This window comes from Lacerta agilis, chromosome 11 (genome assembly GCF_009819535.1).
Source record: "Lacerta agilis isolate rLacAgi1 chromosome 11, rLacAgi1.pri, whole genome shotgun sequence".
Taxonomy (NCBI): Eukaryota; Metazoa; Chordata; class Lepidosauria; order Squamata; family Lacertidae; genus Lacerta; species Lacerta agilis.
The window spans coordinates 49,507,713-49,651,891 of NC_046322.1; the positions used below are offsets into that span (position 1 = coordinate 49,507,713).

Below are 144,179 nucleotides of genomic sequence, written 5' to 3' on the forward strand. Positions count from 1 at the left end.
AGAAAGTTCAGTTTATGATTTAATGGTTCTTGAAAGAAGCAGATAAATATCAACCATTATTGATAAGTAAGGGCCCACAGAGTTGGGAGTTGATAAGCAAATGTGATTATATTTATCAAGTATTAGACAGTGAATATGGGTGGCGCTGTGGGTTAAACCACAGAGCCTAGGGCTTGCTGATCAGAAGGTCGGCAGTTCGAATCCCTGCCACGGGGTGAGCTCCCGTTGCTTGGTCCCAGCTCCTGCCCACCTAGCAGTTCGAAAGCACATCAAAGTGCAAGTAGATAAATAGGGACCGCTCCAGCGGGAAGGTAGACGGCGTTTCCGTGCGCTGCTCTGGTTCACCAGAAGCAGCTTTGTCATGCTGGCCACATGACCCGGAAGCTGTCTGCGGACAAACGCCGGCTCCCTCGGCCTATAGAGCGAGATGAGCACCGCAACCCCAGAGTCGGACACGACTGGGGTTGAAGGTCAGGGGTCCCTTTACCTTTACCTATGGGTGGGTCTCATTACAAAACAATGGTTTCCCATTTGCTTACAGACTGTACTCATGATAAGTTCAATCAGGGAGTACTGTATCCTGTATTCCAGTTATCTCTGCTTCACACCCAGTTAACAGGGCATATACTTCAATGTGTATAAAAATACGCACACCTATATGTGTATATATGCATTTTAGTCTACCTCATGCATCTGGGGGAGCAGGATGCTACAATAAAGTAATTTCACTTTACTGCTAGCAAAAAGGTAAAGGACCCCTGGATGGTTAAGTCCAGTCAAAGGTGACTATGGGGTTGCAGCGCTCATCTCTCTTTCAGGCCGAGGGAGCTGGCATTTGTCCACAGACAGCTTTCCGGGTCATGTGGCCAGCATGACTAAACCACTTCTGGCGCAACGGAACACTGTGACGGAAGCCAGAGCGCACGGAAACGCCGTTTAGCTTCCCACTGCAGCGGTACCTATTTATCTACTTGCACTGGCATGCTTTCAAACTGCTAGGTTGGCAGGAGCTGGGTCAGAGCAATGGGAGCTCACCCCGTTGCAGGGATTCAAACCGCCAACCTTCCAATCGGCAAGCCCAAGAGGCTCAGTGGTTTGCAGCAAGAAGCATTTTACAAACTGGATTGCAGTTTAAATGGTTCTCCTGTTACTCCCTGGAGATTTCTACAGTTTGCAACATAAATCAGCATGTGTTTCCAGGGACTACTCCATTTTTCAAATAATTATCTAAGGGTTGCAAGTATGTTTTGCCACACAAACACTCCCTTTCATGGATGGTCAGGCAGCGATAGTCAGCACCACCAACTAGTAATAGGGTAAAGTAATTTTTCCCAAATACTACACATTCACCTGGGGGTACATGAAAGGGTTTCAAAGGGTGTGTGACAGATATTTTTTAATCATGATTTTTTTAGCTGCAGAAAACAATTCAAAGATAAAGTATTATTATTAAAACTACCCCCAAATATTCTTTGCCCAAGGCTAAACTCTCAAAATAGGTGGCACGAGTTTGGAAGCACCAGGTAAGGGATTAATAATTATGTAGCACATGCCTCTAACTATTACTGTGGTATCGCATATGAAAACCAAAGAGTGGAATATCTCCACCTCTGACAGCTTTCGAAAACCATCAGCAAATTTGCACTGCACATTCTTAAAAGACTGATCTAGGCATGAGCCACCAAGTCGTTTGAACCTTTCCTATCTGCTAGAAACGGCGGGAAATATTCCAGCACTCCCCATATCTATCCTGCAAGTTTTTGTACTTGGCCTCTTTAATAAGTAGAAGTGAGAGAGGTGGAAATGATTTCTTTCAATACGGTACTCTGAAGAGCAACAGCACAGCATTTCCTAGCCACAGAAGCAAACTAGTGAGACCTGCAACAAAATGTTGGAACAATGTGCTCTCCTGGTTAGTGCTCCAGCCAAGTCCACCCTCACATCCAGCATAATCCATCAGAGTTCTCTGCCCATTTTTCTAACAGTCAATATTTAATGCCCCTCCATTTTAGAGGGTGGGGTCTATTTAAAAATTGTACTTCTACAAACTTACTTTTTTTAATTGTACCTCTGCAAGCCTCCAAGCCTGCTTCTGTTTCCCTCTTGAGTTTCCAACTGTGCTATTGGCTACGTAAGGATCCGCACTGACAGAACTATTTCACTATTAGCCTATAGGCCTAGGAGACTGCCTGAGGCGCCATAATTCCAGCTTCAGGTAGGAAAACATCCTCACATATTTACTTTCTGGTGCTCCCTGCACCTCTAGAGGAGACACACCGAGGGTCTCCTCACTAAGCGGTTTAAGAGTGATCTCTGCTCCCTGTTTTCTAAAGGTACAACCTCACATATATATTCCTTTTTGCAAGTGTGACTAAATTTTCTATATGCACTCAGCATACATGCAGTCCCTTTCCTTGTCCCCTGTTCCCCCCCACCAGCAATTTCCTTTTTTCATACTTTTCCCAGGGTCTGTCTGAGGTAAAGTTGGTTTCCAGCCTATTTGGCTGCTGCTTAGCCTGGATGAGACTGACGCAAGATCAGCTGAGAGAGAAAAACAACTAGAGGAAATGGAGGAGGTTATAATTGCTTCCTGGACCAAGAGAATGCACCCACCTTTTGTTTCTCAGTGAATCAGCTATGCTGAATATTTAGCTTGGTGTTTGTGGCTTTTTTAAAAACAGTAAAGTCAAATTGGCGAAGCTACATTCCCTACAACAAGTGTCTTGGGGAAGAATAATAGTGTCTAAAAGCAGCAGCCCCCCCCCCAAATCCAGTTCCTTAGTGTGCATACTTAAACTCTTCCTACCCCATACCTCCTCAAAACCAATGTGTACATCTGGTAGGGATGCGGGTGGCGCTGTGGTCTAAACCACTGGGTCTCTTGGGCTTTCCGATCAGAGGGTTGGCGGTTCATATCCCTACAATGGGGTGAGCTCCCGTTGCTCTGTCCCAGCTCCTGCCAACCTAGCAGTTCAAAAGCACACCAGAGCAAGTAGATAAATAGGTGCTTTTGTGACATCACAAGAAACCCACAGCCAATGGCAACAGCCGAGGAGGCATCGTCTTCATTGCCTCACAATGGCGGTTGGACCTCTCAGTGATTGTGTGTTTGATTATATGCTCCCATTGCTCTGTCCCAGCTCCTGCCAACCTAGCAGAAACCAGAGCGCACAGAAATGCCGTTTACCTTCCCACCGCAATGGTACCTATTTATCTACTTGCACTGGTGTGCTTTCGAACTGCTAGGTTGGCAGGAACTGGGACAGAGCAACGGGAGCTCGCCCCGTCGCAGGGATTCGAACTGCCGACCTTCCGATCGGCAAGCCCAAGGGGCTCAGTGTCCACCAATGTCCCAGAGGGAAAGTAATGTGTCTTCAGAATAAATATTCAGGCTGGCGCTTCTCTTCTGCTACTTAATGTTCTGGAATTCAGTAGGTGTTTTCCATGCTCTGTTTAACATATATGAAGAAATTTAACAGTGTCTGTATTTTATGTGGCAGCAGGAGATTGTTTCCAGAACCTTTTGCAAACAGCTTCAAGGGCAACAAACAATTTACTGCAAAATGAAATCCATCTATGACCATTGAAGCCAAGACAAAAAAGGCAAGAGAACTCATTGATTGATACTAATTTGTAAGACCATGCCCCCAAATTGGAAGTACCTCTCCTCTTTGTATCTGAGTCTTGCAAAAGCGAAGGAGATTGTTATTGTTGCCCTGTTATATCTTAGCAATATTTTGCATTGCATTTCTTAAAATCTATTTGATCCTTGGGTGGGAGGGTGGATAAATTCAAATTTCCCTTGATACAATTTATTTGGCTATAAAACACTCCTTTGTCTTCACTATTAATGGCAAGTCTTTGTTCTCACAGACTGCCGGGGGAGGGAAGCGTTGAATGAACTCAGTTCATCTTGAGGTAAAAATCTCACCCAATGCTATCTCACAAAAATTGCTTAATAATAGCATTGGGGGACACACACCTCAATCCCTTATTTAGTTTTATTTGCATCAAGTGGCTATTATTTCCTTCATTTTTGTTGTTGCCCTTTCCTGTGTCAGCACCACTCTTTCACGAAAAGGCCAGAAACATTTAGAAATAGATGCTTTTTGGGGATGTTCCTCTTGTCACACTTTAACAAGAGCTGCCACTGTCATTTGACAAAGCCCTCCGTAGACAGGCAGCAGCATGTTTAATGCTTAGACATATTGCTGGGGAGGAATTTGCCCATGGGGACAGCACACTGCTCTAATCTCTTTGCGGTCCACAGCGGGGACTTCAGATCTATAAATTGCTTGCTAAAAGCTGCTGCAATCAGATGCACAGCAAAAGCATTCATAAACACACACACAGAGAGAGAGACACACAAAAAATTGTATACAGATGCTAACAGACTTGTGTTAGGAATTAATATTGGAGTATACATTTATTTTAATTTATGATAAATATTTGATTGTATCTCTTTTCCTGTGTGTGCTCCTTATTATTATTATTATTATTATTATTATTATTATTATTATTCAATCAATCAAATACCTTTATTGGCATCACAGTATAAAACGTTTCAAGTAACTGGAATAATTAAAAAGACAAGGGTGAAGCTATCAAGGGTTATAAGGTCACGCTATGGCCGTGTGCATTTCGATGTTCTGCTACGCCCTGTCTGTTTCCCGAAAGGATAGTTTGTTGGTAACCCTTTCGGGTAAAATTGTGGCTAAAAAGGAAGCTACTAAAGCAGTAATATCTTTGTCCCGATCTGCCAGGAGAAACCTTATTTGGCTTCTTCTTGGAGTTATGGGCTGGGCCGGAGGTCCAGCATTTTGCTCAGCATCAGTTGGCGAGGTCTGTTGTGTAAAGAGCAATCTAAGAGAATGTGGTCCATTATTATTATTTATTAAATTTGCATGCCGCCCTATACCCATAGAGCTCAGGGCAGTTCACAACCTAAAATCACAATATAAAAACCCCCAGAAAATACATAATAAAATAACTCAATAATCTTGGGAAGAATAGTGCATAAGGTATATTTTTAACGGTAGTTCCAAGGTATTTTTGAACCCAGATTGATTAACGTAGAGTACAGTGGTATGATAATCAAGTCAAAAATAAAATAGTATTGCCATTGGCTCTTTATCATTCACTGTGCTATTGCTACCTTGCTCAGCATACATTAACAGATTCTGGAGGAGGTCAGTTTTAATCCACCGATGGATGACAACAAGAAAAGCCTTGGCTTGGACCTGTTTGTGTGTTTAGACATTTAACCCTCCCCAAATAAATTCACACAAGAGACAGATATTTGGTTTGGTTTTTGGCCGAATTTAGGCCACAACTTTATTGATTACAACCAAGTGAGTGGTTGTATAGGTTCTGGTTTGACTATCTCCCTGCAGCCTTGCAGGCAGCGCTGTCCCAGAGCCACGTTCTAAGGACAGCCAAGGATGAACACCAGGGACAGCTGCTGGTAGGGGTACCTATCAGTTGCCCTGATGTCTCCTGGACTCAGGCACCAGCCGGACCCCTTTCAGGGAACGACAAACCAATGAGTCCCTGGATTCCTGTACTGGAATATCCTGCATTTCCATAGGTGTGGCCCCATCTCGTGTCACGCCTATCACCTGAACCAGAGCTTATCCACAACTTACAAGTTGTGACTAATTGCTACGTGGCAGGCAAAACCCAAATGGCACCAGCCAATCAGCCAAGTGGGGAAAATTCCTGCTGTGCCCCTGTCCCCACAACAGACGACACACGACAGCATAGCAAGGTCAAGAGCAAGCCCTAAATATAGGGTGAGGTGGGTGAAAGGCCCCAAAGAGGAAGCTCAGCAGCTTCACATGGGCTTAAATAGGTCCTGTGTTGCTGCATTTTATGATGGCCCATTGGTCAGATTTCACCCCAGCAACACGGGACCAACCTATCAGGGGTTGTGGCCATGATTTCCAATTACCCCCACAACACTGGGTCGCCTTCTAAATCCAGCCCGCGGACGGTCCGGGAATCAGCGTGTTTTTACATGAGTAGAATGTGTCCTTTTATTTAAAATGCATCTCTGGGTTATTTGTGGGGCCTGCCTGGTGTTTTTAAATGAGTAGAATGTGTCCTTTTATTTAAAATTAATCTATGGGTTATTTGTGGGGCATAGGAATTCATTCATTTTTTCCCCCTTTGCAAAAAAGCTGCAAAACCTTTAGCTGATCCTCAAAAAAAGGCCTTTTGCCTTTGCAAAAACAGCTGCAAAACTTTTAGCTGATCCTCAAAAAAGCCAGGGCTTTTCTCTTTGCAAAAAAGCTGCAAAACTTTTAGCTGATCCTCAAAAAACAAAAAACAAAACAAAAAAAACAGGGCTTTTAGAGGAGGAAAACCAGAAAAATGTTTTTTTTCTTGTTTCCTCCTCTAAAAATGAGGTGCGCCCTATGGTCCGGTGCGTCCTATGGAGCGAAAAATACGGTATAGTCCAGCCCCCCCCCACAAGGTCTGAGGGACAGTGGATCGGCCCCCTGCTGAAAAAGTTTGCTGACCCCTGCTCCAGACCATCTCCCATCATCCCTGACTGGGGAAGATGGAAGCTGAAGTCCAACAACATCTGGAGGGATGCAGGTCCCCCACCTCTGCTCTCAGTTCACAGCAGTAAATAAAAATATCTAAGTGGCCATGTCGAAGCATGTCTATTGGCATTATGAAAAAATATTGCTTGGTAGCACCTCTATGTGGGCATCATTGCCTCATTTTTTTTTAACATGCTCATTAAAGTTGTGCCCACACATTCTACTTGCATCAAGGGATTTTTCTTTGCAGTATTGATTATGACTCATTTTTGCAAAGATGACAGCTCTGAATACAGCTTTCATGTACCCATGAAAGGCTCCTCATCGGGTGTGTGGGTGAGTATTTCATGTAACGTTGTAATTTTTTAAGTGTGTGTTTTCACAGACTTTGTTATGAAGAGATTGAGGGCTTTGTTACAGTACAGCCGCTGATGCAGGCAGAGTCGGCAGGCTGATTCCTGCAGGATGCTTTGAAGACAAAGGGAGTTGGGGGTCCTACCAGGCAGGCTTGGTAGTGCAGCATCCACAGGTCTTTGCCCCTGTGTTAGCAGGGGTGTAGCTATTCGAGGCTACCAAACACATTGCCAAAAAGAGAGAGAGAAGAAGGATCAGATTTGTTTATTCTGGTGAATATCTAGTGGCACCCGCCCTGTGGAATGCCCTCCCACCAGATGTCAAAGAGAACAACAACTACCAGACTTTGAGAAAACATCTTAAGGCAGCCCTGTTTAGGGAAGCTTTTAATGTCTGATGAATTATTGCATTTTAATATTGTGTTGGAAGCCGCCCAGAGTGGCTGGGGAGGCCCAGCCAGATGGGCGGGGTATGTATGTATGTATGTATGTATGTATGTATGTATGTATGTATGTATAAATAAATAAATAAATATTATTATTATTATTATTATTTATCTTCAAATACCAATAGTTTAAATGGAAATGCAATACAGCCTATGAAGGACTGGCTGAACAAAATCTGGGACATGTCTCTTTGAGAATGTTTAAAAGGTAAGGTAAAGGGACCCCTGGCCATTAGGTCCAGTCGCCAGGGGCATCGCTAGGGGGGGCGGTATGCCCCGGGTGACAGGGGAGGGTGGGGGTGACAAGCAGTGGCCCCTCCCGCCACTCCCACACACCACCGCTCCCTCCGTCACCCCCGGAGCAACAGCGCACGGCCGAGCGAGCACCCCATCCGTGCAGCGCTGTGGCTCCCTCCGTCACCCTGGGAGCAGCAGCACACGGCCCGACGACGGAGTGCGCCTGCCATGAGCTGCCTTTTCGCTCTGCGGCTTAAAAGGGGGCTGCGGAAGCAGCAGCGGCGGCACTCCGTCGTGACGTCACATTGTGACGTCACGGCACCCCGCCCCCGGGGCGTTTCCTTTTGCCGCCCTGGGTAGCGTGGAGCCTTCCTCCGCCACTGCCAGTCGCGGACGACTCTGGGGTTGCGGCGCTCATCTCGCTTTATTGGCTGAGGGAGCCAGTGTCCAACTTCCATGTCATGTGGCCAGCATGACTAAGCCGCTTCTGGTGAACCAGAGCAGCGCACGGAAATGCTGTTTACCTTCCCAGCGGAGCGGTACCTATTTGTCTACTTGCACTTTGATGTGCTTTCGAATTGCTAGGTTGGCAGGAGCAGAGGCCAAGCTCACCCAGTTGCAGGGATTCGAACCGCTGACCTTCTGATCAGCAAGCCCTAGGCTCTGTGGGTTTAACCCACAGCGCCACCCGCGTCCGCTTGAGAATGTTTAGATTATCAAAATCAGGTGATGAGAAGTTTTTCTTAAAAGTTTTATCCTATTTAGACTCCTTTTCCAATCTGTGCAAATAAAATAGAAATACACTTCAACTTCCATGCAATCAGATAACTCTATGGAGGGAATATGTTCGCCAACCAGATACTTTAGGTGTTTTGGAGGGAGAACTCAACCTTTATAGATTTGGGATATTGTGAGTACATGTTCTGCTTTTTGTACTTATTGTAATTGTACATATGTTGTTGTTTTCTTGAATTTTAGTATGTTGAACACCATCCTGGGATTCCACGGGAGGATAGGTGGTATAAAAATGAAATATTAATACCTGGGAAAGGCGCCTCTAACAGAGAGCTCAATGGCACATGGTTCCTTGAGGAAGCCTAGGCCTAAACTGTAAAAGGTCCTTTGGAATGTAGTCCAAAATAACTGGAAGCTACTGAAGCAGTTTCAAAACTGCTGTAATATGATCTGTAGAACCAAATGAAAAGGAGGAAATTGAGTCAGGGGCTATCAACAGGTTCTAAATCTCCAGATGATCTCAGTTGGTGGTCTCGTACAGATGTTTAAAGGTAAGGTAGGGGGAGATCATAGAATGATTGAGTTGGAAGGGACCTAGGAATCCAGTAAAATACTATAGAACCCTAGCAGTTGCTCCCCAGGACCACCTTCTAGAACCAGCTCTCCAGATTGGCAGTCTGAGCAGCCAATCAGAAAAAATACCACAGCTGATGGTATCAAATGCTTCTGAGAGGTCCAACCAAAGAAGCAGAGTCACCCGCCCACCAACCTTGTATTTCTAGATCATCCATCAGTTGAGCAAGACTGTTTCTATGTTGAAACAGGATCTGAAGCCAAACTGAAATGGATCTACATGAGTGGTCTCATCCAACTGTGACTGAAGTTCCACAGCAGCCACCCACTCAAGTCCCTTGTCCAGGAATTGAATATTTGTGACCAGCCAATAGTTTTTGCAATCACAGGGGAACAGAGAAGGTTTCTTTGAAACCATTACGACCTCCTTCAAGACAGGAAGAATTCGTCCCTCTTGCGGAGAGTTGTTCATAACATTCTGTTCTAAACCAAGACGGGCAAGGGCTGAGCATACAGTTAACTCCCAGCAAGCACTATGACCACACCCTGTGTAACCATGAAGGGGGTGGGGCATAGCTCAGCAGTGGACCATCTGATTTGCATGCAAATGGTCCCAGGTTCAATCCTTGGAAACGCAAAGTAGGGCTAGGAATGTCACCTGTCTGCAGAGCTGGTGCCAGTCAAGAGAGATTATACTGAGCTAGATGGACCAATGCTCTTCTTTTCTTTAAGTTTTTATTAATACTTTTCAAGTTTATACATTTCATTAGTTTTACAATCTCAATTTAACATTTCAAAGTTTGACTTCCTTCCCTCTCTTTCTGCTGTTCCTTAAATTTATTTTTTTAATATCTTCTGCATATCCAAATTCATTAAATTTGCTCATTTAATTATCTGCTTTAAATACATACTCTTATGAAACTACAGGTTATTACAATAATCCTGCCACTGTTTTTATCTGTTTGCAATTTATCGGTAAATATTCAATAAACCATTTCCATTCTTTTATAAAAAGTTTGCTATCTTGATTTCTTATTCTTCAGGTAAGTTTTGCCATTTCTGCATATTCCACAGGTTTTTGTATCTATTCTTCCTTTGCTGGGACTTCTGCTTCTTTCCACTTTTGGGCAAGTAGCATTCTTGCTGCTGCTGTAGTAGCATACATAAATAAATTTATATACCATTTAGGTAGTTCTGTCCCTATAATTCCCAAAAGAAAAGCTTCTGGTTTTTTGTTTTTTTAAACAAAAGTTATTTTGAACATCCTTTTCAATTCATTGTATATCATTTCCCAATGATATACCAAGAACAATACCAAGAACAAACTTAGTTGGTCTCTAAGGTGCTACTGGAAGGAATTTTTTTTTTTTTTTACTATGGCAGACCAACACGGCTACCTACCTGTATCATTTCCCAGTAAGCTTTAACCTTACTACAAGACCACCATGTATGATAAAAAGAACCTTCTTTCTCTTTACATTTCCAACACTTGTTTGATTTAGATTTATAAATTTTTGCCAGTTTACTCAGTGTTAGATACCAATGAGATATCATTTTCATATAATTTTTTTCTTAAACCATAACATGCTGTAAATTTTATATCCATATCCATATGCGTATATGGATATATCTCCAGATATGGAGACAGAATATGGAGATGGACCAATGTTCTGACTCCATACAAGGCAGCTTCCTCTATTCCTATCAGCTACCCTTGATTTGTAAGCAACAAACCTACCCTGTGGCTTCACCGTGGGAGACAGGAGCTCAGTCTTCTAACGCTGCATGCTACAACCAACATCTGGTGCCGGAGAGAAAGCTTTGTGCTCCCACCGGAGTTATTTGATCAATGGGATAACGAAACAGGAAGTGGTTGTAAATCGCCCTTCCTCTGATCCTTGGGTGAAATTTAATAAATAATAAGAATTGTATGGCTTGCCCAAAGGATTGAACGGTAATCCACGAGCAGAGCTTATGCCAAAACCCAACATTAAGAATGGATTTTCATGCTACGGCAACAAAGGATTTCCCCAGAGGAATGCCACAATTAATATTCACTCTTCAATGTAATGATATAGAATAGTGAATATGCTTTGGTCCTATGATACAAATGTTGGAAAGCTTTAGGCATGTATGTGATTAGCTGATTAGCTTTGACTCCTCCAAGCCAAGTTTGCTCAGTCAGCAGCTTGCACAAATGATTAGCCACCGTGATCCTGGATATGGGTTTAGTTCCCCTAGGGCAGCCCTGAATGCATTCATATGATCAAACCTTATGACTGTAACATTAAAAATTGCTTTGTTAGCCTTTTTTAAAAAACTATTTCAGATTATATGTGGTGGAGAAGGTATTTTTACATAATAAACGTTTCTGGCAAATGGCGAGATGTGAGGCATACAAAAGAGACCTTATTCTTTTGACTCCATACTCGTCTGACTTGTTCAACAGCGGCTCTGACATGGATTTATTTATTTGCTTCTTTACTTTCTTCCTCAGGAAGCATCAGTCCTAGGGCCAAACTTAGACATTATATGGGAAACATGCCACCGCTATTTCCCTCTCACACAGGGTTGGGTGGCATCTGTAGGGAAGAATCAGTGGGACAGGGTGTATAAACCTTCTCCTCATCGTTTGACATTTCCTTACATTGAAATGAAAGTGAGTTATGTAAATAGTTATGTAAGTTGAGTGAGTTGCAAAACCTATGTTGAGTAGCAGACAGTGAAACAAATAATATAGTACTCAGGAGAAAGCAAACTGCAGCAGAATGGAAACAGGGCTGGTTGTGATGGATACAGGTCAGAACAGAAATCAGTGCTGCCTTACACCTCTAGTTGTAAGCTGCTGCCTCCTCCACCTGCATTCCCTTTTATCTCAGCAAATGTCTTAGAGCTACATTTGTCAAGTTAACATCCAAGTAGTGGCCTCATTCAGTGTCAGACTACAGTGGTACCTTGGGTTACAAACACCTCGGGTTACAAACACTTTGGGTTACAGACTCTGCTAACGCAGAAGCAGTACCTCAGGATATTACCTCAGGATGAGAACAGAAATCACACTGTGGCAGCAGGAGGCCCCATTAGCTAAAGTGGTACCTCAGGTTAAGAACGGTTTCAGGTTAAGAATGGACCTCCAGAACGAATTGAGTTTGTAACCAGAGGTAGCACTGTACTTCTCTGTCTCTGTCTATCTATCTATCTATCTATCTATCTATCTATCTATCTATCTATCTACCTACCTACCTACCATCTATCTATCTTTCACAGTTTTACAGCAATAGCAATATTGTTGTTTATGGGCAGAGGCACCAAGATCCACGCAACATTGGGCAGGGGCTTGTCGTGTGCCCATGATGTCACATGTGTTTTTCCTTTCAGAAGTGTGATGAAATCAAAAGTGAGAAAAATAGGTTTGACATTAGATTTGTGGGCCACCAGGTATAAGAAACCTTTGGCCCTCCACATATTGCTGAACTACAGCTCCCATCATCACTGGCCATTGGCCCCGTTTGCTGGGGTTGGTGGGAGTTACAGTTCAGCAGCCCTTAGAGGGCCTAAGGTTCCCCACACCTGCTGAATGGAAATGTGTAAGCTGGTGTAAGGTTGATAGTAGAAGGAATAGTCTTTCTTACTAGCCGTGCCCACCCAGTATAAATACATGTTTATAAATATCTGAAGAAGTGTTCATGCACATGAAAGCTCATACCAAGAACAAACTTAGTTGGTCCCTAAGGTGCTACTGGAAGGATTTTTTGATTTTATATATGTTTTGAAATAATAATAACTGTTGTAATGTGGGGATCGTGATTCAGCAAGTGATTTCAGCTCTGACAGAGCAGGCAGGAGACAGCTTCTTCATGTAACACTCTTTATTCAGACAAACAAGACTGGGGAACTGAGGAGAGGGAGATACATTTATAGGGACAGTAGAGGATACATTTTGGAGGGAACAATCTCAAGCAATCACAAAGCTGCCTTTTGGTGGGAACCAATAAGACTGAGGATCCAAATGCAGCAACTTGAATGAACCAATAGTAACTGTTCCTTCTGGAACAGGAAGGCAGTTACTTTCCCCTAATGTGAATACAGACAATAGTAATCAGATATGATAACCCTTGAATCAATACACAACAATAACCTTGGCAATTTTCTGCACAATCTCCTACTAAAAATTGCATTGAAAAGGAGGTGCAATCCACATCCATCCCATGACATAATGTCACCTATTGTTCCTATTTAGTGCTCTGAGTCCTTAACTCCTTAAAGTACAGCATAATTTCCTGTGATTGTTCTGGGCCAAAGTCCTGCGCTTTCATCCATTATCCTAGCTCTCCCTCCTTTGCTGCCTTTTAATTTATTTCTTGTGCTGTATTGCAAAAGTGACCCATTCACCAAGACACCCGTTAGTTTCTTCAGCTAATTTTGGTTCCTTTTTTTTTAAGCCAGGAGTGGGGAACTTGTGGTTGTCCAGATACAGACTTCTATCAGGCCCAGTGAGCATGGTCAATGGTTGGGGATGGTGGCAGTCATAGTCTCCATTCATGCTCCAGCCGTATCTGGAGGGTCACAGTCTCCATTCATGCTTTAAGCAGAAGCCAAACTAGGCTACATCACCATCCTGTGAACTATCTACTTCACAGACCCATTTCGGCCCCACCCCATTTGGGAGAAACTTTTTGTTGTTGTTGGCATATTGAATTTTGTTTGTTGGGACAGATCTGTAATTGCATAAATTCAATTCTCAATAAAGGAAGCACTTTTTAATAGGAAACACAAGAAGCTTACTACTGGAACAATGAGAGACAAAATGGCTGGACGCAACTAGATTGGACCTGGGAGACCCATGATCAAAATCTCCAAATAGGGCTGGGTGATATATCAATATATCATCCAAAACCAATTTGAAGTCCATATCGTGATATCGGCTTCATAATTTTGGACCTGGAAATATGTTGTGAATCATGATATGTGTGCGTGCTATGCAAAAATCACAATATGTGAAAAAGTGTGAAGCCAGCGAATACATAGCTCCATCCTTATTTCAGACATTGTGATCTATTGTTATATCGTGATGTTTAGCTGGTGATATATTGCGATGCTGACAACCAGATATCGCCCAGCCTTAGTTACAAATAGACCTGAAGTAGGTTAGGACTTTATTTATTGGTGGCAGGGAGACTTAACCATTTTTCTGATTTGAATCACTCCCCTTACTCTCAAGTTGCTCTTTCTCCCTTGGAAGGAAATATACAGGTTGGTACCATGTATGTCCAAGTATATGCAGTATAAAAAATTGCAACACACCACGCCAAGCGGTGCAAAATTCTCAGGGTTCCAGGTGCTTACCCAGGGTTCGGTTTCCTTGGAATGAGAGACAGTGGAAACACTGGTTTCTTTATGATACATGGTTTATTTAAACACATACAGCCTGAGTTTACAATAGAGGGGCTCACAGCACAGAGTCTTGCTTCTCCCATAACCACAGCCTTGGATTCCAGCAGGAATCAGGCATGACGCTGTCTCACAAGCTTCAGTCTACAACCTTGCTTCCAACTTCTAATTTATACACACCCAGGGCCGGCGCGTCCATGAAGGCGAACTAGGCAATTGCCTAGGGTGCCAAAATGGAGGGGGTGCTGGCCGGGCTTGGGCAGAGGGGCGGGGCGGGCTAGCAGCAGCTTCTCCGCTGTAGCGGAGAGGTGCTGCTTGCCCCCTACACCACCCCCGGCTCCCGCTAAAGCAGGCTTGGGCGGGAGACGGGACGGGCGAGCAGCAGTTTCTCTGCTACAGCGGAGAAACTGCTGCTTGCCTCTCCACCACCCCCACCTCCCGCTAAAGCAGGCTTTGGCGGGCGGCGGGGGGCGCCAGAAGGTGGTCTCGCCTAGGGCGCAAGAAACCCTAGCACCAGTCCTGTACACACCTCAGCTTTCAACTCTTGCCCTTGTCTTTCTAACTACTAGCAAGTTGAAGGAGGGAAGCCCACCCATTTGTCGTCTGTCACAGAGCCACTTCCTTTCCTACCTTAATGGCCCATACTTAGAGGCGCATTACTTCACCAGGAAGCTAGCCTGGCTATTCCAGGAATTGAATCCATGCCAGATCCAGGAATTAGAAAGGGGCTCAGGCATACAGCCTACCCCACCCCAAACTCTTAACAGTGTGCTTAAGTGCTTTCTTTCATTAAAACAGGTTCACGTGTCCTTTGGCAAACTCGCCGTCTGAAATCCTTGCTGCGATTAAACTCACCCACGAAAATAGCGTGCAATCAAACTTTGTGCTGGTCCTGTTACGGCAGTCATATGCTTCTGTTGCAATGAAGAGGAAATGCGCCTCAGTTGTTGATCAGTTGCACATGATAGCCGAAAGCGGTCCATGTTTATTCCAAGTGGATGCTTAATTTCCTTTCAAAGCCCTCTCTTCTACAGTTTGGGAAGTGGGAGAGCCCCGGGGTCATTGGAAAAGAAGGATGAAACAATTGACTTGTTGCCATTGCTTCGGGGAAACTTGGAGACACAAAGTATTCTGGGTAATCACATATGCAAGCCTCTCTATTGGGGTAGTTAATGTGGTGTTCAGGGCCATAGCTAGGGCGCAGGTGGTTTTTTTTGGGGGGGGGTGCAAAATTGGCTAAAAATATGTCCATAAATATAAATATTGATTGTTGCCTCATAAGAAATGGTTTTAAATAGAGGGTGAATTGAATGGAGGGGGGGGGGTGGAGGAGAGGCAGAAAGAAGAGCTAATTTGTCTTTGGCTAGGGGGCGCAATCTGGATGATTCTGCCAGGGGTGCAAGATCACCTAGCTACAGCTCTGGTGGTGTTCTCCAGATTGATTTTTTTTTATGTCATAACATTTTTATTGTAATGAAAGATTAGTTTTCATTCACATTAACTGCCCGTAGGTTTTTGAAAGTGGTAACTGGCACATATGTGACCAGTGTATATACAGTTTATTAGGTGAATCCTTTTCTTCGTTGCTTGAGAGTGGGGCCCTAAGCTATAGCTTGTTTAGCTTAAACGTAAATCCGTCACTGGGTATGGGTCACTTGCATTTGCAAGTTTCAGTTTTGTGTTTTCAGCCAGAGCAAATCCCAATATTAGCAGGTGGGGGAGGAAGGCATATATTCCAATTGTTCCAATGCCAGAGAGGTGGTCGTTGAATCTGAATTGGCATTCCCAAAGGGTGCATGAAATATGGGCCAGTTAGAGGGAGGAATCTCTAATAACACACCTGATATGAACGTCCCATCTGTCTATTCAGTCCTGCTCAGTTCAAGCATTCTATTGAAAGAACAATCCCCTTTTCACTCCACACTCATTACCTTTGATGTCTCAGACATTTCTGGACATCTTTTATGCTGTGTGAGCATGACTGAAGCTTAAAAAGAGGCACCACTTTTAAGGTTGTTAAAAAAGAAAACTATTTGTCAGCTGTCTCCTAGCACACCTGACTTGCCAGCTGCAGGTAAGCGCTAGCAAGAAACAGGAAAGATGTAGCACAGTTGCTTCTTCCTCCTTGTCAGTCTCCTTGTCAAGATACAGATGCATAGTATTCTGCAATTTATTTTTTCCATGGGCAAAGGAGGCCTGAAATGAAAGCAGGCTTTTGGAATGTACAGCCCTAAACCACCAGCAGCTTGTGGTCTTATAAAGACAGCGATCTCGCTAACACCCTCTTAGTTATTTCTCTCTCGATAGCAATATTGGCTGTAAATCAAGTCTATACCAGGATTTGCAGCTTGCTCACTGATACAATAAAGGGAGTGCAGTAAAAACAAAAGTGAATTTTCAAAATTAAATTTGCAGCCATGCTCACATAACCTGGAAGCTGTGGGAATTACAGTCATTTATTTCATATATTCTATATGTAGCTGATTAAAAACTCTTCCTCCTCCCCTACTTCTTTTTTACTATGTGCACCCCAAACCCAGTCATGGGAAAGGCTTCAGTCCTAAACCCACTTAGGTGGATGCAAATAAGCATCAAAGTTGGTTAGAATGTGGTGTTGATAATGCCAAGGTTGCAGGTTCGATCCCTATATAGGACAGCTGCATATTCCCGCATTGGTTGGACTAGATGATTCTCAGTGTTCCTTCCAACTCTCCAGTTCTATGATTTAAAACAAAAGTGTGTAAGGCTGCAATTTTATACACACTTATCTGGGAGTAACTGAAATCCATACAACCTTCTTCTTCTTCTTCTTCTTCTTCTTCTTCTTCTTCTTCTTCTTCTTTTTCTTCTATAATAATTTTTATTAGTTTTCAGTTACAACAATCCAATAAAAGCCTCATTGTAACAATGCCAAATTATAATACAATTAATATTACCAATCATTGAGATGCCAAATTATACAATTTAGGTGCACACACACACCCCGCATGCTACAATTGATGCTTTGATGCTTAAATTTATTTCTGCATTCCAAAAACTTTTAAATTTCAATTACATTCCAGTCAAAATAGCAATCCCTTATATTGCAACTGCAGTTTTAATGACATCCATTCATATGGACACATTAAATGATTTATACATCTACAGGTGAAGTATTCAAACTATATCCTTGTTCTTCCTGTGTGTGGCAATTATTCTGTCCATAATACACCTACTTCTAGGATTGCATCTCTTAATCAGAATATAGCATCCCAATCATATACATGTTTATTCAAAACATGGAAGCAAAGATCTTGCTTTCAACAGAACTTTTTTTAAAGGGCAGAACTACACTCATTCTCAAAGTCAACTTTGCATAGTAATGGTTGGGAAGCATTTGCATGTGGGCAGAAGGGGATGTTTTAACTTCCTCCCTGCATGCTACTTTCCCTTCCATCTTCGCCCTGGCTACATTTCGTTGCTTGACCAGAAAATAAATGCTAGCATTTGCTAGCTGAAAAGGAAGAGTTACAGAAGAAAAGCAACTAATGCAAAAAATTACTCTCCCTGTCTCTCTCACTCACTTCCCTCCTACAAATTCAAGGGGAAATCTGTGGTAGAGCATGGTTGTTGCATGCAGATGTTTCAAGGTCCAGTCTCCAGCATCTCAAGGTAGGCTAGGAATGTCCCCCATCTGAAACACTGGAGAGACACCGCCAGCCAGTGTAGATAAAACATCAAAACTAGGTGGACCAATTAAGTCAGTGACTCAATATAAGGCAGCTTCGTAGCCCTCTCTACCTTGCAACAAGTTGGTTGGCAATACCATGATTTCTACCAAACGTGTTGTTCCACCAAAAGAAAGCATGTTGTTTGAGACATGGTCTTTGTAGAGTGTTTAGCAACTCTCCATACCAGGCTACCCAACATGTTGTTCATTTGCAAGCAATTGTGGTTGGACGCACAACTCTTTCCAAAGCATATGGCAACTTTTTGCATAAGGCTGAATGTAGTTGTTTCGTTCCATCTGAGTTAACTGGAAATGTGTGTGTGTGTGTCATTATTACATAACTGGAAAGGTTTGCTTCTCTTCCTCTTTCCTTCTCCCATTTTCCATTTGAATAATGTCTTCACAGATAATAAGACAGAAGAAAGCCTAGGGCCTGTTATGTATTTATTTATGTATTTATGCATTTATTTATTTATTAAATAAAAATGTCCTTTACAGCACCTAGACAACGAAAGGCACTTTATAAACTGTCACGGCAACCTTGCCTTTGGTGTTGCGGTGAGATAACACCCGGCTCGTTTCTCGCTTTTGAAAGCATTTTATTGTCCTTACTAATTACAGAGCTATAATTCACGTCTACACTCCATTAAAACAAACATCCTAACTGCTATCTTCCGTTACGCGCCTTTTCCAACACAATAACCCCTTGGTGCTCCGGAAGTGACGCGTGAATCTCTTCTTCCCGCTTTTGTTCCCCTCCCCCTGTTTATTACTGACATCAGCACTCCCCCTTTCTTCTGGCGATACCTCTAAGAGATTGCTGTCCTCATCGTCGGACGTATCTGTTGAGATTAATGGGCCCGGTTCTCGATACCTCGCCCCCTCCCCCTGCCTGTCTGTTTTGCTGCTTTCCCTCACTGATCCTCCTCCCACGCTCCTCTCCCTATCCAGGCTTGTCTCCCTGACATCCACTCCCTCCTCCAAGCCCCCTTCCTCCCCGGAGTCGCTGGACTCAAGCGGATGGTGTATGATCGTGCTAACATTCTCCACTTCCCCGTTCCCATGCTGCCACTGTTCCGTGCGCGGTGGAGTGACAAACCCCAGGAAGTCTGTGTCCTCATTTTCATCCGACTCAAACACCGTCTTCCACTGTTCCGTCGTAAAGGGTGCGAATGACACTACCTCGTCCACCTCCTCCTCTGACCAGTCTGGATGGGGTTCCTCTGCCTCCTCCGCTCCTCTGGACCCTTGGTCCCCCATGCCCTCCTCCTGATGTCCCTGCCAACATTCATACCCCGGTGGGGCTGGCTTTTGTGGGTATAACGCATGGAATTCAGCCTTGATGTATTCCTCCTGAATATTATCATGGCGCATCCATGTGTTGTTCTCGGGGTCCTCCCCTTCCCAGGCTACCAAGTATTCCACCTGCCCCTCCCTCCACCGGGAATCGAGGATCTCAGTGGCCTCATTGCCTGCCCCCACTTCCTCCACTGAAGGCCCTGTTGTCACCCCCCCTTCCCCTTGATAAGGGTGCCCTTCCCTGTATGGTGTTAACAGCGCTCTGTGAAACACGGGGTGAATTCTCATGTCCTCAGGCAACCTCAGCTTGAAGGCTACGGGATTGACCTGGCCCACTACCTGGAAGGGTCCCAAACGTCTGTGCTCTAACTTCCTGCACCTGCTTCTGGTGGGCAGCCCCCTGGAGGACAACCACACCCTGTCCCCCACCCTGATGGCCTCCCCCTCCCTCCGATGCTGATCCGAAGCCCTCTTATAGGCTTCTTTGGCCCTGTCCAGCGTGCTCTTGAGTTGCTCGTGCAGTTGGAGCATCTCCTCCGCAAAATTTTCTGCTGCTGGCACACTCGGGCCCCGATCCTCTCCCCTCGGGAACGACTTCGGATGTCCTCCATAGTTCGCAAGAAAGGGTGTCATCCCTGTGGAAACATTAACTGAGTTATTATAGGCAAATTCCGCTAAAGCTAGGAACTTTGGCCAGTCCGTCTGTCGTCGGCTAACGTAGCAACGTAGGTACTGCTGCAGTATAGCATTGGCCCTCTCTGCCTGTCCATTCGTTTGCGGGTGCCTGGCCGTCGACAAGTTGAGTTCCACACCCAAGAGCTCCATGAGCTTGCGCCAGAACCGCGACGTAAATTGGCGGCCTCTGTCGCTCACGACCCTCGATGGTACTCCATGCAGCTTGAAAACGTTGTCTACAAACAACCTGGCTGTCTCCTCTGCCGACACCGCCCTGGGACAAGCCACAAAATGGCACATCTTGGTGAGCATGTCCACTACGATTAACACTGCCGTCTTGCCCTTCGACGCCGGCAGATCTGTCAGGAAGTCAATGGACACCATCTCCCATGGCCTCCCCGGGGTGGGCATGGGATGCAACAGTCCGGCAGGGGGTCTATTGTCACTTTTGACCCGTTGACACAAATCACAAGCTTGCACGTAGCCTTTGACGTCCTCCTGCACCCCTGGCCACCAGAAATCCCTGGTGACCAACTGCAAGGTCTTTTGCTGTCCCGGGTGCCCTGCCGAAGGGCTATCGTGCAGTTGCTTGAGAACCTTAGCCCTCAAGTGATCGCCCGGAACATATAATGCTCCCTTGTAGAACAACAGTTCATCCTTGGCTACGAAGCCGTCTTCCACCCCTGTACCTTGTTGAAGGTCTTTGAATTTCTGCTGCGCAAACGCATCTTCCCTAGTTAGACGTCGTATGAGAGACTCTTGATCCCTGGCTCCAGCGCACTGCCATCGGCTGGGTGGCATCACATGTCTCTCCTCCGGCACTCCCTCATCCTCTAGGTACTGCGGCTTGCGAGACAAGGCGTCCGCCCTCGCATTCTTGTCCCCCGGGACATAATGGATCCTGAAATCAAAGTCGGCAAAAAATTCCGCCCATCTGAGCTGTCTCTGGTTGAGCACTCTGGCTGTTCTCCAGTACTCCAGATTCTTGTGATCCGTGTAGATCTGGATCTGATGGCGGGCTCCGATAAGGAAATGCCTCCATTTTTTGAGCGCCGCTACAATGGCCAACAGCTCCTTATCCCAGATGGTGTAGTTGCGTTCCGATTTGCTGAGTTTTCTTGAGAAAAACGCACAAGGTCTCCAGTCGCCTGCTGCATCCTGTTGCAGCAGTACCGCTCCTACCGCCCTGTCCGACGCATCAGTTTCCATGCGTATGGGCCGCTCCGCGTCGAGGTGCAGCAGCTGTTCCTCTGAGGCGAATACCTTGCGTAACTGCTCAAACGCCTCCTGCGCCTCTGGAGTCCACTGAAACTTCTTCTTAGTACTCAACGTGTCGGTTATTGGGCTAGTGAGCTGCGCAAAATTCCTGATGAACTTGCGGTAGAAATTGCTGAACCCAATGAAGCGTTGTACATCTTTTCTGGTCTTGGGTGTTTTCCAATCCAACACTGCCTTTACCTTCTCCCCGTCCATTGCCAGACCTTTGTCCGACACCCTGTACCCCAGAAAGTCCACTTGCCGCACATGAAATTGGCATTTCTCCAGCTTCGCATACAGTTGATGCTGTTTCAACTTCTGCAACACCTGTCTCACATGCTGCTCATGCTGCTTCTCATTTTCCGAATAAACCAAGATATCGTCCAAGAAACATACACAGCTCCGGTACAACAAGGGACCCAGCACATGGTGCATAAAGGCTTGAAAGGTGTGTGAGCCCGCCTGGAGGCCAAAAGGCATCACTGTGTATTCGTAGGTGCCAAACGGGGTAAACATAGCTGTTTTCCACTCATCTCCTTCTCTGATCCTTATGAGGTTGTAAGCTCCTCGTAAGTCCAACTTCGTGAAAATCTTCCCTTTTCGCACTGCCGCCAACAAGTCGTCGATCCTGGGCATCGGAAAGGCGGTCGGTTTCGTTCGCGAGTTTAAGATCCTGTAGTCACAAATAAGGCGTTTTTGTGCCGTATTTTTCTTGTCCACGAAAAAAATCGGACTTCCTCCCACCGCTTTCGATTCGCGAATGAATCCCCTTTCCAAGTTCAGTGTGAGGAATTCCTTCAGCTCCTGCAACTCCTGCTCCGACATAGAATACAACTTTCCTGCAGGCAACTTTGCCCCCGGCAGCAACTCAATTTGACAATCATACGGCCTATGGGGGGGCAGTCTGTTGGCTTCCTTTTCACTGAACACTTCCTTGAAATCTTCATACTGTGGTGGAATTCCCCTGGAGTCTTCCAACCGTACCGTGGCGATCCTCCCCTCCGTCTCCGACGTTTCCACCTCCATCAGGCAATTCTCCGTGCAATGCGAAGATCCGAAGGTGAGCGACCTCTGGTGCCAGGCAACGACCGGATCGTGAAGATCTAACCAGCTCATGCCCAATATGATTGGCGCTCCGGACAGGTGTGTGACATTGAAAGCAATCACTTCCTGATGCCTCGAGACGCTCATCCTCATGGGCGGTGTCTGATGTCTCACTTGGCCCCCCAGCAGCTCTCTCCCATCAATTGTGGTCACCACCAGGGGAAAATCCAAAGGCAGTAAATGGATCTGGTGGGCCTTGGCGAAGCTTTCGGACATGAAAGAGGCTGAGCTGCCCGAATCTAGTAGAGCTTCTACCTCTAGGGGGTACCCGTTTGGCAATTCCAGCCGTACCATCAGCACAATTCCCGGCCTGGGCTCCCTTGGAGTCACTGCACTCTGCTGTTGTGGGGGGTTTACTTGCGTGCCGCCTGGTCGGTCTGCTCCTCTCTTTTTTCCAACCAGGCGTTTGGCGTCTCCCTGCTCCTGTGCTTCCCCACTCGCCTCCTGCCCCGCAGCCGCTGCCATCCCTTGCCACACTCGCTTCTGCGAACAATTACGGGCTAGGTGTCCCGTCCTGTCACACACAAAGCATTTGCGCGTCTCCTTCTCCCCCTTGCTTAGCAGCTCCCTGCGAGGTTTCTCTTTGAGGCTTTCTCTTGTGTCCCAACGACCGATTTCCATTGGCTCTTCGGGGGGCAGATGCTGCCTGTTTCCCTGAACCGGCTGAACACCCTGGGAAGGCCTCCTGTAAGCATGGAATGTCTTACTGCCCGGTACATTTCGCCCTTCCCATTCCCTTAGTTCCTGCCGAACCCCCACTTGCAGGGCCAGTTTGATATAAGCATCCGTATCCTTGGGTTTCGGTCCCCTGCTTATTTCATCCAAAATTTCCGGGTTCAGCCCCTGCTGAAAGAACGCTTCAGTTTGTGGGGCTAAAATCTCCCATCCCAGCCTATGGCAGAGAAGGGTAAATTTAGCCACATAATCTCTCATTGTCCCTTTCCCTTGTCTGAGACTCATGAGTTCCTGCTTTGTTATCTCTTGATCAATGTCAATTGTGTAATGAGCCGCCATGGCATCCAAGAAATCCTGGAGATTCCCAAGCGCTGGGTTGTTACTTGCCAAAAGTGGGCGTACCCATTCTCTCGCTGACCCCGTCATGTGTGAAATAATAAAGGCTACCTTCTCAGCATCAGTCTCAAAGTCTCTCCCTCTCACCCTCAGGGCATAATCAACCTCAGTCCTGAACCCCAAATATCCCCTGGGGTCCCCATCAAACTTACTCACTGATGCCAGCTGTTGCCTCTGAGTCACCACTGCTGTGGCTCCTCCTCCACCGGTCTTGCGAGCCTCATCAAGCCTAATTTGAAGATCTCGTAAATCTTCCTCCAGTTTGGCAACCCGAAGCTCAGAACGCTTATTTATCTCTTCCAAATCATCAGCTCTGGCTTCTTCTTCCTGCCGAACTTTCAAAATTGCTTCCTTGGCTTGAATCTCCCAGCTGGCCCTCTCAGCTTTCAGCTTCTCTTCGACCCCTTCCATCTCTCCTTTCCAACAGTCCCACAGCAACGCAGTAGAGTTAGGATGTGTTGTCACGGCAACCTTGCCTTTGGTGTTGCGGTGAGATAACACCCGGCTCGTTTCTCGCTTTTGAAAGCATTTTATTGTCCTTACTAATTACAGAGCTATAATTCACGTCTACACTCCATTAAAACAAACATCCTAACTGCTATCTTCCGTTACGCGCCTTTTCCAACACAATAACCCCTTGGTGCTCCGGAAGTGACGCGTGAATCTCTTCTTCCCGCTTTTGTTCCCCTCCCCCTGTTTATTACTGACATCAGCACTCCCCCTTTCTTCTGGCGATACCTCTAAGAGATTGCTGTCCTCATCGTCGGACGTATCTGTTGAGATTAATGGGCCCGGTTCTCGATACCTCGCCCCCTCCCCCTGCCTGTCTGTTTTGCTGCTTTCCCTCACTGATCCTCCTCCCACGCTCCTCTCCCTATCCAGGCTTGTCTCCGTGACATAAACCATCACCGAAGCACAGAGCATATATGTAATTAAAAGAAGATTTTCAGGTATTGAGAAAAAAATATTATTTAAAAGTGAAATTTATACATTGTTTCAATCAATCCAAAGGTGATTTTCATTTCAGATTGTGCTCTTCTTGCTTGAATGTTTAAAACACTTAATAAACTTTAAAGCTGTATTTCCATAGATTCAAACTTGTATGAGGGGCTTCACCTGTGTTGCAGTGACTGGGCTGCTGTGGGGGCCTGAGGTCTGAGCATCACTGGTAAGCATTGCTTGGGGGAAAGAATATAGAAAGTTCATCCAGACACATATTCAGGTAATAAGATTGCGCTTCCAAAGGCCATACCCTTTCCAGGTCAGACAGCATTGGTGTTTTGAAGCTTCATTTCTATATAGTGATATATTGTTTTAGGGGAGGGGCTACTACTGACTTGTGAATATTGCTGCAAGCTATCGAGTTACACCCTAGAATGAACTTTGCCCCGTGTCAAAGCAGCTGCCGTATAAAATGTGTTTATCGCTTGTTGGCTGAAGTGATTCACCGTGTTCTCAACACAGTGTTCCTATAAGCGAAAGCAACGTATAGTTCAAGCTCTGGGCTTGTTAGTTCCCTAAGCAGAAAGAGAGTTTGCAAAGGGTGCAGATTCTGCTATTTTGGAGGAGCTGTAAAAAAAACAAAAACAAAAACAAACAAAATAGGAGTTCGATTAATCTGGCCTAGAAAAATGATAGTAGGGAGGAAGAGGGGTTTTCATGTGTGATAGCTGATAAGAGAGCCATGCCCTGCCCCATTGGCTGGGTTGTAATGAGGAGCTGTTGTAATGAGGAACTACTAAAGGGGGTGGGAGGCAAGCTCTTCCACCTGGGCCCCATATAAGGAAGAGCTGTTTCCTATATATTTACTCTTGCTTTCTCTTGCACTTTTGCAGGGGCTGCCCTTTGCCTTTCTTGGCAGGAACATCAATGCATTTGGTTGGCTGTTGTTTTTTTTAAGTTAACATTCTGCTATCTTGAATTTTTGTAAGTCTTATGGGTGCATGTGAATTTTGCATTTGAGCATCATTCTGCAGGAACCACCTTGGGCGCCCTTTTTTTGGCCGAAAGGCACAAATAAACAACAAGATAAATATATTCTAAATTCTAGAATATGTTATTTGTTTTGGAAAGGGCTACTATATCGCCCTCTCATAAAATATCAAACTGGCCTACAGCAATATATAAAAAACCCAGTACAAAACAATCATTAAAATGACTGGCAACTCAATGACATTTCAAACAACTGCAAAGGCCTGTGGGCATTTTTTAAAAAAAAACACCTCTTCAAGATACACCTGAAAGTCAAAAGTAAGGTACGCCCATGCCATGCACACATGTGAATCTGCCACTTCAGTCTCTGGTATTGCCACTGAATATTCTGATGCCATCTCCCTCTGAGCCTTTGCACCAATGTAACACCCCTGCTGCTAAAAATGAGGAAAGTTGTTTCCCACCACAGCCACATGCCATCTGTTGAACATCCAGGATATATTGTTTCAACTGATAGCCAAAGCATCATGGGTAGAAATGCAATATGGCAGCCTGGCCCAGCATTTGCCTTGGGTGACACTGATATTGCTGATATAGCACATCAACAGTTATTTTCCCATATATGCAGGGCCGTATTTAGGTTTGATGAGGCCCTAAGCTACTGAAGGTAATGGGGGCCCTTTATATGTCCAGCTGTCCTTTGTCAACAACAAATTGCCGCTGTTTTTTTGTGTTGAGTATATGCTTTATGGTCATTTGTGGACCTAAAAGGTATCTAAAGCCATTTGCGCATGTTGCCATGGAACCAGTCCATGCGGAATGTAGGCACCCTAAATATCAGGCAAGTCCAAAGTCCAACCCTGGGGCCTAATCCGGCCCACAGGTTGGTTTAATCCAGCCCCTGCTGCAGTTTATTTCCTGGGGTAAAATGCTAAAAGGTGGTCAACAACTTCAATCCCTCACGCATGTTCACTTCATCAAATGTGGACCTCTTTGTTTGGACACCCCTGCTATATATAGAAATGAGCAAACCAGTGATATTTTAGGGAGCAGGCTAGCAGGCAGGGCCCATTACTTAGATCATAGGAGCCTACACAACACAAAACACTGTTGCTGTATGTAGGTTTTATTTTATTTGTTTTTTTATCTTATATTTTGGAAGTATACATCCAGGTTTTTTTCCTTTATATTTTTTGGGGGGTGGGGCAAAGTGAGGAGCCAGTGCAGTGTAGTGGTTAAGAGCGGTAGACTCATAATCTGGGGAACCTGGTTCGCGTCTCCGCTCCTCCACATGCAGCTGCTGGGTGACCTTGGGCTAGTCACACTTCTCTGAAGTCTCTCAGCCCCACTCACCTCACAGAGTGTTTGTTGTGGGGGAAGAAGGGAAAGGAGAGTGTTAGCCACTTTGAGACTCCTTTGGGTAGTGATAAAGCGGGATACCAAATCCAAACTCCTCCTCCTCCTCCTCCTCCTCCTCCTCCTCCTCTTCTTCTTCTTCTTCTTCTTCTTCTTCTTCTTCTTCTTCTTCTTCTTCTTCTATAGCTTGCTTAGTTTATATGTAAATTCAGCACTGCATATATGTCTCTGTCTCCCTTTTTTTTAAGTTTTGTTTGTTCAGAAGAGAAACCATCACATTTGTTAGCTTGGGGAGGGGGGAGTATCAAAATTAGCCAGAAAATTGGCTGCAAATCAAAAATGTCAGCAATGCCTGAGTCACCATAAACTGTCAACGCAAGTAGCAGTCCAATAATTAAGGAATGGGATAACAGATTGCCTTCGCCAGGGCCAAAATATATTTCCCAGCCGGCTTGCAGTGCCACATATCCATTAGGTAAATTTAGTTTTGTTTGCGGGTCTATAAATTAAATATCTAGTTGAATCAGTTGGATCAAGTACAGCTCCAAGGGTGAATGGAAGAATGGAGAAAGCCAGTCCTGTGTAAGGGTTGGAGAGTGGGGGCTGGACGGGGGCTCACATTTTGCTGGCCATAAAGCTCCCTGGGTGAACTTGGGCCAACCATGCACCTTCCTTCTTACCTGCTTACCCGGGGGTAAGCCCCACTGAAGACAACGGGATTTAGTTTTAAGTAGATGTGCACATGTTTGTGCTGCCAGATGCCCCCTTTTTTTTTAGCACCCCCTGTGAAAACTATCTACGTATCAGAAAGTGCTGGTCTCTGGATCAAACAGGTTGTTAAGCTTACAGTGGTATCTTGGTTCTCAAACTTAATCTGTTCCAGAAGTCCGTTCCAAAACCAAAATGTTCCACAACCGAGGCGCACTTTCCCATGGAAAGTAATGCAAAACGGATCAATCCGTTCCAGGCTTTTAAAAACAACCCCTAAAACAACAATTTAACATGAATTTTACTATCTAACTGAGACCATTGATCCATAAAATGAAAGCAATAATCAATGTTCTGTACTATAAAATAAATAAGACGGTATTGTAGATGGTAAAAATTAAAATTATTATTTTTTCTTACCTGCACTGATGATAGTCATTGTTTGGATGGGGCGGGGGGCTTTTATCAATTTCCAAAGTCACACAATCAATCAATCAATCAGAAATGGAAGGCTTTAATTAGGATTGGGGAGGGGACTTTAATTTGCTGCTTAAGGGTAAAAACGGGAGCAAATAAGTCTTAATTACAGCGGGGGACTCAAATTTGCTGCAAAAACGGTCGCTCATTCAGCTTCCGGAGCAAAGTTCGAAAACCGGAACTCCTACTTCCAGGTTTTCAGCATTCGGGTTCCAAGTTGTTTGGGAACTAAGCTGTTCTAAAACCGAGGTACCACTGTACTAAGGCAAATTTATACGGGTAGTAAAATCAGATGAAAGATTGGTTAAACATTTACCATGCTTTAGTAAAGCAGATTGTCCATTTTTTTTGTATACAATGGGTGTTAACAAGCAATCCCCTCCCCCGCCTACCGCTTTCCCAAAATATTAATCACTGTTGATTCTATACTATTTAGTGGAACTAGAAGAGCTCAAGAAACGGAATGCAGTGATTTTTATAATATATCTGTCTGTTAGTAATAGTCAATGACACCTAAGAAGTGGATGCAAAGATCTTAGTTTATTCCCACCAGGGATTTGAAAATGTCTTGGGCTACAAAGGCTCAAAAGTTTGTGAAAATATACCCAGAAACTTTGCATTGTAAAACTAGGATTGGGTTTTCATTTGAATAGATGCCAGAAGTATTATAAATACGTTAAACATCAACCAACTTGATGGCTGTTTCTTATCTTAGAGGGTTAATTCTGCTTTAGAGGTCATGAATATCAAACAATTACATATTTTTATATTAATTTACCCAGAATAAGAAGTAATATTTCTAGACCATTTCCCTGAGTAGGAAGGTTTGGGGAAGTTGCATAGGTAAAAAACAGATTGCTGTGGAGTCATTAAATTGGCCCCGATTCAAAATAACTTACTGTGCTACATGCTGCATGTCTCTTCAGAAGCAAGTCCCGTTACGTTCAGCGAGGTTTACTCGGAGATATATGTGACAGTTCCACTGAACTTCAAGAGTATGTACTTCTGAGAAGACAGATAGAACTGCTTTATTATTTATAGTTTTTCTACCCACTTTAAACTACCATTTTCTCATTATTTATTTTACTTTAATAGTTTATGTTTGCAGCAAGGGGGAGCAAAATGCATCAGTGATTGTTAGCACAAAGCTAGATGGTTCTGCTATATTATTCATTTTCTCACATTTATATCCCACCTTTTTCTTCTCCTGTGGAATCTGGCAGGCATTCATGTGGTTCCCAATAGGTCTCCTATTCAGACACTGACCATATGCAGACTTGCTTTGCTTCAGTAAGGTGATGTGGTTTCATGTGCCTTCAAACCCCAACCTGCTGTTTTGGGTGGTAGGTGGGAATCCCATTCATAAACATCGAGTGCTTTTCTGCTCATTGAAATTCTCTGAAACCACTCCAATGATTTGCAACACCAACGAAGTGTCAAGTTAGAAGAAGAGGAGGAGGAGGAGGAGGAGGAGGAGGAGGAGGAGGAAGAAGAAGAAGGAGGAGGAGTTTGGATTTGATATCCCGCTTTATCACTACCCGAAGGAGTCCCAAAGCGGCTAACATTCTCCTTTCCCTTCCTCCCCCACAACAAACACTCTGTGAGGTGAGTGAGGCTGAGAGACTTCAAAGAAGTGTGACTAGCCCAAGGTCACCCAACAGCTGCATATGGAGGAGCGGAGACGCGAACCCGGTTCCCCAGATTACGAGTCTACCGCTCTACGCCAGGGGTAGGCAACCGAAGGCGCATTACATGAGTAGAATGTGTCCTTTTATTTAAAATGCACCTCTGGGTTATTTGTGGGGCCTGCCTGGTGTTTTTACATGTGTAGAATGTGTGTTTTTATTTAAAATGCATCTCTGGGTTATTTGTGGGGCTTTGGAATTTGTTCATCCCCCCCCCCCTTCAAAATATAGTCTGCCCCACCACATGGTCTGAGGGACCGTGGACCGGCCCATGGCTGAAAAAGGTTGCTGACCCCTGCTCTACACCTCTGTGATGTTGGGGGGGGGGCGTTGCATGTGTGTGACATCACAGGGGTGCCTGTTGCATTGGGAACAGGCCAATAGTGGGAGGAGGCATACAACAAATCGTAGTGGCAATGACTGGGTCTGCACAACACAATCTTCTCAATAATGTCATCATTTGTAGCATAGGAAGGGGGCTTTCAAGGGTTCAAAGGACCACCACTTTCTCAAATATCTGCAAGCCGTTCTAAATGTTGCTGAAATGACCCTTCCACACAAAACTCAAAAACACACTCAGGAAAATGAAACACAAACCTTTTGGACTGCTAAATAGTGAGCCTGAGAGCCATAAACCTGGCCAGAAGCAGCATGGAAGAGGCACGTCCCATGCATCCCTCACCATGCACTTGCGGAAGAACCCCAGGCTGCCAAGGTAACAGACTCCCTATGGGTCTGCTGACCAAAACACCCCTTCAGACCCCTTAGCATGATGCCCATGCCCAGCTCTGTGCAAAAGAGAAAGTGCAGTTCAAAGCATTTGAGAAAGAGCTGGAGAGAGCGCCCACTCTGGGGAGTTTGCACTTCCATGTGCCACAGGTGGGCACTTGGAGGCAGCACCAGTGTCAGATTATTTTGTGCCATAGGCAAGACTAACTACTTGCACCCCACCCCAAATGGCTAACTTCAATTGTCCACAACTGTCATTTCATTAAAAAAATAATGATGAAATGCCCCAAACTTGAAACCGCTAGATTTATTTTAAATTGCAAGAATAAGTAACACAAGAATCTTTGATTATCTTTCTCAAATACAAAACAACATGCTTTAGCACACAAGCCATTTTGAATAATATTGTGAATTGTGATGTTAAAATTTAAGTCTCCTAAGTTTCAACTTCAGGCACATCAAAATCTCACTTTGCATGCCTTTTGCTTTGCAAATGTTGTCACCAACTCCCGCAGTTCAAGTGCTGATGCTTGGGGCATGTTCAGTTGATATACAGTATTTGCCAAGCGAACTAGTCTCTTTTGCAACATTGTTGAGCGTATGCAAGTTTTTATAAGTTTGAGCTTTGACAAACTGTGTTTACCACTTGCCACTGAAACAGTATCTTCTTTTGCAGACTTAGTAGTTCTTTCACTTTTCTTGACATCCTCTTTTTCCCCTCTGTGTGTTTTCCAGAAATATTTCCAATCTGTGAAATTTCTGCCTAAGAATTTATATCTGTAGTAGGAGCGCCACATTCAGAGCCAAGAGGTTAGATGAACAAAGGAAGTCCACCACAGAAGGTTCATCTAGGGGCCTTCCCTGAAAGGCTTCCAATTATTTCTCTCTCTGTGGTTCTATGCATTGCACAGTGTCACCCATAGCTGTGTTTTCAAAGTGGGCATGTGAATATTATAGTCAAATGCATTGATTGGTTTGATCTTCAGTCAATTTTCAGACGCTTCTTCCTTTCTAGCCTTTGCTTTGCTCAATCCACCAACTCCCAGGAAAACTCTCCTTTGACATATTTCTATTTGACCTCCATGTAGCACCTATTTTAACTTACATGGATAACTATATAGCATTGTGTTTGTGGCACTGAAGTCTCAAACACCTTCTTTTTCTTCTTCTTTGGCGATCACTCGTAGCTGAGTAAGATTGTCTTCCATGAACATGGTCTTAACAGTGAATCTGTAAGTGACTGTGGATGTTAATTATGGATCCACACGTCCTTTCACAGTGGGGACAGAGGTTTCTGGGTGAGAGTTTTCACAGTCCTGCCCCCATTACCAATTGGCATGGAACTTTTTTGAGGTTTGGGTTTGGGATGGGTTTTTGGAAGACGCCTGTGAGTGAATTTGTTTTATGTGTGTAGATCAGTGCACACTGAACAACACACAGTCTTCGCAGTAAGACACCAACTGGCTGGTCTGTGTGGTGGGACAGAATGTTCATAGAATCATAGTTGGAAGGTACCCAAAGGTCATCTAGTCCAGCCCCCTGCAATGCAGGAATCTCAGCTAAAGCATCCATGACAGATGGCCATCCAACTTCTGCTTAAAAACCTCCAAGGAAGGAGAATCCTTAAAATGTCTTCAGCTCAACTTCTGTGCGAAAAGGAAAAGCTGACTGGTTGGTATCCAAATCTCAAATGGGGGCAGGCAAACGGAGGATTAGGGAGATATCCTAGTGTGGCTGAGTGGGGAGCCAGGTTAAAAAAGAAAGGATAAGTTGCTTGAAGAAAGGGGCAGATGGGACAGGGATGTAAACAGAGAGAGAATTGTGGGGTGGGGTGCGAAGGGGAACAATTCTAGCTATCAAGGGCGAATGAATGGTATGGAGCATAGGGCTGGGCAATATATCAATATATCATCCACAACCACTTTGAAGTCTATATCGTGATACTGATTTCATCGTTTTTGACCTGGCAATATATCATGAGTCACGATGTGCATGTGTGATGCAAAAAGCAGAATGTGGGAAAAACCATGAAGCCACTCATTGCCTCTGCATAGCTCCATCCTATTTTCACCAGACATCGTGATATATTGGCATATTGAGATGTGGAGCTGGTGATATAACACAATGTCAAAACCAGATATCACCCAGTCCTAATGGAGGGTAGAGCTGAAAGACATGCCAGGGAGGCTGGTCAACAGTCAGGATGGCTTAAGGAAGGGGTTGCCCTGCGTGTAGACCAGATGGCAGAAATGTTGCCAGTTGCGGCTTCTGCTATCACTGTGGCATCTTTACCTGACAACCTAGAAGGCACTAAGTAAAGGGAGGACCAGGGCCATACAGGTTGAATTTCATCTATTGATTTAAAGTGATGCAGGTGGCGCTGTGGTCTAAACCACTGAGCCTCTTGGGCTTGCCAATCAGAAGGTTGGCAGTTCGAATCCCCATGACAGGGTGAGTTCCCTTGGTTGCTCTGTCCCAGTTCCTGCCAACCTAGCAGTTTGAAAGCACACCAGTGCAAGTAGATAAACAGGTACCGCTCTGGCAGGAAGGTAAAAGGCGTTTCCCTGCGCTGCTCTGGTTTCCGTCACAGTGTTCTGTTGCACCAGAAGCAGTTTAGTTATGCTGGCTACATGACCCAGAAAAGGCGAGATGAGCGCCACAACCCCATAGTCGCCTTTGACTGGACCTAACCGTCCAGTGGTCCTTTACCTTCTTTTACCTTTACCTATTGATTTAAACTAAAGCACCAGCTCGAGTGATATATCCAAAACGGCGGAGGGTAGGCTGTGACTGGCAACACAAGAAACCGGTTTGGACCTTTCTGAAAGCACGCCCGCCCACCCAAACCAGCTGCTACATTGCGTTTCCTGAGAGAACCCTTCCCCCCCCCCAAACTACAATTCCCAGAGTCCTTTGGTGTGCGTGTGAGGGGGAAAGGCGAGGTTACGACAAGCATAAAGCCGTTTCAGTTCGTGGTGCAGACGCCTCTTGCTGGTCGTTGGACAGCACCTCGCCTCCCCTCGTAGGCAGCCAGCCAGCCAGCCAGCCGGCCGGTGTTCCCCCGTCTTGCCCCTGCTTTGGCGCGCCTCTTCCCCGCCTCGGGTCCCCCCAGGCCGCTCATGCGCGGTCCTCCTCGCAGTCCGCCGAAGCGCCTTCGCAGCCCCTCCGAGGCGCGTCTCTCGACCGGCACTCGCTCCGTGTCAGCGGGCTGGGGAAGAGGAGGAGGAGGAGGAGGAGGAGGTCCCACCCATCTACTCTCCCGCTTGCCGGGGCTGGGGGAGAGAGTGAGCAGGAGCCGCCGTTGCCGCTTCATCCCTCCGCCACCCGGGCTGCTGCCGCTGCTGCTGCTCCGCCTGCGCGGGATTCGCCCCTCAAGGCAGACCGAGGCCGAGCCGAGGGCGCAAAACGAAAGGAAGCGAGCGGAGGGGCGGCGGAGACGGCGACGCCTCCTTTCCCCCGGCCGCCTGCCTCTTCGCCCGCGTCGGCTTCAGAGCAGCTTCCTCTCCGCCATCCCCGGAGCTGCGGGGAGGGGAGCCGAGACGAAAAGCCACAGGACGCCGGTGCAGAAAGGGAGCTAGACAAAGGAGAGCCAGAGGCTGCCGGCGGGGGAGAGGTGAGTGGCAGGCGGAGAGAGCGAGACGCCTTGTTAGGGACGCTTCCCCCTCCCTCCCCCGCAAAGGCGGGCGTTCCATTGCTTAGGAGGGTGGTGTCGGAGAGACCAGGTAAGCCCCCCCCCCTTCCCCGCGATTCCTCCCCTCCCCTCCCCCGCAATCGCATCCCGCCTATCAAGCCTGCAGCAGCGAGAAGGCACTGATGGAGCGGCGCGCGCGGGCTGCGTAAAGGTGGCGGTGGCGCTGGGCAAGGATCGTGGCTGCAAGAATGCTCAGCCCTTGGCGAAATAAGGTGCTCTTCTTGGGAAGCTGGGAGAGGGACGGGGGTGGGGGTGGGTGGGTGCCGTCTTTTCCACCTTTGCATCTCCCCGGCGGTGTGGAGACCGAGGCCTCCCCATTCCCTGGCACCCTCGGCTGCAGCCCTATGATCCATACTGGGGGGTGGGGGGGTGGGGGGGTGAAAGTCTGGGTGTTTTGTTTTTCTAATCCGTCCTCAGCTCCATGGCGCTGCCCTTTCCTTCCAAGGGAAAGGAGGAGTGCCGAATGGGAAATAACATGGCAAGAGGGTGAATTCTCACATACCGAACACACGCACACCCCGACAACAGTTCAGAGGCAATAGGGGGAAGCGTCAGAAAAAGGAAAACGTTGGCTGATTTTTGTGTGCTTTCTGGGGATGGAGCTAGCCAGCCATGCTGCCGGGAGCTGGGTAGGTCTCGCAGTGCCATACCAGTCTGCACCTCTGCCATTTTCAGGAAATGATACCCTATCGAGTCTTCTTCGTATATGCAGAGCTTTGAAAGAAAATGATGGTTTTCTGTTTCCTCTGAATTCTGCCATTGATTGGCTCAGTAAGTAAAGGGGCGAGAGAGTCTTTTCCTTCGCTCATTCCTCTCCCACTCAAATAGCAGAGCAGAATATGAACAGAATTTATGCGTTGCGTTTTCCTTATGGGGTTAAAGCGACAGAAGGTGCAAGGCACCCCCACCCACCCACCCACCCACCCTTTCCTTCTCTCCCTCCCATTTATTTACAACGTCTCAAGATGCCAGATTTGTTCTTGCAATAATTGCTGCCTGGAAAATCGGAAGCGTGTGGTCTTTTAGTAGCCAGCCTGCACTTGATGGAAGTGGGCAACATCAACAGTTGCAAATTTTTTATTTGTTGGTTCTGGGTGAAGGTAGTAGTCACAAGGGAGAAGGTGGCGTGTACAGGTTGTTCAGCAGCAGTATTTCCTGGACTCAAGGACAAATGGAGGCTTCTTTAATTCTGTAGTTTGTTTGGTGTGTGTGTTTTTCCTTGGGAGAGAGGGTGTGGTGTTCATGTCTCTGTAATGCAGCTCTGCTAAGCAGCACATGGAAGCAGGAGAATGCTGCTTGTGAATGTGTAGTAGAAACAGATCTTGCAGGGTGTAGGGAAGAGATGTTACCTTAGGCTTAATTTCTGAAGCTCCCGCTGTCAAAACCATATACGTTTCTAAGATAAAGGCTTAGAAGAGAGGAAGCTAGCTAACAGTATGTACCAAACCTCCCCATAAAAATAGATTTGATTCCATATATATATATTCAGTGAAATTCAACTAAGTTTTACCCATTGCAATTAATTGACCTAAGTTAGCCATGTTCATTAATTTCTATGAGCATTTTTACCAGTTGGCTTAAAACTCTCGAAATTCAGCAACAGCTCAGACCCATGCATATTTACTCGGAAGATATCTCTGTCTGAGGTTCATGAGGCTTCATTCCAGATAAGGCTGTAAGTCATCTATCCATTTACCTGGAAGTAATCTCCACTAACTCACTGGGGCTTGCTTTTCAGCAGACACAGAGGTGTCTTTAGGATTTTGGCCTAAATTTATTGAGACTCCTTTTGTATGATGGGTTTCCCCGACCACAGTGGATTTCTCCAAGCTGCTGCAAAATGCATGGATCCTGGCTCCAGAGTGGCCAATTCGATGCAAATTAAAGGGCGGTGCATGCTTTGAATTGAATATGCTTTCAAATCAAATCTTGCCTTTTCTTAAAGAGATGCAGTTTAAATACAATGACAGGCATATCTACAGATAATTGAAATATACCTGTTACTCTGACCTGAAACCTAGAAGCAGTGACTGTGATAATGCTAAGCTAGATATTTCTAAATGATGAGTTCATGTTTTAAGGATACTTTTTTTTAAAAAATATGAAGGAAACTAGGTAGTTTGGAATATTTTGATTATACTCATTTTCAAGATTCATTCCTAGATAATGTTTATATATGGATTCATATTGTTTATGACATGGGTATATTTGGACATAAACACAACTGTGCAAGTGTGTGTTCTTCTTTCTCTCTTTGTCCAGTATACTCATTATTTATTATTTATTGTGCTTAAGCTGCATTCTTCCCCTCCGCCAAGGAATTCAAAGCAGCAGGCATGCTTCTCTCCTGTCTCATTCAGTCCCCATGTGTAACAACCCTATTAGATTAGTTAGGATGAGCAGCAGTTAATGACCCAGGTTTACCCAGTGAGCATCATGTCTGAGCGAGGATTTGAACCCACGTCTCCTAGGTCCTAGTCTGACACGCTAACCATTATACCGCATTGGTTCCCATTGAGTAGCCATTTCCAGCACTTGTATCGGGCACAATGAAGGGAATACGCTAGTGTGGCCATTCTCATATTATACATATTTGACCTGGGCAAAAAGAAAACCTGGGGATCACTTTGGTTTTTGGTAACTCATTGGCTGGCAACAGTGTTATGTTGGAGTTGTAACAGGGCACTTATGGACACTGGTACCAGAGCCTGCAATAAACCCAGATGCCAACTTTGCTGCCACATACACCCAGACTACACCATTACTGGCCCCAACAACATCAAACATACCATCTCAGGACTATTTAATTGCTCATCTTGTAACAATTGTGTATGCCATCAAATGCCAACTGTGCCCTTCAGCTCTCCATATTGGACAAACAGGCCAAACCCTTCGCCAAAGGATAAATGGACATAAATCTGACATCAGGAATCACAAGACAGAGAAACCAGTAGGAGAACACTTCAATCTCCCAGGACATTCTATACAAGATCTCAAAGTACAGTAGCTGTCTTATTACAAAAGAATTTCAGAAATAGACTGGAAAGAGATGTTGCTGAGTTGCAACTAATTATCCAAACTTAAAACCATGGAGAGACCTGGTCTGAATAGAGACATTGGATTCTTATCTCATTATACATGATAAAGCTATTTTAAGCCACCTCACGCCTTGCTGTTTCCTGTAAGACCAATTGCAGTCATTAACAGTTGTCAACAGGTTTACCACACCTATCAGCCAATCACCCATTCCCACCACCCTTCTGAGTAATACCCCCCCTCACTATATATAAGGGTCTGGTGACTTCTGTTTCAGTGTATCTGAAGAAGTGTGCATGCACACGAAAGCTCATACCAAGAACAAACTTAGTTGGTCTTTAAGGTGCTACTGGAAGGATTTTTTTTATTTTATTTTGTTTCGATTCTAGCTACATTGTGATGGCTGTTAAAGTTTGCTCTTGCCTGTGGTGAGACATAGATCCTCAGGGGAGAAAAAGGAAGGACACCAGAGAGCCAGTGTGGTGTAGTGGTTAAGAACGATGGACTCATAATCTGGTGAACTGGGTTCGCTTCCCCGCTCCTCCACAAGCAGCTGCTGGGTGACCTTGGGCTAGTCACACTTCTTTGAAGTCTCTCAGCCCCACTCACCTTACAGAGTGTTTGTTGTGGGGGAGGAGGGGAAAGGAGAGTGTTAGCCACTTTGAGACTCCTTCGGGTAGTGATAAAGCAGGATATCAAATCCAAACTCTTCTTCCCTGTCTAATTTTTTTTTATAAAAAAAGCAAACAACAACTTGATTTTAAATATTATGTATTTTTGTTGTTCTTATGCAAGTGACTCTGTCAGGTCTTCAGCTTGCCATTTTGGTGAGTCATTTCCAGTTGTGTCCTCTTTTCACCTCCCTGGCCCCATGCTTTGTATAAAACTGCTACTCTGCATCTGTTGCTGACATGGAAATATAAACTTGTGCTTTTTTTCTGGCGGTGTTGCATCCTGGTTTCTCTCGCGAAAGGGCAAATCTGGCCCCTACCCTAGCTATGATGCTGCATTGATTTAGGAGTCACGCCCCCGTCCTAAATGTCTGTTTTGTCAACATGCTGTCTTTCAGTAGCTCAGGTGATATAGTGGAGGAGAACAGGATATTAATCACTAACCATAGGTTCTGGTTTGATTTCTGCTCCGAAGACAAGATGTTTTGTCCTCCTGTTTTCACACAGCCCTCTCACCTCTAGGCAGAGCTTTCCCAACAAAATAGAATCATAGAATTGGAGAGTTGGAAGGGAACCTGACAGTCATCTAGACCAACCCCCTGCAATGCAGGAAACTTTTGCCCAATGTGGGGCTTAAACCCACAACCCTGAGTTTACCTCTCTAGTCATTCAGGCAACATTAAAATCCCAGGCTATCCTTAAATCACTACACTGGTTTGCTATATATGGGCATCCGTAGCCCCTCTGAAAGAACCATAACCTCCAGATTGCCAGCTTTCACCTTTTTAAAAAGGGTATGTTTTTAAGGATTTGTGGAATCAGTAGATTTGAAGAGCCTGAGATGTAGGGCAAAATGTACACGTACTATTTTTCTCACTTTGGTGCATGAGAAACTACGTTGCCTGCCTCTGTAGAAAAATCCCCAGGAATGCCCTTGTTTCTATTTGTCCTGGATGCAGCATAAAATTTATGCCATAAGCTCTGCATCCTAGCCCTTAAACAGTTCTCTTGCCTTGTGCCTCTTAGTACTCTGCCCATATCTCAAAATATTCCTGCCCCGTGACTTTCACTTCTCCAGATCCACCACCCTCGTCTGCCCAAAGATCTCCAGCTCCCTTAAATATTTTTTACCCTTTCCCCACCACTTCCCCTTAAATGTGGACCCCTCTTGCAGAGCACTTATACGGTACTACCTCTCCTTAAAGCTACCTTTTCTGTGAAGCCTTTGGCATGACCTCTTAGTCATCTCCTAGTGAAAGTAAACATAAATACATGTACTAGAAATGGGGAAATGTGGCAATTTCGTTTCTTGTTTCGTTTTTCCAATCTTAAATCAGTTCTCCACATATCTGTTTACAATTCTTTCTTTTTTAAAAATTCCTCATAAAAATCAACCAGCATCTTACTGTGAATTTTGCCTAATACACCTGTTTTTGTGTGCAGTTTCCCTAATGTGCATGTTTTTGCAAAGGCAGTGTCCCTTAGCACAATGCATTTTGTATATTGTTTTCACTCATATATTCCTTCTACACCCACCTTGCCCTAATATGTGCATTTTTTGTAAGCACATTACATGGCTGGAGAACTACACTGCAAAATTGAAAGTGTGCATTTCAAGGAATGGTTGTGTTTCAGTTCACGTATTGCTTTGGAAAGTGGACATTTTATGCTCTGAACTGCCCTGAGATTTACAAATTAAACAAATAAACAGATAAATAAATTATTTGGTAGGTTCAGATCCAACCCCAACCCCCACTTTCTACACATGTAACTAAAAATGCATTTTTCATTTTCATTCATTGCTTACTTTCCATTCCCTCCATTACTCACCTGTAGCAAACCTTAGATTGGAAGCTCCTTGGGTCAGGGACCTTTCTTTTGGCTCTTGTTTTGCAAAGTGCCATGCACATTGATGGCATAGTATACTAATACTATTAACAGGATGAGGCCATATAGTTTCTTCTTGGACAATTTTGCCCATTGAATTTCCATTCACTTAATGGAGCTATGTAGGCTGATCAATATTTGATAACTGCCCATATATCCATAATGTCTTGTTTAATTTTTTATTATGTGAACCCTTTTTGTTTGTTTGTTAGAGTCACCTTATTTTCAGCTGTACTCTTTCAGTGCAGTTCTAACCATGCCTTCTCAAAAGTACCGGTAAGTTTTTCTGACTTTGTTAGAACTGACTCCAAAGTAAGTGGGTTTAGGATCGTGGCCTTAGCTGTTATTGAAAGCCCCTCTGATACTGTATTTTCCCCATGGCTCAATTATTTTAGAGCCTTGCACTTTTGCTCAGTGTCTTGCTCTGTGTCTTGACATTTCCTCTTTTGCCTATGCATGCTGTGTTAGAGATAAGTATTGGGAAGGTGATAAGGCCTTAGGTCATTAAATCCTTCCACAACTGAGTAGTCTTATCAATTTTCCTAGTCAGTTCAGTCATTTTATGTGGTCCTTGGATGAAGGGTGGTATATAAATTTAATTATTATTAATAATAATATTTTTTGCTACAATTTAAAGTATGTAAAGAAATACTTTTGGGACTGGGTCCTTATATACGTACTGTATATCCGTAGGTTGTCTCCTTGACTGACTAGCATTAGCTTCTCTGCTGGCAGCAATTACATGTGTTGACTTTTTTTTTTTTTTGGAAAAGCAAATAATTTTAATTTTACGTTCTGAAAATGTCAGGTTATGATAAATAATAATAAATAAATAAATAATAATGTTGCTATATAATATAACTCAAAGTACTTGGCAATCATTTTTAATGATTTCTGTGCAGTTTTACACACATTTTACTTACCAAGCAAAACTAAATTATATTAATTAAACTAAAATACCTTTTGAATTCCCAGGTCACGTTGCAACTTTTTAGCACCCCTCATTTTTATTTTTATTTAATTTTTATTAAAGATTTTCTTGATTTACAACAGTAATGCAATGTCTCTCTCGTATTTTTCCATATAACATTTTTACAAATCAGTTGTTGTTAGGTAAACATTAGGGAAAGAAGGGGGAGAGAGGTGGGTGGGATGGGTGGGGTAGGGTGACAATGTTTCTGTTTTACTTAATATGTGTAGGGTTTGGTGTCAGCGTTGTCTGTGCAGGTTCTCTGTTGTTCGCTTGTGCTCCTTTAGTGGTGAGAGAGGTTGGGGTTGGCGTGGGGCATGATTGTTCTTTTGCGGTTGGCTGTGGTGTTCTTTGGTCTCCTGTGTGTGTGTTGACTTTAATATCAGAGTGGGGACGCCACTGTCCTCCAGATATTGCTAAACTAAAACTTCAGTAATCTCTGACCATTGCCCATGCTAACTTGGACTGATGGGAGTTATAGTCCAGTAGCACTGGGCTCCCCACTTTTGAGAGCCATGGATTCCCCACTCTTTCTTTGCCCTCATAAAACTTTCTTACAGTATAGCATAATCCTATGCATGTTTGCTCAGAGGTGGGCCCTGCCGGGTTCAGTGAGGCTTACTTACGAGTGGATATGCTTAGGATTGCAGCCTTCAAGCCCCTTTGCAGTTAGACAACTCTGCCCTCTTCATAACTGGCCTGCAGCTTGAACTGCTTCTAATTCTGGTTTCAGAAATTCCCAGTAGTAGTTCCGTGGTGGTAATTTGCATTGCCCTTACCGAATGCAGCAACTTCCGTATTGTTGTTGAAAGGGAGTAGAGAACAGCCAATTCTTAGCATAGAAAGAGAGAAAATGGAGTAAATAGATAATAATTTCATCTGGAAAAGTTTACCTGTGGGAAGAGAATCTGTCTGCTCTCAAAACAAAACTAAATGTGAATGCACCTTCTGAAATCCTGGCCCTTTGCTAAGAAATAACTTTGTCAACTTCACAAGGTTTTTGTTGCAACCAGTGCTTGGCAATCCCTTATGCCCAGTGCTTTTTTTCTTTTTTTAAAAAAAATGTTTATGGGTACTCTCAATTTGACTCAAGAAAATCACCATTTTATAGTTCAAATTGGGGAAAAACAAATGGACAAAAGTACAAAGATTGACAAAATGTTTAGGGGTATGTGTACCTCTGTGTCCCCCCAGAAGAGAAACACTGTTTATGCCAAAAGCAGGGGGGGGGGGGGGTCCTATTTGTGTGGCAAGAAAACCCAAATGCTCAGAAATAAGATGTGGCATTTTGCATAGCTTCTTAGTTTGCCTGAGCTGTTTGCAACACAATACCAATATTGAATTCTGCTGCAAGGATTTGTGAGGACAGAAATATGTGCTTGTCCAGGAAGTCTATCTCCCTTTTCCCCCCTCTTAAAAACTTGGGTCAAACTTTCTTTTCGGTTTCTCGGGCTTCTGTGGATATTGTCTACATCAGTGTTTTTCAACCTTTTTTGGGCAAAGGCACACTTGTTTCATGAAAAAAATCACGAGGCACACCACCATTAGAAAATGTTAAAAAAATTAACTCTGTGCCTATATTAACTATATATAAAGTAATTTTTCAATTTTTCCCACGGAACACCAGGCAACATCTCAGGGCACACTAGTGTGCCGCGGAACAGTGGTTGAAAAACACTGGTCTACATACCCTCAAACTTCTCTTCACAGCCAAGATGGTCTAGAAACTCAGGGTATGGATCTGGCAACAGTTGCCTATTTTGGTAGATTTAATCAGCATGAGTAGCTCTGCACAGGATTTCTGCCTTTAAAAGGAAAACAAATAGAACTGGGGTTCTTGGGTCACTGCACATCCATATCAGATGTCCGAAATCCAGTGCAAGCAACTTTGCTCTGGTACAAAGACTTATAAGCAATTCCATACCAAATCCCTGCAGCAAGATAAAGCAATCTGCCTAGTGCAGCCTGCTTCACTTGGAACTGCCATTATATGAGCAAAGGCTCCTCATGTCTTGTCAGGAGAGAAAGACAGCAGGAGTTTTCTCAACATCTTGTCATGGTATTCCTTGCCTGTGACAAGGGGCGGGGGAACTTGACTGAATTCAGCAGAGAGGGAAGGCAAATGCAGCAACAGTGTCCAGACTTTGAGTGGTATTCAGTGCTCAGAGGCCTACTCAGAGTAGCACTATTTCAGGTTCATTCACTTCAGTGGGTTCTGCTTTGAGTTGGGCTTAGCCAAACGCAACCCAGTGTTGCAATCAGAGTAGACCTATTAAAATCAGTGCTGTCTGTTTCCCTGTTTTGCTGTTGTATCTCTTCAGGGTGGCGTGCATTCTTTCTTACTGCACAATTTTTTAAATAGAAATGGTTTTGCAGTAAAGTGTAAGAAAAATAACATGTTGGCGTGGTACAAATTGATGTAATTAGCATTTTCATGAGTGAATGCCATATTGTCCCCTAGAAGCATGTAATGGAAAATGGATTGCGGACATAAAATCAATTAACCTCTGCCTTGTAAATAAACCACTAATTGTGACCGAGGCTACTGGTTGTCACTCTTGCTGATAGTGTTTGGCTTTATTTATTTTTTAAAAAAATATATGATTTCCACCCTGCTTCACCCTTCCCTTCCTTGGTTTGCTGTTGTTTGAATCCCAAATCAAGGATGACTTTATTTAATTGTCTGGAAGCTGGATCAATAATGTGGCGTCTTTACAACTCTATTAAGCTTATTTGTATTAGAATTTTAAATGAGATTTGCATTGACATTTTAAGCGGTAATGGTCTCCTTTCTTTAGAGGTGATTAACACATCAGGGTTAGAAATGAAGTATGAGGTTGATCCATTACTGATACACAAATGAAATGATCACTTGGATGTTGGTGTGCCCTAGAGTTTTGGTTGTTCAATGGTAGCTTACTACTTCAATTTGTGCCATATTTATTTTGAGATGGATTTGGGACCACCATGGTGGATAATAATAATAATAATAAATTTATATGCCACCCATCTGACTGTGTTGCTCCAGCCACTCAACCAAAGTGGTTTGTGATAGAGAGAATGTATACAAATTGAATACTGGCTGTTTGCCAGATATAAAACATACAATGTCTGGACCACTTCTGAAGTAGGCTCCCAGTTTCATGCTGAATCTGTGTAGCAGGAGGAAAACTTTCCTTACAGGGCTTGTTCAGGGCTTTGAATAAGTGGCCACATCCCTATTTACATCTGTTGTTCGCTGGAAAATGTGCATCCTGCCACCAAGTAATTGTGAATGTGCCTGTGTTTCTTCCATGCAGCTGAATCCTCAGACTGCTCCATGCAGACAGACTTTCAGATGTGTGGACCGGTCCAGAGTCATGCTAGTTAAATGAAGACTTAGAAGGGTAGTTGATGGTATAGGGGGATTTAGAATCTGAATTAATTCATTAATTGCATCATGCTGGTCAGCTTTACATTGTGTGTACATAGCCACTGCATCCATGTGACACTCTGTGCTCTGGCAAGTGGGTTATGTTATCTTAAACTTCCACTTTTAAAATTTGATTTGTCATAGGCTGCCCAGGTTGACGTGGGTGGCACTGTGGTCTAAACCACTGAGCCTCTTGGGCAGGGGTCAGCAAACTTTCTCAGCAGGGGATCGGTCCACTGTCCCTCAGACCTTGTGGGGGCTTGACTATATATTTTTTGGGGGGGGGAACGAATGAATTCCTATGCCCCACAAATAACCTAGAGATGCATTTTAAATAAAAAGGACACATTCTACTCATGTAAAAACACACTGATTCCCAGACCATCTGCGGGCTGTATTTAGAAGCCGATTGGGCTGGATCAGGCCCCTGGGCCTTAGTTTGCCTACCCATGCTCTTGGGCTTGCCGATCAGAAGGTCGGCGGTTTGAATTCACGAGCCAGAGTGAACTCCCGTTGCTGTCCCAGCTCCTGCCAACCTCGCAGTTTGAAAGCATACCAGTGCAAGTAGATAAATCGGTACTGCTGTAGTGGAAAGGTAAACAGCATTTCCATGCGCTCTGGTTTCCATCACGGTGTCGCATTGCACCAGAAGTGGTTTAGTCCTGCTGGCCGCATGACCCAGAAAGCTGTCTGTTGACAAACGCCGATTCCCCCGGCCTGAAGGCAGGATGAGCACCACAACCCCATGGTCTCCTTTGACTGGACTTAACCATCCAGGGGTCCTTTACCTTTTACCTTTATGCCTATGATCTTGTCTGTCTGCTTAACGCATCTGATGAAGTAAGCTATTGACCAGCAAAAACTCAGCCCACATATAAACCAGTTAGCCTCAAAGGTGCCACAACATTTTAATTATGTATTTGTCATCTTGCTTCTACAGACTTAATGTGGTTCTTTTTCTTTTTTCTTAGCTTAAGTGGTTCCTTAGACGTCAAGATGATTGATTTTTGCTTTCTCCAAATCTTATCTAATGTATCTTCACAGTAGAGTACTTGTACAATAGTAGTACTTTACGACACAAGTAGGGATAAAATATTTAATTCTCTGCAACTATTTTAGGGCAGAACAATGAGCCATTTGTTCTCTCTCTGTATAAAACAGGATCCAGAGACAGCAAGCCATTTGTTTGCAGAATAACTGGAGGTCACACGTGGCGTCTAAACATACTAATGTATTATAAGGTTATAATTAATTGTATAATTCTTGCTTGCAGATGAATTTCTCTCTTCCACTCTTTCTCTCAGGTTCAGTTTTCATAGCAACTCAAATCTGTACACAATTCTTCAGATAGGGAGATTGTGGTGCTAGGCAGGTGGTATTTCGTATACGTGAAACTCAAAAAATTAGAATATTGTGGAAAAGTCCATTTATGTAAGCAATTGTTTTCATTAGCTACTGGAGTTTAATATATGATATAGACTCATGACATGCAAAGCAAGATATGTCAAGCCTTTGTTTGTTATAATTGTGATGATTATGGCATACAGCTGATGAAAACCCCAAAGCTGAAATTGTTAATTTGGGGTTCTCATCAGCTGTACGCCATAATCATCACAATTATAACAAATAAAGGCTTGACATATCTCGCTTTGCTTGTCATGAGTCTATCTCATATATTAGTTTCACCTTTTAAGTTGAATTACTGAAAGAAATGAACCTTTCCACAATATTCCAATTTTTCGAGTTTCACCTGTACTTCTGCATCCATTTTAATATAGGTATATGCCATGGCATATGTATATATTGAATGAAATAAGAAAATATTTAGCAAAACCCTTCCACCAATGTTTAGAAAACTGTTGTATAAAACAAACTATTGCGTGTGTGTTTTGATTTTTCTTTCTTTCAATCGAGCACAATAATCTTTTGTACTTGTTTAGAGAGCTTATGAAAACTAGCTTGCTCATAAGAATGTTGATGTTGTCGCTCTTCATTAGTTGCAGAACGTTTTACTTTTTGTTTTGCGGAAGGGAAGACATTATCTGACCCATAAGCCTTTGTCCCCTGTATTACCCAGCACCTTATATATGATTGATTTATATATAGCCTTTACATTAGTGACAACCAGGAATGGTCAGGACGGTAGATTGAGATCTGCTGCTAGATCTCTTGGTGTGTTGCAATAGATCTGCAAAGGCTTCTGTCCCCCGATACTTAACCAGTGCTAAGTGAACTTAAAAAAATAAAAATAAACCCCTGAATAGACTGACCTTCTGCTAATCACTTCTTTCAGCTTTCACATTCCTCACCTAAAATAGAAGTATTAGTCTGATGCCTTTTGCTTAGTTAAGGAAAACTGTTGACTAAATAATCACTTTGCTCCTTTTCCTCCAAAATATATTTACAGTACTGTAGACTTGAAGCTAAAATGGCTAAATCTTAAGAGTGCTTTATTCTGTCTCATTTTAAAAAGTTTGTTCCATCACTGAATTCGGATTCCCAGAAGTTAGAATGCAGTTACTAACGCTCTGAAAAGAACTTGATATTAAGTTGTTTACTAGGTGGTATGTTTGTGAGAATTGTGTAGTTCACATTCCCCTTTTTGTGTCTAAGGAGATTTCATGATCCCTGATGCCGGAAGGAATTTTGGTGCAACAGTGGCAATTTGTCTAACCTCTGTGATTGTAGATGCTTATGCAAAACACAGTGGTCAGAGACTTTCATTTCTTCCATGCCTTATGCTTGGCAATGCATTAAGTACTGTGCATTAATCATATCAAGTGATGATCTCCCCCTAGTTCCTTTGCATTCTTTTGTGTGCCTCCCTTCATCTCCATACTGTGGTTCAAATAATTATTCTTCGCTGTTACAAATTGTTTGCAGAACCAGTTGACCATGTGGTCATTCAAAAATATAGCAAGGCAACTTTTGAAAGATACAACTAACCTTCAAAAACCACCTGCAGATTTCTTTTTCTCTGGTGAATAAGAGATTTGTCCCAGGAGGAAGCATACTCAGGTGTTATGCTTAGTAGATCTTGTGGGAATGCTCGAGGACAGAACAGTAGAGACATTGACATTTAAGACTAGAATGGAAAGTTTAAACATAATTATTTGTTTAGGTTGCCTAATGTAAGTTATGTAATTGCATGTAGGTACAATGTTTGGAAAACTACTAGTTGCGTTACTCAAAGCACTCATTATTCTCTCTGCCCAGTACAGTACTTTGAAATTAAAGATCTCTATAGAGAAGACATCAAGTCTCCTACACCCAAAATATAATGTTGCTGGGCAAAGGACCTCTTTAACCGCATGTACTGGAATGTTGTAACTTCTAGGGCAACATCTCCATTAGTATCAAAAATAATTATGTGCTACTGCAAAAGTTCAGGGGATGCACACCTGACCTTACTTTGTGTCTGGCCTGGAATACTTTGTTGTGTCTGTTGTATATTATTTTAACAAGCTGTGGGTTTTTTAAATAAAAAATATGCCCCTTGTCCTGTCTGAAATAACGGACCTTTCCCGAACCCCCATGCATGACTTCCCCCCACCATAATTCAAGGTAAGGGTGGTATTGCGGGCAGTGCATTCTGGGGAAGGGAACTGCAACTTATTTTTCAAGTATTTCCTCCCCCTTGCTCCTGCTCTCAAGTTAGGGAGTATGTGCCAGGGAGAGTGGTCCATTGGAAAAGAGAATTGTTAGAAGGACTGGATTCAAGTTCCACTTGCGATATTAATTCATTGTGTGGGCAAGTCGCTCTCTCTGAGTTTCAATTCCCCACAAACAAAATGATGTCCTCATTGTGATGCTGCGAGGGCTAAGTACAATAAAGGCTGTGAGGTCCTTTGCAAAAATAAAATTTCTGTGTATATTGGGGGGGGGGAGGTAAAGAACACCTGGACAGTTAAGTTATTAAAAAGCAATGTCCTAGCTCAATACTTTCTACAGTACTTAGACTGACAGCGATGTCACAATGTCTTCAGCAAAGGCCTTTCTCAGCTTACCTCCTTCAGATTATTTGAACCAGGGATGCCACAAATAGACATTATTGCTAAGCTTCTTCTCCTCTTGCTCTTTGTGCTTTGGTAAAAGGTAAAGGACCCCTGGATGGTTAAGTCCAGTCAAAATCGACTATGTGGTCTGGCACTCATCTCCGTTTTCAGGCCAAGGGAGCCGGAGTTTGTCTACAGACAGTTTTCCGGGTCATGTGGCCAGCAGGACTAAACCGCTTCTGGAACAATGGAACACTGTGACGGAAACCAGAGCACACAGAAACACCGTTTACCTTCCCACCAAAGCGGTACCCATTTATCTACTTCACAAACTGCTAGGTTGGCAGGAGCTGGGACAGAGCAACGGGAGCTCACCCAATCATGGGGATTCGAACTGCTGACCTTCTGATCGGCAAGCCCAAGAGGCTCAGTGCTTTAGTCCACAGCGCCACCCGCTTCCTGAATAAACAAGCACACAATCACTGATAGCTCCACCCGCCATTGTGAGTCTCAAAGCAATGAAGATGATGCCTCCCCAGCTGTTGCCATTGGCTGTGGGTTTCTTGTGATGTCACAAAAGCACCTGGCAACGGAGTGGATATACAGTAAAGGCAGGCCAGGGGGAAAGGCCTTTTTTATTTCCAACAAGACACATCTGGCAATGGATGTGACATTCAGCACTGCCCAGGTTTCTTCCACTTGCAGGAGGCAAAGTGGTGAATGGAAGGCGGCAATCCTCTGGCAGTCGGATGCTATGGAGTGATGATAAGGCAAGTTTGCTTGCTTGAAGGCTGCTGGTATCTGTGATTAGAAGCTGGCGGACATCTCTTGGGAATGCAAGAAGCTTAAAGAATATTGGGAAATGATATATAATGAATTGAAAAAAAATGTTGAAAAAAACCTTTGTTAAAAAAATCAGAATCTTTCCTGCTCGGAATTTTAGATTATGATATAAGAGAGGGAAACTGGAGACTGTTTATGTATGCGACAACAGCAGCAAGAATTTTATTGCCACAAGTATGGAAAACGCCAACAGAGGAGGAATGACAAGCCAAGCTTATGGACTACGTGGAACTGGCTAAGCTGACAGAGAGGATACATGAGAGAGACAACCTTGATTTAAAAAAGGAGTGGGAACCATTTATAAACTATATAAAAAGACAGTATAAAGATTTGGACTCATTGGCAGGTTTTGACTAAACTTTCACAACTATATAAGAGGTAAAACCAGCAGGTTATAGAAATTGTTTAATAAATCAATACGGGGGAAGCCAAAGAGAGGGGAGGGGAGAAATATGGATGTATAAATTGTTTAATTAAGATTTGTGGAAAATTCATTATAATTTGAAAATTCAATAAAAATTATTATTATTTTTAAAAAGAAGAAGCTGGCGGACGTCTCATGATGGACCTAACAGTAGCTTCTGGCACAATGGAACACCCTGACGGAAACCAGAGTGCACAGAAACACAGTTTCCCTTCCCGCCACAGTGGTACCTATTTATCTACTCAGACGGGGAACCACTGCAGAAAAGGCCCTGCTTTCGTGTTGCCACCTTCTGGACCTCTTGAGGAGGAGGCACATGAAGAAGGGCCTCAGAAGATGATCTCAGCTGCTGTGCAGAGGACAAAAACAGCTCCAGTTGGCAGTCATTGATTGCTGCCAAAAAGATACGGTGGCTTGCAATTGTCTTTGAGAGCAGGTGCTTTGGCTGCTCTCAGTAATAATTGTGATAGATCATCTCTCTTTAGAAGTCAACCACAGAAATTGCATCACGTGGAAGCAAAGACACAGTCTTCTTGTGAACATGGGTCATAAGAAGCAGTTTTGGGGTGCCGTTCGGACAGTAAAATATCCCAGGACCAGAGCAGACACAGCAGACAGCTCTGAACTATATGGTCAGTGCAAAAATGAATGAAGTCTCTCTAGCAGAAAGCTCCAAGCATTTTACACCTGTTGCTCAAGATTTGGAACACGGCCTCTTCATAATAGCCAAAATTGCAGTGCTCAGCAAACATGCGGTCATTTCTGTTCCTGAACCAGCTTCTGGGGAGAAGAAGTGAGACTTACAGTGACAGTCATGGTTATTTCTGCATGCAAAATGCAGCTGTGTTTACAACTGTTTGATTACCCAGGTAGAGGGCTAAATTGCAAGCCAATTACAGTAATAAATACAAAGTGTTATAAATTGCATTTGGATAGCACAGCTCTTCTGTGTCTCAGATATGGACTAGGTTTGTGGGTGTGTTTTAAAAATCTCATTTTATAAAAAAAGGGCACTTAATTTTGTGACTGAAAAGCATCTGCAGCTTTTCTCATCAATAAGGAAAGTGTTAGTTTGTGAATGCCATTTCCTATTTACTTAAGCAATGTATCTGATACCGGATGTATCTGAATTTTGTGTGTACAGTATGTGTGAAACTTAAAAATAGCATCTAGAAGATATTGCTTGTACCTTTTTAGTTGCAATGTGAATTAACTGAGTTTCATTCATGCCATGGGGAGAGGCATAACTCTTAAGGGACTTCTATAATTCTCACTCCTGCCTGTTTTCATAACACTCATAAGCTAGTCAGAATAGTTATCTCAGCCCATGGAATTTGTAGAAGTCACTTTCATTTAGATAATGTGCTGTTTGATTTTTTTTAAAATTTAATTTGGCACTTCTTGTCAAAGCAATTCTGAGCCCATGTGGGACACTTAAGTTTAATAGCACTTCTCATAATATATGTTCTGGCAAAGTTTAGTTTAAAACCTGCAATTCATCACTTGCAAATTATTCTTACACTGACTTTGGAAAGCAAAGGTCAGCTTCGTGCATTATTTTTATCCACAAGCACAGTTCTGCATTATGAGGACTCCAGGGGGGACGTTACTGTGTTTGTCTTTAGGTGCCACAGGCCTCACGTACGCTCACCTCAATTGACCTCTCATCTATTCCTCCTACTCAAAAAATAAAAATAAAAATTGAACAATGTGACAGATTAGATATGCCTAGCCCGTACTCGTGTATGGGAAGCAATGTAAGTTTTATCTAAGCTTTTCATTGAGACTGGAAAGTGTCTTCGAGAAAAATAAGCGTCTTTCCCAAACTTGCATCTCCAGCTGCTTTTGGACTACAATTCCCATCATTTCTGGCCACTAGTCTTGCTAGCTAGGGGTGATGGGAGTCGTAGTCCAAAAACAACTTGGAGTCCCAAGTTTGGGAAACACTGTGTCTGAGGCAATCCACAAGGTGAATTGGGGGAGCCAGCTGTGGAGATAGCACAGCCCACACAAGCAGTAACTGAAATTGTAGACATCTCTTGGTTGTGGTGGCAAAAAAATTCAAAAGTTAATGAGGGCGGGAGGAGTCCTAGGTATCACAAGGTATGAGGGAGGCCTCCCTAGGAATGTTTTGGGGGTTGTTAGGGTATGTGTAAGATAACAAAATCTTGACATAGCGTGAATGATAAGAACAAATGCATACTTTGTGTTCAATGGCTGTAAATGAGAGTGGTGGATTTACCAAGGATCAGTTATCTCTCTTGTTAATTAACTGCCATCTTTGGAAACAAACAAACAAACAAACAAAAATCACCATTTGACTGTAATAAAGCACCAAAGCGGTTCACCAAAAGAGCAAAACAACCAAATTATTGGTAAAGAACAGTTAAAACAACTATTATGAAACATTAAATGATAATACAATTATTTATAATTGAAGAATTACTATACATCATCGGAGAAGACTTGCTCCTGTGTCTGAAAGAAAGCTTCATTTTTGCAGAACCACAAGCCTTATTCTACCATTGTTAGTATCCATCCAAGTTCGTCTTTAATTCTGACATTTTCAGAATTACTCATACCACTGTTTGAAAACCTTCCTTTTTCACACATACTTGGATGAAAACACCCATTTGTCCTTGCATACAGTTCATCCCCTTCAACAAATAGACCCCTTTGTTAAAAGATACAGCCCATTTATCTAAGCTCTAGCTGAGCTAATACTGCTGTTATTTCTTACCGGAGAATAAATTTGATAGGAAACAGCTATGGGTGGGCTTATCTCATGCAACCAGGTTGTAGTCCTGAGAGAGGTAGTGACAGTGGGAACCTTTGTAAGGTCCTGATTTATTAAACACTCCGTAATCGACTTGTTGAGGTACGAGACTGCTTTGCTAACATTTGAAATGTTTGCCAAGACTTTTTAAAGGACATTTAAAACTTCAAAGCTTTTGTGGTGTCAGCTTTGAATAATAGGACACTCTGCTAAGTCAAGGCTCTCACTTGCCCCAAATATGTGGGGAATGCTTGCCCCCAACTACGCTACTCCAGTTTGAACATGTACAGAATCTGTGATAGGAATTGAGCAGAGAGCCTTGTTTTGAGAAGTGCTCAGTTTTTCGGAGAAGGGCTCCTACTCATGACACTAAAGCTTTCCCCCACAAGCCTTGATAAACTGTATTTTATGAATTGCTGCTTGTGGGCATGGTCAGGCCGAGAGTATCTACCAGCTATGAGTTGCTGCGCTGCATAAACCAAGAGGGTCACTCAAGATTTTTTTTAGTGTTGTAGGGCAGTGTTTTTCAACCTTTTTTGGGCAAGGGCACTCTTGTTTTATGAAAAAAATCACGAGGCACACCACCATTAGAAAATGTTAAAAAATTTAACTCTGTGCCTATATTGACTATATATAAAGTAATTCTCTTGAATAGGAATCAAATAAACACAATTTTTCCCACGGCACACCAGGCAACATCTCGCGGCACACTAGTTGAAAAACACTGTTGTAGGGGATGCTGAGATGAAAAATCCCCCATCATGCTCACTTACCCACAATGCAGCATTTCTGACTCAGCATCCTTTGTGGCATTAAACAGGACCTGTAGGTGGACCTCTCAGACTGCACACTCCTTCACTCGTGTCGTAAAAGTTGCTCTCTTAAAGCAACTAGGTTCCATGCACTGTTGGGCCAGCACTGGATAAGGAAGAAGGATCCACTCTGTCTATGTTTGGTGGTGCTGGGTTGGGTCCTGGCTAAGTTAGTTGTGCTTAGTTCCTATCAAAATCACCAGGCCGTAAATTAAGCCTGTTGAAGGAAATTGATAAATTGGTTAATTCTCCATGAGTCAGCAGAGACGACTCATTCCCTACAAGGCAGCTGCAGACATCTTTTAAATGCCTTATCGGTATTGCTGGGCAGAATTGGTGCATGAGTCTAGGTAGATAAGGTGCTCAGGCTACAGCATTTATTGTGGTAGGACATTGGGAGAATCTATGTGAGACTGCATGGAACAGAAAAGGGAAGAGGAAGAATTGGGATTCTGGGCAAGACTGAAGAGTTGCAGGACTTTGAAGGCAGCTGAATTTAGGACTTGGCGGCAAGGACTTTGAAGCAAGGAACCCTCTCTGGGCTCAGAGAGAGAAGACTATAGCATCTATAAATAGTGTGTGTATGCATAGTGGTGTATGTTGGTAGTAAAGACAACTCTGCTAAATGGCTGTTTTATGCAGTGAGTTTGACTGAACTCCCATGGTACATACACCCAAGCCCAAACTCTCTGCTATCTAGATTCTTTTGGCAAAACTTTTCGCAAGTCACTACCTGCTTCTTTTCAGTCTCATCAGATGCACGTGATGTGTAAGATGACAGGGAAGGTATCTTCTGATTCTGTACATGCACACTATAGCATTGTTTGTCGAGTGGTGGGTCAATCCAGGCTTCCTCAAAGTCGGCCCTCCAGATGTTTTGAGGCTACAATTCCCATCATCCTTGACCACTGGTCCTGCTAGCTAAGGATCATGGGAGTTGTAGGCCAAAAACATCTGAAGGGCCGAGTTTGAGGAAGCCTGGCCTAATCCAAGGTGGGTCACAACAGGAGCACTACTTTGATACAAATGATTTAGGTAAAAAGGGAAGCCTGCTTAGAACTTGTCAGCCTGTGTTTTGGGATGTTTTCTTCAAGTAGCAAACTGTGTTTCTGAACTTAAATACTGAAATCACTGACAGAGCTGCTCATATGGGTAGTTTGCAGAGATTACAGTGTGTCAGTGCAAAGTTCCTATTTCCAGTTCTCTAAATCACTTTCTGCTGCTGCAGCATACCACAAACTGGCAAATTGTTGCAACCCTTTAAGGGAATCTGTGACTTCCCATTTAGTTTCTACCACCTCTGGAGCATAACAGCCTTGTTCACATATTAAATGGTGCTTTTATTGCATATTTATAAAGTAGTGTTTCTTTTATGTGTTTATAATCCGTTACACACACCAACATTTTGGGGGGTGGGGGTGGGGCTTAGGGGTGACTTGAGTGAAATGTTGTAAACAGTTGTCATTGCCAATACAGATGCAGCTCCACTGAGATTAGGAACCATGTTGCTTCTGGAAGCTTAAATTGCTTTCACTTTTGAAGGAATAAGGCAGGGGTCAGCAAACTTTTTCAGCAGGGGCCCGGTCCACTGTCCCTCAGACCTTGTGGGGGGCCGGACTATATTTTGGAAAAAAAATACGAATGAATTCCTATGCCCCACAAATAACTCAGAGATGCATTTTAAATAAAAGTACACATTCTACTCATGTAAAAAACGCTGATTCCCGGACCGTCCGCAGGCCTCATTTAGAAGGCGATTGGCCCACCTCCGGCCCCTGGGCCTTAGTTTGGGGATCCCTGGAATAAAGAAATACAATGGTACCTCAGGTTAAGTACTCTTCAGGTTACATACGCTTCAGGTTACAGACTCCGCTAACCCAGAAATAACGCTTCAGGTTAAGAACTTTGCTTCAGGATAAGAACAGAAATCGTGCTCTGGCGGTGCAGCGGCAGCAGGAGGTCCCATTAGCTAAAGTGGTGCTTCAGGTTAAGAACAGTTTCAGGTTAAGAACGGACCTCCGGAATGAATTAAGTTCTTAACCTGAGGTACCACTGTACTGCAGTTAGGAAGATAAGGAAGGGCCATTATCCAAAGAGTCCTTTTTGTGGCATGGGCACAAGAGCTGGGGGTTGAAGAGTAACCACAGGATTAAGCAAGTTGTTTAACTGCAGAAAGAACAACCTCAAGCTACATGCCATTTTTAATGTGTTGTGCATTTGTACGTGTGTGTTTGAAAAGCATCACAGGGGACTCCTGGAGTCGCTCAGTGGTAGAGCATCTGTTTTGTATGCAAAAATAAAAATAAAAATCCCTGGTTCAATCCCTAGCATCTCCAAGTAGGTCTGGTAAAAGATTCCTGCCTGAAACCCTGGGGAGCCGATAGCAGTCAGTGTAAACAATAGTGAGCTAAATCAGGGGTCAGCAAACTTTTTCAGTAGGGGGCCGGTCCACTGTCACTCAGTCCTTGTGGGGGAGGGAGCGGACTATATTTTGAAAAATAATAATGAACGAATTCCTATGCACCACAAACACCCCAGAGATGAATTTTAAATAAAAGGACACATTCTAATCATGTAAAAATATGCTGATTCCCGGACCGTCTGCATGCAGGATTTAGAAGGCAATTGGGCCAGATCTGGCCCCCAAGCCTTAGTTTGCCTACCCATGAGCTAGATGGTAAAGGTAAAGGACCCCTGGATGGTAAAGTCCAGCCAAAGGTGACTGTGGTTGTGGTGCTTATCTTGCTTTCTGGCCGAGGGAGCTGGCATTTGTCTGCAGACAGGTTTCCTGGTCATGTGGTCAGCATGACTAAACGGCATCTGGCACAACGGGACACCGTGACAAGTGTCAGACTGCACAGAAATGCTGTTAACCTTCCCACCACAGCAGTACCCATTTATCTACTTGCACTGGTGTGCTTTTGGACTGCTAGGTTGGCAGGAGCTGGGACAGAACAATGGGAGCTCACCCCGTCACTGGGATTTGAACTGCTGACCTTCTGATTGGCTAGCCCAAGAGGCTCAGTGGTTTAGACCACAGTGCCACCCGCATCCCATATGTGCTAGATGTACTAATGGTATAACTATGGTTGGACTAGATGACCCTTGGGGTCCCTTCCAACTCTACAATTCTACAACTCAGGAAAAAGTAGGCAATTTTCCTATATTCCTATGATTGGGAGTGGAGTGGTGGAGGAGGCAGTCTGAAACTCCTCCCCTCCAGCACTGTGGTCCTGATCAATATTCCCACTTCCTGAAACCACTGTTTGTGCTCAGAGGAAAGCTGCCAGCAGTTCAAGGTTCCCCCTTTCCCCCTCCCCAACTTTAATCCTCACATTCCTGTATGACAAATTAGATTGAAAGTTACCCACAGAGTTTCGTAGCCAAGCGGGGTTTCTCCTTGGTTTCTTAAGACCAACACGATCCTGTCATGCTGGCTCCAGGACTGAGCCAGACAGCTGACTTGAGTATATTTTGCTGATATGTCTGATATAAGTACTTGGACTTGCTGTGAAGTAACATAGAGGAACTTTACTTCCAAGTAATGCTGTTTCAGTGAAGATGGCAACCTTAGAACAACAATTCCTTTTTTGGGGTATAATTTTAATTACGGTTTTCTGTTTTACCTTGTAGAATATTAATTTTAAAAACCTTAAAATATCAATGATTTCCTGTCTTCTCTTTCCATGGTTCATTTTGCATAACGTAAATCCCTGCATATTTTACATAAACTAAACCATTCAGTAATCCATTACTACATCCATCAAAACTTATTTACACTGTTGTATTTACCTTAATGCTGCCAACGTTTTCAAGTGTACACAATTCCCCCCCCATATTTTCAATAAGCATTTCCCAATCTTCTTTAAACATATGTTCTTCTTGCTCTCTTATTCTATATGTTAAGCCTGCAATCTGCACATATTCCATCAGTTTAATTTGCCATTCTTCTTTAGTATAACAACAATTCCTTGGTCCCATGCTCATATTCTCTCACGGAGAGTCACTTTTGTCAATAACATAGCTACAGAGACAATGTGGGAACCCATTCCTTTACCACTCCTTTAAAGAACTGTGATTGGATTAAAAGAAGGTAGTTAAATTAATCTAGACTGAGAAAAGCTTAGCCACTTTATCTTAATCCCTTTCAGGGTGGTTAGAGTGACAAAGGGGTAGACTGCGAACTGCAGCCAGAGGATGAGAGGCAGAAAGGTATCTACTCTGTGACGTTCAGTCTGTCATGCAAGATGTGAGTGGAATAAGGGTCTCTGCGCGCACTAGTAAAGGGGCAGATACCAGTATTTTCACTACTGTGAGTACCAAAGCTTCCTGGAATGGAATGGTGGGAATGAAACTGAAACAGGGCCGGCAGGAAAGTAGGCATCTGATTAACATAATCCACTTTGAGTGGTCTCAAATATGCGCTCCAAGGGTGGTGCCAAATGGCTCCTTCCTGCTGCGATGGAGGGATGTTTTATGTTGCCAAGTGCTGTGCTGCATCTGCAACAGGCAGGAATCTCTTCCTCAAATGGGATAGAATCATAGAATCATAGAGTTGGAAGAGACCACAAGGGCCATCCAGTCCAACCCCCTGCCAAGCAGGAAACACCATCAAAGCATTCTTGACAGATGGCTGTCATGGAATATAAGGCCGTAGAACTCAGGGCAGTTCACAACATAAAAATACAAGATAAAACCACAAAATATGTAATAAAGAGAGCAACAACAACGAAACCAATAAAACCCACCTCCCCACCCCCCACCCCATCCCAGAAGCACATTTTAAAGGGTACATGCATGTGCAGGATTCTGGAGAGGGGCACATATCTACTGTAGTCATTCCTGTGTATTTTTACTGCTATGCCATGCGAACTGGGACTTGTGGCTCAACTGTCTCCTCACTGGCTATAAGCTGTAGGCAAGGTTTGTTCTTAACCATGAGTCCCAGTTTAGCCAAACCTTTGTTTAGCTCAGGGTAGAAACAAAAAGGACCAGGGAGGATCAAAGTGCCCCTCTCCAGCAACCCACATGTACATGTGACCCCTGTAAGCCATAGTTTGTATTGCTTGTGTGGTTCCAGTAAGCTACAGAACCAAGCCATTTGTGTTTCATGCATGTTGTATCAGAACTGGCCAAAGATCTGTGTTTCAAACACTTTCAGACTAAACTGCTTGGCATAGGGGTTTTTCCACCCCTTTGAATATTTCTGGGTGTAATTGCCAGACAATTGCAAGAACCAAATAACCAAAGACTGTTTTTTTAAACAATGTGCTACTTACCAGTAATAATTTTGTTGTGTGTGTGTGTTGTGTGTTGATTTTCTTAAGCCCCTTGAGTAACGGCTCTCTTTGAACAACTGTAGACTGATTCTAATTGGAGATGAAAACTAGATGTTCCTATGTATCTGTGTAGTCTGTTTTGATTTCCCCCTTGTATGTGCTCACAAAGAGTCAAAGCAGCTATGAATACATTATGTCTCCTTATTTTTGCATGCTACAGATGTCAACCTAAAGGGCAATGTTTCTGAAATGAGCACATTTTCTCCTGCACCAGCTGTAGCCTTGGAGACTCAGGACAACCTTTATTTGCCATCAAGCTCAGTAATGCACTGATTTTTTTAATTTTTTAATATTTTCAAATTATTGTGCATGTTACATATATTTTTTATTAAAGGTTTTTTTAATTAAAAACATACAAAGAAAAAAAGAACACAACTACATTAATAACAAACATAACAAACATAACACAAATAACAACTTATACAATTATTAAAGCTAATATTCCTTCCTCACATCATATTGGGACTTCCTCTTGTCTCCTCCTCTTGCGTTCCTTGTAAATACCTTTTTTGTAACTTCCAAAATTTCCTAAAATTCTATTCTATTCTCCAATAACACAAATCATGAATATTTTATCTCTCTTAATCTATATTATACCGTTGCCGAAATAATTCCTCATATATCCTATCTCAATCCTAATCATCCTCTATCTTACTCATTTATCTTCTATTCTACAACCTAATTTATACTCAAATTATATCTAACTTTCAATCATACAATGATTTTTTAAATACAGTTTACAATTTTTCCATTCTTTTTCCACTGCGTCATCCCTCTGGTCACGGAGTTTCCCGGTCATTTCCGCGAGTTCCATGTGCACATTACATAAATGCACGGTTGTCTTTTCTGCGTAACTGGTGCAAATTCTGCCTTCTGTTTCAGATTCTCTTAGGAAGGTTTGTATGCATGCGATTTCTCTTTCCGGATTTGCTTTTTGCCTGAGATCTTACCCCTTCAGGGGTTTATCAGTACCATGCTATACAGTTGGCTTGGATTCAGTTTACATCACAGTAATCCAACTGTGAGGTTAGCAATGCATGCATAATTCCAGCTGTCAAACTACCCAATGCAGGAATGGCCCATAGTCTTACCAACCGGAATTGGTAACGGGCACGTCTAGCGACGGAGGGGATCACAAATTAAGGGAGGCGAGTAGCCTTGGAGGTGTTTGCTGACATTGACAATTTGCCAGAATTATGTTTAAACACTTAACCCATATCTAATTCTTGTTTTGGTACTGCATGATCTTGCTGACCCCCATCCTGCTGATAAAGGTAAAATAAAGCCATACTGACAGTCCATAATTTAACACAGCATGATTTAAAATAAAAAACACTGTACTTGTTTTGCAGTGAATGTGGTTGTGAGCTACCAGAATTCAGCATCTCATTTGCATGCCCCTCCCCCTTTCCCTTTCTGCTGCCTCTGCCATTAAAGACCTTGAGGCATATCTCCATAAATCAATTTAGTGCTGAGACAATTTAGTGCTGAGACAAACATGCATTAGAGTTGGAAAGGATCTAGCCAGCGTGCAATTTAGCCCAACTCTCTTCTTGGAAGATGATACGTTCTGTACCTAAAGGCACTCTCAGCAAAAGCCAGTTCATCCATGAAAACTTCTGTGGCAGAAACAGAGAGCATCGTAATGTGAAAATTAGGATTTTAGTTTTCACTTTTCGTATTTTGCCCACCAGAAAAAGCTCTGTATAAAAAGCAATCTCTCTCTCTCTCTCTCTCTCTCTCTCTCTCTCTCTCTCTCTCTCTCTCTCTGTGTGTGTGTGTGATCTGAGCTGGTGACTTCACGTCTAAAAAGCTTAAGATTTGCTCACATTTTCTGAACATTACGTTTTTTCTTTCTTTTTTATAATTTTTATTGGTTTTACATAAATTTTTACACAATAACTGTAACCATTCCAAAACACAAAAAGGTTATTTTGAATCTGCAGACCCCCTCCCCTCCCTCCATGGGTCCCATTTACAAAGATTTTATCTTTTTTTGGCATCTTTTACTGTTATCCATCTGTTACATAATCATAGTAACCAAAATTCATTTCACATTGCAAGTGTCATTGTCTCCCTGCCCATGATTTTAACTGTCTACAGATACCTTTTAAGTATGTTAAAAAGTTATTTCAATCTTTTAGGAATACTGTACTTGATCTTCCTGGTTTCTGATCTTTCCCGTCAGCCTTGCCACTTCTGCATATTCCATCAGCTTGGTCTGCCATTCCTCTCTGGTCGGCACTTCTCCTTCCTTCCATTTCTGGGCTAGAAGCATTCTCGCTGCCATCGTTGCATACATAGTCTTTTATTTTCTTTTGATAGTTCCTCAGAACATTTTTTTTTTTCAAACCTAGCCCTGGTGTTTGCGGATTTTATCCTATTCTCTGTGGATATAGGAGTATAGGCAACCAATATCCTTGCTTCTATTACCCTTTTAAAGTACAGTGGTACCTCTGGTTAAGTACTTAATTCGTTCCGGAGGTCCGTTCTTAAGTTGAAACTGTTCTTAACCTGAGGTACCTTTAGCTAATGGGGTCGCTCCACCGGCACACAATTTCTGTTCTCATCCTGAAGCAAAGTTCTTAACCCAAGGTACTATTTCTGGGTTAGCAGAGTCTGTAACCTGAAGCGTCTGTAACCTGAGGTACCACTGAGGTATTTGAAAAATTTGGAAATACATATAGTTAATGAGTGTGAACTGGGAGCCATATGGTTTGAGGCTGGAACTTAACCTAGTGAATTTCTTGGCTCTGAGCATGCACAGGATTTGGTGCCCTCTTAGGGACAGGTCAGAATAGAGATGTGAAAGAATAGCACCTTATGTTTGGCACGGGTGGCGCTGTGGTCTAAACCACCAGGCCTCTTGGTCTTGCTGATCGGAAGGTCGGCGGTTCGAATCCCTGCGACGGGGTGAGCTGCTCTGTCCCAGCTCCTGCCAACCTAGCAGTTTGAAAGCTCTCCAGTGCAAGTAGATAAATAGGTACTGCAGCAGTGGGAAGCTAAACAGCGTTTCCGTGTGCTCTGGCACTCGTCAAGGTCTTCCGTGCGCCAGTAGCAGTTTAGTCATGCTGGCCACATGACCCAGAAAAATGTCTGTAGAAATGCCGGCTCCCTCAGCCTGAAAGTGAGATGAGCGCCGCAACCCCATAGTCACCTTTGACTTTTCCTTTTACCTTATGTTTGGCAGACCTGGTATGAACAGGAATGCCCTCCTAATCTTGCCTGGTCAATAAAGAAGTGAATTCTGCATGCCATTCTGCATTTCTTTAACTTCAGCAACTGAGCGTGAGACAAGCTCAGCCCTGTATTTGGGTAAAGCCATGGGGACTTCAACCCTGTGCTGATGTTTCCAACCACATTCCCCTCCCCCCCATTTTTCTCCTCTTGTAACTCTACAGCTGTGGTCTTGCTAGTGCTGATTCATTATGCTAGCTTGTTTTTTTCTGCAGCACTCCTTCAGAGTAGCCTCTGCAATGAAGAAGAAGAAGAAGAATCATTTCCATTTACTAAACACTGCTGCCTGTATTGGGTGTTTGAGGTGCAAGAGAGCCTGGTTATGAAACCAGGCAATCAGAAATCTATCTGTTTGCTTTTAACCCTCCAAATGGTTAGGCTAAATAGCAAGAACAGATGGGAGAAGCAAATTCATCATGGTACTGTGCCCAGCAAAGCATGACAGGGCATTTAACCTTAAATAGATTTGATCTGGTTTCATGGCGTTCTTTCATGAATTTCTAAACAGCATTTGAAGTACCTCTCTGGTAATGAGCCTCTGAAGAGCAGTACATTGGAATTATGATATGCAAATATCTTTTGTTTCCACAATAGAAACAGACTTATTAATATTCATATGTAATACAAACTAACTTTGACAAAAGGTGCCAGTGCTTTATGACCCTCAGTTAATTGAGTGAATTATTTTTGACAGTAATTATTTCTCCTGTTGCCCCTGCTGGAATTAGTAGTGTTTATGGCATCAAGTCTACCTTTAATTTAGAAGTAGACTGATTTTCTGCTTCTTGCTTTTCTGGCACGGGAGGAACAATTCACTAGTCAAGATGAGGATGGAGGCCATTGTTCTCATCAAAATTAAAGGGGAATTGTTCCATTGGAAAAAACACACGTTGAAACAAGTTAGATGTTTGCAATGGACAAAATGTCTAGGTTATTCTAGGTTAGAACTTTTATTGTATCGTAGAACATGATCTTCTAGAATATTTTTTATTCCCGCAATATGCTACATTTCTGTCATTTTGTAAGCTTCTTTTAAGAACAGGCACCTGTGATTGGCAATTATGTTTGAGTCTTCTTTTATGAATGCTGCTTAAGCATTTATTCCCCCTAGCTCTTAATATGTCACACTAGGATTAAATTCAATGTGCATAGTTTGCTTGAGCTTCAAGGAGGTGGTGGCTGAAGAATTATGCCCATGTTTTAAATTCAATTAAGACCACTAAGAGTGCTATTTTCAATCAATCCAGAATCCCCGCCCCCCAGTGAAACATGACTTCATATATAAGGCTACAGATTTTTGTTAGATTTTCCCTACAGCACAAATAGCCAGAGGTGCCTCCATTCACCCATTGAAGTTCTTAGTTTTTCCTTTCTTAAAGTCTCTAGCCCTCATTGTTAGGAAATATGAGAGGAAATATGTGAGCACATTTCCTAATATGAATGCGTGAAGTAGACCCTAATTCCACCTAAGGGTTGGAATAAAATTTGCATGTAAATGCATCTTTCATTATCTCTTGTTCATGTGTCTTAAGTCCAAGATGCAAATACAATAGTGTTTACAAACACCATTGGGTTTTAGTTGCATACTTTTATACGCTGGTGTAATGCTGGGTTATTTTCCTACACCATTTGGAATGTGTAGCACTCCTCTAAGGCTTTGTACTTAACCACATAGTTTGGCACACAGTGGGATTTAACTTTCACATAAATTGGTTTAGGGCTTGGGTGTAAGGTCACACAGTTGCCCAAGGGGCCAGGAAAAAGAACTAACACTCTTAAGGGGTAAGGTTTAAAGCAGGCATCAGCAAACATTTTCAGCAGGGGGCTGGTCCACTGTCCCTCAGACCTTGTGGGGGGCCGGACTATATTTTGGGAAAAAATAATAATGAGCAAATTCTTATGCCTCACAAATAACCCAGAGTTGCATTTTAAATAAAAGCACACATTCTACTCATGTAAAAACACCAACCAGGCCCCACAAATAACCCAGAGATGCCTTTTAAATAAAAGGACACATTCTACTCTTGTAAAAACACGCTGATTCCCGGACCGTTCGCAGGCCGGATTTAGAAGGTGATTGGACCGGATCCAGCCCCTGGGCTTTGGTTTGCCTACCCATGGTTTAAAGCAACAAATATGTTTTCAGAGAATTTCAGATATGTGCACGCAATTAGATTGGTTAAGGTAGAAAGTCCATTTAGCTCAGCTCTGTTTAATGGTGGTTGTTTGATCAGCTAATTGATTTTTTAAGGTCCATTAGATTGCTAATAACTTGCAACATCTGTAACACAATCCATAGAGATGTTTATTTACAACCATCTTTGCACATGTTTTTAGCAGGACTGTTGCACCTACTAATCAGTCATTCATTCATTATTTATAGGGTTCAATATTTTACCTTTCGTGCCAAAAGAAAGTGATAAAAATAAATTGCCTGTACAGTTACTTACATTTAGTACCCTATGCATATACAACAAGGTGACTTTTGTTTTATTTTTAAACTGTAATTCTGTTAAAACATATTGTAGCACGTTCTTTTTATAGTTATTGGAAGCATGTCAAACTCTGCTGACCCTTTGATTCCCTTGGGTGTGTCGTAAATAGTGCTCATAATGAAACAGAAATTTCTCAGAGGTTTTCTGGTTTTGATGTGCTGCTGAATAATATTCATTGGTCCTTTATACACATCTCTGTGTCACTCTTCTTCCAACCAAAGTTTGTTTTTGACAGAGCCAAATATTAAATACATATGTATGGTAGAAGCACAGATAATCTTTATGCTGATAGCTGTCCTGAAAACCAATGATGATTTAATCTTTTGACGACTGTGGGATTGCTGCTACAGGTCACCTTTGAAAGAAGGCACTGTGGACCTTGGTCTATCATTTGTTGCTGCAGCATTTAAGCTCATATTGTTAGTGCTTCCACAATGCCAAATTGCAACATGTTTCAAAACTAGTAGCTTAAATCCAACTCAATTGTTTAAGTGAGCTGAATTTTAATGGTAGACGTGGTCTTCTTGAGCAACTTTGGTTTCTGGACTTTCCCTATTCTTGAAGAAGTTCTTTGTTGAAGTTCTCACTTTATCCTGGTTTAAAATGACAGAAAAACTTAGACAGATTAGAAGAAATTGTATTCTACTCTTCTAAGGGTCATTTCCTTAGTTTCAGTTAGCTTTTATAATGACACTTCAGATAATAATAATAATTGAAAGGTTTAGAAGTTGTCACACCTAACTGGATACTTGCTTTGAACCAACTATAGCCAAAGGTGACCGTCTTGTTGTCTGTAACGGTTCTGGGTTAATACAGCTGCAAGATGCAGTCATTTGTTCCAGTAAAGAAATATGGTCCTATCAAGCATTTAAGATTATATCAGCACGACAATGAACCATTGTTACACGGTACTAAATGAATTAATATGAGATCTATGTTTTCACAGTTGAGTATTCTACCAATCTATGCTGCTTTGCCATCACCCAACCCCAGAGTTGGACACGACTGGACCTAACAGTCAGGGGTCCCTTTACCTTTACCTTTTAGTTGCCTTTTATACCTTTTGTTACTACATTTAAAAGTTTGCTCGCACTACTGTAGTCTAGTTCAGATGTTCAGTTCCTGGTAGAAAACATTATTCTGTTTCCTTTTGATTGTGTTTTGACACGAAGGCAAAATTTTGCAGGGGACTCAGTTAAACCAACCAGTACAGTACTCTTGTGAAAGTCCGTGATTTTGTTTCCCAGGACTGAATTCCCAGATCATTCCATTTCATTGTCTCCTGTTATATTCCACAAATGACATTTTCTGATGCAGTGTTTTCACACGTATACCATTTTGCCAACTATTTTGCCTTGTTGGGTGAAGAACACTGCAGTTCTCAGGCCTTCAAATCCCAAGATGTGGTTTTTAAAAGTTACAGTGTGTGTGTGTGTGTGTGTGTTAATAAAAATAATAATCATATGCCTAATTTGATTATTTAGAGTAAAGCCATTTTAAAAATGTTACTGGATTCCAAATAAATGGTCTTGAAGAGCGTTTTGCTTTCTCGGAACAACTTCTGGCAGACACATGTCACTTGTGAAACTTGGGCCGTATTCCTTGCATGACTCTTCATATGTAAATAGCCATGATTGAGTGGCTGGGATTGTTCAAGTGGGAGGGGACAGCAAGGGCTCTATTCTCTCTGTGTTTGTGCACTGAAAAAAAGATAATGAAGCCCTTTGTACCCCCTCCAAAGACCTGCATTTCAGCAGGAATTGGCTGTGCAGCTGCAACCCTGGCAACAAGACCTAGCAGAAAAGAATTAGGGCAGTCTTCCAAAATGCAAGGCAGAGAGAGAGAGTGAGTGTGTGACCACATTTGGAGTTGCATGAAATGCCAAGCTTCTACGATAAACAACAGCAGCACCTTCCTGAGGCATAAGGGTAGATTTTTGTTTTCTTTGTTTGTTTTGAAACAGCTAAATAGCAACTTCCAGACTGCTGCTGTTACCTGTGTGATTTACTTATAAAATATGGTGAGCTGGAGCCTCAGAACCTGTATGATGGCATGAAGAGGATTTGCATGCATGCGAAACTTTTAAAAACCTCAGCCAATTTCAGATTCCCCCTTTATCACCCTCCATTTCGCTAGGTAGCCTAAAACATCCATGTATTATTTGTGTGTGCGTGTGTGTGCGTGCGTGTGTGTCAGGGCCGGATTTAGGTTTGATGAGGCCCCAAGCTGCTGAAGGTAATGGAACCCTTTATATGTCCAGCTGTCCTTTGTCAACAACAAATTCTCAGTTTTTTTGTGTTGAATATATGCTATATGATAATTTATGGACCCAATAGGTATCTAAACCCATTTGCACATGCAGAATGTAGGCACCCTATATATAGAAATGAGCAAACCAGTGATATTTTAGGGAGCAGGCTAGCAGGCGGGGCCCATTACTTACATCATAGGAGCCCACACAGCACAAAACACTGTTGCTGTATGTAGGTTTTATTTTATTTGATTTTTATCTTATATTTTAGAAATGTACATCCAGTTTCCCCCCCTTTAAATTGTTTGGGGCCCCCCAAGAATGTGGGGCCCTAAGCTATAGCTTGTTTAGCTTATGCGTAAATCCGGCACTGGTGTGTGTGTGTGTGTGTGTGTGTGAGAGAGAGAGAGAGAGAGAGAGAGAGAGAGACATACATGCACTGATTAAAAAACACAACCTTCACTCTTGATACTTTAAAATCTCAGTGTAATACTTTTAATTTCTCTTTCTATCCCATCTGTCTGTTGATGTAACTTTTAGAAGGTTAGGGGTAGATGGGTATTAACTCTTGCTGGTGAGCAGCACCTATTGTAGAACAATCCTTTGACGGCATTAACTGGAAATCTTTCATTGGGAATAAGATATATGTGTCTTCAGCCATGTGATTTGCTGTTTGCGTAAGCACGGGTTTAATAAGGATAACAGTGCTGATGTGAATACAATAGGCTTCATTAATTACCCAGCTGTTTGATGTGATTCAATGAGCAGAGTTGCACTACTGGCTTTTGGCAGGAGATGGGAGTGCGACTTCCCCCAAAAAGCAAGTCAAGTAGTGATTCTTTGTGCCAAATGATCTGAGTCTGAGCAGCACAGAAATAAGAGTTTGGGTGAGCTACCCCCTGGTTGTTCATGGAAGGGTAGAATGAATCTCTAGAGCAGGGGCGTAGCAAGGCAAATTGGTACCCGGGGGCAATTTTTTTTTGTCAAACCCCCCCCCCCCCGAGGCATGGGAAGGTCAGGTGGTGCCCGGTGCGGAAAATTTCTTGTCAACCCCCCATTTATCCCCCCCCCCCACAAAAATGGTTTTACGTTATTTCATATTTTCTTACAAAGGAATAATAACAAGTAATAATAATAAAAAAACGTTTATTTATATCCCGCCCTCCCCGGCCGAAGTCGGACTCAGGGTGACTAACATCAGATACATAACATTGGTGTAAAGTCAAACAATAATTAAATTACCTCCTAAAAACATCTCAAAATCAAATCAAAGTCTAATTAGATGGCTTTCCACAGGGTTAGGGTTGGGAACAGTAAGTGTTCTCTGAACTGAAATTTCAGCCTTCAGGACATAGGAAAACAGCCAAGTGAATAGCTATTTTGGTGGAGGAGAGTCAAGATATTAACCAATATGCATGAAATTTCATATATAGCTATATAATCCCTAGTACAGTAAGATAAGACCTTCTAAAAAAAATCTAAAACAAATTTTCCAAATTTTTTGTTCCTTGATAATTTGTCACCCCCTCCATTATGGAAACTGGGGTGGCCCGCCCCCACCCCCCCTGCTACGCCCCTGCTCTAGAGTACAAGGCATGACTTTACCCTTCTTAGTGACAAACAGGGAGTTATGAATCTGGCTATGAAGCCACGAGAAGCAAAAATACCACTCATGCAGAAATAAACATAGCCTTGTGCAACCTATGGGTACGATTGACTGAGGCTTCTGTTAGCAAAGGAGTTTGTCAAGATGCAGCTTTATTTCCCCCCTGCAAGCAACACAGTTTGGAACTTGATTTTGCATATAGGAAGACTCCTGCCTAAAATCTTGTCCAGTTAGGTACTGTCCGTCTGTTTCAACAGCACTGTGCTTGATGAACAGTGATCTGATCTTGTATAAGACAGCATTTCTCTTTCTTTTAGCTTACTAGTTGGTGCACCTGTGTGCAGTGCTGATAAACAGCAGCCCATGTCCTTTACACGTCACTTGCAGATGTAACAAGTCTGATTCTTGGAGTTTTTGACGGGGCCCCTTCAGCCAATGCCTGCCCACAACGTCATCCCATTTGCCTTTTATCTCTTGTCGACTCACACCAGGCCGGGGCTCTTGCAGAAGCCCACTTGAACAGTACAGTCTGCAAAAGGGAATGTGTGCTTTTGAGTCCACGATAAGAGACCTGCCTTTGAATGGCATCTATTCAGCTTCCTTTACACATCTCTTTATCTTAAAGAAGCTGTTATCTGAACACACTCCTGCAGCCTTCCATATGCATAACATTCTAGCTAGTACAACTCCCCTTTCAGCAGCTGTAATGTGATTTTACATGTAACAGAGGCGAGGCAAGACACAGCCTCCCCACAAGGGTATAGTTGTTCTTCTGTTGCTGTTCACACTGTGTAAAACCTGACTAAAATGTGTGCTTTAATGCAGATTGGACAAAGCTGCTGTAAGTGAGCCAACAGTAGTAGTAGTAGTTCTTGTTGTTATTTTATTGAATTTATATACCGCCTTATATGGGACGCAGGTGGTGCTGTGGTCTAAACCACTGAACCTAGGGCTTGCCGATCGGAAGGTCGGCAGTTTGAATCCCCGCGACGGGGTGAGCTCCCATTGCTCGGTCCCAGCTCCTGCCAACCTAGCAGTTCAAAAGCACGCCAATGCAAGTAGATAAATAGGTACCGCTCCAGCGGGAAGGTAAACGGCGTTTTTGTGTACTGCTCTGGTTTCGCCAAAAGCAGCTTAGTCATGCTGGCCACATGACACGGGAAAACTGTCTGCGGACAAACTGCAGCTCCCTCGGCCAGTAAAGCGAGATGAGCGCCGCAACCCCCAAGTCGTCCGCGACTGGACTTAACTGTCAGGGGTCCTTTACCTTATTTACTGCCCTATACCCAGAGGTCTCAGGGCAGTTCACAGAATAAAATCAAGACATAAAACCACAAAATACATAATAAATAATAAACACGACAACCCAATAACTCCCTGCCACAAAAAACACATTTTTAAAGGGAATAGGATGTCGAATCAAATCAACCTGGTTGATTTGGCCTGGTTAAAAAGGAACGTTTTTGCTTGGCGCCTAAAGGAGAGCATTCCATAGATGGGGAGCCACTGCAGAGAAGGTCATGTTCTTGTGTTGCCACCCTCCAGACCTCTAGAGGAGGAGGCACACGAAAAAGGGCCTCAGAAGATGATCTTAGGGTCTGGGTAGGTTCCAAAGAACATTCACAGACCGGAACACTCACTTCTGAGTTTGCAGCGTTTGGGAGCCAAAATGTTTGACTCGCAAGGCGTTCGGGATCCAAGGTACGACTGTATTGGTAAACGGATGAATGTTTTCAATTCATCTCTTCTGGTAACATGATGAACGTCAAAAAACCAGCTTCAACCCTCATTACTTTTCAGAATGCACATTTTAAAGTTGCCAAAATTATCCAGCATTCTTCAGAGTGATGCTGCCCATGTATCTGAATACATATTATGGACAGCTCGAACTGAAAAGCTTAAACTTCAGCTGGCCACTCTTTTTGAAGGTCATCTGAGTGCCTGGCTAAGAGGATTCCCCCCTCCTTTTATTTATAAAATGGTTGACGTTATCGTAGCATTTTACGAAAACACCTGCGTGCTGCTGCTGCTTCGTGTAGGCCAGGAATAATTTTGTCGGAAGCCATGCCAACAGGTGCTGATCTCACTGAGATCAGATTACTTTATATCTGTTCAGCTACAATCATGGACATTATAGCCCTAATGGATGTATTGAGTGATTGGTACCCAGATATATATATATATGCTGACAAAGCACCAGGATCTATACTTAGAATGTTATATATATTTAATATATTAGCTCAACTTGAGGAACAGGACGGGAGTTATAATATGAGCTGCTTGGTTAACAAGCAAATTGTGGAGTTACAGTAGAGGCAATAAAAATGTCATGTTTAAATCTTCTTTACTGCCCTCATACATGCACACACAGCAGATTTACAATGGTACTGTGCCCCCCACTCCCCGGAGAATGGTTTGTGGTGTATGGTGCTGAATTCTTATATGTAATGTCAGCCAATTCTCATAGCAATATTTATCTCATGTCCTCCAGAACTGGGAAACAGTAGGAGCATTGTTGGGTCTGCTCTCCAGGCCCACAGCATGGTGAGATACTAGCTTTCTTTTCAACATGAGGTAAGCAAATGAAGTGTTATTTTCCTTAGATGTAGATCTAGTTGTAAACAACATCCCCCCCCCCCAATTAGACAAGAATCAAAAGCTTAAGCATGCCAGTTATTGTTTGTTTTGAAGGGTATTGCAGGCTGGATTTAGTTGTGCTATTGTCCAGCTTTGATAGGCATTCTGAACTTCCTGTGCTATTTCTGCAGTTTACTAAGACTGTTCTTTTGGTTACAAGTAACATGCAAGCCTTAAAAACAAATTTGCAGGTGACATGAAGCTCGGAGGGATAGCTAACACTATGGAAGACTCAAGATTCAATCGATCTAGACCAGGGTTTCCCAAACTTGGGTCTCCAGCTGTTTTTGGACTACAACTTCCATCATCTCTAGCTGGCAGGAGCAGGAGTCAGGGATGATGATGGGAACTGTAGTCCAAAAACAGCTGAAGACCCAAGTTTGAGAAACTCTGATCTAGACAGATTTGGAACACTGGGCCAAAACCAATAGGATGATATTCACGAGAGATAAATGATAAAACCCTGCATAGGTGCAAAAAAAAGCAAACACACTTTCGGAATGAGGGTTATCTGGTTTGGTAGCAGCACATGTGAAAAGGATTGCAAGCTGAACATAAACATATACCGTATTCAGCTGCTTAAAAAAGCTATCAAGGCAGTTCCACATCATCATCATCATCATTTATTTATATCCCACCTTTCCCCCTATTTACACCAGCTGTTTACAACATATTTGCAATCTCCCAGGGCAGGGTATAAATATAATTTATTATTATTATTATTATTATTATTATTATTCGTAGATAAACCAGCACTCAGTATAGGTCTACCACTCTCAGCTGCTGAATTTTTTTCTTGTTTTGTAAAGCAGATTATGTTTCTTGGGAACTGAATTTTTGTGTGCATAATGAACTCAAATGACTGAGTTTTGACAATAATGCTCACTTACAACACAAAGAACTCATAACCCACCTACCCTCAGCAGCCAGAAACATCATAACCAGACACTGGAAAGACCTGTCAGGAGTAAAGTAGTACCAAGTAGTATGGGAAACAGCCCTACTAGAAAAACTAACCAGTAACGTAAAACTGACATGGGGACAAACAGAAGAAGACACCTTCACCCCGGTATGGTTCCCCTTCATCACACACACAGCCCAACAAGACAATGACAAAAATCTACCGACAGCATACAAATCAATATGGCTAACCTGATCCAAAACACCCACCAACCCCACTCACACAGGAAACCAAAGATCTCCACAGCCAACCACAAATGGACAATCACACCCTACACCAATCCCGACCTCTCCCTTCGCCAAAGAAACACAAGTGAACAGCAGAGAACCTACACAATCATTGCTGACACCAAACCCTACATATATTAAGGAAAATAGAAACATCGTCACCCCACCTCCTTTCTCCCTAATGTCTCAACAAGCAAATCTGATTTGCAAAAATGTTACATGGCAAGGGGGGGGGGGAAATACGAGAGAGACATTGCACTCACTTTTGTAAATGAAGAAAATCTTTAATAAGAATAAGAATAAGAATAAGAATAAGAATAAGAAATGACTGAGTTTTGTCAACAGTCCTGTGCTTGGAAAGGGGATTTGTGCATGCACTTCTTTACTAGATTGCAGCAATTTTTTGTGTTAGAATTTTGGTTATTGTTCCCTTAGCAGACTGTCTCTCGTGATAAGAGCAGTGGAGCAAAAAATCTTTGCAAAATGGTGGGTGCCAGACATATTGCTGGTATGTTTTGCTCTCTTTCTTTCAGCTTTTCTTTGGAGCAGTACTTAACTGAGAAGGGCTGGGTTTCATCCCTACCTGGAATTTGTGCTGACTGACTTGGATCCCCTTCCTCTGATGAGTGGCTGATGTATGAGATTAGAGACCATGAGAATAAGTAAATAAAGGAGTCCTGCACATTTTATTTATGGTGATCAGAGCATATGGGGAGGGACATAAAATTGGCTTTCCTGGTCTCTTAAATGGTTGTCCCACTCCTCAAACAATACAAATTTGATCATATAGTTGACTTGTTGCCTCTCACCTAAGTGTTAACTTCATTCTCAAATGAATATTGTGGTTATTATTTGGCAAGTCAGGTGTAGGTTTGTCATGTGCTGGACTGCTTGGGTAAACAAAGCTCCGGAGGTGGGACTGATATGTATTATCTCTAATCCAAGTAAGCTATGCATAATAACCAGTGAGGGAAACTTATTTTAAGAAAATTATAGGGTAGAGATGAAAAATTCAGAGTTATAAATTCAGCTCAGATTAATGAATGTCTGTTTCCAAAGTATTCACATTTTCTTTAATTACTTCACTGGTGCTATCTGTTGTGTTGAGACATAAATGGCTTGCATCATTTTCAAGCTGGGCAAAAGACCAGAAGGATGGAGAAGACTTAACATCTCTTCCAGGTTCTGCAGATCCGGCACAAATCTCCTTCTAGTCAAGCTTTGTCTAGTACTGTAACGCTCACAAAGCAGCGAAAATCCAAAAATAACCACATTACTTACAAGACCTTAAATAGTCATAGGCCCCCGTTAGCTGCAAGAGGAAGTGGTGTGGGAGTAACTGCAACATGATGTACTGTGTGAAAGAGAATGGTAATGCATAACTTTAAAATACACAGACTTTTAGATTATGATTAATGTGGGGAAGACATGCATTCATTTTGCTTTCAAGTGCAGGGGCCAATCTAATTCAGGCATTAGTGACAAACCAGCAGTGCAATATAGTTTTAATATCTGGCTGTGCACAGAACTCTTTATAGCCTGTTTTATACTAAAGAATGGTGTGTGTGGGGGGGAGAGAAATGTAGGAGAGTTTCTATGCCAGTGTTTTTCAACCTTTTTTGGGCAAAGGCACACTTGTTTCATGAAAAAAATCACGAGGCACACCACCATTAGAAAATGTTAAAAAAAATTAACTCTGTGCCTATATTGACTATATATAAAGTAATTTTTCAATTTTTCCCACGGCACACCAGGCAACATCTCGCGGCACACTAGTGTGCCGCGGAACAGTGGTTGAAAAACACTGTTCTATGCTACCCACATCCATAACCAGCAAGGATAGGATAATTCTTCAGAGGTCTTTGGCACTTTGTGTGCAGCTTATGAATGTGGTGGATGGAGGGGCAAATGTAATCTGCAAAGCCATGCACCATAGTTTGCCAGGTACTTGACGAACCTCCTGTTTTTTACCACACTGTGTAACCTAATTGGGGGGAAATGATCGAGGGAAGGCCCTGGCAAAAATATAAGAATATCACATACATTATGGAGTTCCGTTGTATCTTCTCACATTGCTGTGATAACATCTAGAAATGGCTGAAGTGAATTACATGACTCCCACACTAAGGTAAAGTTAAAGGACCCATGGATGGTTAAGTCCAGTCAAAGGCGACTATGGAGTTGCGGCACTCATCTCACTTTCAGGCTGAGGGAACCAGTGTTTGTCCACAGGCAGCTTTCCGGGTCATATGGCTAGCATGACTAAACTGCTTCTGGCACAATGGGCCACCGTGATGGAAACCAGAGCGCATGGAAACACCGTTTACCTTCCCGCTGGGGTTGCGGCGCTCATTTCGCTTTATTGCCTGAGGGAGCCGGCGTACAGCTTCTTGGTCATGTGGCCAGCATGACTAAGCCGCTTCTGGCGAACCAGAGCAGCGCACAGAAATGCCGTTTACCTTCCCGCCAGAGCGGTACCTATTTATCTACTTGCACTTTGACGTGCTTTCGAACTGCTAGGTTGGCAAGAGCTGGGACCGAGCAACGGGAGCTCACCCTGTCGCGGGGATTCGATCCGCCGACCTTCTGATCGGCAAGCCCAAGAGGCTCAGTGAAGCGTCACCCGCTTCATTTCAGCTAGAAATGGACTCCCACACTAGCATCTTTTGGTCCCTTGGGAAAATAATACTGTTGTAGAAGATATTTTTTGACGTTAGAGTTTTCTGATGGAGCTGTCAGGCCCCGTGAAGTCCAGAAGCAAGGGTCCAGTACCAAAGCTATATCCCTCCATTCTTACTATTCCTGCACCACTGAGTAATGTCTGTGCATGATCTTGGAACTCATTCCAGGCTACAACTGTGCCATGGTCGAAAAGCAAAACAAAAACAAAAAACTTCCTTGCAAAGCAGGTAGCTAAAGGAAGCCCACCGAGTTGCAGACCTCCCAGTAAGGGGGCACACATGCCCCATATGATCAGAAGAGTTAAGCACATAGGAAACATTTGAAGTCCCATTTGCCCGTTTTTGACACCAGACACATAATGCTCATACACCCGTCCATTCAAATACAGTGGTACCTCTGGTTATGAACGGGATTCGTTCCAGAGCCCCGTTCGTAACCCGTGGCGTGCATAACCTGAAGTGCCGATTTGGCACTTCTGCACATGTGTGTGATGTCATTTGACGCGCCTGCGCATGTGTGAACCGCCGAACCTGGAAGTAACGCGTTCTGTTATTTCCGGGTTCAGCGCGTTCGTAACCCGTGTTGTACGCATCCTGAAGCATTTGTGACATGAGGTACGACTGTACAAGAAGTAGAAATAGTCATTCCGTTCACTGGCAGACAAGAAACAGAAATAGTCCATTGTACACACAACTCAAGACATTGGTGGCCCTGGACTGTGACTTGTTATTTCCATTACTACCAGAGCATGGCATCAAGGCAGGCGCAGGGTTCCGCTAGCTAACAGGGTTCCGCTAGCTAACAGACCCTGAACTACTAACAACAGCTACTAACAGCTACTAACAACCCCAACAGCTCTGCCTCCACCCTAGTGGGGTTGTTGTTGTTGTTAAGTCGTTCAGTCGTGTCCGACTCTTCGTGACCCCATGGACCAGAGCATGCCAGGCACACCTATCTTTCACTGCCTCCAGCAGTTTGGCCAAACTCGTGCTAGTTGCTTCAAGAACACTGTCCTACTAGTGGGGTAGGAGAGCTGAAATAGAATCGGATCTGGCAACCAATGCACCCCTTGGGTTTCAGATAGTAGGTGTGTAGATGAGTCCAGCATCGAGGGCCTTCTGGCGTCTCTCACTGCGAGAAGCAAAGCTATAGGGAACCAGGCAGAGGGCCTTCTCAGTAGTGGCGCCCGCCCTGTGGAACGCCCTCCCTTCAGATGTCAAAGAGATAAACAACTACCTGACATTTAGAAGACATCAGAAGGCAGCCCTGTTTAGGGAAGTTTTTAATGTGTGACATTTTAATGTATTTTTAATCTTTGTTGGAAGCCTCCCAGAATGGCTGGGGGAACCCAGCCAGATGGGTGGGGTACAAATAATAAATAATTATTATCATTATTAAGAAGGCCCTCTAATGGCTATGGTGGCTCATTTGCCAGACGTAAAATATTTAGCGTAACTCTGGAAGTGTTTACTTGATGCTGACCAAACTAAGCCTCCTAGAGCAAAGGCCTGGGACAGAGGTCAGCAAACTTTTTCAGCAGGGGGCTGGTTCACTGTCCCTCAGACCTTGGGGCGGGGGCAGACGGTATTTTTGGGGAGAAAATGAATGAATTCCTATGCCCCACAAATAACCCAGAGATGCATTTTAAATAAAAGCACACATTCTACTCATGTAAAAACACGCTGATTCCAGTCTGGATTTAGAAGGCGACTGGGCCGGATCTTGCCTACTCATGGCCTATGAAGAACTCAGTATACACTTATATAAACTAAGCCTAGGAGGCTTAGTTTGGTCAGAATCGACCATAATCCAGTTGGCAATCTTGCACATACTGCCACTTCTCCACACACACACACACACACAGAGAGAGAGAGAGAGAGAGAGAGAGAGAGAGAGAGTATTTGAAGCCCAGACAAGAGATACTCAGGAGACAAAACCCTCATGATGCGTTAACACCTGCAGTCGTACTTCTTCCTCTGGTTTTCTGTGCTCTTTATCTCTTCCTCCCAATACTGAAGCAGCTGCATTACCACATTTCCTGTCTGAAGTTGCAGCAAAGAAGCAAGGCAGCCAGAAAGCAAGATAAGAAGGGTTGATCCTTAAAAGTGAGCCTCTTAAACATTTAAAAATTGTGCGAGGGGGTCTCTGCTCTTGAATGGTAATAACTTAGCAATTTCATTTGGGTGTTGCCTTTATATTCAGATAGAGGAAGAGGGGTCTGCAGCCTGACAAAAGCCATGTTTTTTTTTTTCTTGCGTCGTGTTATGAGAGTTTATTAACATTAAACTTCTGCTGCCGCTCTGAAATCATCCTTCCAGTCCATTCACTCTGAGCAATGCTTTTACTTTTCTCTGCTTCAGATTTACAACTATGTAACCTCCCCACTCTCAGTTAGTAACTTCACGTTCTCCGTTGTTACTCATTAAGAGGTTTGATTAAGGACTGAAAGAATGCTGCTTTGGAGAGAGAGACAAGATCCCCCTCGTTCATTAGAACGATGAGGGCACATGCAGTTCGAAAGTGTTTTTTTTGGAATTATTAGGCATATTTGCTGCCAGCATCTTGGCAGGCTTTGAGATGCAGCCAAGTAGGGACTGTATAGAGATGCTGTTAGTCTTTGGGGCCGTATATGCAGTGAGTGGGATTTGCATGCACAATGGCAGCGCTTTGCAAAGCCATCATGACTGCAGAAATTGCAATGGCCACGAAGGTAGCCACCATAAGGAGGCACCATTTCAAAGATACAAGGGCCTGTTGCAAATTGGACAGCGACCCTTTGTGCCCCGATACACTCCCCTATGGGCTGCAAGCATGAATTGGCACTTTTATACATTATAGTACAGTGGTACCTCGGATTAAGAACTTAATTTGTTCCGGAGGTCCGTTCTTAACCTGAAACTGTTCTTAACCTGAAGCACCACTTTAGCTAATGGGGCCTGCCGCTGCGCCTCCAGAGCACAATTTCTGTTCTTATCCTGAAGCAAAGTTCTTAACCTGAAGCGTTATTTCTGGGTTAGCGGAGTATGTAGCCTGAAGCGTATGTAACCTGAGGTACCACTGTAAAGGGAAAGGGACCCCTGACCGTTAGGTCCAGTCACGGACAACTCTGGGGTTGCGGCGCTCATTTCGCTTTATTGGCCGAGGGAGCCGGCGTACAGCTTCCGGGTCATGTGGCCAGCATGACTAAGCCGCTTCTGGCGAACCAGAGCAGCGCACAGAAATGCCATTTACCTTCCCGCCGGAGCGGTACCTATTTATCTACTTGCACTTTGACATGCTTTCGAACTGCTAGGTGGGCAGGAGCAGGGCCCGAGCAACGGGAGCTCACCCCGTCGCGGGGATTCGAACCGCCGACCTTCTGATTGGCAAGCCCAAGAGGCTCAGTGGTTTAGACCACAGCACCACCCGTGTATAGTCCCTGCTAATACCATAACCCTGCCCATGAATTAAAAGGGGTTGGAGAGGCACCCAAGCTCAGTTAGTTGATATCTACCGGTATCTCCTCCTTTATATGTGTCCATTGCCTTGTGAAGCATTCTTTATTTTGTTGAGAATTGGCCCTGCTGGCACATGCTCAAATATAATTTCTGACGGAGGTCTTTATTTGCTGCCCTGGTGGCATTATGGGTTTAAGGTTGCTTGGTTTCTTTTTTATTTCTATAAGCTTGTATTGGATCTGGCTATTTATTTATTTATTTATTTATATCCCGCCCATCTAGCTGGGTTTGCCCAGCCACTCTGGGCAGCTCCCAGCAGAATATTAAAAACATGATAAAACATCAAACATAAAAAATCTTCCCTAAACAGGGCTGCCTTCAGATGTCTTCTAAAAGTCAGATAGTTGTTTATTTCCTTGACATCTGATAGGAGGGCGTTCCACAGGGTGGGTGCTACCACTGAGAAGGCCCTCTGCTTGGTTCCCTGTGACCTCAATTCTCGCTGTGAGTGAACCGTCAAAAGGCCCTCGGAGCTTGACCTCAATGTCCGGGCAGTATGATGGGGGTGGGGACGCTCCTTCAGGTATACTAGGCCAAGACCGTTTAGGGATTTAAATGTCAGCACAAACACATTGAATTGTGCTTAGAAACGTTGGTTGTGCTTATTTTCATTGAAATAAATGAGAAGTAAGTCAATAACTTGATTGGACCTAAGTACAGCTAGCATGCCTGTTACCTTGGTTGTGGTTTTATTATGTGTACTAGTAATATTATTAGTCTCCTTAACGTAACAACTTTTGCCTGTAGTTCCATGCCTTGTTTCCCACACTCAACAAATAGATTCCTTTAGGAAGCCTACAAACATGAGGGCAATGTCCCTCCCCTTCTGTTGTTCCTCGCAACTGGTATTCAGAGACATGCTACCTGTGATCCTGAAGCTAGAATACAGCCATAGTGACTAGTAGCCATTCTTAGCCATTGATAGCCTTATCCTCCAACAATTTGTCAAAATCACTTTAAGTTGGTGGCCATCAAAAGGGTTGGGTGATATCTGGTTTTCAACATCATGATATATCACCAGCTAAGCATCACAATACAGTGGTACCTCTGGTTAAGAACTTAATTCATTCTGTAGGTCCATTCTTAACCTGAAACTGTTCTTAACCTGAGGTACCACTTTAGCTAATGGGGCCTCCCGCTGCTGCTGCGCCGCTGCCACGCGATTTCTGTTCTCATCCTGAAGTAAAGTTCTTAACCTGAGGTACTATTTCTGGGTTAGCGGAGTCTGTAACCTGAAGCATCTGTAAACGGAAGCGTCTGTAACCCAAGGTTGTTGTTGTTGTTCAGTCGTTCAGTCGTGTCCGACTCTTCGTGACCCCATGGACCAGAGCACGCCAGGCACCCCTATCCTCCACTGCCTCCCGCAGTTTGGCCAAACTCATGCTAGTCGCTTGGAGAACACTGTCCAACCATCTCATCCTCTGTCGTCCCCTTCTCCTTGTGCCCTCCATCTTTCCGAACATCAGGGTCTTTTCCAGGGAGTCTTCTCTTCTCATGAGGTGCCCAAAGTATTGGAGCCTCAACCCAGGGTACCACTGTATATTAATATATCACAATGTCTGAAATAAGCTTGGAACTATGTAGAGGTGAACAGTAGGGCTGGGTGATACCTGGTTTTCAATATGATGATATATCACCAGCTCAACATCACGATATAGTACAGATATATCATGATGTCTGAAATATGGATGGAGCTATGTAGAGGCATTGGATGGCCTCAAGTTTTTCCCCACATTGTGATTTTTGCATCACACACACACACACACACACACACACACGATTTGTGATATACTGCCAGGTTAAAATTTATGAAACTGATATCACTATGTGGAGTTCAAACTGGTTTTGGACAATATATTGTCCAGCCTTAACACATTTCATGATTTGTGATATATTGCCAGGTTAAAAATTATGAAACCGATATCACCAGTTTTGGACAATATATTGATATATCACCCGGCCCTAGCTTTCACTACATCTTGTGGTAGTGAACTCCGGAGGGTTGTGTGAAGAAATATGTAAGTAATGGGTGTCAAAAGCCTCAGTCCGAAAGCATAGGCGTATTTGACTTAGGTACCCATGTAAAGTTAATAAACCTGGGGTTAGGTCCTTACATATTGCCTTACAGAGGAAAAGGTTTTGGAAGTTCCCCTCTGAAAACCTCTCTCCTCTTTCACCTGTAAGTTTACAGGAACCAGGTGATGTTGTTAAAGGAAGGCAGTAACCCAGTTTCAGTGGGGAAAACAGCAAGCACTTCAGCCTTGGTTAGCCATCTATGAAACGAGAATAATGGTCCTGTTTCTCAAACCAAATATACCAGTAGTTGTGGGTGAAGAAGATGGGGAAGCCTCTCCACTTCTGAGCTTCAGTGCTAGCTGTAAATCTAAGTACCTAATAAATTCATCACTCTAGCTAATAAGATTAGGGATATAAAGTGATTAGGAGTGCATTGCAGGAGTCTCCTTTACCTAGCATGTCGTTGCTGAATTATGCAACGCTACAATTTTAGCCAATTAAAAATATTGGTTGTCTGCAACTATACTTCAATCTTGTTTAAGAGGATAATCTCATGGGCCTTCATTAATCTGAGAAACCTACACAGACAAGAACTGTACTACTACATGTAATAATTTGGTTTGTCTCTCAGAGTGCAGCATTTAGGTCCTGAACTTTCCTCACATTTCCCAAAGATCAGTATTAATCATTTTTTTATTTAGAAATGCTTGGCATCTTATTATACTTATGCACAGATAAATGTATTTTTTCAGTGTTATATAATCCCCTGGGGTGGCCACATATTCAGTTTTACAGAGGACAGTCCTCTGTTTGAAGGGCTTTCTGGTCCAAGTGTCGTTTAAAGATAATGAACATCAGGAAGAAGGGAGAGCAGCAGGCCCCTTGAAGTAATTGTTTATTATTATTATTATTATTATTATTATTATTATTATTATTATTAATTTATATACCACTCTTTATCAGAAGATCCCAGGGCGGTGTACAAAATTTCAGAACATCAATGATAAAAATGAAATAAAAACTTAATAAAAAGCATACTGACAGACAGCCTAATAATAAAATATTCATCATAATAACAGTCCTTTCCCCCAAACTTTCACAGGCCATAGATTATGTAATAGCCATAGGGCTGGATAAAGAGGAATGTTTTTGCCTGGTGACTAAAGACGTGTAGTGATGACGCCAGGCAAGCCTCTCTGGGGAGAGAATTCCACAATCGGGGAGCAATATTATCAATTTACAGTGGGGTGGAAGGTTCACAGGCTATGAAGGACTTGTTCACAATTTTTTTGACAGCTGCACACATTATTATAGCTAGGAAGTGGAAGGGGCAAGTAGAATATAAAATGGAAGAATCGTATAGCTATTAATGATAAATTAACGTGCCATTAAGGTAAGGCGGGGAATATGCTGGAGAAATGATTTTGAGGAGATACGGAGGGTGTTTGTAGAATTTGTACGGTTAAAACAGAAAGGGGTCAAGCCATTGCAAGAGATACAGGTGGGTAGCCGTGTTGGTCTGCCACAGTCAAAACAAAATAAAAAATAAAAAATAAATCCTTCCAGTAGCACCTTAGAGACCAACTAAGTTTGTTCTTGGTATGAGCTTTCGTGTGCATGCACACTTCTTCAGATACAAGAGATGTTGAAATTTTGGGAGGTTGGATAGTTACAATGGGATGGTCTCGGTGGTGGGGTGCACATTTTTTATTCTTATTTATTTATGGTTATTACTTTGTCAAAATAAAATAAAATATTAAAAGGAGGGGGGAGGGAGAAAAATAGAAAGGCTGTGAACTCGATTCAGCTCTGGTACTCCAAATAAATTATCGTGCTCAACGTTAAATAATAAATAAATAATCAGGGAGCCACCACAGAAAAGGCTCGTTCTCTTGATGCTCATAAACAGTTAGCACCTGGATAATACACAGGCACACTGTCTTCCCCACTATGTTTTTGAGCAATGCAAAGTTTGTCCCGAATGTTTGAAGCCCCTTCTCCTCCATACCCCACCCAAGAGTGTAGCCACCATCATTTCACTTTCTCAGAAACAGAATGTTTCAAACTACTTTTTCCTCCCTCACGAACAGCTTGATAACTCCATTTCCCCCCCAAAAAACCAAACACATTAAATGCTAATTTTTACCTAGAGGAACTAGTTGTACTGTCACAAAATTCCTTGCTTAAAAATCCAGTAATAATGATATGCCTGACTTAGCTTAATTATACTTCATGTAATAAACCTGTGCTTTTATGGCAGTGTTTATACAGGAAGTTCTAGGAATTAACTGGAGTGCCTGATCTGCAGGTGTTGGAAGCAGCAGATGGAAACACACATTTATAGGTAGATTTTTCCGTCTCTCGCATGAGTCTTCGAAAGCTTTGATCCATTCACCAGACGCAAAATGCAATCTGGGCCAAGAAGGAAAATTAGCTGGCCACACATTCAGCAGTTGTGTGAGTTGGCCCTCAGCCTCCCAAACTGTGACTGGCAAACTGGCTCAGGCTTTCTCTATAGCACCTGGTGTCAACAGACTGGGCCTGGTTCTTGCAGCCATGGAGGAAAGAAAGAAGCACAGTCTTTTCTTAAGGTAAAGGTAAAGGGACCCCTGACAATTAAGTCCAGTCGCGAATGACTCTGGGGTCGCGGCGCTCATTTCGCTTTATTGCCCAAGGGAGCCAGCGTACAGCTTCCGGGTCATGTGGCCAGCATGACTAAGCCGCTTCTGGCGAAACCAGAGCAGTACACGGAAACACTGTTTACCTTCCCGCCAGAGCGGTACCTATTTATCTACTTGCACTTTGATGTGCTTTCGAACTGCTAGGTGGGCAGGAGCAGGGACCGAGCAACGGGAGCTCACCACGTCGCGAGGATTTGAACCGCCGACCTTCCGATCGGCAAGCCCAAGCGGCACAGTGGTTTAACCACAAATTGCCCCCTGCCTTCCTTAAACTATGGAGGGCAACACTACTACTCCTGCTACAGGTCACCGGCACCCCATTTGACCAAACAATCCTTTGCGGTCACTATCAATCTTATGCCTTCTGAAAAAGAATCAAGGAGAAAAGAACCAGCTAGATCCAAAATCTTAGTCGAGATCACATTCTAGATCTAGATCAAAGTCTAAATCCAGGTCATGGGCTAGTTCCAAGTCCAGGGACCACTAACAATGGACCTTGTTTTTTAGGTCTGTATCAGTGTGGTGTGCCAGTGTGGTGTAGTAGTTAAGAGCTAGACTCGTAATCTGGTGAATCGGGTTCGCATCTCCGCTCCTCCACATGCAGCTGCTGGGTGACCTTGGGCTAGTCACACTTCTTTGAAGTCTCTCAGCCCCACTCACCTCAGAGAGTGTTTGTTGTGGGGGAGGAAGGGAAAGGAGTTTGTTAGCTGCTTTGAGGTTCCTTAGGGTAGTGATAAAGTGGGATATCAAATCCAAACTCTTCATCTTCTTCTTCTTCTTATCATCCAGTCACACAGTTGAGTTATAATGTTTCAACATTGCTTAAAATAACTTTTGTCTGTTATTCTGTCAGCAGACAAAACTATTAAAAGACGGTATTGAGAATCTTCTACAAAAGAGTCCATTTTGTTAAATGTCATGGGCGGCTACTGAGGTCCTTGTGGTGTTTCTGTGTATATTTGTTTTGTAAATGACTTGCATTTTTATGCTTCAAATATCAATGGTAGACTGATTATGACAGTAGTTTACAGCTTGTCCTAATGAACTCGCCCACAAGAGAGATTACACTTGTCCTTACTTTTAACACCAGAATTCAAGAGGAGACCCCCCCCCAACAAAATGATGTTTATCTCAATCTCTAGTAGGAGCCTTGCAGCACTATTTAGATCAGGGGTCCCCAAACTAAGGCCTGGGGGCCAGATGTGGCCCAGTCACCTTCTAAATCCAGCCCACTGACGGTCTGGGAATCAGCGTGTTTTTACATGAGTAGAATGTGTCCTTTTATTTAAAATGCATCTCTGGGTTATTTGTGGGGCCTGCCTGGTGTTTTTACATGAGTAGAATGTGTGCTTTTATTTAAAATGCATTTCTGGGTTATTTGTGGGACATAGGAATTCGTTCATTCCCCCCCCCCCAAAAAAAAATATAGTCCGGCCCCCCACAAGATCTGAGCGACAGTGGACCCGCCCCCTGCTGAAAAAGTTTGCTGACCCCTGATTTAGATGCTTAGGGAAGATGGGAGAGAGGTTTTGGAAGTGGGGGGGGGGAGAGATAATTTTTTCGTTCTTTCCCACCATCCTGAAACTTTCCACCACTGTGCTATATAATGCTAAAGGAATAATTGCCACAAAATTTCATAGCAGGTGCTGGAAGGCAATGAACATAGGTCTTGATCTGGCTATTCCCCCCCCCCCTTTCTTACATTTTTAATTTGCAAACTAATATACTTCTGCATACCTGGGGAGCTCACTTTGTATGCAGAATGGGTTATCTCTGTTTTTTTTATGGCCCATTTGGTTCCAAACTGATAAGTATAGGACCACCCAAATTCAGCATTAAGAGGAAGCACGAGATTATATGAATTTCACAAAGGGCTCACAATGGTGCAATCGGCGTTCTCTATCTTCTGCGTAATATATTTTGACCTTGATATACAAGGTAAGGCTGGGAAAATAGGTAGCATGCCAAATGACCAAAGTAAGAGCACTAGCATAATGCTTCATTGCCCTTTCAAAGTATAACAGCTATATAGTTCCAGGTTAGAGATTAACTAGCTCTTCAGTTTCACAAAAGAATGGGTGGAATTTTGTGCGTCTCAGTTTTTCCGCTCCAGGAGCTTAAAACCTTTTAAGGTAACAGCGCATACTTCAAATATTATTTTCCATTCTGGGAAAAAACACTATTACTTAAAGCAGCAGGATAGCAGTAGTAAATTACGCGCTTCTGGCAGCATGCGGACACCAACCAGGTTGTTGAAACACACTTAAACAAGGCTGGGTTATTTAATGAGCTTGCGGTATGAACAAACAATGGTGGTGTGGAGGGGGAACTCTGTCAGTACCTTAATTGTGTTAAGAAAAAAGGAATATTTTTAAAGCTGGAGGAGGACTTCATTTCCCTTGTCACAATGCAATACAATTCATATGGAATATTTCTGTGGGTTCGGGTGGCGGCGGCGACAGGGGAGGTACTGTTAAGCCCTTAATACTTATGGGAGGGGAAGAAAGGTAATATAGTGTTCGTACTCTGGTTCTCTGTATTTTGAGATTTATTTTGTGGATTCTTTTTCATATTGAATTGTGTCTGGTGTATCATGTTGTAGAACCTAGAAAGTTCTCGAACCCAATAGGTTCTAAGTACCAAGCAACAGGTGTTAAACCAGTTGTTTTAGAAACCATGTAACAAGAACTGTGTATTTTATTTTTACTTTTTCTTTTCCCAGGTTACCATTTGGAAGCTGGAGTAGAACATCGTTTTCTGTAATGCCGGGCCCAATATCTTGAGAGGGAAAAGAAAGAGAAAGCAGCTACTCTGGTGCCAACTCGAACTGCAGGGGAAAGTTTAAAAGACGGATTTTTATTTACCCTCTGTGGGAACTGTGCACATTGACTAAGTACTAAGAGGAGATACCATCTCACAGATTTGGAGCTTTATCTCTTGCTCCTAACCTCTGTATTTGCACTTTGAACTGGTAGCAAAAATGAGTGAGTTCTGGTTGTGTTTCAACTGCTGTATTGCAGAACAGCCGCAGCCTGTAAGTATGAATTTTTCATTGCTTTTCATGGTTCGGTAATGTTGGTTCCATTCACTTTTTCTTGTGCATTTTCGTATGTGGGCTCTCCAGAGGTCTCTGCTGCATTGTAGAAGCATCTACTCAAATGCAGTGGTTTGTTTTGGTCACCATTGTAGAAGCAGTCAAACTTGTTGACTTTTGTCCAATATAGCGTTGACAACGGCTATTCCTAAGATCCATTGATGCATCTTGTTGGACTCAAATCAGTCTCTGATGTGACAAGTGACAAACGTACAGCAGCCACACCTTTTCCCACTCATACTGTAGTTCTGATTTGAAAATATCGTTTAGTGCAGGGGTCCCCAAACTAAGGCCCGGGGGCCGGATGCGGCCCAATCGCCTTTTCAATACGGCTCGGGAATCAGCATGTTTTTACATTAGTAGAATGTGTCCCTTTATTTAAAATGCATCTCTGGGTTATTTGTGGTACATAGGAATTTGTTCATTTTTTTAAAAAAAAATATAGTCTGGCCCACCACATGGTCTGAGGGACAGTGGACCGGCATCCCTGCTGAAAAAGTTTGCTGACCCTTGGTTTAGTGCATGTAGATAACCCCCCCACACACCCCATATATAATCTGAATGTTATATATAAACAAGTACAGTCGTACCTTGGGTTACGTACACTCCGGGTTGCGTAATTTTTGGTTGCATGCAGAGAGCGTTTTTTTCGGGGGGTTTCGGTCTGCGCATGCACAAAACGAATTGTTCAGGTTACGTCCTTTTCGGGTTACGTGCTGTAACACGAAATGGATTACATACGTAACCTGGGGTACCACTGTACCCTTCAACTTTACCTATTTTCCCTTTATGCCTCCTAGATGCTGGCTTATAATAATTTGTATTTAAGAAAAGGAGCACATATTACAAATATGCCTCTCAGGCAAAGGCATGTTTCATCTCTTGCTCTAATGCCAGATACGAAGTTCTAAATACTATTATATTACAGTATATATACCAGATTTGCATAGTGCATATTGTGCTGTTAAACTAGTCCATATCAAGCTTGACAGTGGCTGAATACTCATCTGACATAGCAACCGGGGGGGGGGGGAGAGAAACATACAGGCTTACATATCTTAATGCCAGAACAGAGGTGCTTGCTATGTGATTCACAAACTAAATGTTATTTCTAGTATTTATACTTTGCTCTTTAAAAGACACACAGAGTTCCCTTGGAAGAAAGTTAAAATACATGGGCTGAGTGCAACTAAGTTGTTACATAGACAGAACAACTTCTGTGAGCACAGTCGAATATCTTTTCATCCTGTGGGCCCCCAAATCTTCCCCAATCCTCTGCAACAGATTGGGGGATAGGGCGGGGTAAGGATAGGGAGCAGCAGTTCTGTTGCGCATGGGGAATTTGTTCTGCTTGCACAGCTGAATTACAACCCCATGACAATCAGGCAATAAAATAATAAACGTGAATGAAAAATGCAGCAAACAACACTTATCAGCAAGGAGCAGAGTTAAAATCAACTGATTTTAAAGGTGTGGTAGAAATGAAAAATGTTTTTTTAAAAAAATAAAAATAATCAGTGCTTTTTTCCTGGGGTGGTGCAGGGGTACGCATACCCCTAAACATTTTGTGAATCTTTTTTATTTTTGTCCATTTACTGTATTTATTTTTCCCAATTTGAACTATAAAATAGTGATTTTCTTGAGTCAAAATGAGAGCACCCCTAAACTTTTTTTTTAGGGGAAAAAAGCACTGAAAACAATACAATACATAAAGAAAACAGCAGTAACAATCAATGTATTGAATTAATTCATTCCCTTAAAAGTGTGTTTTTTATCGTGTTTTTAATATTCTGGTCGGAGCTGCATAGAGTGGCTGGGGAAACCCAGCCAGATGGACGGGGTATAAATAATAAACTACTACCACTTCTTCTTCTTCTTCTTCTTCTTCTTCTTCTTCTTCTTCTTCTTCTTCTTCTTTCTTCTTCTTTGTTCATCTGGAGCTGAAAAGATGCCAGACCACATCTGGCAAATGGCCTGAGGAGAGAGACTGAGGAGCATGGTGCCACCACTAAAAAGGCTGTCTCTCCAGCTACCACCTTCCTCTGGCAGTGGGACCAGTGAAGGTCTCTGAGGGTTCAACTGCATCTCTGTTTGCCTCACCCCCCCCCCTGAGAAAACCCACAGTTTACCACTGAATCAGGCCAAACAGCAGCTGGCTTTTCCGCAGATTGCTGTTTGTTCCGATTCAGCAGTAAAGCAGGAGTTTTCCAGGGGGGAAACTGCAGGGCAAATGTAAGACCCTCAGACCCAGGCCTAAAAAGCATGGCAGAAAATAGCTTTCTAGGCATGGGAGAAGCGGGATGAGCTCTGAGGCAGATTTTAATACATAGGAAGGATGATGTAACCCTTAGCTGCCATGTCCCCTCATTGAATGTGCAGGTTAAATAGTAGTAGTAGTAATTAATAATAATAATAAATTTATACCCAGCCCATCTGGTGGGTTTCCCCAACCACTCTGGGCGGCTTCCAACAGAATATTAAACAGAATAAAACTTCAAACATTAAAAACTTCCCTAAGCAGGGCTGCCTTCAGATGTCTTCTAAAAGTCAGATAGTTGTTTGTTTCCTTGACATCCAATGGGAGGGCGTTTCACAGGGCAGGCACCACCACCAAGAAGGCCCTCTGCCAGGTTCCCTGTAACCTTCCTTCATGCAGGGAGGGAACCACCAGAAGGCCCTCGGAGCTGGATCTCAGTGGCTGGGCAGAACGATGGGGGGGTGGAGATGCTCCTTTAGGAAACTTAGATGTGTGGGTACTATGCCTTGGATGAAAACATACAGAAGGCAAAATAGGGACTGTAAAGTACTTGAAATCATAATGTGAATGGTTACATTCAGACACTAGCTAGACCAGCCTTTCTCAACCTTGGGTCCCCAGATGTTTTTGGCCTACAACTCCCATCATCCCTAGGTAGCAGGGTCGGTGTCAGAGATGATGGGCGTTGTAGGCCAAAAACATCTGGGGATCCAAGGTTGAGAAAAGCCGGTCTAGACGGACTTCAGTTTTTTTTGAAAATTTCAAACCTTTGCAAAAACGGAAACCTCAGCTACACTGCTGCTGCAACTGTCAGAGAATGCAATTTTGAGGATCATGACAAAGGAATATTCTGATAAATGATGCTAATATTTGACTGTGAGCAAGTTACTCCTCCACAGTTCACACTATAAAAATGACCAAATGCCAGCTTTAATGAACAGAATTTTGGGAGCACTTCATTCCTTAGATGCCAGAATGGGGAGTTACTAGATCATTAAAAGTTAAGTGACAATTTTGAACTCTTTGGGCTGATTTAAATGTGCTGTCCTTCTAGGGCTTTATTACTTGATAATGCTTTCGGACAGCCACGTAACTGAACACAAACAGATCCGCAACATAAAAATTCTGGAGGTGTTGTGTTCCATAAGAGCTGGGCAAACTACTTCTTTCCTTGCTTGTTTCAGGAAAGTGCAGATTAATTCTTAGGCTCATTGTCTTCTATTAACTTCTAAAGTTTCAAAACAGAGGGCTTGAATATGAGTAAATGTGCATATGTAATTTACGAAAGCTTTCTGAGAAAAAAATCCAAAAACATTTTCCACATTTTTATTTTATTTTGGGAGCTACAAAAATATTGAAAGTCATTTTCCTTCTTTTTAGTATTTTTTTAATTAGTTTTCAATAACAATAATCCAATATACGCCTCATTGTATCAATACCAAATTATAGTATCACTTCCAATATCAATCAATGAAACACCCAGTTACATAATTTAGGTGCCCCCCTCCCTGCATGCTAGAATTGAAGGTTTGATAATTTACTTTAATTCTGCTTCCAAACTCTTATTTAATTTAATTACATTCCAATTGTAATAATAATCTCTTCTACAACAGCTGCAATATTTTCAACTTCTATTCGTGTTAACACATTTAAAAATTTATAAGTCTGCCAGTGAAGATCAGTATTTTTATTTTCCTGTGTGTGGTATTTATTCTGTCCTTATTTTCTTCTTGTCCTTGTCGGATTTTATGTCTATTTTGGTTGTTGCTGCTCTCCATCATGGAAAGTTATTTTCTTTCTTGGGCTACGTATAACTTAACGAGACAAAGGTCTTGGTTGGCAACGCGAGAATTGTAATTGTTGTGAAATCGATATTATACAGAATGGCAGCATTTTTTTTCGGAACAGAGGTGATGATGCAAAAGAGACTATACTGTATGTGGACAGTAAGAAAGCTTCTTCACCTGTTCACCGCCCATCTTCTAGGAAGAAATAAACAGCAGACTGGGATTTTGGTGCCCCTGGAGCAGATAATGGGGCAGGGTGGTAGGATCCTGCTCTCCTGTTCTACGCTTGCATCTTCCTCTCCTAATTTAATTACTCAGGGCAGTGAGCATTATTCAGCTATCTTGTTGGCAGAAGCAGATTTAAGGCAATGCACACAGTGCACTGGGTGATCAGCTGAGTAGGCGCTTGGCCAGCTTTGGCAAGGAGGTGTGAGGACTTTGACAGGTCCTCCTTCCCAGAGCCAGGGAACTGCTTTTTGGAAGGAGATAGGATGGCCAGCAGCATAGGTAGCTACTGTGGTGTGTCATGCACGTTGGTTGGGGCTCAACTTTGTTCTGGGGCATTGGCGGGAGCTCCAAACCTTTGCAGCCCCTCCCACCTGGCCACACCCCCTGTAGCGGCTGCTCTCAAGGTTGCAGGGAGCCCAGGATAAGGAGAAGGAGGAGGTGAGCAGAAGAGGGAGAGCCACACACAACCCTTACCGCAATTGACTGGGAGGGGCGGGTGCCCTCTGACTTCTCTCCTCCAGCAAACCAGACGGGGCGTGCTGCAGAGAAAAGAGGGGGTGGGATGGGCAAGGGGAGAGAAGATCAAAGAGATGTGGGATGGGGAGCGTCGAAGGGGGTGGGGAGAAATAAAAGGAAGGGGGACGACTAGGGGGAAGATGGAAGCAACGTGAAGACGGGAGGCGGGCAAGAGGGAGGGATAAAGGGGGATGAAGTCAGAGAAAGACGAGCCACCCATGGGGGCGGGGTGAGCCAAGGCAAGGGCTCTGCATTGAGCCTCTCCGCAGCCTCTCCCTCAGCTGTAGGACGGTTGAGGGAAAGGCAGTGGGCAGGCGCCTAGCACCAGCCATGTTACGTTAAGTTTCTGGACTGAACTAAAACGTTTCATGAGCCCAATTTTTTAAAGCTCATATTTTTGCCATTTTGTCACCTCCCTCACTGATGACACCTGGGGCGAACCGCACCCCCACCCCTTCCTACACCCCTGAGGATGGCTCTAGGACCCTGCTAGAGCCCTGCACCTTCTTCCCAAAGCCCAGCTTAAGCAGCCTTAGGGGAGGGTATCAAATGGCCTTGCACAGGGTGGTATATTACCAAGGTCTGCCCCTGTTGTTAGATGGCCAGAGGACTGGAAAGGGACAGGTGGACTGAATCTGGTCGTTATTTTTTGTCTTTTCCCTGCCAAGTGCTGGGCACTTTCAAAGCTGACAGCATTAGCAATGTCTTGGCAATACACGTGCCCATACAGGATATACCCATTTTTATGAGAGATCAGCAAGGAGCATCACCCTTGCTGAACTGAACATACATTTTGTGTTCGCCTTTGTGTGTGTTTACAGCTTAGCATTTATAGAACTCTATAGAGTGTTCAAAGCACACAGGCTAAGGATCATTCTGCTAAATCTTGGCAGAGACAGATTTTGAACTAGGGACTTCCTGATTGTAAGTCACTGCAATATACTCCACACCAGTTCTGATTTCATCTTCCCAATGAAATATGTGTAATGTATCCTTGTACAGTCATACTTTGGTTCTCAAACGCCTTGGTACTCGTACATTTTGGCTCCCGAATGCCGCAAACCCAGAAGTGAGTGTTCCGGTTTACAAACTTTTTTTGGAAGCCTAACGTCCAACGCTTTGTCCAATGGCTTCAAATTTAGTGCAGGAAGCTTCTGCAGCCAATCAGAAGTCGCGCCTTGGTTTTCATATGTTTTTAGAAGTTGAACGAACTTCCAGAATGGATTACGCTTGAGAACCAAGGTATGACTGTACCTATAGAATATTTGACACTAGCCAGCTTGGACACACTAAAGTTAAAATGCCTCACATTTATTTTAGAAACATCTAGTGCAGCCAGGTCCAAAGTCCATTTTGGGGGCCTAATCCGGTCCATTGGTCATTTTAATCTGGCCCCTGTGGCAGTTTATTTCCCGGGGTAAAATCCTAAAAAAAAAAAAACCTCAACAACTTCAGTCCTAAAAAAAGGTCAATGACCCTTCACTTCATCAAATTTGGCCCTCTTTGAAAAAAGTTTGGACAGCACTGATCTAGTGGGTGTGTGGGTGTTTGTACGTATGCACACACAGAGAGACACATGCATATTTTCAATCTTTTTACTTAAAATTGCATTGGCAGTTAATGAAATGACATTAAGATCATATATCGACCGCTGTGTGTTTGTGATAAATGGAAACTTTGGGGGAAAGGATTGGGCTGCTACTTAGACAAAAAACATTCATGGAATATTTTAATGTATGTAATACATCTGTAGCACAAGTGGCCATTGTTCCCTTTTGGATACACTTCCAGAGCTTGAGTTTTCTATAGCAATTGAAGCTCTCTCTCAAAAAGTGGGCTACTGTGATTTATTTCTAAGTGATTTGCTTGGACTTAGGATATACTTTATGCACTTGTAAATTAAACACTGCAGAATGTTATCTGTTGTTGGTACCGTGCATCAATTCTAAGAATTTTTGTGAAAAATATGTGAAGTAGTTGCTGCCCCTGAGAATAAGTCAATTCCACTTGCAATGAAGAATAACCAATTCGATTGGTAGCTATATCTTGCACAGTGGTCAGATGTAGCATAAAACTCTGAACTTGTCAGTACTATATTTTGGAATTCTTTACTTTTAAAAAAATTCTGTGTCATCGGCAAATGCATACTTTAATTGAAAGGTGAGCTATATAAAAATATTTGCAAATAATATTAATAAGCTCTCTCGGCCAGACATCTTTCTCAGATGGTTTATAGAACTTTTTCCTGTCTAAAGCTTGCAGTATTTCAGTTTAGCTAATGATTCACTTTGTTTCTAACATTTAAAACATTTGAAAGCATGTACTCTGTGACCATGTGTGGGCACTGGAATTTAGTATACACAGAGCTCAGATGGAAATGGCTCCCTACTCAGATGGATAGGACAAAACTATGCCTGCAGCATTCTCTCCCTGTTATTTACAAGTTTCGAAGCATTCTCCACAATACAATTCAGAGAACTGTGTCAGTACAGTTGTACCTTGGTTCCCGAACGCCTTGGGAGTTGAATGTTCTGGCTCCTGAACCATCAAAAACAGTGACTGTTCCAGTTTTTGAATGTTCTTTTGGAAGCTGAATGTCTAACAGGGCTTCCGCAACTTCTGATTGGCTGCAGGAGCTTCCTGCAGCCAACCAGAAGCTGCACTTTGAAAGTCGAACGTTTCGGAAGTCGAATGGACTTCCGGAACGGATTCTGTTCGACTTCCGAGGTACGACTGTACCGCAGTCCAGCATTTAGGACCAAACTGGATATGATGTTAACTGTATGTCCATTATTTATGAGTCTATTTATTTTTAAATGGCAATAGTAGCTGCAGGGAGGATATTGGGATTGGGAATATGGCTTAATCTCCGCAACCATAGTCCCAATGAAAATCATGCCTGTCCCAAAACTAATATTCACCTAGTGACAGAAATTTGCATTGGTGTGTATCCTGGTTTGCCTCTACCTCCCCTGCAGTTCTAATTAGAATTTAAAACTGTATATGTCAATTGCAGTTAAGGGCACTGACTGGTTAATTTATTTCAAAACTCAGATGTGGCTTCTGAGGCTAATGTCTCCTTCCTAATCTCCCCACATGAATTCTGCTGTATTATCTCTCTTTAAAGCAGTGTTTCCCAAACTTGGGTCTCTAGCAGTTTTTGGACTACAATTTCCATCATCCCTAGCTAACAGGACCAGCAGTCAGGGATGATGGGAGTTGTAGTCCAGGAAACAGGTAGAGACCCAAGTTTGGGAAACACTGGTTTAAAGGGCCGCATACTTTTTTTTTTTTTTTTAATGCTCTGAGATTACTTCAGCCAGTAAAAGCTCCACTTCCAGTGATTCAAACTTGGCTGTTCAGCGAGATCACCAAAGGGGCATGTTTGTGCATGTAGCGTCACTACTTTCGAACTGTGATCTTATTCAGCGTGGTATTGGTATAAACACAGCCAGCATTAGATGCCATTGGTGGGACTGCCAACTGATTAAAGGTGTTTGATTGCTCAAATATCTTACATTCTAGCAAATTATTAATGGATGAATGCTGACCAGCATGTAAATACAAATGGAATCTATGGTTTTCTTCTCCCCCCCCCCACCTCCGCCATTGAAACAAAGCAAGTTTGTCTTGGTTTTAATTTAACTATTAAAATGTTGTGCGTACAAAATTATCTTTAAATGCATGGTCTCAATAAATATTTCAGTACACTATTTTTGCAGTCTTCAAAATCTCCATACAATTGAGGGTTGCTGACTTCTTAAAATAATCTGCTTGAAAAGCAAGGGGGGCTTGCTTTTTTTTTTAAAAAAAACAAAAACCTCCACTTAACCAGTCTCTAATTGTTGTTGTTGTTCAGTCGTTCAGTCGTGTCCGACTCTTCGTGACCCCATGGACCAGAGCACGCCAGGCACGCCTATCCTTCACTGCCTCCCGCAGTTTGGCCAAACTCATGTTAGTAGCTTCGAGAACACTGTCCAACCATCTCATCCTCTGTCGTCCCCTTCTCCTTGTGCCCTCCATCTTTCCCAACATCAGGGTCTTTTCTAGGGATTCTTCTCTTCTCATGAGGTGGCCAAAGTACTGGAGCCTCAACTTCAGGATCTGTCCTTCTAGTGAGTACTCAGGGCTGATTTCTTTGAGAATGGATAGGTTTGATCTTCTTGCAGTCCATGGGACTCTCAAGAGTCTCCTCCAGCACCATAATTCAAAAGCATCAATTCTACGGCGATCAGCCTTCTTGATGGTCCAGCTCTCACTTCCGTACATTACTACTGGGAAAACCATAGCTTTAACTATACGGACCTTTGTCGGCAAGGTGATGTCTTTGCTTTTTACGATGCTGTCTAGGTTTGTCATTGCTTTTCTCCCAAGAAGCAGGCGTCTTCTAATTTTGTGACTGCTGTCACCATCTGCAGTGATCATGGAACCCAAGAAAGTGAAATCTCTCACTGCCTCCATTTCTTCCCCTTCTAGTCTCTAATTACCCAAAGTATTTCTAAGTGTCATACCAATGGGATCTCCCGAAAGGCTACATGGTACGTCCCATCCAGAGCCATCTTTCCCATAGAGCTTAGTGGTGCATCACGCCAGGGCACCAGCCTCTCAGGGGCACCCCAGCAAGTGGGGGAGCTGCGTGGCTTTGCCAGTGGTCTCCCCTTTCCCTGCATGCCTTCCAGCTGCACCCCACCAACCATAAGGCTGGCGGGCATGCAGCTTCCCTCCCAAGCCTCCTCGGGAGGAGAGCGATCCCCGCAGAGGCTTAGGATGGAAGCTGCACCCCGCCAACCATATGGCTGGCGGGTGCGCAGCTTCCCTCCCAAGCCTCCCAAGCCTTTGCGGGGATCGCTCTCCTCACGAGGAGGCTTGGGAAAGAAGCTGAGCTCTCCTCCCAAGGAGGCTTGGCAGGGGCGCAACTTCACTCCCAAGTCGCTGCAGGGATCGCTCTCCCAAAGTGGCATGGGGAGAGTTGCGCCACCCCCCCCCCCCCCGATGGCTGGCAGTGCGCAGCTACGGCCACCCCAACACATGGTAATTTGGGGGCGCTGGGCGGATATTTGCACCCAGGCGCCGCATCTGTTAAAGACGGCCTTGGTCCCACCCATCCCAGAGTAAAAAATGCCATGGCATAGTGATTTGGTGCCACTGATGCCAACATAAGAACATCTTGATACACATCCTCTGAGACTGCAAAGGCTGCCACAGGACTCAGCAGGGAGAGAACCTGTGCTCACTTTGGCAGCACATATAATACTACTGAAACAGGGTGAGAAACCCATAGGAGGAAGGGACACTGGCAATATTAGCATATAAGCCAATGCAACCCCAGCCACTTGCTAGCAGGATATCCAGTTTCCATAGGAGCAGCTGGGAATGGGGAATGCCCAAAATTCTATTATTATGACAGCCGGAGTGTGGGAGACTCTTTCCACTTTCTCCACGTGAACTTTTATACATTCCCATCATGCACTTCCAGTGCTGTAAGCCTCTGATCATCTTGGCTGTATTTTCTGCTCATCCTAAGATAAGAGCACTTCATTTTCTGATTAGTTTGGCATCATCCAAGGTTTTAACAAATTGTGGGGGGGGGGACCATTCACAATGATAATGGAGTAATATGAGGATTTTAATTGGACTCTGATTGCACTGGAGATAAGCAGTATTGTAGTATGATCATTATAGATAGCATCATTGCAGTCTCTGTTAAGTCAGTGGAAATCAGGATGGTTAGGGATGAAGTTCCTTGCTTAGCCAAAAATATTTCACTTGAGAGCAAAACAAGAGAACTGATAGAAGACCACATATTATTTCTGAATTCAGCATGCTCTGTTCGAAGTGTTTCTTCTGCAGAAACGACCACCAGGAAAAGCCTATGGTTGCTTAAAAGGACCAGTTGCTTAAATGGGTGAGGACCATCTTCAGGGTGTGTCTACTTAGGTAGTACAAAATGTTGTGAGTACAAAATGATATGCAGACAAATTCCATTAGAATTTGTCTGCATATCAACAGTATGGATATCTCTTGCCCAGGACAAGTTTCCAGTTGCAACTAGAATTGCTGTTTTGTATATACCTTGCTGTGGTTGGGAAAAGCAATAGCACTTCCCTGCCTTAGACTCAGATGCTACACTTCGGATTTCTTGGTGTTCTTTAGACAGTAATATGTACCAGTGATGGCACTAGCACTTGAAGACCTCTAGATAGGTTCTTCAAGGACCGCAGATGTTTGAAAGCTTGAGAGCAACATGTAGGTCAAAGATTCTCTTGGCTCTCATTGTATCTGCACACTTTGCCATTTAGAGTCCATTCCCCTCGATGTTTAAAAGACAAACTCACAACAGACTCAATTGCTGTAGAGACCCAGGGGCGGGCCCCACCCCCACGATCGAGCGCGGCAACTTTTAAAAGGCTGCAACGCGCGAACAGCAGCATAGCGTCTGTGCTGCTGTTCATGCGCTGCAGCCTTAAAGGTTGCCGCACCGCATGGAAGGGCGCTGCTGTTCACCCGCTGCAGCCTTAAAACGCAGTGTGGCGCGGCCCGGTGCCGGTCAGAAGCGGTGCCGGTGATCGCGCCCGCCATCTTGGGTGGACTGCGCATGTCCACACATGCGCAGTCCACCCAGGAGGCTGCACGCACGTTGTGACATCATGACGCATGCGCGGGGGGGTGCCTTTCAAGTTTGCCGCCCCGGGCGGCAGATTGGCTCCCTCCGCCCCTGCAGAGACCAGAGCGATGTGACTTTGTGCAAGCAAAGCCAATGCCCAGATGTGATTGTTGCTGCACCATGTCTTACAAAGCTGTTCTTTCTGACTCGCAGCCTTTCCCTGGGGTTGGTGGGGGGAAGGGGGAGATACTTCTGCAAAGTGAACAGTGTTTTCATAGCCCTTCTGTAAAATTGAAATGGACAAGTAGATGTCATTTGGCTAGTCGCTCTGAACAAATCTTGTTCTGAATGTGTTGCACCCCCTTCGTAGTGAATTAAAGCAATTCAGTTCCTTGTCTGCTAAAACGAGTGATCAACCAGTTCTAAAGTGGGGCATTAAATTCCCTTTAGGCACACACAGCAAAACAAATCTGTAAGAGTGCTCTAGATATGCTACACTTTCTGAGTCTGACTGAGCTGCTGACACCAGTACATGGGCATTCTCCTAGCATTGAATAAATATATGTATGTTTCTCTGCTATGTATCTTTTTCATATATTCATCTAGTTGCATGCCCACAGGAGATGTTCATCTAAAATGAGTCATGTTCCCATCAGTGTTAGAATGCATTTGTGCTGGAACACCTCAATGTTTGAACTGGACACCCACAGCTTGAATCAGATCTTACACGGTGCCTTTCACTCCAAAGAACCATGAGCAGAATTAATAAGATCTATTTTGAACTGTTCCACAAACTCAGGGGCAAGCTAGTGCAACACTTATTGCCATGCAATGTCACCATGTATGACAGTATGAGAAGCCTAGTGAATAAGTAAGATGCAAGCTTTATAATACAAGGTGTGACTGGAAAGTTTGATGAATGGTCACAGAAATCGGACAGCGAGACATATTCGGACATACAATCGGCATCGGAAACCCACGAAATGCTCACAAATTGTGTACTGAGATGAAGCTGTAACATGAAAGACAGTGTATGAGTGGTTTAAGCCTCTGTGAAGGGTGGCAAACCATCAAAGATGACACTCGGTCTGGATGAGCAGAACAGCAGCAAATGGTAGCAGAGTTGGTGAGTTATTGATGCGGGATCAGCGTTTGTCCGTCCGTATGATGGTGGAAGAATTGCATATTCCATGTGAAATCGTTACTGAGGTTACTGAGTTGTCCCACCCTCCATATTCTCCCGATCTGGCCCCACCAGATTTCTTTCTGTTTCCAAAACTGAAATCTGCACTGAAAGGGCACAGATTTCCCAACATTTCACAGGTCGCAAGCTGCTGTGACGAGGGGACTGAAAGCAATACGAAAAGAGGACTTTTCCAGAAGTTTCCAACAGTTCTACAAATGTTGTCAACGGTGCATTGTCTCAGAGGGGGCCTGCTTTGAAGGCCTGTAAGATATGTATGTACTGTACAAATATTTCTGTCTGATGATTTCTGTGACCATTCACCGAACTTTCCGGTCACACCTTGTAAAAGCTCTCGCAGACTATGAAAGACTCTTTCAAGAAAGACAATGTGCAGAAATTGACAGATTTCCCTAGATTTGGGACTACTTTTATTACTTTTCTGCTAGGCTGGGATTAGACTTTCCATGAGTGGAAGAGGCTCTCCAGTACTGGAATGACACTACTGGACCCACGTGTAAGTCTTTCAAAATGATAGCTATTAAGATTTCAGAGTCACTTCAGAACATGCAAAATGTCTCTGCTTGGCCTGAATTACAGCACAATCCACATCACCGATATTCTGTGCTGGGCAGGGTAGATGAGGCAGAAGTCTCCCTGCACCCAGCCTAGAACAGCCCCAACAGCCTCTGCTAGCATCATTCTACTGGTGAGTCCTGTCTGCTCTGCAAAAGGGCAGGCAGTTTGAAGTACCCTGAGCAGGCTTCCCAACAGCCACAACCGCCTACAAAAACCCTTAAATGAGGTATTGCAGGGGGAGACCAGTGTGGTTTGTGTGTACATCCTGACATCCTTCCTTTAAGGAGCATGCTGCATTTTTTGAAATTATTTTGCTGATTTTTGAAATGGGATAGATGCTTAAAGTGGTGTACTCCACATACGTGTCTGATTTTCATAACCTGCCTACAGCGGCTGAATAATTGCAAGATTGCAAAATGGCCACCTCCTCCAGATGAAAAGTGAACAACATCTGGATAAGTTACAGGTGGGTAGCCGTGTTGGTCTGCCATAGTCGAAACAAAATAAAAAATTCTTTCCAGTAGCACCTTAGAGACCAACTGAGTTTGTTCTTGGTATGAGCTTTCGTGTGCATGCACACTTCTTCAGATACACTGAAACAGAAGTCACCAGACCCTCACTCTCTCACTATATATAAGGATCTGGTGACTTCTGTTTCAGTGTATCTGAAGAAGTGTGCATGCACACGAAAGCTCATACCAAGAACAAACTCAGTTGGTCTCTAAGGTGCTACTGTAAAGATTTTTTTTATTTTGTTTCAACATCTGGATAAGTTATTTTGCCTTCGGGCAGATATTTGAAGCTTTGTGCGTGAATGGGTACTGAGATGGAAACGAAATGAGTGGTAGAAATAGTGAGCAGGGCAGAGGGGAAAGGTGTTGTCACAAAGTTAGGTTCCTGGGCAATTTCTAGTCCACTTGTATGCCTTCACCTGCAGCCATGAATAGTGGCAGTGAAGACCAATTTCAGGACTATAAGAGATTGGATACAAGTCCATCTCCTCAAGCCAGCATGAGCTAAGGAGCCATGCACAGTTGCTAAGGAGCAAGGTTAGCCTGAATGATAGGCAGAGTGAGTTGTCTAGCTAAGGCAGCAGATGCTGCAGAGTAGGAAATGTTGGCAAGGAGTTGGAGAACAGAGCTGTGGGTACCAGCTGTGGGTACCAGAACAGAGCTGTGGGTACCAGCATTGAAATAAGGTTCAGCTGCCAGCCCTGTGGACTGTTCTGCCTGGCAGTAAATTCCCTTGAGCTGGCCCTGGTGAGGAGGAAGAGATGTGTCTCTTACTGCAATGGATTGTTAAGGCCTGAGAGAGAACACTCTCCGGGGAACTGTTACATAAGGGAAAAACTGACAGATAAACCGAGAAAGGAGCCTAGGACAGAGAGAGCCATCCAGAAGGAAACTGTCAAGTGGATCAACAATGGTTCAGATCTGATTCACCTTTATTCAGTCTGCAACTTGGCAGGAGTTCAACAGCTGTAGTTCAAGTGACTGAAACCTAGAGGCCTGCAATTTAGGAGGTCATGAATTGAGCTTTAAGAGAGAAGAGTTTAAGAGTTTAAAATGAAATCTGAAATAACGTTAAACAAAAAAAACCCCTCTCCAAGCTGTGTATGCACATCTATATATATAAAATGCAAGTGTCTCTGCGTCCAGTCCGTGTGTCTCTGGGTTTGCGCAACTGAGCATGTGCCCCAGGGACACAGGGATTGGAGCAGAGAGACATCGGGCCACGAGCAGCGTCGGCAGTTCAAGCGGGGCGGTTTAAATGGAATGCCGGCACTGCAGAGGACGAGGGGAAGCCGAAGAGGGAGGTCACGCTGCTGCTCCCGCCGCTACAAGGAGAGCCTGTTGCTGCTGACCCCCTCCTGCCCCGTTGGCCTGCATGGCGCTGCTGGCTCTCCTCCACCCTCCCCCCCACCCGCTAAAACAGGCTCTGGCAGGCGGGTGGGGGGCGGGGGGGCAAGCAGGGCTTCTCCGTTAAAGCGGAGAAAGCCCTGCTTGCCTCTCCTCCACCCCCCGACCACCCGCTAAAGCAGGCTTTGGCAGGCGGGCGGGGGCGGGGGCGGGGGGGCAAGCAGGGCTTCTCCGTTAAAGCGGAGAAGCCCTGCTTGCCCCTCCTCCACCCCCCGACCACCCGCTAAAGCAGGCTTTGGCAGGCGGGCGGGGGGCGGGGGGCAAGCAGGGCTTCTCCGTTAAAGCGGAGAAAGCCCTGCTTGCCTCTCCTCCACCCCCCGACCACCCGCTAAAGCAGGCTTTGGCAGGGGGTGGGGGTGGGGCGCCAGCCCCCTCCACATATATTCTAGCGCCCGTTTTTTTAACGGGCTTAAACCACTAGTATGGATACAAACAGCTAAAATCCACAAACCAATTAGAAAACAAATATACATAAATCCATCCCCATAAAATATAAAAAACCTTATAAAACAGATATAGGCAACTAAATTATATGTCCTGGTACATATGTGTGTGTAACTCATTACGCAGTAAATTTCCAGCCAATTAACCTATTGCTGTTTGGAGCTCCCATCATTTTATGAGATCATCACGGTCATGAACTCTTAATTTTTCTTGGTTTGGTTTGTTGCTGGATACAAGACTGAATACTGCTTACAAACAGCTGCTTCCATTTCACTTATTTTGGGTCATAAGTGGCTTGAATGTGTGTACATAAATATATATAGATTGCCTGTTTAACTTCCCAGATCATTGTGTCCTGGACAACAGAATTATGTAAATATTAGTAGCTTCAAACACAGTGAGGTTGTTTCCCTCCGCTCGCCTTTCAACTCACGATCTTACATTGCTGTCCACCGAGCCTCTTGGGCTTGCTTAACGGAAGGTTGGCAGTTCAAATCTCCTGCTGCTCTGTCCCAGCTCCTGCCAACCTAGCAGTTCGAAAGTACGCCAGTGCAAGTAGATAAATAGGTACATTTCCGGTGGGAAGGTAAATGGCATTTCTGTGCGCTCTGGTTTCCATCATGGTGTCCCGTTCTGCCAGAAGCTAATGCTAGGACTATCATGAGATGTCCACCAGCTTCCAACCATGGATACCAGCAGCCTTCAAGCAAGCAAACTTGCCTTCTCATCACTCCATAGCATCCCGCTGCCAGAGGATGCATCCCGCTGCCTCCTTCCATTCACCAGTTTGCCTCCTCCAAGTGGAAGAAACCTGGGCAGTGCTGAATGTCACATCCATTGCCAGGTGTGTTCTGCTGGAAATGGAAAAGGGCTTTCCCTTTGGCCTGACTTTATATCCACTCAGTTGCCAAGTGCTTTTGTGACATCACAAGAAACCCATAGCCAATGGCAACAGCTGGGGAGGCATCATCTTCATTGCTTTGAGCCTCACAGTGGCTGGTGGACCTATCGGTGATTGTTGTGGGGAATGACATGTGAAGATCCATTTTAGGATGGATTTGCAAATATCAGTAACTTACCATATCTTCCAGCAGCATAATTATGGTGCTGAAGGACACTCTTGAGAGTCCCATGGACTGCAAGAAGATCAAACCTATCCTTGGAGGGACAGGTCCTGAAGTTGAGGCTCCAATACTTTGGCCAACTCATGAGAAGAGAAGACTCCCTGGAAAAGACCCTGATGTTGGGAAAGATTGAGGGCACAAGGAGAAGGGGACAACAGAGGACGAGATGGTTGGACAATGTTATTGAATCTACCTACAAGAGTCTGAACAAACTGCGGGAGGTAGTGGAAGACAGGAGTGCCTGGTGTGCTCTGGTTCATGGGGTCACGAAGAGTCGGACATGACTAAACGACTAAACAACAACAACACCATATCTTATGGACTTCTTTCTTCTTCTGTGGAGTTCACACTAAAAGTCACATGCATTTTTCTGGGGAAATTTGTGGATACTAGAGTGCCTCAAAGCTGGGGGTGGGTGGGCAGCGGAGGAGGACGGGGAAAACCTGTAGAGGCTTTGTTGTGGTCCAGGAAAAGCAGCTCTTTCTAAAAACCACTTTTCCACTTTTAAGTACTGTAACTTGTTTCTCTCCCCCCCCCCCAGTGCTTCAATCAGATGAAACAGCCACAATAACTTGTGAAGTCTCAGATCACAGTAAAAAAAAAAATGACTGTGGTTGTCTGTCTGCAAAAAAATAAAAAAAATTATTTTGATTGTTTGAAGGAGAAACACATCTGTTTTCATAGCTGTTACGTGAGGCTATTAGGGAATCATCCGTTTTCCCTAGTAAATCTGTTGCCTAGTATCTTCCTGTGAAATATGACCTGCAGCCAATCAGAGGCCGCGCTTTGGTTTCTGAACATTTTGGAAGTCAAACGGACTCCCAGAACGGATTCCGTTTGACTTCCAAGTTACGACTGTAATGCCGTTTGCAGTATCTGGAGAGTACCTCGTTGGCTACCCCTGCATGTGTCGATAACAGCCTAGGAGTTCACTGTAAGTACCGATTCTGGTCACAACCCACCTCCCCATTTGGAGGGCTCCAGGAAGGAGAGTCAGAGCCCTCCTGCTCTATCTCACTGGGCTCTCCTGCTTTAAGCAGGTTTCTCCGAGGTAGATTGCCATGCTAATTTCACTTCCCAAGCATTCACTTCATGTAAAAACAGACCTTCCACTCCAACTGTATTATATATAAATAGGCATGAATAAAAGCCATTGGGCCTGAGCACCACATCTAGTGTGTCCCTAAAATGTCTGTTTTCTTTTTTAAGAAGTACTGTACAATACAAAATATATTTGATTACATTTTGAGTATTTGCCTGCTAATGGGTACACCCCCATATTCTCCACATCTGTATTTGACGGCTGAATTATTCTTACTTTAAAGAGCACCTGAGTTGTCTATAAATCAACTGAAATACAAGATGAAAGAAAATGACATGAAAACTAGAAGGAAGTTTATTCTCTTTAGTAAGCTGTGGGTTCCTGCAGAGATACTTGTTCTCTAGACCCCACCCCCCATGAACGCCAACTCTCTGCTTTTTTCCTTCTCAATTGGAAGTGACATTTATTTGGTTGAATAGGAAGGGTTTTCATGTTGTAACTACTGAAACACATCCTGTCGTGAAGCTGTAGCGTTTCATCATGTTGGTTGACCTCTCTCCAAATATTTCCTGTGCAAGTTTCAAGAGGCTCAGCAAGTGAAAAATAGACCTCCCCCCTCCCTTTTTACTTTATTCCTTGCTGCTACTCTTTGTTTATAAGCAGCTATCACTTTAGCCACTGCCAGTGTACTCTTTACTTACTATATTTTATTTTCAGAATTCTTTTTTAAAAGTAGATATTAGGCATGTTCTTTTAGCCACAGTGACTTGGCTCCTGAGAGCCTACTTGGGTTGAGGGCAGACCTAAGGCTTTTTCTGCCAAGTTCTTGCAAGACCCTACATTCAAATAAACACAGGATCTTGAAATTCAGCTGTTAGATCCTTCCTTACAGAATCAGAAGAATCTTTATTTGCATCAGCACTAGCCATAGCAATAAAATAAAATAAAATAAAATAAAATAAACTGTACTGAAGATAGATGTAAAAACAGCTATAGAAAATACATTTTGGGGGTTTACATCAAAAATCAAATAATAGATCTTATTCTAATGGTCCCTGCTAAAAAATACCTTGCAGTTTTTGCTGTCACCTGATCATCTTGATCTACTAAAAGAAAGGACACAGTAGCAATGGTTGAGCAACCTGGCATGGACAATAGTAGATGGGTAAAAACCTCACTCCTCAAATCTTTATAAAGAGTGCAAACCAGAAGCACATGAGCCACTGACTCAATACTGCCATCTCCACAGGGACATAACCGTTTTTCCAGCAGAATTTTTTGAAATCGACCCTCAAGTACAGCCGAAGGCAGTATATTCTATCTTGTGACAGTGAAAGCGCGTCTGTATTTTGGAATTGTTAAATTTTGCAAATACAGTCGTACGTTGGTTTTCAAACGCCTTGGGAGTCAAATGTTTTGGCTCCTGAACGATCAAAAACCAGAAGTGATTGTTCCGGTTTTCGAACGTTCTTTGGAACCTGAATGTCTGACACGACTTCTGCAGCTTTTGATTGGCCGCAGGAGCTTCCTTCAGCCAATTGGAAGCTGCGCCTTGGTTCCTGAACATTTTGGAAGTCGAACAGACTTCCAGAACAGATTCTGTTCGACTTCCCAGGTACCAGTGTAGATCCTTCCTTTGGTGATGGAAGGGAGGAGTGACCTGGGCCCAGTAACAACGGAAGGGGCCCTCATTCAATTAACTCTGTTCTGCATTATCATATTACATGTATTTTTATCCCAGGAATAGGCTATAGAAAAACTATGCCGTGTGCTAAGATAAGTTTTTAAAATAAACAAATAAAGCCAGCCTTCAGCCTCCATTTTCGCCATGATAATAAATTGCTAGGGAGCCCAAAGTATTCAGAAAGCTTAGCATACCCTCCCCACTGGAAACAGTTCCCAGGTTATGGTCTAGTAGGACAGTCAGTTTGGAAGGAAATCTGCAACACAAATATCATTGAGCCCTTTTAATTCTTTCTTCAGCTGGCCAGTGTTTTCAGTATGGCAACTCCGCCCCCCCCCAGCTAGACACTTTGTATGTGGAGTGGAATTGCAGCCTTAAAAGCTTGCTTTCAGAAATAAAAATTGGTGCCTCCTCTGAACTCTGTGTTACTGTGTTCATAAACCAAAATTAGTTTGACGTACTGTAGTTTATTTATATTTACGATTTAAAGAAATGCCTATTTTCATTTGATTAAACAATTGCCCATAGATTCAGTTTTTTTTTTACAAATGACACAGATTATCGCATGTACAGTTGACCTTGGGCAAAGAGATCTTAAAAAAAATATTCTGCTTCCCCATTCTATAAGAAATCAATTCAACATTAAGTGTAGAAAGTACACAGGAACTTCTTTTCCGAAGGGCAATTGCTGCATGCGGAAGCTAAATTTTGTGCAAATCGCAGCTAGTTACAGAAAGGTTAAAAACCCATTCTCAGGACTACTTAGGTCCTGATTAAAATCTGGGTTTCGGTATTAACCCCCCCCCCAAAAAAAAGAGATGACAACATTGCATGCCACACATTTAATGTAATGTATAGTTAGGCCCTTAGAATTGCAGAAAACCATTAGTTGTTTTTTTTTTTTTAATGGAACTGAGTTATTAACAGTAACTTTTTGTTGCATGAGGATCTGATAAATTGAAGCTCTAGTTTGCCTTCCTGTTGCAAAGCACTTTTATATTCATGTTCGTTTTATCAAAAGTAAAAGACTTGTATTAAAGGACATTATTTACCGAATATACTTAACGGAGCTTGAGCAGAGCTTTAGAATGACAGATGAATTCTTTCCCCCTGCCATCCAGTCTAAACATGCTTCTTGAAAGAACTATTATTTTTCAGGAATCATCTGACAAATGTTTCTTGTTTGTTTAAGAAGCATGCCCCAAAATTGCTAGTTTATCATGTGATGACTAAGACCACCGCAACATAATGGCATAGCGGGTAAACAGTTTAGAAGCTGCATTCTTCACTTTTAAAAGATTGCTAAGGTGGCGGTGTGCTGAGACAGCTAAAAAGAAAAAAGGAACTTTGTGATTCAGCAGAGCAACCTCAGTGTGTGAGGTCTTCGCTTCCAAAGTACGATGATTAGTTTTGTACAAAATCAGGATCTGTTTAAAGAATGACAACAAAATCCCCAACAAAAACCCCAGACATCTGGCTCTAAAAGACTAGACTGCAGTTTGACAATTATTTAGAGCAAGAGAAATACAAAGAGATTTCCCCCTCACCTTTAGTCTGGTGGGTCAGTGACGTATTTGATCTTTGATGCTTAAAAATGTAATGCTAGTAATAAAAATGATACTCCCCAAAACCACACTTTCCTTTCTATGTTCCCTTTGAACCACGCTGGACCTTGTGCATTCATTGTCATATTACTCAGGTTCCTCTGTTGCTAACTACCCTTCCTTTTTTCCTTCCATTTTCTTTTGGCGACTGGCTGCTTCTCGGTTTTTCTGCCTCTTTTATAAGTGGGTTGGGCATGTAATTTTTTTGTAACTTGTTTTTCAACAAAGTCATTTTCTTTATCCCTGCTCAAAGTTCTCCTGACATAACTAAACTTCCCCCCACCCACGGCCTGTGTGAGTGAAATTATATAGGATGACAAATTTAAACTGAAGTGTGAAATCAGCATAGCTGCCATCTTAACTGGGAGTGATCCCCCACTGAATTCAACAGAACTTACATGCTTAGGTTTAAAGACATACATGGCTTTGTGCTGGGTCCTTACTTAGTCAAAAAAAGGGTAAAGGACCCCTGAATGGTTAAGTCCAGTCAAAGGCGACTATGGGGTTGTGGCACTCATCTCGCTTTCAGGCCAAGGGAGTTGGTGTTTGTCCACAGACAGCTTTCCGGGTCATGTGGCCAGAATGACTAAACCGCTTCTGGTGCAACGGAACGCCATGACAGAAGCCACAGCACATGGAAACCCCGTTTACCATTTAAAAGGGACAAAGGTGGCATTGGGGTCTAAAACACTGAGTCTCTTGGGCTTTCCGATCAGAAGGTCAGCAGTTCAAATCCCCGTGACGGAGTGAGCTCCCATTGCTCTGTCCCAGCTCCTGCCAACCTAGCAATTTGGAAGCACACCAGTGGGTTTGAGCCCCACATTTGGCAAAAGATTCCTGCATTCTAAGGGGTTGGGCTAGATGACCCTCATGGTTCCTCCCAAACTCGATTCTCTGATTCCATGAAACAAATATCCACCCTCCCATGGGTTCAAACTATTCATGAATATCTACCTTTCACCCATCACATTTGTGCACATGCAAACACCATTCCGCTTCAATCACATTTGAAACCTCCCATTTACTCACACAAACATATAACAGCCGACATCAAAAAACATGGCATCCATTCACGTTCGTGCCCTGGCTTCAATCCACAAATATCCACTGGGTTCTGTTGACTGTCTTCCAAAGGTGAACTGACATCCACAAACATCAGTCTGCTTTAGCCTTGTAGCATCCACCAACTTCCGAATCAAAATGCCACTGGCTTCCATCCACCAACATCTGCCAGCTTCTCTAAGGTTCATCATGAGACATCCACCAGCTTCCAACCACAGATACCAGCAGCCTTCAAACAAGAGAAGTTGCCTTATTATCGCTCCCTAGCATCCGACTGCCAGAGGATTGCCTCCTTCCATTCACCAGTTTGCCTGCTGCAAGTGGAAGAAACTTGGGCAGTGCTGAATGTCACATCCATTGCCAGGTGTGTCCTGCTGGAAACAGAAAAGGGCTTTCCCCCTGGCCTACCTTTATATCCACTCAGTTGCCAAGTGCTTTTGTGACATCACAAGAAACCCACAGCCAATGGCAACAGCTGGGGAAGCATCATCTTCATTGCTTTGAGCCTCACAATGGCGGGTGGACCTATCAGTGATTGTGTGCTTGTTTATTCAGGATGCAGGTGGCGCTTTGGTCTAAAGCACTGAGCCTCTTGGGCTTGCCAATCAGAAGGTCTGCAGTTCTCTATCCCAGCTCCTGCTAAGCTAGCACTTTGAAATGGGTACCACTGTGGTGGAAAGGTAAATGGCGTTTCCGTGTGCTCTGGTTTCTGTCACGGTGTTCCATTGCCCCAGAAGCAGTTTAGTCATGCTGGCCACATGACCTGGAAAGCTGTCTGTGGACCAACGCCAACTCCCTTGGCCTGAAAACAAGATGAGCGCCGCAAAGCCATAGTCTCCTTTGACTGGACTTAACCGTCCAGTGGTCCTTTACCTTTACCTTTTACTTAGTCACTTCATTGACTTTGTCTGATGGTTTTTCAAGACTCTTCATTGCAAAAGAGTTACCCTCTGTAAATTCATTATCTTTGAAATGGAACATGCAGGGAATGTAACAGATTTCTAAATATCTGTTGATGGCTGAGATATGCACATCTTTTGTGTGCTGGGTAAAGTATATCTTCGCATCAGTGGATATGAAAATGGACTGCGATCAACTGCAGTGGACCATCAAAGTGCCAGTGAATATTGAAACAGAAGGTGACATGGTTTATGCATCCCATTCCTATACCTGTTTGATTATTATACCTTTCTTCAAAGAATCCTGAAACATGGTTTGGTGACCTCAGTTAGATTTCCTAATTCTCCAACCTAAAGCTCCCAGGGTTCCCCATGGAAGCAGGAATGGCTATTAAACTAGTTTGTCTGTAGCATAAAATGCTCTAAGCATGGTATAGAAAGGACGAGTGCAGTGCATGTGTTCTCTGCAGAAGTTATTTTCCACCTGAATACCTCTGCTTAATGTGCTTCACCTAGCGGGTCATTGGCATCAGTTTTCTTGGTAGCGATTACACTGTTGATGCTCATGCACTTTATCCTTTGGCAGCAGATAAGGGAGGTAAACTGGAAATGTTATAAGAAGAGTTGCCTGCTGAAATATGCAGAAATAACTGAGAAATAGAAAAAGGGTTGATTCAAATAAGCGGGGCAAGTAGAAGCATGAAGAAAAGTTCATGCTGAGGTTATACAGAAGATTTGATACTGCTAATTAGATAAATAATCCATAATCCTTTGAAAGTTAGATGCATCTATAATTGAACCATGTCTGTATTTGCAGCAGTCAGTGATTAAAATGCTGAAAACAAGCTTTCCAATCCTTCATGGCTGTTTTCCCCATTGGAAGAAAGGACAGGGGTGGGAGAGATGTAGCTTTGACAGGACAGTGTTTACTTGGCTCAAGCGATGGACTGTAAAACATATTTTATTTTTCGTCAAAGCTGCAAATTGGCAAGTCGATGGCTTAGCGGTGGGGTTTCCCTGCAGACTTTCTCAGACTGACTTAGTATTTGAAATGTTAAAAATCTATAAAGGGGGGGGGTGGGGAGGTTCAGCAGGTAAGTACAGGTAGGTAAGTAAGAGCTGTTCCTCACATATTGAATTTCCTACATGGGTACAGTATTGCTTGTGGGTAGAAAACATGGTGCTGTGCATGTATTGCCCTTGTAAATTCCCACAGAGGAAAAAGGTCTTGTTTTAAGTGACGCTGGATGAGAAGGGAAAGAGTGGGAGTGAAAAGGATACAGAAGCACATTTGATATACTGTATAATGTATATATACAGAGAGAGAGAGAGACTAGATCCTATGCATATTCTAGCAGTGCTCTGTGAGGGTGTGACGTTTGTGTTTAGCAGCTTTAAAACAGGAATGATTTCAACTAGTGCCTTGGTTGCCATAGTAACTGGGGCCTGTAGTTTCAAAGGTTCACCCCATGTATGGGTAGAGAAATTGTAAAAGAAGAAGAAGAAGACTTGCAATATGGCATTACTCCATGTTTTGAAAAGAAATTGCACTGGGAAGACATCTCACCTCCCACCTCCAATTTTGATCCCAAACAACTTTCTGAATTAACAGTTTTTGCACGGGATCATGCAGGTTGGGTTTACACAGTATGGCAAGTTGCCCCCCCCCCCAAAGAGGACATGCATCACACACATACATAAAAGGGAATTGAAGAGAACACCGATTTTTATTTTTATTTTTGCAAGTGGTGGTAGCTATAAACCACAGGATCATGTAGAGCTAATAACAGGAATCGGTTCTCACATTAAGCCCACTAGGTTCTGTAGCATCTGGACTCAGAACTTGGTTGAAGGCCATAGCTCAGTGGCCCAAGTTGAGCCCTTGATGTCTTCAAGTTGAGCTGGGAAAGACTGCTGCTGCAAACCGTCGAAAACCAGTCAGTGTACAATACTGAACTTGATGGTCTGACTTGATATAAGCAGCTTCCTGTTTTCATAATATAGCCAGTGGGGGGGGGGGAGGTTATGAAACCCTTATTTCCAAGATGATTGTTGGCAGGGGAATGCCCAGGGAATTCTTATTTGGCGATAACTCTTAGCTGAGTAAGATTGTCTTCCATGAACACGGTCTTAGCAGTGAGTCCGTAAGTGACTGTGGAGGCCAATTCTGAATCCACATGTCCTTCCACAGTGGGGACATAGGTTTCCGAGTGGGAGTCAATCATGGTGAGGGTTTGCCAAGCATGCCTTCCTCTTAGCACGTTTCTCATCCTGAGTTTGAACCTCTTCAAAGCCCATGACACCTTTGGTTAAGGCTGTTCTCCAACTGGAGTGCTCACAGGCCAGTGTTTCCCAGTTGTCGGTGTTTTTAAGATTTGCCTTGAGAGAGTCTTTAAACCTCTTTTGTTAAGCTCCAGCATTACACTTTCCATTTTAAAGTTTCGAATACGGTAGTTGCTTTGGAAGACAATAATCAGGCACACGAACAACATGACTAGACCAACAAAGTTGATATTGAAGAATCGTTGCTTTGACACTAGCGGTCTTTGCTTCTTCAGTGTCTATGGCACAGACCAAACTTCAGTTCAGAGAACTGTCTGCTTTTGTGATCTCATTGCTCATGTGGATCTTAGCCAAAAGCACACAAAAACCTCTGAATGATACATCCGTGTGGATCCTTAAATGCCTTTAGTGGTGAGAAACATATGCAGCTTCGATAACAATCCTACTGTCAGGCTGCGTTGGGGAAGTCTCTTGAATCTGACTCACTGGTGTAGACTGAGGGCAGATGGGAGAGGGGGTTGTAAGTGACTGTGAAGGCCAATTCTGGATCCACATGTCCTTCCATGGTGACCCAGGGGATTATGACTGTCCTATCTAGAGCATAAGTATACATTCTATGTCAACCTTTCCCCTTTTTTGCGGGAAATTCCTTTATTATAGCATTGGGAAACAGCAGGGAGGGTTGACAGCTATGTTACGCTAGCAAGATAATTGTGTTTCTGAAATCCGCCCCCATGAGAGAGTGATGGCTACTAGTCAGTCACAGGAGCACAGAGTGTTCTTGGGCTTCCTGTTCTACTTCTTGGCTTCCTGTGGGCATCTGGTTGGTCAGTGTGGCAACAGGATGCTGGACTAATTGGGCTTTGGCCTAATCCAGGAGGATCCTTTGGTTATCTGAGCCTCTTGGGCTTACTGATCAGAAGGTCGGCGGTTCAAATCCCCGCGACGGGGTGAGCTCCTGTTGTTCGATCCCAGCTCCTGCCAACCTAGCAGTTCAAAAGCACGTCAAAGTGCAAGTAGATAAATAGGCACCGCTTGGGCAGGAAGGTAAATGGCGTTTCCGTGCGCTGCTCTGGTTTGCCAGAAGTGGCTTAGTCATGCTGGCCACATGACCCGGAAGCTGCCTGTGGACAAACACCGGCTCCCTTGGCCTGTAAACCGAGATGAGCGCCGCAACCCCAGAGTCATCCGCGACTGGACCTAACAGTCAGGGGTACCCTTACCTTTAGGCTGATTTTCCTCTGGGTCAGCAAGGGAAAATGTCTGGAAGACCCCTCTAAGCTGTGTGCTAGAAGTACTCTCTTGACATTAGAGCTGGGCAATATCTGGTTTTCAGCCAAACATGATGATATATTGATATCTGAATGTAGAGGCATTGGCCGGATTCATGGTTTTTCCAGCATTGCAGTTTTTGCACACGCACACAAAATAGTGATTCACAATATATTGCCAGGTCAAAAATTATGAAACTGATATCACAATAGGAGCTTGAAAACGGTTTTGGATGATATATTGATATATCGCCCAACCCTACTTGGCATTAGCTTCAATAGCGTAATATTGTGTGGATTGGTATTTTTTTAAGCCGCTGTCCTTTGTCCTCTCCCATTTGATAGGTTTCTTGATAACATTCTCTTGAAGTGGCTAAAGTGGAGAATAGGATGGGGGTGCAATCTTAAGCCCCGAAAAAAGTAATTTCCATTGAAATTGATGGGGTCTGCATACAAGTACATGTGTTTAGGATTATAGGGCCAGCAGTTTTGTTCTTGTTTTGTAGATCTGGCATGCTTTGAGATGCTTAACATTCATGTAAAGGAGTCCAGAAATCCTGGTGTGTTAGTTATCCAGAAAAAGTGGGGGGCCTAGGAGAAGGGCATGTGTGTTGTGGGCTCGAGTTCATTCCAAACATATTTTGCTTTTATGGGCTATGGCCAAATGATGTATTCTCAGCTGTGGCTTTGATTTGCAATGACTCAAGTGGGGCAGTGTTTGGACAGCAAAAAAATCCCGCTGATGAGACGTGTAAACTCCCACCCAGAGCTCTAGGTGGTCTTGCCATCTCATCACATACCAAGAGTAGGAGGATACTGACCCCTTTAAATATGTGATGGAGAGCAGGTTTACAGGGCCAGCAGTGAAGGGGTCAAGAAAACTCTTCAGGGCAATTGCATAATGTTTAATTATTTTGGCTCTTAAAAAAAGAAATGCATGCCTAGAGTTGTGTTGTTCAGATGAGACATTACCTATTTGATTCTGCTTCACTGATAGATATCAGAATATTTTGTATTAGATGTTGGAATGAAGATTGCTAAACCGAGATTTCAATTCCATCTTGCTAAACAGATTTCAAGAGAGGGAATTAAAACAAAAACAAAACCAAGAGGGGAAATCCAGTGTTGAGTTGCTAGAAATCAACTTAATTCTGTGCTAATACTGTAGGGCGACCTCATCACACAGCACAAGAGTGCTGCATTTGCTGGTTGATATTAGAAATGACATGAGATTTGGCTCCATCTTAGAAAAAATGAAAGTCACAGGAGATTAAAGTTTAATATGCTATGCTTTCTCATAGAGAGCAAGCTGTTCAAATAGGTGTGTTGAGTGGTAATTAAACCAAGAAATTAGCTGTGGTCCTTCAGTTAAAGAAAGGATGATGAGGTACCAGTACTCTTACCTTGATAAAAGTTACAGGTAGGTAGCCGTGTTGGTCTGCCATAGTCAAAACAAAATAAAATAAAAAATTCCTTCCAGTAGCACCTTAGAGACCAACTAAGTTTGTTCTTGGTATGAGCTTTCGTGTGCATGCACACTTCTTCTTCAGAGTGTATCTGAAAAAGTGTGCATCAGGTATCTGAAGAAGTGTGTATCAGGTAACTGAAGAAGTGCTTCAGGTATCTGAAGAAGTGTGCATGCACACGAAAGCTCACACCAAGAACAAACTTAGTTGGTCTCTAAGGTGCTACTGGAAGGAATTTTTTATTTTATTTTGTCTTGATAAAAGTGCCATGGGTGCAAACATAAAATGACTACCAATGGTAGCAGCAAAAACAACAACAACACCAAACTACTCCATACCAGTGAGTGCAATCACAAAAGTACTGGTAAATATCACATTCAGACAAAGAATTATCATGCATCAAGTAAAAGCAAATTAAACACATACATACAACAGGTTTTTTTTCCAGACACATGATGATGATTTATTTGTACCCCACCCATCTGATTGGGTTGCCCCAGCCACTCTGGGTGGCTTCCAACATATATAAAAACATAGGTAAAGGTAAAGGGACCCCTGACCAGTCACAAGTGACTCTGGGGTTATGGCACTCATCCCACTTTATTGGCCGAGGGCGCCGGCGTACAGTTTCTGGGTCATGTGGCCAGCATGACTAAGCCACTTCTGGCGAACCAGAGCAGTGCACGGAAATGCCGTTTACCTTCCTGCCACAATGGTACCTATTTATCTACTTGCACTGGTGTGCTTTCGAACTTCTAGGTTGGCAGAACTGCCAACCTTCTGAACAGCAAGCCCAAGAGGCTCAGTGGTTTAGAGTAGACCACAGCGCCACATAATAATAAAACATTAAATCTTAAAAAGCAGAAGATTCATGTTTTTCTTTTTAAACTCTCCTCTGTGCTCATCAGCTAAGGACCTCTTTTCGTCAGCCCTTTTGCAAATTACAGACTTGTATAGAATATGTATAGAAGGAGAAAGGAAAGGACTCAGGCACACGAGGAACATTTGATCTAGATGATAAACAGAGTTAGAATTGACTCCTCCTTGATAAACCTTTGCTGACTCCTGTCTTGCACACGCATCTTATACTTGCACTTATAAACAATTACGAAGAAATTAAGTTATGAAATACGGACCATGGAGAAGTCAGCTACCCAAATGTGATACAAAGAATGAGGACACCAGGAGTGTGCCTCGTCTTTGGAAAAGTATATGAACTGACCAACCTAGATGGCAGATAGAGGTAATGTGAGCCTTTTGGAAACACATCATGGATTGTGCTTTCAAGCAAGAAGATGAGTTCTGAACTAAAATGCATTAAACTCTCTGCAAGCAATTAAAAGCAGTGCTTTTTTTGGGGGGGGACGCAGGGGTACACATACACCTAAACATTTTGTGAATCTTTGTACTTTTGTCCATTTACTGTATTTATTTTTCCCGATTTGAACTTTAAAAGGGTGATTTTCTTGAGTCAAAATGAGAGTACCCCTAAACATTTTTTTAGGGGGGGAGAAGCACTGGTTAAATGTAAGTTTCCAGTTGCATTTATTATTTGGTTCATGCTTCATATTTAAACCTTATTTCCCTTTGAATCAAACCAGTGTCTTCTTTCTCCCCTTTCAGAAAAGACGGCGGCGAATCGATCGGAGTATGATTGGTGAGCCAACAAACTTTGTTCACACAGCTCATGTAGGTTCAGGAGATCTCTTTAGTGGAATGAATTCGGTAAGTTTTTGCCAGGAATCCTGCAGCATTTTATTTTACTTTTCCAGCTTTTTCCTGTTCTTTATATTTTATACATTTATTTAAATTTTATACATTTTTTTGACAAAGTAGTAATCATAAATAAATAAAGTATAAAAATATGCACCCCACCACCAAGACCATTCCAACCTCCCAAAATTTCAACACCTCTTGCGATGGTTTGACCCTTTTACCTTTTAACAGTAGAAATTCTACAAACACCCTCCATATCTCCTCAAAATAATTTCTCCTGCATATTCCACATCTTACCTTAATGGCACATGTTAATTTATCATTAATAGCTATATCCCACATCTCTTTATACCATTCTTCCATTTTATATTCTGCTTCCGCCTTCCACTTCCTAGCTATAATAATGTGTGCAGCTGTCAATAAATTTGTGAGCAAGTCCTTCATAGCCTGTGAACCTTCCACCCCATCCCTGCAGCATTTAAGACTGTATCCTTGAATATGTATATATTCTTTTTTTTATATAATTGCTTTATTGAGTTTAGAAAGGTATAACAAGCAAATACAGTCATACCTCGTGTTATGTTTGCTTCACGTTTCAGATTTTCAGGTTACGAACGCGGCAAACCTGGAAATGTTTACTTCCGGGTTCACCGCACGTGCAGAAGCAATTTGCGCGCTTCACACATGCACAGAAGCACTCTATCACGCTTTGTGCATGTGCAGTAGCAGCGCTCTACTTACGGCTTTTCGGGGTGCGAACGGCACCCCAAAACGGATCGCGTTCGTAAGTAGAGGTACCACTGTATATATATATAATCATTACATTCTTCTTTTGTTCCCAATGACTTCCCGCCAAGTCAACCCATCATGTATTTACTGCTTAGTATATGTAGGGACCCAGGTGGTTCGAATCCCTGCGACGGGGTGAGCTCCCGTTGCTCAGTCCCTGCTCCTGCCAACCTAGCAGTTCAAAAGCACGTCAAAGTGCAAGTAGATAAATAGGTACCGCTCCGGCAGGAAGGTAAACGGTGTTTCCGTGCGCTGCTCTGGTTTGCCAGAAGCGGCTTGTCATGCTGGCCACATGACCCAGAAGCTGTACGCCAGCTCCCTCGGCCAATAAAGCGAGATGAGCGCCGCAACCCCAAAGTCGGACACGACTGGAGCTAATGGCCAGGGGTCCCTTTACCTTTACCTATATCTAGTGCACTATTAATCTCCATCTTCTCTTTAGTCGTCTATATTACGTTCACATATTTATCCATTGTATCACAGAAGTCATGCAAGTCCTGCCACTGACTTCATATTACTACAGTAATTTTTAAGATATTGTTTATACATGTCCCATTTCCGAAAAAATGTCTGTTCGGTATTACCTCTCAGTTTTTCTGTCATTTTGGCCAACTCGGTGAACTTCATCAATTTACTTTGCCGCTCCAGCTTTGTTGGGATTTTCTCTCCTTTCCAATTCATTGCGATTAATAACTTGTGGCTGCAGTAGCATACAAGAATATTTCTCTCGCAATTTTAGGTACGTCTGGGCCAAGTATACCTAGGGAATATGTATATATTCTAAAACATTAAACAATTTAGATTTGTAGTCCATCCAATCCTAAAGATTAGAGATGTGACATAAATTTATTGCTGGTGTATGCTGTTAAGAAAATTATGGATTCGTTTATACCTTTAACACAGTGTTTTTCAACCACTGTTCCGTGGCACACTAGTGTGCCGCGAGATGTTGCCTGGTGTGCCGTGGGAAAAATTAATTCAAGAGAATTACTTTATATATAGTCAATATAGGCACAGAGTTAATTTTTTTAACATTTTCTAATGGTGGTGTGCCTCGTGATTTTTTTCATGAAACAAGTGTGCCTTTGCCCAAAAAAGGTTGAAAAACACTGCTTTAACACACCAGCATATCAAATATAAGAGTATTGTAGCTGATTCACCCAAATGAATAGTATCAGAAAGCCCATAACATGGACAACCCAAATGGCATATTATAGATTGTTTCAAAGTAAGGGGGGAAACAGTGTTAGAAGCATAGTATTATTTCTCTTTTCAGAACATTTGTTCTGTTGTCTAGTGAACAGAAAATGTTGCATTTTCTCCCCAAGAAGATGTCAGTCTGTTAATAAAAAAATGCATGTTGGAACACAGAGAGCTCCAGCTTTCATCTTGCAATCCAAAATGCTATTTCCTATATCCCTTTTATTGTACAAGAAACTCTTCTTATCATTTTTTTTAATAGGCTCAAATCTGCCATGTAAAAATGTATGCTAACTAGTTTCTTCAAAGGAAACGCTGAAACTTTTTCCTGAAAGGCCAAAATGTGTGTTTGCCTGTAGCCATCTATCTAACTGTACAAGAAAAAAACCTAGCAGCTGCTAACGAAGGAAAATAACACACACCACTGATAAAATTAACAAATCAGCTGTTCTAGAATGCTTTGATTGGCATGACCTTCGAAATATCCTGGAGAAAACTTGGATAGCCTTAAGTAGAAATCCCTAAAGTCACACATTCCTATGTTAACATAGTTCACTAGATGCAAGAATAAAAAGAACTCACATCTTCACTGAGGAGGGCAGAGGTAGTGTTTGCAAACCTAGAACTGAGATGAATAATTGAGGTTTAGGCTGCACATATTGCCTGTTAACTTGCTGCACAAGCACAGACGGAACAAACTCCCTGCACTTTTTGTTCCACCACCACAGCATTGTATTTAAAATGCATTAAAGGTGTTTACAAGGTTGGAGAAATCCCTGTCCATTCCTTAGATGGATTTTGAGTTTCTGCGAAGGCTGGGGAATGAGCTGCATTGAAGTTACAGATCCAAATGCCTTTAAATCAGTATTCTCTTTATCATCTACTCATTTCATGCTGCTTGGGAATCTGAGCTCCCAGAATACATATTTCAATTTTTAAAATTGCAAAAATAAACAGAATTTTAAATTTCACCTTACAAAAAAGGGGCATACTAATATCTGATTTTAAAATCTGAATAGCATTCTTGCATTTTTAAAATAAATTATGCATGTACAATATTTTTATTGTTGTAGCAAAGTGACTTCATGCTTAGCTGTTTTGCAGATTTATTGCACAAATAACTTTTTTTCCAATTTTCTCAAGTAAGTTTGTTCTCCCTAAAGGCTGTTTTGATTCATGGCTTACAAATCACAGTAATAAATGCAATTTTCTTACATTTTTGTCTCCGTCTATTTCGTCCTAGAATAATTTATTTCATCTAACAGAATTGATATGTTAACATTCCACTTAAATAAATCTCCTGTTAAGAGATTAAGAGATGAATCAGTTGTAAGAAAACATGGATCTTTTTTGCATAGCTATGTAGACATCTATTTTTAAGACATCTTTTGCAATGCATACACCCTGTGTAAGAAATTTTGAACTCTTGTATGATATAAACGATTTTATTTCTCTCTCCTACATTTTCTGTTTCCAAGCTTATAACTCAAGATCACACTTCTGTTTATAACTCAAGATCACACATGTATATCAGCTGCAACTTCAAACGAAGTACAAAGCAATAATCCCATGCTGCAGCTACAAGGGACCAAAGATCATATGTTACTCCCACAAAGTGGTGATCATGTGATCACACAGCTCCCCCTGGCCCTGATGTCCAGGCTTTAGGCATGAGAATACCCACGACGGAGTGAGCTCCCTTTTCACTGTCCCAGCCCCTGCCAACCTAGCAGTTCGAAAGCATACCAGTGCAAGTAGATAAATAGGTACCGCTGCGGCGGGAAGGTAAACGGCGTTTCTGTGCACTCTGGTTTCTGTCACGGTGTTCCATTGCGCCAGAAGCGGTTTAGTCATGCTGACCACATGACCTGGAAAGCTGTCTGTGGACAAATGCCAGCTCCCTCGGCCTGAAAGCAAGATGAGCGCCGCAACCCCACAGTTGCCTTTGACTGGACTTAACCGCCCAGGGGTCCTTTAGGGACAGCATTGGTTTAGTAAAGAGATGTTATTCTCCTTATGGAAACTGAACAACTAGGAAAAGTGCTATCCATGTCAAATGTGTTAAAAGGAATGAAACTGTGCTAATGTAATGAACTTGAGAGGCCACCAGTTCATGGCTGACTGTGCCCCTTTCTTTCCTACCCTTTTCCTGTATGTCTAGGTGAGTTCAATTCAGAACCAAATGCAGTCCAAAGGAGGCTATGGAGGAGGAATGTCTGCAAATGTTCAAATGCAGCTTGTAGATACAAAGGCAGGATAACCGTGGGACATACTTTGAGTGAGTATTGCAGAATTTTCAAGCGCTGTTGCCGACTTTTCTCTGCTAGTAACAGAAAACAAGCTGCTGTACTCCTTTTAAGCGATTCTCTGTAAATAGCTTGTTCATGATATCTGCCGCTAGCCCAGGAGCCGAATGCAAGAAATATGTGCATGCAAATGTCTGTTATGTATTATGCAGTGAGCGATAAGATCAAGTACTTCCAGTACCAATTATAAGAAAGAGATTTTGTTCAACTGATTTCGCACACTCGTCTGTCAGGAATGAGCTTTAGGCCTTTGGCGCTCATCTTTGTAGGAAATGTTTGCCCCTGAAGTTCTCAGTGGTACCAAAGTGAGAACAGTTAAATTTCAGAGAAAGGGGAACATCACAGTTAAAGCATGATTGCATAGGCAGAGCATGCAAGCTTTTTTTTTAATTTCTGATAGCAATAGGTGGTTTCATCAAACAATCACTTAAGGGTGGGTGTTCCTTAGTTCCCTGTTCCTACACATGGTTTACTGCTGCTGCTGGAGGTTAGGAAACACACATTGTAATGATGTCTCGACGTGACATGAAATTTGCGCTACGTGTCACAGTTTGAGAGAACACAGCCTATAGCTGCCATGCTCAGTAGCAGCTGCTTGCAATCTGAATTTCTTTCTTTCCCCACTTGTTATTCATTCTTTTATTTATATTTTATACATTTATTTACATTTTATACATTCCTTTTTTTAACAAAGTAATAAGAATAAATAAATAAGAATAAAAATGTGCACCCCACCACCAAGACCATTCCAACCTCCCAAAATTTCAACACCTCTTGCGATGGTTGGACCCCTTTACCTTTTAACAGTAGAGATTCTACAAACACCCTCCATATCTCCTCAAAATCATTTCTCCTGTATATTCCCCATCTTACCTTAATGGCACATGTTAATTTATCATTAATAGCTATATCCCACACCTCTTTATACCATTCTTCCATTTTATATTCTGTTTGCCCCTTCCGCTTCCTAGCTGTCATCATTCACGTGAGCAAGTCCTTCATAGCCTGCGAACTTTCTACCCTATCGTAGATTGATAATAATGCTGCTTCTGGACTTTTGGTCAGTTTTAACCCAGTGATTTCTGTTATCTCCTTAATTTTTTACACCCCCACCACATGTGAACATAATTCCGCAAGCTACATTTCTGCCCTCGTTCTGAGAATGTCTTATTTGTCTTCTTACTCATTCATTGCTATGGTGTTTTTTTCACAGATCCTTGTGAATATCTGTACCTTCTTTCCTGTGTTCCTCTATGCCTTGGTGACTGCTTCCTGTGCTCATGAGAGAAGTTGATGGTTCATCACCCACCCCTTGTGATTACGCCGTGGAAACATTCCTTTTTCTGCTGTGAGGGTGACATTTATCAGACTGGTCTTGTCATGCTTTTCAAGTGGCAAGCTTACATCTCACTGCTACCAAAACATCTGTGGACATGTATTGGTTGGTTGAGTTGTTCTTTGGGGGACATTTTTAGTTTATTCTCAGCATTTTAAAACAACATTTTTCAGCAATCTAAACATGTAGTTTGGTGTTGGGTTGAACTTTTTATTTGTACTTCCTCTGCAAGGCTTCGTTTACGGCATTCTCATCTGTTGGTTTTTTAAAAAAATCCTTATTTCCTTTTCCGTGATTAGAAGCAAGCAAGTTCCTATTAATATGTTGAACCTGTCATTGTTAATATAATTTTATTATTTTTTAGGGGAAAGGTCTGGGACCTGCAAGCACAATGATCATTTCACACAGTCAGAAATCAGCAGAGTATATGAGCGCATGCTTTGTGAATTTGCTTGGTATGGTGGGCCTGTTGGGTGCCAAAAACATTTATTTTAAAATGCTTGTTCTTGCAGATGGATGATAATATTGCTGATTAAAAAGTTTTGCAATGGCACCAGATCATGCTAATCTCTCTGGGGGAAAAGGTCTTGTATCTTTTAGCTGCTTTGGAAATACATCGTCTTAGGTTTTGATCCAACTGATCTTGAAATAATAAAGAGAGCTTGCATTCATAAGGCATTTTGTTGTAAATGTTCAGTATATTTATTTGAAAGAGCTGACCTCAAGATTGTAACCCGGTGTAGTAACGTACATACTAAATGTTGTGGTTGCGCTTTTGTCTGGTTAAAGAGGCATTGTTATGTTGGCTGCTTTTTATTTTCTCTCTCCCCACACTTTTTTTTTAAAAAAAAAATGCTTAATTTTAGGCCATTCCGGCATTGCCAGTAGCAGCATGTTGAACTGCCTGCAATATTATAGCTGGAATTTAGTTGACCTCTCTAAGTAGTTGGCAGTTTCTGCGTACTAAATATTTAGGGGCCATGTAAGTTGCTGAAAGCAACATAGTAACCTGGCAGAAACTGGTGCCAGCGAAAACAACATACAGGGTGGCTTTCTGCTATATTGGTCAGGAAGCCTTTTGCTCAGGTTCCAAAGCATGTTCCTCTTTCACAAAGTGTGAAAATTGTGTTTTTTAATATTGCACTGTTCTTGAAATATTTCTGTAAGTGGTCCTCTCTTTTCTTTTCTTTTTTCATCTTCCCCACCCTCGTGCCCCCTTGGTCACAAGAAGCTGAAGTCAGTTGACTAAACACTAGCAAAATATTTTTTTTAAAACCACATTTAGAATGCTCCTCATACGTTTTTAACATCTTAACTGGCAAGTGGCATTACTGAGCCTAATTGGAAAAGTTCTTGAAAGTGACAAGCACAGATAGACACAACACAAGAGAGTGAGAGAGAGCAAGAAAAGAGAATTTGCGGCATAAAATCCATTCATTTCCACATGGTTCATGCAGAAACGTCATGAGACTAGCATTGCTTTGTAGTTAATGCCCAAATATTTCTCTCTGCTCCCATCGATAATTTGCAATGGGAAGACACTAGAATGAAAGGTAATTAAAAAAAAACAATTTTAAAATTTTTTTCCTGGTACTACTGAAAGTATTAATATTTTTTCAAAAGCTAATAAAACAACATCCATTGGATAGTGATCCCAAGACCACTGCTGGATGCCCAATCTACCAAGGAAGTCATATGTTTAAACATCTCCAAAATGAGTAGAAGCTGTGGCTGAGCACATCTGCACAAGGTATTGCTCCGCATTCATTTCAATGAGCTAAGTCCAGAAGATGTTCCTGTTGCATTGATCCCATAGACTTCCTGAGGACAGCAAAGTTATAGAACCGTAATACGATTTTGTGGGGCAAAGATCCGATTTAGATGTCCCATCCAATAATCTTCACTGACTGGAGGTGCTGATTTATGAGGTTCCACCTCTCTTTGGCTGTTTGGGCCAAAGAAATGGCAACTTAATGATAGTTATCTTACCGGTAGTTCAATTGTGTACATTCTCAAAAATTCTCTTCAAAATATAGGGTTTCAGAATTATTTTCACTTTTGTCCTTGCTGACTGAAAATAAATTTTTTGGAGCATTTGTTTTGTCTGGGGGGAAAAAAGTAATAATTTTCAGCTCAGTTGCCAGAAAAGAGAGACATATTTTTATAACAAACATACTTTTTTTTGTACATTATGTTCATTCTTAAATAATGTAAGTTCAATGTTGTCTTGTAGATATTAAAAGGAGAATATTGACTTTTGATTCAATAAATGTTTTCTTTCAGCTGCTGGTTTACCTATTTCTTTATCATAACCACTACCTATTGGTTTGGAAGCATCAGAGCCTGCCGGCCTTCAAAACACTGTTTCATCTTTTCAGTTTTAGTGCTTTACTGGAAGGTAAAGGTTGAGACCATATGGAAGCAGCTTTGTAGATTCTCTTTTAAATCATCACCATTTAACAAAATGTTGAAGCCCGGAGCATTGCTATGGAAGATTTCACCCACTTTTCTCAAATCAGATACTGTAGAAATAATTATATATACACCCTGCCCATCTGGCTGGGTTTCCACAGCCACTCTGGGTGGCTCCCAACAGAACACCAATAACAATAATAAAAAAGCAACAACATCAAACGTTAAAAACTTCCCTAAACAGATGTCTTCTAAAAGCCTGGTAGTTGTTTATTTCCTTGACATCTGATGGGAGGGCGTTCCACAGGGAGAGTGCCACTACCAAGAAGGCCCTCTGCTTGGTTCCCTGTAGCTTCACTTCTCGCAGTGAGGGAAACGCCAGAAGGCCCTCGGAGCTGGACCTCAATGTCCGGGTTGAACGATGGGGGGTGGAGACGCTCCTTCAGGTATACTGGGCCAAAGCCGTTTAGGTCAGTATTGGGATGGGGATGGCATGGAAGAATTGTACACCAATGGAAGCATGTGAGTAGTTCCATATATTTATGTTAGCCTCTGAGTGTCATTGCTTATGTAGTCCAAATGGCTCCCAAGAGTGAGGTATCTACAGGCTCAGGGGAGGGAAATCTAAGGAGGGAAGGAGCCCCCCAAAACAACCCAATGCAAACAGAGCTTGCTAAGTGGCCATGGGATGTTGACTGAGTGTTGGGGGTGGAGGGATGGAAAACTGGGTGGTGCTTGCAGCTGCTGTTGAAGTTGTAAAACAATGAACGGGGTGGAGCAATGGAGAACTTCAGAAACAACAATGGGGTATTAGCTCCGCCCAAAGCATGATGGAGAGCAGCAACAGCTGGGAAAAGATAGACGTAACATTTGAAAAGGACAGGAAGGAACACTACGGACAGAATAATCGTCACACACAGAAGGAATAAGGATATAGTTTGAACGCTTCACCTATAGCTTTGTAAATCATTTAATGTGTCAAGACAAATGAATGTCGTCAATATTGCAGTTGTCGTATAAGGGGTTGCTATTTTGACTGGAGTGTAATTGAAATTAATAAGATTTTGGGTCGCAGAAACAAAGTAAGCCATCAAACCATCAATTCTAGCACGCGTGAGGCCACCTAAATTATAAAATTTGGCATCTGAATGATTGGGATGAGTAGTTGTATTATGATTTGGCATTGTTATAATGAGGCTGCCATTGGATTATTGTAATTGAAAACTAATAAAAATTATTGTAAAATTGAAAAAGGAAAACTGAGCGAGGGGAGTAACAATAGAATCCCCTCCAGGGCTGTCAGATCAACCCAAGGGTTACCAATAAATGGACTCTGTTGGGAAGATGGGTGGGATATAAATCTAATAAATAAAATTGGTCCTCAAAATGTTGCAGAAGATGCTGGTTAATTGATTCAATATGGGCTGCATCTTCCTTGACTTTTTCCAATAATTCTCCAAAGCTTGGGGAGACCAACCCCAGGAGAACTTCTCCATCACAAGCAACCTTCTGACCAGTATCCCTGCTTTTAATGCTTACCTCATTATTTATATGGCCTTTATTATTTCTCTCTTCTATTTGATATGTCTCAGCTAAGCAGCTAGAATAAATAAAAAGTTTTAAAATTAACCAAAGAAAAAGAACCAAAACACAAGTAGTTTTTAAATTAATATTTAATTTGGAATTCTTGTTGATAATTCCATGTCAGGATCTTTTTGATATATTTAAAGGTAAAGGTAAAGGGACCCCTGACCATCAGGTCCAGTCGTGTCCGACTCTGGGGTTGCGGCGCTCATCTCGCTCTATAGGCCGAGGGAGCCTGCGTTTGTCCGCAGACAGCTTCCGGGTCATGTGGCCAGCATGACAAAGCCGCTTCTGGCTAACCAGAGCAGCGCACGGAAACGCCGTTTACCTTCCCGCTGGAGCGGTCCCTATTTATCTACTTGCACTTTGACGTGCTTTCGAACTGCTAGGTGGGCAGGAGCTAGGACCGAACAACAGGAGCTCACCCCGTCGCAGGGATTCAAACCGCCGACCTTCTGATCGGCAAGCCCTGGACTCTGTGGTTTAACCCACAGCGCCACCTGGGTCCTTTTTTATATATATATTTAACACTGTATAAAACACATTCTCAGCCTAGTTATGTAATGTAATGTGTAATTCATCTGTATCTCTGTAAGCTTCTTAGCATTTTTTCCTCTCCCCCTTTCCTCCCATTTTTTTTGTTTGCTTGAAAAGTCTCCTAACTTAACCTGACAGTTTCAATCTCTTGTCTCACTATCTGCTGACAGTCAAACATTTGTCTTCTATTGTACTTTGCACAAGTGTCAAACTTGGGAGGAGAGCATTCCTAATTCAAACAAAAATGTGCTCCAAGAACTTAAACTTGTTAAACATTAACAGCCAAGTTGTGAAACTTGCTCTGCTGGAAAAAAAAACGAAAGCTCAGTTTACAGATAGTATTTAACTCCGAGTAGACTTGCTAAGATTTATAAGACTGAATCAGATAAGTGCTGGAGATGCAATGAGGTTGTGGGTATGTTCTTTCATATGTGGTGGACCTATAAAAGGGTAAAAAGAGTATTGGGAAATAATTCATAATGAATTGAAAAAAGTGTTTAAAAGCACTTCCCCAAAAAAACCTGAGTCCTTTTTGTTGGGGATAATTCAGATGGAAATTCCCAGGTGTCAAAAAAGGTCATTTATGTATGCCACTACTGCCACCCGTGTTTCGTTAGCGAGGTCCCAACCAAAGAAGAATGGCAACTTAAACTGATGGAATATGCACAGCTTGCGGACCTAACATATAGAATAAGAGAACAAGAAGAACATGTGTTTAAAGAAGATTGGAAAATGTTGTGGTCATGTGGCCAGCAGGACAAAACCACTTCTGGAGCAACGGAACATCGTGATAGAAATCAGAGCTCACGGAAATGCTGCTTACCTTCCCACCACAGCGGTACCCATTTTGAAGTGCTAGGTTGGCAGGAGCTGAGACAGAGCACGAAGAAACGCCGTTTACCTTCCTGCCGCAGTGGTACCTATTTATCTACTTGCAGTGGCGTGCTTTCGAATTGCTAGGTTGGCAGGAGCTGGGACAGTGCAACGGGAGCTCACCCCGTCACGGGAATTCGAACTGCAGACCTTCTGATTGGCAAGACCAAGAGGCTCAGTGCTTTAGACCAGAGCGCCACCCGCATCCTGAATAAACAAGCACACAATCACTGATAGGTCCACCCGCCATTGTGAGGCTCAAAGCAATGATGATGATGCCTCCCCAGCTGTTGCCATTGGCTGTGGGTTTCTTGTGATGTCACAAAAGCACTTGGCAACTGAGTAAAGGCAGGCCAATGGGGAAGCCCTTTTCTGTTTCCAGCAGGACACACCTGGCAATGGATGTGACATTCAGCACTGCCCAGGTTTCTTCCACTTGGAGGAGGCAAAGTGGTAAATGGAAGGAGGCAATCCTTTGCCAGTGAGATGCTAGGGAGTGATGATAAGGCAACTTTGTTTGCTTGAAGGCTGCTGGTATTCATGGTTGGAAGCTGGTGGACGTCTCATGATGGACCTAAGAGAAGCTGGCAGATGTTGGTGGAAGGAAGCCAGTGGCATTTGGATTCGGAAGTTGGTGGAGGCTACAAGGCTAAAGCAGACTGATGTTTGTGGATGTCAGCTGATGGAAGTTCACCTTTGGAAGCCAGTCAGCAGAAACCATTGGATATTTGATATGTGAAAGGTAGATATTCATGAATAGGTTGAACCCATGGGATATTGGTTTCATGGAATCAGAGAATCAGGGAATCAAGTTTTGGAGCGACCATAAGGGTCATCGAACCCAACCCTTTACAATGCAGGAATCTTTTTGCCAGATATGGGGCTCAAACCCACTGGTGTGCTTCTGAACTGCTACAGTAGTTTGGCAGGAGCTGGGACAGAGCAACGGGAGCTCACCCTGTCACAGGGATTCGAACTGCTGACCTTTTGATCGGCAAGCCCAAGAGGATCAGTGGTTTAGACAACAGCGCCACCCGCATCCCAGAATTAAATAGTCAAATGTGACTAAGGGGTGCTGGGCTCATCTCCGCTTTCAGGCGAGGGATCCGGAATTTGTCCACAGAGTGCTTTTCTGGCGGAAGAGATGCAATTGAAGCACAAACACGAGTTCCCCCTTTAAACCTAAATAAATAATTGCTCCTTGTCACACCCAGCCACCAATGGGAGGCATGCTAATTTTACATGCAAATGGGTCTGCTTTTCATAGGAAGGGAACGTATACATGATGGGAATGGGCATCGGCCTATGTAGACAAGCACGTTACATGTTTCTGATGCAGCATCTATTTCAGCCCAACATCGACTAAAGCAAAAAGGGAGATCTTTTAATATAGGGGATAGCAATCAAGCACAGTAAGGAGAGATGGAGCGAGACAAGCAGGTGGTGGCAAAGCTGTTTGGGCCTCCAGGGAACCTGCAACTCTTGCTTTTCAGCAGAGCAGGGCTTCAGCTCAACGCCGAGAAGTCTGGTGTTTCGAGTCTGATAGTGGCTGACATGCCTGACAACCAAGCAGATACACATCACAAGGCCTGAAGTTCGTATCAGGCATTTGGGGATTTCTGCCCTGGCAGTTCAGACAATCCTATGGGCAGCCACCAACTGGGATGGCTACAAAGGAGGATTACAGGAATTCACGGAGGATAAGGATATGAAGGAACAGCCATTCTCCGCCGTAGTACAGCATTTCACACCAGCTCCTGTCATGTCTGAAACTCTGAGGTTGAAAATTGCCGTCATCACCTCATACAAATATAAATAATAAACAAGATGTTATTCTCAGCATTTTAGTTGCTAGGGTAAAATTATCACTATGCATGACCATTATTTTTCGTTTGCCATTCACTGGCCATTTTTTTTTGTATAACTTACACTTACTTATGGATTTTTATTCTAAAGTAGCATATTGTGTTATTGTAATGATGCTACTCTCCCTTCTCAGCTGGAATTTAAAGCAAAAGTTACAAAGGTGTATTGAGGAATAATTCTTACCATATACTCCTGTCATCAACAATCAGCATGAAGCTTCTGTACCATTCTTCCGCGAGGCTTCCATGTTCCGTCAAATCTAATAACGGAATGCTGTATAAACGAAAAGGATTTTGAATTCTAGTGTTGCTGTTCCCTGGAGGAAGAAGTGCCAGGAACTCCACCCACCCACTCCCCACGGATTATAAATGTTACAGCAAAACTGACCCCACACCAACTGACTTATCATCCTGAATTTACAGTGGACATTTGTACCAATGCATCATTAACAGTGCAGTCCTATATATGTAGCTGCAGAAGTACAGGTAAATTCCATTGTGTTCAATGGGGTTTATTCCCTGGTAGGTGAATATAGGAGTTTAGCCTCCACATAAGAGAAGTTACTTTATATCTGATTTAAAGAACAAAGAGAGAGAGAGAGGTTGAGAAAGCTTCCAGGTTATATGAGCAATAATTACACTACATGGAATGATGTTCAGTAACCAGAAGTGATGAATGAAATCAATAAACTTATTCTGTGTTGTCTAGCAATTGCTGAGATCATGGAATGAAGAGTGCATGCATTAACATGGCATGCCAGTGGAGTGACAGCCATCTGTCGGTCTGTCCAGCTCATCATTCAAGTGCTCTGATAAAAGCCATCCCATGAGAAGCTGAAAAACAGTTCTGTCACTTCCGCTGTAACAATCTGAGCATCGTCTGCTTGGCTGAGTTCACAGTAAGCGCCTGTGGTTCTTGCAAAATTCTGCCCTACTTTTCGTGAATCTTGGCCTACTTCTGACAACCTCTATCAGGTATCACAAGAGAGAGAAAACCTAGTTTGTCTGGGCAGCCTGAAGGAGGTGCTTTGGGTTGTTCTGCTGTGGTAGATTTAAAACTACTGAGAAATCCAGGCTAAGCAATTGCCATTGAATATATACACCAGTCTACACCCACACTTTGTTACAGAACTCCCCATCTCCCCATGTAATTTCAAACTATCCCATTTTCTCAATTTAGCTCAACCCAGGTGGTCTTTTTTTCCCAAAAATTATGCATAGCTGTGTGTCACAGTCTTCAAGCTGTAATATTAAGAAGGCTCAGGTTTTTTCAGTTACTTTTGCACAGTGCTTTTTTCTGGGGGTGAATCTTTGTACTTTTGTACAATCTTTGTACTTTTGTCCATTTACTAGGCAACCCCCCCAAAAAACAACCACAATTCCAACTCTGTTGTCTCATTCTTAATCTGCAGTAAGAATGTGTTGTCACCATATCAGTGCTCATGCAAAATTGGTTGCCTGGAGCAACAATACTAGAATTAAAATGAAGCATATATCAATAGTATATTTTAATGGTCTAGTCTAGTTTAAGTCTGTCTCCTGTTACCTTATGTAATTGTTCTGTGGTAACTGATTTTAAGTAGATATGTATATATCCAGGACAGCACATTTCTGTCACGGGGAAAGTCTAAAAACTGGAATATTTTGCACATATCTATCTACTTTAGTTTCATCCTTTGCTGTGTTTAATAACGCCTACCCTCATTTTTATATGAAAGAACTGGGTTGAAGAAAGGGAATGTAATACTTGGAAAGCACTGAGTTGAATCACCTGATTACTGGAAGCCACATAAATCTCATCTAGGTTTTTGTGTGAAATAAGAAACATCATTTCGTCCTAATAGGGACATTTGTTTCTGTGCTAGCTTGTGTGTTTTAGACAGCGCAAGGTGTCATTCCATGCATAACACTGGGAATTGTGCAGAAAGCCTGAGGCTATAAAGTTATCTGGGAATAAGTCCCATTAAACTCAGTGAGAATTACTTTTGATATGACATGCACAGGCTAGCAAAGTTAGGGAATAATGCTAAGAAATAGGATGGAGTGTTTTGGTTAGGCAGATAAACCCACATGATTGGGGGAAGATCAGTAGGGACTGAGTGGTGCATGCTCTGGCCATCTCTTGCTTAGACTACTGCAATGAGCTCTACGTGGGGCTACCTTTGAAGGTGACCCGGAAACTATAAATAATCCAGAATACGGCAGCTAGACTGGTGACTGGGAGTGGCCGCCGAAACCATATTACACCAGTCCCGAAAGACCTATATTGGCTCCCAGTACGTTTCCGAGCACAATTCAAAGTGTTGGTGCTGACCTTTAAAGCCCTAAATGGCCTCGGCTCAGTATACCTGAAGGAGCGCCTCCACCCCCATCGTTCTGCCCAGACAGTGAGGTCCAGCTCCGAGGGCCGTCTGGCGGTTCCCTCACTGCGAGATGTGAGGTTACAGGGAACCAGGCAGGGGGCCTTCTCGGTGGTGGTGCCCTCCCTGTGGAACACCCTCCAACCAGATGTCAAGGAAATAAACAATTATCTGACTTTTAGAAGACATCTAAAGTAGTGATGTCAAATTCTCGAGATATTAGGGTGTTATAAGTCCAAATCAGCCCTTTGAATGGCACCCGCATACAAACTGGAAGCCAATGGCTATCTTTCAATACCTGTGAAACAGAATCAACATGGTGGGTAGCAGTTAATAATCCATCCACAAGATTATTTGTGAACCAGCTCTTGCAATTCCTTGGCCATTGGATCTAGGCAGTCTCAAATATGATGCATTGCTGTAGGGCCTTCTTGGTAGTGGCGCTCGCCCTGTGGAACGCCCTCCCATCAGATGTCAAGGAAATAAACAACTATCTGACTTTTAGAAGACATTGGAAAGCAACCCTGTTTAGGGAAGTTTTTAATGTTTGCTGTTTTATCACTTTATTATTATTAATATTAATATTCTGTAGGGAGCTGCCCAGAGTGTCTGGGGAAATCCAGCCAGATAGATAGATAGATAGATAATGTGTTTTTTGTCCAGATGCTGCAAAGTGGGGCAAGAGGAGCACTTCTCCAAATATGTGATACAAAACAGGGTATCAATATAACTGCCTTTATTTGAATTTGTGTGCAAAGGCTTAATGGGTTCTGTCATTGAGCATGCGCAAAGTTGATAGCTGAGGCCAGGATGATGTGCTTGGGGCCAGGCAGTTAGCCGAGCTAAGCTGCTGTTTCAGTGGCAAGAACTCTGATCCAGAAGTCTGCCATGAATACAAATGGGGGGGGGTGATTTTGAGAGACTGTCAACACTTCTTTCCCAGCATTCCCATACACTGCTGTTAAGATAACGTTTTAAAACTTCAAAGAGCTGGTGTGCACATGTTCTGGGAATGCCATCGCTCTTGACTTTGATCCGACTGAAAGACTTAGACTTCAGATCAGACAGGTGTCAACTATGATGTGGGATTCTTTACACGTCACAGATTATTGCAAGAGACACAGTCTATGAAGGCCATTTTCAGACTGCCTAAAATAAGCTCAGGATCCTAACCCAGTCAGATGGGCGGGGTACAAGGAATAAAGAATAATAATAACTATCTCTTTCCCCAAACATGGGCTTTGGCCCCTTCACATAATTTCTACAATTGTGGCAGCACCTTTTTCATCTACCATGATGACTGTGAGCTGTCCCAGCTGGGTTTTCATACTGTAAGATTTCAAGCAAGCGGGAACTGGTCCTAAACAATACCCCGATTCTGCCCAGATGTTAGTTCTGAAGGTATCAGTATCTGAGAGCCAGTGTGGTGTAGTGGTTAAGAGTGGTAGACTTGTAATCTGGTGAACCGGGTTCACGCCTCCGCTCCTCCACATGCAGCTGGGTGACCTTGGGCTAGTCACACTTCTCTGAAGTCTCTCAGCCCCACTCACCTCACAGAGTGTTTGTTGTGGGGTAGGAAGGGAAAGGAGAATGTTAGCTGCTTTGAGACTCCTTTGGGTAGTGATAAAGCGGGATATCAAATCCAAACTCCTCCTCCTCCTCCTCCTCCTCCTCCTCTTCTTCTTCTTCTTCATCATCATCATCTTCATCTTCATCTTCATCTTCTTATCTGCAGCCTTGATGTATAAGAAATATTTAAGAATATTTGTGAGAAATATTTGTAATCCCTGATTAGCTTTCGTCTCATCTTAGCAGCCACCTGTCTTCTACCTCCTTCCGCCCGGTGCATTCTGTATTCCCAACTTCCCCGATTCTGAGGAAGGTACGGAAAGGATAGATATTAGCAAACAGTGGAACCTGAGCTTTCGTGTGAGACAGTCTTCATAGTAGAACATGATTATATCAGTGAGGTTAGCAAGCGAGGATACAGAGGCGTGGGGAAAACAAGGACAAGCTTCTACACTTTTCCCTCTCTTTTTTTGGCCAGGGAAGAGCTGGAAGCGGAAAGCTGCAAAATAAAATCAGAAGTGTTGATTCATTCCTGTGAATTTGCATTTCACAGCTGCTGTTTTCCTGCTTTAGCACAAGTGGGAAACTTTAAACATCTCTCTCTCTCTCTCTCTCTCCCTCTCTCTCTCTCTCTCACCACCACAGTCATTTCTGCTGACATACTATATTATCAATTTCTAGGCCCTCAGGGTGTGTGTGTGTGTGTGTGTGTGTGTGTGTGTGTGTGTACATCCTTTGTGGGAGCTTTCAGAATGGAAATCAAGGGGGGAGAGGGAAGGGTCTCTTTAGAAATTCATTGCTACTGTTATTCTAATCCTTTCATGCTGAATGGCATCAGCATCATATTCACAAGGGATTAGACGGAATAAGCAGTGGGGACTAATGAACTTAAAAATCCAGAATCCTTTTATTTTTCATGCAAATGAGCTTAGCCGTGAAGAATGCAAGGAAAGGAATGGAATATAACAGTCGAAAATAGCACATGAGCGCACTAACTTGTTCTTCACCAGTTCAGCCAAATAGGTCCAGTTCATCAAAGGGATTACAGCCTCTTTTTTTTATGTGACAGCAATAGAAGAATCCTACATGAATCATCATTCCAGTACTATATTGCTGCATTCAACGTGCTTTCTTTTATATTTCTGCTGCCTTGGGGGCGTCAAATATGTGTAGGTAGGTGCTTGAAGTTTTGACTGAAAACACTGAAAAATTAATCCACCTGGTTTTGGTTTGGATCATAAGATGGCGCCCGAGAGAAAGATCAAAAGGGATCTTTATATAATAAATATAGACAGCTATCTCACAGTTCCAAACATTCCTGCACACTCTGTTTCTTCTCACTAAGAAACTGAACCCAGAATGGAGCTTTGCAGATATATGCTTGGCCCCACTGAAGTCCATTTGCTTCGGCATGCGTAACTGAGTGCCACTAAACAGCAGCGCTAAATCTTTTTCATGCCCATGACAAGACCGTCTGGGAGTGAAATATCATTGCTCATTACAACGATCACTTTGCAGATGGCTGACTCAGAGTTAGCCTGTACTGTTCTTGGCACCGGTCACAATTGGTGGCCCAGTTCACCACCAGGGATGTCCTCTGTTATGTGCCACTAGCAGAAATTCCTGACAATGGCTGGAAATTCCGCTGGAGGACAGCTGCTCAAAATGAATCAAGTTGCAGGTTGAAGCCAGTATCTGGGGCAGCTATCAGAAGTGGACTCCGTCCAGTGTTCATAACTTATCAATCAAGGTGGTGTAGTGATTAGACCTAGGAGACCAGGGTTCAAATCCCTACTCAGCCATGAAGCTCACTGGGTGATCTCGGGCCAGTCACTTTCTCTCAGCCTGACGCACCTCACATAATTGTTGAGAGAATGGCTTTCAATAGCACTACCCATGGTTTCAGCTGTGGGGGGCCATCCTGCTAGAATGGGAGCAGCGATGGGGACTGTTTTGCCGTAGTTCCAGTTCTTCCTGGGAAGTAGATTCCAGAAGGAAAACCATTGCTGTTTCTTGGGGCCTTTGCGATTCAGGGCTCTGCAAGACTCCTTTTTATCTAGTGTGCAGCTTAACATCAAAACGAAACCACGGAGGAAGGTCAGGATATGTTGCCATCCAAACGTTGATGACACAGAACTCGACTTCTCCTTTCTATCAGGTTCTAGGAGGTCATAGAAGCTCCAAGCTGTTATCTGAAGTCGGTTTGCATGAAGGGCAAATCAAGACGAGATGAAAGTACCGTTGAGTGAAAGTCCAAGTATATTGGTCCCTCTGAATGAAAGATACAAAATATGTGTAAAGTGATCATGTTATTTGATGGAAGTGTTGGGATGACTCATGTCACCTCCACCTTGTTGCATGGAACTAGGGTCCTTCCTATCAAGCATGTATTTCCTGTAATAAGCAAAGCTTTCATATTTTCCTAGACTCTTTGTGTAATTAAACCCAGGGTAAAGTATGCGCCTCCAACAGGGAATCAGTCTTGACTCCAAATGCCAACATTATTTGGCTGATAAAGGGATGGGGAACCTGTAACCCTTCAAATATTGCCAGACAACAACTCCCATCAGTTGTCTGGTCCCTACTTTGATATTATTTCAGCACCAGGCAAAGTCATTAGCTTCCCAGGCCTTTTAACACATTTTATGACATTTTAACATTTCAATGTTGTTTTCACACCTCTCATTTTAACCTCATTTTAATCAGCATAGATTTTGTATGTTTTGATGTCTGACATGGTAATGCATGTCACCTAGAGACTCGTTGTGTGAGGTGTCCAGTAAATATAATATCCTAAAAAAGATTCATTTTAACCTTCCCTTAGAAGTCCTTGGAATTAATCTCAACAAAGAAACCCAATGTGCCTATTTTGAGGAAATGAAAAGGCATTCGCAAGCTGAAGCTGAAACAAAATTTCAGAATCCACATTTGATTGCAAACATATTCCAAATTCACTTCTGAGAGTTTGCTTGGGGGAATGAATTGCTTTAAATGGCTTACTAATTTATTTCAAGACGGTAACGTCAAGCATTAATTCAATACTGTCTGCTTTGGGGGCCTTAAAGCCCCTAAATATCACAGTGACCATCATCAGATGTGTTTGGAAACAGGGTGGTGAGAGAAAGAATTAAATTAGAGTGTGTGTGGGGGGGGCAAATAATTTCCTTGAGACTCATCCCCCCCAGCTTGATGGCTTGCTACCTGTTCTGACCGCCTGTACAGTCATACCTTGGATCCCAAACGCCTTGCGAGTTGAACGTTTTGGAAGAGAGTGTTCCGGTTTGCGAATGTTCTTTGGAACCTGACCTCCGACGTGGAGTTTCCTGCAGCCAATCGGAAGCCAAACCTTGGTTTCCGAACATTTTGGAAGTCGAACGGACTTCCAGAACGGATTCCATTCGACTTCCAAGGTACAACCGTAGTTCCAAATCTTTGGTGTGCCTTTTTAAAGGGGAGGGGGGGAAAGAGTAGAAATCCTAAATAAATCACCAGCTATTTTAGACATGGAAGCAGCAGGCTCGGCTTTTGATTTATCTGTGTGCTGAGTGGAAGGTGAGTTATCACTGACACCTCCAAATGGCTTCACAAGATAGCTATCAAGCTATCTGAGACAAAGGCTTAGTTATCTGATCCACACTGTACACAGTGGATCTGCAAAGGCTGGTCTGCAGGTGAACCTGCAGTTTGTGACTGGCTGGACCATCCAGCTTTGCTGTCTCAGCTTTGCATCTGTGAAAGCCAGAAATATGCAGAGGTCAAAAAGTCAAAGGACTTGTAGAAACATCCCTGAATTGTTTCAATTCTTCTGTCGACAGAGCAGTGGAAGTGTTTGGCATTGTGAGATTTATTATCACCCAGGTACTGTTCAAAAGCCAGAATCCCAGGAGATGGAGACTATCGCATTTTAAACATGTAACAATGCAAGTCTTTGGCAATGCCCTTCGTCTCTCTTTGTCCATGACTCTGATCTTTGTAGAAACATAGAATTGGAAGGGGCCCTGAGGATCATCTAGTCCTTTTTTTAAAGTTTATATTTATACTTTTCAAGTTTATATATTTCATTAGTTTTACAATCAATTTAACATTTCAAAAATTGACTTCCTTCCCCCTCTTTCTGGGGTTCCATTATTATTATTATTATTATTATTATTACCTTCTGCATATCCAAATTCATTTAACTTGCTCATTTAATTATCTACTGTAAATATATACTCTTATGAAACTGCAGGTTATTACAATAGCACTCTTGCTGCTGTAGTAGCATACAGGAATAAGTTTCTATACAATTTAGGTAGTTCTGTCCCTATAATTCCCAAAATAAAAGCTTCTGATTGTTGTTGTTTATATTTAAAAGTTATTTTGAACATCCTTTTCAATTCTTTGTTGAACCTCAGTTTTTGAACGTAATCCGTTCCGGAAGACTGTTCAACTGCTGAAACAGGTAGGTAGCCGTGTTGGTCTGCCATAGTTAAAACAAAATTAAAATTAAAAAATTCCTTCCAGGAGCACCTTAGAGACCAACTAAGTTTGTTCTTGGTATGAGCTTCCGTGTGCATGCACACTTCTACAAAAGCTCATACCAAGAACAAACTTAGTTGGTCTCTAAGGTGCTACTGGAAGGATTTTTTTAATTTTTATTGTGTTTCAACTTCTGAAACGTTTGAAAACCGAGCAGCAATGTGTGGTCGGCAAAATCCATTGAGAAAAAAGAAAAACATGCAACGGAAGCTGTTCGGCTTCCGAGACGCTCGAAAACCAAGGTTCCACTTTATATCATTTCCCAGGAAACTTTAACCTTACTACAAGGAGGATCATCTAATCTAGTCCAACCCCCTGTGATGCAGGAATACGCAGCTGTCCCATAGGGGGACTGAACCTGCAACCTCGGCCATGATCCGTACCAGTGGTTACTATGCATACATGCTTCCTCCTTTGGTAGGAGGAAGCTTCCTGGCATGGTGGCTGCAAACTTCACTGCCATTACTGAACGGCCCTTGGTGGAAGCAAGGGACGTCCCTGGAAATAGGGACACTTGGAGGGTCCATGATAGGGATACATACCGTTTCCCCGAAAATAAGACATACCTATAAAATAAGCCATAGCAGGATTTCTAAGCATTTGCGCAATATAAGCCATACCCCGAAAATAAGACTTAGCGATAGGCCTGGCTATGCAGCGTACCAACGCAGAGCGGTTAAGAATACATTTCTTTCTTCATTTTAATAATATTTTTATTAACTATCATGTGCATTAATACATTATACAATTACATTTACACATAACTCACACATACACATATAACACACACCCAATTACACTCATACAATTACAGTTATCATAGTACAGTTAAATTACAGTTATAATACCATATACAATACATATACATATATCCAAATACTTTTATATCTTCCAAACTCATTTTTGTCAAAATATATTTTTATTCCATAGATTACTTTTTTAAAATTATAAACTTGTTCTTTCTAGCCTTCCGCTTACCACTGTATGACTAAATTGTTAAATAATGTCATTCTTCGACTTCCCTGTCCACCTCTTCATTAAAATATGTATGAAAATTGTTCATTAAAATATGTATGAAAATAAGATTATGACACTGACCTCTTTTACTTTATTTCTTATATTTCATGATGGTTTGATCTCGTGTGTCTTTTTAATCCTATGTCGTTTTCCAAAATAACAGGGGTTATTCCAAAGCTAGTACTGTGTTAATGCTGCATCTTTTTTTTAGGTATTGCAAAAAACTGCTCCATTCTTCAATGAACGGTTAAGAATACAGGCATAGTGTGTCTTCTTGAGGAAAAATAAATATAAGACCGTGTCTTATTTTGGGGGAAGCATAGTACACAACAAAAGCCATAACTGGATATCACAGTCTTAAGATCGGCAGTGCTAGCATTTAAGTTCTGAGGGTGGTTTAATACTGACCACTCTGCCAGCTGGCAGGCTTATTTGCCCATTGCCCACAAATCATGAGGTTTCACTGCAGAATGCGAAGTATTCCAGAGTTGAACTGCTCATTCAAATGCTTGGTGTTGTGTAAGTAGCACAGCCTTACCGCAGTGTAACCAGGCATTTGCAACACTACATTACATAAAGCCTTGGTTTCAGTAGCTTTATTTTTGTATCGTAAGATGTGGTATTTTGACATTGTTCCCGGCTAGAGTGGTGCTGTCTGATCTGATTCAGACACAAAGCTTCAGGCATCACAAAATAAACAAAGCATTAAGAGAAGGGGGTCACTGGTTTTTCCACTTCCTGCACAAAATTCCACACTCTGGCTTCTGCTCCTCAGGCTACACCAAGCCTGTCTTTAGTCTTAACCTGCCTCCTAAATCTTCAACCAGAAGAGAAATTGTGTGTGCCCTGCAGGTTAGCATTTAGTCTTGAAAGCGCCGGGGGGGGGGGGGGCATTTATAAGCATCCAGTCTGAGTAGGTATTGCTGATAGGTCACACCTGATTGTTTGGAGAATCTGGGCTCCTGCTATTTGTAGAAAACACATACTCATATTATTCTCATAACTAGTAGTATTAGTGTTTATCGATCAGTTATCTAAAACCAGCAAACCAAATCCCCTCCACCTGTTATTTCATCCATAGCCCAACGCAAAAATTTAATTCATTCATTCATTCATTTGGTTTTTCAGATTAAAGATAAGACAACAGATCACATCCATATTTTAAAAGGGGGAAACTGGATTTGACTGTTTTCTTATGTGCAAGGTACCGTACTTTTCCGTGTGTAAGACGAGGTTTTTTTCTTTAAAAGTTATGGCCAAAAAATGGGGTTGTCTTATACACGGATAATGCATAGGGTAGGATGTGGGATCGGTTGCTGCCATGGTCCGGAGATCGTCAGTGGCTATTGGATGTGTTATTGGTTGCAGTGGCAAGGGCTGGGGTTGATTGCCTGCCACTGCAGCAATAGGCCGTGCGATCTGCGACACACGCGAGTGTCAGTGGCCGGGCAGACAGGTGAGAAATCATCGGCAATTTCCGAAAAAGCTCAACAACTTTGTGCCACCCCCCAAAAAAAGCTCAACAACTATGGGCAATATCCCCCCATTTTCTTAATTTCGAGTCCCCCAGCATAGGGGTCGCCTTTTGCATGGGGGGCGTGTTATACATGGACAAATGCAGTATTTGTTGCTTCTGGTCTTGATCTTAATTTGCAGGATTTTGAACACCATCTAGCAACTTGTAGAAATGTTACTCAGTGTCTTTCCTGCTAGGAGCCAGAGGGCTAGAGCCTACCCTTGCCAGGCTGGTGGCTGCATGGCTAAATAAACAGCGGCCTAGGAAATGCAATCTGATATTCCCCCCCCCCACATTAACAATGCAGCCTTTTTGAAGCTCTTCTTGGCTTACCCAAGCTTTCCTAAACCGAATGCCCTCACGCTGGGTTGCTGCCAAGCCTTCCAGATGTGCGAATTTCAAGCATCAGCTGATGCTCGCGTCAGGGCTCTGGGGAAAATAGGGCTCGCTGTGTTAAACCCGCGCGCCCCTCTCCCAGCCGAAGCAGCATGACACCGAGGGCTTTATGTGCTTTTCGGCAAACTCGCAGCATCGCAGGGAAGCAGAGTTGGGAGGGGAGGTGAAAAGGGGATTTGGGCTGACCCGTATTTGAAAGCGAGACAAGATACTCTAGCAAGATGTGTGCCGCCTCACCTTCAGTGCTGTCAAGTACCCCGTTTCCCCAGGGATTCTCCCTTATTTCAAGCAGTTTCCCGCTGCTCTCCCTTATTTTTTATTTCCCTTAAATTTCCCGTTTTTAATGGAAGCAGCTCCTCCCCTGCTGGCCAGGGACTGGGTGGGAAGACCTTGCCTACTTGGAGAGAAAAGCCTCAGCCCTCAAAGCAAGTGGGAGCCTTTTCCTGTGCTTACAGAGGGGTGTATTCCTCCCCCTGCACCAGCCCCTATTCGTTGCCGCCGAGCCCCTCAGCCGGCCAATAGGGTTAGCTGGCGGGCGGAGCCTGGCTGCCTTTGAGCAGCTGCTGCTTCCTCTCCTGTTTTGATGGGATCAGACAAGACGATGATGGGGCTCCATCGTGCGGAGCATGGTGGCTGCCCTCCTCTTTGCTGGCTGCCCTCCTCTTTGCATTGCTGCTCCGCCCACTTTTGCTTCTGGCTCCGCCCACCACTGACATGTGATAGGTGAGACTGCTGATCCCTTATTTTCAAATCCGAAACTTGACAGCTATGCTCACCTTGGATCTACGGAAGCAGTCCAATCAAAGTTCTTAAGGCAAATTTTCTCTGCACCACCCTGTGTCCCAAACGCATCATTGCGCCTAGAGGATAATCTTCCCTCGGTAGAATTACGGATCTGGCGTAGGACACTTAACTATTGGCTTCGCTTAAACTCAAATCGCCCCCCCCCCCCCCCAGTCTAATATCACTAGTGCTGCAAGATTGTCACAAGAGCGCCTGGACTAAAACTGTCTATCAAAAACTTCACTCTTGTGGTTTATCACCACAACAGCTACTCACTTTGGGTTTTAGTAAAGCAAACAGTCTACTGGTAATTTGTCAGCGCCTAAATGATATCGAGCATCAGAACAACTTGGCCGCAATAAGGAAATTTTGCCCATGGTATGACTATTTTCCACCTTCCCATTTTGACACCCTACCAATTCTAAAATATAGGCACGCTTTTACTCTCGCAAGATGGAATGTGTTGCCCTCGGCTGTACTCAAGGGACGATTCCAACAGATTCCACACGAGAAATGCTTCTGTCCCTGTGGAGCTGGCAGTACCGAATTGGTGGCGCATGCCCTTCTGGCTTGCACTCTTTATAAAGACTTGAGGAATGAGATTATCACCCCTCTTTTATTGTCAATTCTGGGTCACCCAACCACTGCCACAGTGTCCTTTCTCTTGACACATCAAAATGAGCAGCTGACAGCAAAGGTTACAAGGTTTTTAGCTGGGGCAATCAGAATAAGGCCCACTATTTGACTATTGATTCAAAACCCTACAATGTATTTTATATAATTGACTAGGCAACCACGTTGATTTTTCTCTGCAGTTATATAATTAAATGCAATATCCCTTTACCAACTTTGATTGCCACTCATCGAAGTTTGCCTTGCGGTCTGTGATCTCCAAATCTCTCAATCACTTGGCTTCCTTATGTCTTTAGATCTCCCTCTTCTGGCAGCACAGAAGTCCTACACAAATACTGCTGTGTGGACTCATTAATACACATGCCCTGGCCTGATCTAATGGTCCACTCCTGCAACCTTCCCCAACCTAGTGTTGTCTAAAAAGGTAGAGGACTCTGGAGGACTCTGGGGTTGCGGCGCTCATCTCGCTTTATTGGCCGAGGGAGCCAGCGTACAGCTTCCGGGTCATGTGGCCAGCATGACTAAGCCACTTCTAGCTTTGAATCTTATCAACAATTGAGGCTGATGATCAGGGATTATGGGAGCTTTAGCCCAAAATTGAAGGTGCTGAGGCTGCACTGATGAAGGAATCATGCTTATGCATTTATTTTAATATATATATATATATATATATATATATATATATATGTATATATGTATATATATGTGTATATGTATATATATATATATATATATATATGGTATTTTAAGGTCCATATAATTAAAGTTATGGTTTTCTCAGTAATAATTTATGGATGTGAGAGCTGGACCATAAAGAAGGCTGATCGCCGAAGAATTGATACTTTTGAATTATGGTGCTGGAGGAGACTGTATGGACTGCAAAAAGATCAAACTTATCCATTGTTAAGGAAATTAGCCCTGAGTGCTCACTGGAAGGACAGATCCTGAAGCTGAGGCTCCAATACTTTGGCTACCTCATGGGAAGAGAAGACTCCCTAGAAAAGACCCTGATGTAGGGAAAGATTGAGGGCACAAGGAAAAGGGGACAACAGAAGACGAGATGGTTGGACAGTGTTCTCAAAGCTACTAACATGAGTTTGACCAACCTGCGGGAGGCAGTGGAAAACAGGAGTGCCTGGCGTGCTCTGGTTCCATGGGGTCACAAAGAGTTGGACACCACTAAACGACTAAACAACAACATATGGTATATTATAGGAAGATTCCTTTCTGGAGTAGATGCTATGCACATAGTGCCCATTGACAGATCTCTGCGTTTGGCACACAGACGCTGCATCGTCCCTATTGCTGGATTCAAACGCCACCCACACATCAAATGAGCAGATGGCTGTCAGTGTTCTCAATGTTAACCTCTCTGGTGGAAGAACTGAATGTATCATCTCCATGTACCTAGCACATGCCTGCTTTTATCCTGTGTGTAAGTTGTTATTTTTATTATTATTAAGTGCATTGATTTGGGTTTTGAGGCACGTGTACACAATCTAAACAATCAACCCCCGGTGTGTGTTCCTTTCTGTCTGTGTAGTTTTGACCCGTAAAGCAGAATTGAAACTAGGATTTATTTCACACGGGTCAAAGACTCGGTTTGGCACATACCCACCCATGTGCATTTGGGTGGAGGCATCACACGGGACAAAAAAAGGGACTAGCCCCACCCCACCCCCCTCAGCTACACCTCTGCATAAAGGAAAGGCTTTCATCTTCTTGTGACGCAGCATCTTCCCTATATCTAGGGCCTACATATGTCCAGATTTTCCTGGATATTACTGGGATTTCCAAGGCAGAATTGATGTCCGGGGGGGATTTCCGAAAGGCGGCGCTTTGCTCTGGATCTTAGACAAGTCAGAAAAGCTCAACCCCTTTGGGGCTTTCCTTAAAAAAAAAAACTGAACAATTTTCGGGTTGTCCTGGTTTTTCCTTTTTGAAATATGGCAGCCTTGCCTCCTCCTGAAAGGGCCGTGATCACCTAGAATTAATTCATACTATCAGAAGCTGACGTATGTAAAACAGGCCTCTAATTCTCCACCTGGCAGGAGGGAATGGTGGTTTGAAATCTCAAAGGACTTTTGAAGTAGTAGAACATGCTTTCCTGCGTGTAGCCAAGGAATCCGAAGCAAAACCAGCTCTCTTCCACCACTTTTGCCCTGGCCGCTATGCGGACAAAGTTCACTTCAGGCCCCGGCTTTTCTAAATGGCATGCGGGGGGGGGGGGAGGCCTGGAGGGAGCTTTGCACCATGGCACCAGATATGCTTAAGACATGCAGATATGCAGCTGATGAAAACCCCCAAGTTAAGATTGTTAATTTGGGGTTCTCATCAGCTGTACGCCATAATCATCACAATTATAACAAATAAAGGCTTGACATATCTCGCTTTGCATGTCATGAGTCTATCTCATATATTAGTTTCACCTTTTAAGTTGAATTACTGAAAGAAATGAAAGTTTCCACGATATTCTAATTTTTCAAGTTTCACCTGTATAATTTGCAGCCTTGTCAACATTGCCAGCTCATGCAGCAGTTTAAAGAAACTGAATAGGGCTTAAATGCTACCAGAATTTGATTCCCATTATTTCTTGATCTATAAGGTGCAGCACTTTTCAGCACCCAGCACAACTCTTATTTGAGGTTCTGACAAGGGCATCATCAGCTGCTGTAATCTTCAGTCCATTTAAACCACAGAGCCTAGGGCTTGCTGATCAGAAGGTCGGCAGTTCGAATTCCCGTGACGGGGTGAGCTCCCGTCGTTCTGCCCCTGCTCCTGCCAACCTTGCAGTTTGAAAGCACGTCAAAATGCAAGTAGATAAATAGGTACCGCTCTGGCGGGAAAGTAAACGGCATTTCCGTGCGCTGCTCTGGTTCGCCACTCTGCTGGCCACGTGACCTGGAAGCTGTATGCTGGCTCCCTCGGCCAGTAAAGCAAGATGAGCGCTGCAACCCCACAGTTGTCTGCGACTGGACCTAATGGTCAGGGGTCCCTTTACCTTTACCTTTATATATTTAAAGTAGATGAATAAACAAACAAATTAAGTTAATTTGGATGTGCAGAAAATATTAAAAAATAAATTTAAGGAACCGCAGAATGAGGGAGAAGGAAGTCAAGTTTTGAAATGTTAAAATGACTGTAAAATTATTGAAATGTATAAACCTGAAAGAGAAAGAAAGAAAGAAAGAAAGAAAGAAAGAAAGAAAGAAAGAAAGAAAGAAAGAAAGAAACCACTCTGGAAATGAAGGGGGATAGCACCAATTAGGGAGACATGGATCTCTGTTTGCGA

At 43.1% G+C, this 144,179-nt stretch overlaps 1 protein-coding gene across 2 annotated transcripts; it reads left to right on the forward strand.

Annotated features, from left to right (window-relative positions):
* The first annotated feature begins 33,918 nt into the window (after positions 1-33,918).
* CDC42SE2 (CDC42 small effector 2) lies at positions 33,919-120,904 on the forward strand. Of its 2 annotated transcripts, none has more exons than XM_033163915.1 (5): positions 33,919-34,007; positions 85,154-85,465; positions 115,101-115,202; positions 119,344-119,460; positions 120,702-120,904. In XM_033163915.1, exons 2-4 carry the CDS (start codon positions 85,412-85,414, stop codon positions 119,440-119,442), a joined length of 255 nt encoding a protein of 84 aa, XP_033019806.1. In that variant the 5' UTR covers positions 33,919-34,007; positions 85,154-85,411; the 3' UTR covers positions 119,443-119,460; positions 120,702-120,904. The 2 variants fall into 2 exon arrangements, with proteins under 2 accessions (XP_033019806.1, XP_033019805.1); XM_033163914.1 differs by lacking the exon at positions 33,919-34,007 and adding an exon at positions 34,081-34,188.
* The last annotated feature ends 23,275 nt before the right edge of the window (positions 120,905-144,179 follow it).

What these genes read in the sequence shown, in the direction of transcription:
- CDC42SE2 (XM_033163915.1), top strand. Translation starts at nt 85,412, where the DNA reads ATGAGTGAGTTCTGGTTGTGTTTCAACTGCTGTATTGCAGAACAGCCG. An exon ending in TTGCAGAACAGCCGCAGCCT is followed by an intron (nt 85,466 to 115,100) that starts GTAAGTATGAAT and finishes CTCCCCTTTCAG; the next exon opens with AAAAGACGGCGGCGAATCGA. An exon ending in TCTTTAGTGGAATGAATTCG is followed by an intron (nt 115,203 to 119,343) that starts GTAAGTTTTTGC and finishes CTGTATGTCTAG; the next exon opens with GTGAGTTCAATTCAGAACCA.